Source organism: Salvelinus alpinus, chromosome 38 (genome assembly GCF_045679555.1).
Source record: "Salvelinus alpinus chromosome 38, SLU_Salpinus.1, whole genome shotgun sequence".
NCBI lineage: Eukaryota > Metazoa > Chordata > Actinopteri > Salmoniformes > Salmonidae > Salvelinus > Salvelinus alpinus.
Genome location: NC_092123.1, coordinates 14,417,831 through 14,562,009, shown reverse-complemented (window position 1 = coordinate 14,562,009; position 144,179 = coordinate 14,417,831). Strand labels below are relative to the sequence as shown.

Below are 144,179 nucleotides of genomic sequence, written 5' to 3'. Positions count from 1 at the left end.
AAATGTCAGAAGTTAGCAGATTCATTAAATTCAAAACAACTATCATTTTGACCACTAAACCAAAGAGTTTGACAAAAATATATTGGATTAAAACTTCCCTCTACTTCTCTGCTTGTCAAATGCGGAGAAGGTTTATTCAGTATGGAACTTACGTTACAGCAGTTTTATTAATTGCACTACCATGTGTTTTTTAAACTTTCACAAACAACTGCCGTTTTGACCCCTTTCCCAACATTTTACAGAAAACAATGTTTTCTATATAAAATCTACCCCTACTCTTCTGCTTTTCAAGCAACAAGTCGGATTTCAAATCGGGTCTACCAATCTGTAACTAGAGCTATTTTTGTAACCCTTCGCCTGTTTTTCTGGCTTCGGTAAAAAATGTCAGAAGTTAGCAGATTCATTAAATTCAAAACAACTTTCACAAACAACTGCCGTTTTGACCCCTTTCCCAACATTTTACATCTATATAAAATCTACCCCTACTCTTCTGCTTTTCAAGCAACAAGTCGGATTTCAAATCGGGTCTACCAATCTGTAACTAGAGCTATTTTTGTAACCCTTCGCCTGTTTTTCTGGCTTCGGTAAAAAATGTCAGAAGTTAGCAGATTCATTAAATTCAAAACAACTTTCACAAACAACTGCCGTTTTGACCCCTTTCCCAACATTTTACAGAAAACAATGTTTTCTATATAAAATCTACCCCTACTCTTCTGCTTTTCAAGCAACAAGTCGGATTTCAAATCAGGTCTACCAATCTGTAACTAGAGCTATTTTTGTAACCCTTCGCCTGTTTTTCTGGCTTCGGTAAAAAATGTCAGAAGTTAGCAGATTCATTAAATTCAAAACAACTATCATTTTGACCACTAAACCAAAGAGTTTGACAAAAATATATTGGATTAAAACTTCCCTCTACTTCTCTGCTTGTCAAATGCGGAGAAGGTTTATTCAGTATGGAACTTACGTTACAGCAGTTTTATTAATTGCACTACCATGTGTTTTTTAAACTTTCACAAACAACTGCCGTTTTGACCCCTTTCCCAACATTTTACATCTATATAAAATCTACCCCTACTCTTCTGCTTTTCAAGCAACAAGTCGGATTTCAAATCGGGTCTACCAATCTGTAACTAGAGCTATTTTTGTAACCCTTCGCCTGTTTTTCTGGCTTCGGTAAAAAATGTCAGAAGTTAGCAGATTCATTAAATTCAAAACAACTTTCACAAACAACTGCCGTTTTGACCCCTTTCCCAACATTTTACAGAAAACAATGTTTTCTATATAAAATCTACCCCTACTCTTCTGCTTTTCAAGCAACAAGTCGGATTTCAAATCAGGTCTACCAATCTGTAACTAGAGCTATTTTTGTAACCCTTCGCCTGTTTTTCTGGCTTCGGTAAAAAATGTCAGAAGTTAGCAGATTCATTAAATTCAAAACAACTATCATTTTGACCACTAAACCAAAGAGTTTGACAAAAATATATTGGATTAAAACTTCCCTCTACTTCTCTGCTTGTCAAATGCGGAGAAGGTTTATTCAGTATGGAACTTACGTTACAGCAGTTTTATTAATTGCACTACCATGTGTTTTTTAAACTTTCACAAACAACTGCCGTTTTGACCCCTTTCCCAACATTTTACAGAAAACAATGTTTTCTATATAAAATCTACCCCTACTCTTCTGCTTTTCAAGCAACAAGTCGGATTTCAAATCGGGTCTACCAATCTGTAACTAGAGCTATTTTTGTAACCCTTCGCCTGTTTTTCTGGCTTCGGTAAAAAATGTCAGAAGTTAGCAGATTCATTAAATTCAAAACAACTTTCACAAACAACTGCCGTTTTGACCCCTTTCCCAACATTTTACATCTATATAAAATCTACCCCTACTCTTCTGCTTTTCAAGCAACAAGTCGGATTTCAAATCGGGTCTACCAATCTGTAACTAGAGCTATTTTTGTAACCCTTCGCCTGTTTTTCTGGCTTCGGTAAAAAATGTCAGAAGTTAGCAGATTCATTAAATTCAAAACAACTTTCACAAACAACTGCCGTTTTGACCCCTTTCCCAACATTTTACAGAAAACAATGTTTTCTATATAAAATCTACCCCTACTCTTCTGCTTTTCAAGCAACAAGTCGGATTTCAAATCAGGTCTACCAATCTGTAACTAGAGCTATTTTTGTAACCCTTCGCCTGTTTTTCTGGCTTCGGTAAAAAATGTCAGAAGTTAGCAGATTCATTAAATTCAAAACAACTATCATTTTGACCACTAAACCAAAGAGTTTGACAAAAATATATTGGATTAAAACTTCCCTCTACTTCTCTGCTTGTCAAATGCGGAGAAGGTTTATTCAGTATGGAACTTACGTTACAGCAGTTTTATTAATTGCACTACCATGTGTTTTTTAAACTTTCACAAACAACTGCCGTTTTGACCCCTTTCCCAACATTTTACATCTATATAAAATCTACCCCTACTCTTCTGCTTTTCAAGCAACAAGTCGGATTTCAAATCGGGTCTACCAATCTGTAACTAGAGCTATTTTTGTAACCCTTCGCCTGTTTTTCTGGCTTCGGTAAAAAATGTCAGAAGTTAGCAGATTCATTAAATTCAAAACAACTTTCACAAACAACTGCCGTTTTGACCCCTTTCCCAACATTTTACAGAAAACAATGTTTTCTATATAAAATCTACCCCTACTCTTCTGCTTTTCAAGCAACAAGTCGGATTTCAAATCAGGTCTACCAATCTGTAACTAGAGCTATTTTTGTAACCCTTCGCCTGTTTTTCTGGCTTCGGTAAAAAATGTCAGAAGTTAGCAGATTCATTAAATTCAAAACAACTATCATTTTGACCACTAAACCAAAGAGTTTGACAAAAATATATTGGATTAAAACTTCCCTCTACTTCTCTGCTTGTCAAATGCGGAGAAGGTTTATTCAGTATGGAACTTACGTTACAGCAGTTTTATTAATTGCACTACCATGTGTTTTTTAAACTTTCACAAACAACTGCCGTTTTGACCCCTTTCCCAACATTTTACAGAAAACAATGTTTTCTATATAAAATCTACCCCTACTCTTCTGCTTTTCAAGCAACAAGTCGGATTTCAAATCGGGTCTACCAATCTGTAACTAGAGCTATTTTTGTAACCCTTCGCCTGTTTTTCTGGCTTCGGTAAAAAATGTCAGAAGTTAGCAGATTCATTAAATTCAAAACAACTTTCACAAACAACTGCCGTTTTGACCCCTTTCCCAACATTTTACATCTATATAAAATCTACCCCTACTCTTCTGCTTTTCAAGCAACAAGTCGGATTTCAAATCGGGTCTACCAATCTGTAACTAGAGCTATTTTTGTAACCCTTCGCCTGTTTTTCTGGCTTCGGTAAAAAATGTCAGAAGTTAGCAGATTCATTAAATTCAAAACAACTTTCACAAACAACTGCCGTTTTGACCCCTTTCCCAACATTTTACAGAAAACAATGTTTTCTATATAAAATCTACCCCTACTCTTCTGCTTTTCAAGCAACAAGTCGGATTTCAAATCAGGTCTACCAATCTGTAACTAGAGCTATTTTTGTAACCCTTCGCCTGTTTTTCTGGCTTCGGTAAAAAATGTCAGAAGTTAGCAGATTCATTAAATTCAAAACAACTATCATTTTGACCACTAAACCAAAGAGTTTGACAAAAATATATTGGATTAAAACTTCCCTCTACTTCTCTGCTTGTCAAATGCGGAGAAGGTTTATTCAGTATGGAACTTACGTTACAGCAGTTTTATTAATTGCACTACCATGTGTTTTTTAAACTTTCACAAACAACTGCCGTTTTGACCCCTTTCCCAACATTTTACAGAAAACAATGTTTTCTATATAAAATCTACCCCTACTCTTCTGCTTTTCAAGCAACAAGTCGGATTTCAAATCGGGTCTACCAATCTGTAACTAGAGCTATTTTTGTAACCCTTCGCCTGTTTTTCTGGCTTCGGTAAAAAATGTCAGAAGTTAGCAGATTCATTAAATTCAAAACAACTTTCACAAACAACTGCCGTTTTGACCCCTTTCCCAACATTTTACAGAAAACAATGTTTTCTATATAAAATCTACCCCTACTCTTCTGCTTTTCAAGCAACAAGTCGGATTTCAAATCGGGTCTACCAATCTGTAACTAGAGCTATTTTTGTAACCCTTCGCCTGTTTTTCTGGCTTCGGTAAAAAATGTCAGAAGTTAGCAGATTCATTAAATTCAAAACAACTATCATTTTGACCACTAAACCAAAGAGTTTGACAAAAATATATTGGATTAAAACTTCCCTCTACTTCTCTGCTTGTCAAATGCGGAGAAGGTTTATTCAGTATGGAACTTACGTTACAGCAGTTTTATTAATTGCACTACCATGTGTTTTTTAAACTTTCACAAACAACTGCCGTTTTGACCCCTTTCCCAACATTACATCTATATAAAATCTACCCCTACTCTTCTGCTTTTCAAGCAACAAGTCGGATTTCAAATCGGGTCTACCAATCTGTAACTAGAGCTATTTTTGTAACCCTTCGCCTGTTTTTCTGGCTTCGGTAAAAAATGTCAGAAGTTAGCAGATTCATTAAATTCAAAACAACTTTCACAAACAACTGCCGTTTTGACCCCTTTCCCAACATTTTACAGAAAACAATGTTTTCTATATAAAATCTACCCCTACTCTTCTGCTTTTCAAGCAACAAGTCGGATTTCAAATCAGGTCTACCAATCTGTAACTAGAGCTATTTTTGTAACCCTTCGCCTGTTTTTCTGGCTTCGGTAAAAAATGTCAGAAGTTAGCAGATTCATTAAATTCAAAACAACTATCATTTTGACCACTAAACCAAAGAGTTTGACAAAAATATATTGGATTAAAACTTCCCTCTACTTCTCTGCTTGTCAAATGCGGAGAAGGTTTATTCAGTATGGAACTTACGTTACAGCAGTTTTATTAATTGCACTACCATGTGTTTTTTAAACTTTCACAAACAACTGCCGTTTTGACCCCTTTCCCAACATTCTATATAAAATCTACCCCTACTCTTCTGCTTTTCAAGCAACAAGTCGGATTTCAAATCGGGTCTACCAATCTGTAACTAGAGCTATTTTTGTAACCCTTCGCCTGTTTTTCTGGCTTCGGTAAAAAATGTCAGAAGTTAGCAGATTCATTAAATTCAAAACAACTTTCACAAACAACTGCCGTTTTGACCCCTTTCCCAACATTTTACATCTATATAAAATCTACCCCTACTCTTCTGCTTTTCAAGCAACAAGTCGGATTTCAAATCGGGTCTACCAATCTGTAACTAGAGCTATTTTTGTAACCCTTCGCCTGTTTTTCTGGCTTCGGTAAAAAATGTCAGAAGTTAGCAGATTCATTAAATTCAAAACAACTTTCACAAACAACTGCCGTTTTGACCCCTTTCCCAACATTTTACAGAAAACAATGTTTTCTATATAAAATCTACCCCTACTCTTCTGCTTTTCAAGCAACAAGTCGGATTTCAAATCAGGTCTACCAATCTGTAACTAGAGCTATTTTTGTAACCCTTTGCCTGTTTTTCTGGCTTCGGTAAAAAATGTCAGAAGTTAGCAGATTCATTAAATTCAAAACAACTATCATTTTGACCACTAAACCAAAGAGTTTGACAAAAATATATTGGATTAAAACTTCCCTCTACTTCTCTGCTTGTCAAATGCGGAGAAGGTTTATTCAGTATGGAACTTACGTTACAGCAGTTTTATTAATTGCACTACCATGTGTTTTTTAAACTTTCACAAACAACTGCCGTTTTGACCCCTTTCCCAACATTTTACAGAAAACAATGTTTTCTATATAAAATCTACCCCTACTCTTCTGCTTTTCAAGCAACAAGTCGGATTTCAAATCGGGTCTACCAATCTGTAACTAGAGCTATTTTTGTAACCCTTCGCCTGTTTTTCTGGCTTCGGTAAAAAATGTCAGAAGTTAGCAGATTCATTAAATTCAAAACAACTTTCACAAACAACTGCCGTTTTGACCCCTTTCCCAACATTTTACATCTATATAAAATCTACCCCTACTCTTCTGCTTTTCAAGCAACAAGTCGGATTTCAAATCGGGTCTACCAATCTGTAACTAGAGCTATTTTTGTAACCCTTCGCCTGTTTTTCTGGCTTCGGTAAAAAATGTCAGAAGTTAGCAGATTCATTAAATTCAAAACAACTTTCACAAACAACTGCCGTTTTGACCCCTTTCCCAACATTTTACAGAAAACAATGTTTTCTATATAAAATCTACCCCTACTCTTCTGCTTTTCAAGCAACAAGTCGGATTTCAAATCAGGTCTACCAATCTGTAACTAGAGCTATTTTTGTAACCCTTCGCCTGTTTTTCTGGCTTCGGTAAAAAATGTCAGAAGTTAGCAGATTCATTAAATTCAAAACAACTATCATTTTGACCACTAAACCAAAGAGTTTGACAAAAATATATTGGATTAAAACTTCCCTCTACTTCTCTGCTTGTCAAATGCGGAGAAGGTTTATTCAGTATGGAACTTACGTTACAGCAGTTTTATTAATTGCACTACCATGTGTTTTTTAAACTTTCACAAACAACTGCCGTTTTGACCCCTTTCCCAACATTTTACATCTATATAAAATCTACCCCTACTCTTCTGCTTTTCAAGCAACAAGTCGGATTTCAAATCGGGTCTACCAATCTGTAACTAGAGCTATTTTTGTAACCCTTCGCCTGTTTTTCTGGCTTCGGTAAAAAATGTCAGAAGTTAGCAGATTCATTAAATTCAAAACAACTTTCACAAACAACTGCCGTTTTGACCCCTTTCCCAACATTTTACAGAAAACAATGTTTTCTATATAAAATCTACCCCTACTCTTCTGCTTTTCAAGCAACAAGTCGGATTTCAAATCAGGTCTACCAATCTGTAACTAGAGCTATTTTTGTAACCCTTCGCCTGTTTTTCTGGCTTCGGTAAAAAATGTCAGAAGTTAGCAGATTCATTAAATTCAAAACAACTATCATTTTGACCACTAAACCAAAGAGTTTGACAAAAATATATTGGATTAAAACTTCCCTCTACTTCTCTGCTTGTCAAATGCGGAGAAGGTTTATTCAGTATGGAACTTACGTTACAGCAGCTTTATTAATTGCACTACCATGTGTTTTTTAAACTTTCACAAACAACTGCCGTTTTGACCCCTTTCCCAACATTTTACAGAAAACAATGTTTTCTATATAAAATCTACCCCTACTCTTCTGCTTTTCAAGCAACAAGTCGGATTTCAAATCGGGTCTACCAATCTGTAACTAGAGCTATTTTTGTAACCCTTCGCCTGTTTTTCTGGCTTCGGTAAAAAATGTCAGAAGTTAGCAGATTCATTAAATTCAAAACAACTTTCACAAACAACTGCCGTTTTGACCCCTTTCCCAACATTTTACATCTATATAAAATCTACCCCTACTCTTCTGCTTTTCAAGCAACAAGTCGGATTTCAAATCGGGTCTACCAATCTGTAACTAGAGCTATTTTTGTAACCCTTCGCCTGTTTTTCTGGCTTCGGTAAAAAATGTCAGAAGTTAGCAGATTCATTAAATTCAAAACAACTTTCACAAACAACTGCCGTTTTGACCCCTTTCCCAACATTTTACAGAAAACAATGTTTTCTATATAAAATCTACCCCTACTCTTCTGCTTTTCAAGCAACAAGTCGGATTTCAAATCAGGTCTACCAATCTGTAACTAGAGCTATTTTTGTAACCCTTCGCCTGTTTTTCTGGCTTCGGTAAAAAATGTCAGAAGTTAGCAGATTCATTAAATTCAAAACAACTATCATTTTGACCACTAAACCAAAGAGTTTGACAAAAATATATTGGATTAAAACTTCCCTCTACTTCTCTGCTTGTCAAATGCGGAGAAGGTTTATTCAGTATGGAACTTACGTTACAGCAGTTTTATTAATTGCACTACCATGTGTTTTTTAAACTTTCACAAACAACTGCCGTTTTGACCCCTTTCCCAACATTTTACATCTATATAAAATCTACCCCTACTCTTCTGCTTTTCAAGCAACAAGTCGGATTTCAAATCGGGTCTACCAATCTGTAACTAGAGCTATTTTTGTAACCCTTCGCCTGTTTTTCTGGCTTCGGTAAAAAATGTCAGAAGTTAGCAGATTCATTAAATTCAAAACAACTTTCACAAACAACTGCCGTTTTGACCCCTTTCCCAACATTTTACAGAAAACAATGTTTTCTATATAAAATCTACCCCTACTCTTCTGCTTTTCAAGCAACAAGTCGGATTTCAAATCAGGTCTACCAATCTGTAACTAGAGCTATTTTTGTAACCCTTCGCCTGTTTTTCTGGCTTCGGTAAAAAATGTCAGAAGTTAGCAGATTCATTAAATTCAAAACAACTATCATTTTGACCACTAAACCAAAGAGTTTGACAAAAATATATTGGATTAAAACTTCCCTCTACTTCTCTGCTTGTCAAATGCGGAGAAGGTTTATTCAGTATGGAACTTACGTTACAGCAGTTTTATTAATTGCACTACCATGTGTTTTTTAAACTTTCACAAACAACTGCCGTTTTGACCCCTTTCCCAACATTTTACATCTATATAAAATCTACCCCTACTCTTCTGCTTTTCAAGCAACAAGTCGGATTTCAAATCGGGTCTACCAATCTGTAACTAGAGCTATTTTTGTAACCCTTCGCCTGTTTTTCTGGCTTCGGTAAAAAATGTCAGAAGTTAGCAGATTCATTAAATTCAAAACAACTTTCACAAACAACTGCCGTTTTGACCCCTTTCCCAACATTTTACAGAAAACAATGTTTTCTATATAAAATCTACCCCTACTCTTCTGCTTTTCAAGCAACAAGTCGGATTTCAAATCAGGTCTACCAATCTGTAACTAGAGCTATTTTTGTAACCCTTCGCCTGTTTTTCTGGCTTCGGTAAAAAATGTCAGAAGTTAGCAGATTCATTAAATTCAAAACAACTATCATTTTGACCACTAAACCAAAGAGTTTGACAAAAATATATTGGATTAAAACTTCCCTCTACTTCTCTGCTTGTCAAATGCGGAGAAGGTTTATTCAGTATGGAACTTACGTTACAGCAGTTTTATTAATTGCACTACCATGTGTTTTTTAAACTTTCACAAACAACTGCCGTTTTGACCCCTTTCCCAACATTTTACAGAAAACAATGTTTTCTATATAAAATCTACCCCTACTCTTCTGCTTTTCAAGCAACAAGTCGGATTTCAAATCGGGTCTACCAATCTGTAACTAGAGCTATTTTTGTAACCCTTCGCCTGTTTTTCTGGCTTCGGTAAAAAATGTCAGAAGTTAGCAGATTCATTAAATTCAAAACAACTTTCACAAACAACTGCCGTTTTGACCCCTTTCCCAACATTTTACATCTATATAAAATCTACCCCTACTCTTCTGCTTTTCAAGCAACAAGTCGGATTTCAAATCGGGTCTACCAATCTGTAACTAGAGCTATTTTTGTAACCCTTCGCCTGTTTTTCTGGCTTCGGTAAAAAATGTCAGAAGTTAGCAGATTCATTAAATTCAAAACAACTTTCACAAACAACTGCCGTTTTGACCCCTTTCCCAACATTTTACAGAAAACAATGTTTTCTATATAAAATCTACCCCTACTCTTCTGCTTTTCAAGCAACAAGTCGGATTTCAAATCAGGTCTACCAATCTGTAACTAGAGCTATTTTTGTAACCCTTCGCCTGTTTTTCTGGCTTCGGTAAAAAATGTCAGAAGTTAGCAGATTCATTAAATTCAAAACAACTATCATTTTGACCACTAAACCAAAGAGTTTGACAAAAATATATTGGATTAAAACTTCCCTCTACTTCTCTGCTTGTCAAATGCGGAGAAGGTTTATTCAGTATGGAACTTACGTTACAGCAGTTTTATTAATTGCACTACCATGTGTTTTTTAAACTTTCACAAACAACTGCCGTTTTGACCCCTTTCCCAACATTTTACATCTATATAAAATCTACCCCTACTCTTCTGCTTTTCAAGCAACAAGTCGGATTTCAAATCGGGTCTACCAATCTGTAACTAGAGCTATTTTTGTAACCCTTCGCCTGTTTTTCTGGCTTCGGTAAAAAATGTCAGAAGTTAGCAGATTCATTAAATTCAAAACAACTTTCACAAACAACTGCCGTTTTGACCCCTTTCCCAACATTTTACAGAAAACAATGTTTTCTATATAAAATCTACCCCTACTCTTCTGCTTTTCAAGCAACAAGTCGGATTTCAAATCAGGTCTACCAATCTGTAACTAGAGCTATTTTTGTAACCCTTCGCCTGTTTTTCTGGCTTCGGTAAAAAATGTCAGAAGTTAGCAGATTCATTAAATTCAAAACAACTATCATTTTGACCACTAAACCAAAGAGTTTGACAAAAATATATTGGATTAAAACTTCCCTCTACTTCTCTGCTTGTCAAATGCGGAGAAGGTTTATTCAGTATGGAACTTACGTTACAGCAGTTTTATTAATTGCACTACCATGTGTTTTTTAAACTTTCACAAACAACTGCCGTTTTGACCCCTTTCCCAACATTTTACAGAAAACAATGTTTTCTATATAAAATCTACCCCTACTCTTCTGCTTTTCAAGCAACAAGTCGGATTTCAAATCGGGTCTACCAATCTGTAACTAGAGCTATTTTTGTAACCCTTCGCCTGTTTTTCTGGCTTCGGTAAAAAATGTCAGAAGTTAGCAGATTCATTAAATTCAAAACAACTTTCACAAACAACTGCCGTTTTGACCCCTTTCCCAACATTTTACATCTATATAAAATCTACCCCTACTCTTCTGCTTTTCAAGCAACAAGTCGGATTTCAAATCGGGTCTACCAATCTGTAACTAGAGCTATTTTTGTAACCCTTCGCCTGTTTTTCTGGCTTCGGTAAAAAATGTCAGAAGTTAGCAGATTCATTAAATTCAAAACAACTTTCACAAACAACTGCCGTTTTGACCCCTTTCCCAACATTTTACAGAAAACAATGTTTTCTATATAAAATCTACCCCTACTCTTCTGCTTTTCAAGCAACAAGTCGGATTTCAAATCAGGTCTACCAATCTGTAACTAGAGCTATTTTTGTAACCCTTCGCCTGTTTTTCTGGCTTCGGTAAAAAATGTCAGAAGTTAGCAGATTCATTAAATTCAAAACAACTATCATTTTGACCACTAAACCAAAGAGTTTGACAAAAATATATTGGATTAAAACTTCCCTCTACTTCTCTGCTTGTCAAATGCGGAGAAGGTTTATTCAGTATGGAACTTACGTTACAGCAGTTTTATTAATTGCACTACCATGTGTTTTTTAAACTTTCACAAACAACTGCCGTTTTGACCCCTTTCCCAACATTTTACAGAAAACAATGTTTTCTATATAAAATCTACCCCTACTCTTCTGCTTTTCAAGCAACAAGTCGGATTTCAAATCGGGTCTACCAATCTGTAACTAGAGCTATTTTTGTAACCCTTCGCCTGTTTTTCTGGCTTCGGTAAAAAATGTCAGAAGTTAGCAGATTCATTAAATTCAAAACAACTTTCACAAACAACTGCCGTTTTGACCCCTTTCCCAACATTTTACAGAAAACAATGTTTTCTATATAAAATCTACCCCTACTCTTCTGCTTTTCAAGCAACAAGTCGGATTTCAAATCAGGTCTACCAATCTGTAACTAGAGCTATTTTTGTAACCCTTCGCCTGTTTTTCTGGCTTCGGTAAAAAATGTCAGAAGTTAGCAGATTCATTAAATTCAAAACAACTTTCACAAACAACTGCCGTTTTGACCCCTTTCCCAACATTTTACATCTATATAAAATCTACCCCTACTCTTCTGCTTTTCAAGCAACAAGTCGGATTTCAAATCGGGTCTACCAATCTGTAACTAGAGCTATTTTTGTAACCCTTCGCCTGTTTTTCTGGCTTCGGTAAAAAATGTCAGAAGTTAGCAGATTCATTAAATTCAAAACAACTTTCACAAACAACTGCCGTTTTGACCCCTTTCCCAACATTTTACAGAAAACAATGTTTTCTATATAAAATCTACCCCTACTCTTCTGCTTTTCAAGCAACAAGTCGGATTTCAAATCAGGTCTACCAATCTGTAACTAGAGCTATTTTTGTAACCCTTCGCCTGTTTTTCTGGCTTCGGTAAAAAATGTCAGAAGTTAGCAGATTCATTAAATTCAAAACAACTATCATTTTGACCACTAAACCAAAGAGTTTGACAAAAATATATTGGATTAAAACTTCCCTCTACTTCTCTGCTTGTCAAATGCGGAGAAGGTTTATTCAGTATGGAACTTACGTTACAGCAGTTTTATTAATTGCACTACCATGTGTTTTTTAAACTTTCACAAACAACTGCCGTTTTGACCCCTTTCCCAACATTCTATATAAAATCTACCCCTAATCTTCTGCTTTTCAAGCAACAAGTCGGATTTCAAATCGGGTCTACCAATCTGTAACTAGAGCTATTTTTGTAACCCTTCGCCTGTTTTTCTGGCTTCGGTAAAAAATGTCAGAAGTTAGCAGATTCATTAAATTCAAAACAACTTTCACAAACAACTGCCGTTTTGACCCCTTTCCCAACATTTTACATCTATATAAAATCTACCCCTACTCTTCTGCTTTTCAAGCAACAAGTCGGATTTCAAATCGGGTCTACCAATCTGTAACTAGAGCTATTTTTGTAACCCTTCGCCTGTTTTTCTGGCTTCGGTAAAAAATGTCAGAAGTTAGCAGATTCATTAAATTCAAAACAACTTTCACAAACAACTGCCGTTTTGACCCCTTTCCCAACATTTTACAGAAAACAATGTTTTCTATATAAAATCTACCCCTACTCTTCTGCTTTTCAAGCAACAAGTCGGATTTCAAATCAGGTCTACCAATCTGTAACTAGAGCTATTTTTGTAACCCTTCGCCTGTTTTTCTGGCTTCGGTAAAAAATGTCAGAAGTTAGCAGATTCATTAAATTCAAAACAACTATCATTTTGACCACTAAACCAAAGAGTTTGACAAAAATATATTGGATTAAAACTTCCCTCTACTTCTCTGCTTGTCAAATGCGGAGAAGGTTTATTCAGTATGGAACTTACGTTACAGCAGTTTTATTAATTGCACTACCATGTGTTTTTTAAACTTTCACAAACAACTGCCGTTTTGACCCCTTTCCCAACATTTTACATCTATATAAAATCTACCCCTACTCTTCTGCTTTTCAAGCAACAAGTCGGATTTCAAATCGGGTCTACCAATCTGTAACTAGAGCTATTTTTGTAACCCTTCGCCTGTTTTTCTGGCTTCGGTAAAAAATGTCAGAAGTTAGCAGATTCATTAAATTCAAAACAACTTTCACAAACAACTGCCGTTTTGACCCCTTTCCCAACATTTTACAGAAAACAATGTTTTCTATATAAAATCTACCCCTACTCTTCTGCTTTTCAAGGAACAAGTCGGATTTCAAATCAGGTCTACCAATCTGTAACTAGAGCTATTTTTGTAACCCTTCGCCTGTTTTTCTGGCTTCGGTAAAAAATGTCAGAAGTTAGCAGATTCATTAAATTCAAAACAACTATCATTTTGACCACTAAACCAAAGAGTTTGACAAAAATATATTGGATTAAAACTTCCCTCTACTTCTCTGCTTGTCAAATGCGGAGAAGGTTTATTCAGTATGGAACTTACGTTACAGCAGCTTTATTAATTGCACTACCATGTGTTTTTTAAACTTTCACAAACAACTGCCGTTTTGACCCCTTTCCCAACATTTTACAGAAAACAATGTTTTCTATATAAAATCTACCCCTACTCTTCTGCTTTTCAAGCAACAAGTCGGATTTCAAATCGGGTCTACCAATCTGTAACTAGAGCTATTTTTGTAACCCTTCGCCTGTTTTTCTGGCTTCGGTAAAAAATGTCAGAAGTTAGCAGATTCATTAAATTCAAAACAACTTTCACAAACAACTGCCGTTTTGACCCCTTTCCCAACATTTTACATCTATATAAAATCTACCCCTACTCTTCTGCTTTTCAAGCAACAAGTCGGATTTCAAATCGGGTCTACCAATCTGTAACTAGAGCTATTTTTGTAACCCTTCGCCTGTTTTTCTGGCTTCGGTAAAAAATGTCAGAAGTTAGCAGATTCATTAAATTCAAAACAACTTTCACAAACAACTGCCGTTTTGACCCCTTTCCCAACATTTTACATCTATATAAAATCTACCCCTACTCTTCTGCTTTTCAAGCAACAAGTCGGATTTCAAATCGGGTCTACCAATCTGTAACTAGAGCTATTTTTGTAACCCTTCGCCTGTTTTTCTGGCTTCGGTAAAAAATGTCAGAAGTTAGCAGATTCATTAAATTCAAAACAACTTTCACAAACAACTGCCGTTTTGACCCCTTTCCCAACATTTTACAGAAAACAATGTTTTCTATATAAAATCTACCCCTACTCTTCTGCTTTTCAAGCAACAAGTCGGATTTCAAATCAGGTCTACCAATCTGTAACTAGAGCTATTTTTGTAACCCTTCGCCTGTTTTTCTGGCTTCGGTAAAAAATGTCAGAAGTTAGCAGATTCATTAAATTCAAAACAACTATCATTTTGACCACTAAACCAAAGAGTTTGACAAAAATATATTGGATTAAAACTTCCCTCTACTTCTCTGCTTGTCAAATGCGGAGAAGGTTTATTCAGTATGGAACTTACGTTACAGCAGTTTTATTAATTGCACTACCATGTGTTTTTTAAACTTTCACAAACATCTGCCGTTTTGACCCCTTTCCCAACATTTTACAGAAAACAATGTTTTCTATATAAAATCTACCCCTACTCTTCTGCTTTTCAAGCAACAAGTCGGATTTCAAATCGGGTCTACCAATCTGTAACTAGAGCTATTTTTGTAACCCTTCGCCTGTTTTTCTGGCTTCGGTAAAAAATGTCAGAAGTTAGCAGATTCATTAAATTCAAAACAACTTTCACAAACAACTGCCGTTTTGACCCCTTTCCCAACATTTTACATCTATATAAAATCTACCCCTACTCTTCTGCTTTTCAAGCAACAAGTCGGATTTCAAATCGGGTCTACCAATCTGTAACTAGAGCTATTTTTGTAACCCTTCGCCTGTTTTTCTGGCTTCGGTAAAAAATGTCAGAAGTTAGCAGATTCATTAAATTCAAAACAACTTTCACAAACAACTGCCGTTTTGACCCCTTTCCCAACATTTTACAGAAAACAATGTTTTCTATATAAAATCTACCCCTACTCTTCTGCTTTTCAAGCAACAAGTCGGATTTCAAATCAGGTCTACCAATCTGTAACTAGAGCTATTTTTGTAACCCTTCGCCTGTTTTTCTGGCTTCGGTAAAAAATGTCAGAAGTTAGCAGATTCATTAAATTCAAAACAACTATCATTTTGACCACTAAACCAAAGAGTTTGACAAAAATATATTGGATTAAAACTTCCCTCTACTTCTCTGCTTGTCAAATGCGGAGAAGGTTTATTCAGTATGGAACTTACGTTACAGCAGTTTTATTAATTGCACTACCATGTGTTTTTTAAACTTTCACAAACAACTGCGGTTTTGACCCCTTTCCCAACATTTTACATCTATATAAAATCTACCCCTACTCTTCTGCTTTTCAAGCAACAAGTCGGATTTCAAATCGGGTCTACCAATCTGTAACTAGAGCTATTTTTGTAACCCTTCGCCTGTTTTTCTGGCTTCGGTAAAAAATGTCAGAAGTTAGCAGATTCATTAAATTCAAAACAGCTTTCACAAACAACTGCCGTTTTGACCCCTTTCCCAACATTTTACAGAAAACAATGTTTTCTATATAAAATCTACCCCTACTCTTCTGCTTTTCAAGCAACAAGTCGGATTTCAAATCAGGTCTACCAATCTGTAACTAGAGCTATTTTTGTAACCCTTCGCCTGTTTTTCTGGCTTCGGTAAAAAATGTCAGAAGTTAGCAGATTCATTAAATTCAAAACAACTATCATTTTGACCACTAAACCAAAGAGTTTGACAAAAATATATTGGATTAAAACTTCCCTCTACTTCTCTGCTTGTCAAATGCGGAGAAGGTTTATTCAGTATGGAACTTACGTTACAGCAGCTTTATTAATTGCACTACCATGTGTTTTTTAAACTTTCACAAACAACTGCCGTTTTGACCCCTTTCCCAACATTTTACAGAAAACAATGTTTTCTATATAAAATCTACCCCTACTCTTCTGCTTTTCAAGCAACAAGTCGGATTTCAAATCGGGTCTACCAATCTGTAACTAGAGCTATTTTTGTAACCCTTCGCCTGTTTTTCTGGCTTCGGTAAAAAATGTCAGAAGTTAGCAGATTCATTAAATTCAAAACAACTTTCACAAACAACTGCCGTTTTGAACCCTTTCCCAACATTTTACAGAAAACAATGTTTTCTATATATAATCTACCCCTACTCTTCTGCTTTTCAAGCAACAAGTCGGATTTCAAATCGGGTCTACCAATCTGTAACTAGAGCTATTTTTGTAACCCTTCGCCTGTTTTTCTGGCTTCGGTAAAAAATGTCAGAAGTTAGCAGATTCATTAAATTCAAAACAACTTTCACAAACAACTGCCGTTTTGACCCCTTTCCCAACATTTTACAGAAAACAATGTTTTCTATATAAAATCTACCCCTACTCTTTTGCTTTTCAAGCAACAAGTCGGATTTCCTCCCTCTCTGCTGATGACTTCGTCAACCATTTTGAAAAGAAGGTCGACGACATCCGATCCTCGTTTGCTAAGTCAAACGACACCGCTGGTTCTGCTCACACTGCCCTACCCTGTGCTTTGACCTCTTTCTCCCCTCTCTCTCCAGATGAAATCTCGCGTCTTGTGACGGCCGGCCGCCCAACAACCTGCCCGCTTGACCCTATCCCCTCCTCTCTTCTCCAGACCATTTCCGGAGACCTTCTCCCTTACCTCACCTCGCTCATCAACTCATCCTTGACCGCTGGCTACGTCCCTTCCGTCTTCAAGAGAGCGAGAGTTGCACCCCTGCTGAAAAAACCTACACTCGATCCCTCCGATGTCAACAACTACAGACCAGTATCCCTTCTTTCTTTTCTCTCCAAAACTCTTGAACGTGCCGTCCTTGGCCAGCTCTCCTGCTATCTCTCTCAGAATGACCTTCTTGATCCAAATCAGTCAGGTTTCAAGACTAGTCATTCAACTGAGACTGCTCTTCTCTGTGTCACGGAGGCGCTCCGCACTGCTAAAGCTAACTCTCTCTCCTCTGCTCTCATCCTTCTAGACCTATCGGCTGCCTTTGATACTGTGAACCATCAGATCCTCCTCTCCACCCTCTCCGAGCTGGGCATCTCCGGCGCGGCCCACGCTTGGATTGTGTCCTACCTGACAGGTCGCTCCTACCAGGTGGCGTGGCGAGAATCTGTCTCCGCACCACGTGCTCTCACCACTGGTGTCCCCCAGGGCTCTGTTCTAGGCCCTCTCCTATTCTCGCTATACACCAAGTCACTTGGCTCTGTCATATCCTCACATGGTCTCTCCTATCATTGCTATGCAGACGACACACAATTAATCTTCTCCTTTCCCCCCTCTGATAACCAGGTGGTGAATCGCATCTCTGCATGTCTGGCAGACATATCAGTGTGGATGACGGATCACCACCTCAAGCTGAACCTCGGCAAGACGGAGCTGCTCTTCCTCCCGGGGAAGGACTGCCCGTTCCATGATCTCGCCATCACGGTTGACAACTCCATTGTGTCCTCCTCCCAGAGTGCTAAGAACCTTGGCGTGATCCTGGACAACACCCTGTCGTTCTCAACTAACATCAAGGCGGTGACCCGTTCCTGTAGGTTCATGCTCTACAACATTCGCAGAGTACGACCCTGCCTCACGCAGGAAGCGGCGCAGGTCCTAATCCAGGCACTTGTCATCTCCCGTCTGGATTACTGCAACTCGCTGTTGGCTGGGCTCCCTGCCTGTGCCATTAAACCCCTACAACTCATCCAGAACGCCGCAGCCCGTCTGGTGTTCAACTTTCCCAAGTTCTCTCACGTCACCCCGCTCCTCCGCTCTCTCCACTGGCTTCCAGTTGAAGCTCGCATCCGCTACAAGACCATGGTGCTTGCCTACGGAGCTGTGAGGGGAACGGCACCTCCGTACCTTCAGGCTCTGATCAGGCCCTACACCCAAACAAGGGCACTGCGTTCATCCACCTCTGGCCTGCTCGCCTCCCTACCTTTGAGGAAGTACAGTTCCCGCTCAGCCCAGTCAAAACTGTTCGCTGCTCTGGCACCCCAATGGTGGAACAAACTCCCTCACGACGCCAGGTCAGCGGAGTCAATCACCACCTTCCGGAGACACCTGAAACCCCACCTCTTTAAGGAATACCTAGGATAGGATAAAGTAATCCTTCTAACCCCCCCCTTAAAAGAGTTAGATGCACTATTGTAAAGTGGTTGTTCCACTGGATATCATAAGGTGAATGCACCAATTTGTAAGTCGCTCTGGATAAGAGCGTCTGCTAAATGACTTAAATGTAAATGTAAATGTATTTCAAATCGGGTCTACCAATCTGTAACTAGAGCTATTTTTGTAACCCTTCGCCTGTTTTTCTGGCTTCGGTAAAAAATGTCAGAAGTTAGCAGATTCATTAAATTCAAAACAACTTTCACAAACAACTGCCGTTTTGACCCCTTTCCCAACATTTTACAGAAAACAATGTTTTCTATATAAAATCTACCCCTACTCTTCTGCTTTTCAAGCAACAAGTCGGATTTCAAATCAGGTCTACCAATCTGTAACTAGAGCTATTTTTGTAACCCTTCGCCTGTTTTTCTGGCTTCGGTAAAAAATGTCAGAAGTTAGCAGATTCATTAAATTCAAAACAACTATCATTTTGACCACTAAACCAAAGAGTTTGACAAAAATATATTGGATTAAAACTTCCCTCTACTTCTCTGCTTGTCAAATGCGGAGAAGGTTTATTCAGTATGGAACTTACGTTATAGCAGTTTTATTAATTGCACTACCATGTGTTTTTTAAACTTTCACAAACAACTGCCGTTTTGACCCCTTTCCCAACATTTTACATCTATATAAAATCTACCCCTACTCTTCTGCTTTTCAAGCAACAAGTCGGATTTCAAATCGGGTCTACCAATCTGTAACTAGAGCTATTTTTGTAACCCTTCGCCTGTTTTTCTGGCTTCGGTAAAAAATGTCAGAAGTTAGCAGATTCATTAAATTCAAAACAACTTTCACAAACAACTGCCGTTTTGACCCCTTTCCCAACATTTTACAGAAAACAATGTTTTCTATATAAAATCTACCCCTACTCTTCTGCTTTTCAAGCAACAAGTCGGATTTCAAATCAGGTCTACCAATCTGTAACTAGAGCTATTTTTGTAACCCTTCGCCTGTTTTTCTGGCTTCGGTAAAAAATGTCAGAAGTTAGCAGATTCATTAAATTCAAAACAACTATCATTTTGACCACTAAACCAAAGAGTTTGACAAAAATATATTGGATTAAAACTTCCCTCTACTTCTCTGCTTGTCAAATGCGGAGAAGGTTTATTCAGTATGGAACTTACGTTACAGCAGTTTTATTAATTGCACTACCATGTGTTTTTTAAACTTTCACAAACAACTGCCGTTTTGACCCCTTTCCCAACATTTTACAGAAAACAATGTTTTCTATATAAAATCTACCCCTACTCTTCTGCTTTTCAAGCAACAAGTCGGATTTCAAATCGGGTCTACCAATCTGTAACTAGAGCTATTTTTGTAACCCTTCGCCTGTTTTTCTGGCTTCGGTAAAAAATGTCAGAAGTTAGCAGATTCATTAAATTCAAAACAGCTTTCACAAACAACTGCCGTTTTGACCCCTTTCCCAACATTTTACAGAAAACAATGTTTTCTATATAAAATCTACCCCTACTCTTCTGCTTTTCAAGCAACAAGTCGGATTTCAAATCGGGTCTACCAATCTGTAACTAGAGCTATTTTTGTAACCCTTCGCCTGTTTTTCTGGCTTCGGTAAAAAATGTCAGAAGTTAGCAGATTCATTAAATTCAAAACAGCTTTCACAAACAACTGCCGTTTTGACCCCTTTCCCAACATTTTACAGAAAACAATGTTTTCTATATAAAATCTACCCCTACTCTTCTGCTTTTCAAGCAACAAGTCGGATTTCAAATCGGGTCTACCAATCTGTAACTAGAGCTATTTTTGTAACCCTTCGCCTGTTTTTCTGGCTTCGGTAAAAAATGTCAGAAGTTAGCAGATTCATTAAATTCAAAACAACTTTCACAAACAACTGCCGTTTTGACCCCTTTCCCAACATTTTACAGAAAACAATGTTTTCTATATAAAATCTACCCCTACTCTTCTGCTTTTCAAGCAACAAGTCGGATTTCAAATCGGGTCTACCAATCTGTAACTAGAGCTATTTTTGTAACCCTTCGCCTGTTTTTCTGGCTTCGGTAAAAAATGTCAGAAGTTAGCAGATTCATTAAATTCAAAACAACTTTCACAAACAACTGCCGTTTTGACCCCTTTCCCAACATTTTACAGAAAACAATGTTTTCTATATAAAAGCTACCCCTACTCTTCTGCTTTTCAAGCAACAAGTCGGATTTCAAATCGGGTCTACCAATCTGTAACTAGAGCTATTTTTGTAACCCTTCGCCTGTTTTTCTGGCTTCGGTAAAAAATGTCAGAAGTTAGCAGATTCATTAAATTCAAAACAACTTTCACAAACAACTGCCGTTTTGACCCCTTTCCCAACATTTTACTGTTTTGTATATAAAATCTACCCCTACTTTTCTGCTTTTCAAGCAACAAGTCGGATTTCAAATCGGGTCTACCAATCTGTAACTAGAGCTATTTTTGTAACCCTTCGCCTGTTTTTCTGGCTTCGGTAAAAAATGTCAGAAGTTAGCAGATTCATTAAATTCAAAACAACTTTCACAAGCAACTGCTGTTTTGACCCCTTTCCCAACATTTTACAGAAAACAATGTTTTCTATATAAAATCTACCCCTACTCTTCTGCTTTTCAAGCAACAAGTCGAATTTCAAATCGGTCTACCAATTTGTAACTAGAGCTATTTTTGTAACCCTTCGCCTGTTTTTCTGGCGGCCCTTTAGTAGGGTTGCCAGTCCAAGGTTGGCGGCGAGGGTCGCCGCTCGAAGGACGCTAAGAAAGCGGACAAAGACAATGGTGGAGTGGGGTCCGCACCTTGGGCATTCTATGTTGTGTGTCTAGTTTTCCCGTTTCTGTGTTTGGCCTGATATGGTTCTCAATCAGAGGCAGCTGTCAATCGTTGTCCCTGATTGAGAACCATATTTAGGTAGCCTGTTTTGTCTTTTGGTTTGTGGGTGTTTGTCTTCCGTGTCAGTGTTTGTCGCCACACGGTACTGTTTCGTTTGTTCACTTCGTTTATTGTTTTGTTTAGTGTTCTGAGTTAATTAAAATACTTCATCATGAACACTTACCACGCTGAGCTTTGGTCCGATCCTTCTACCACCACAGACAATCGTTACACCAGGGGATAATGGGAAAGATGGGTGACACCTGGAGGGGGGTGGAGACAAGCACAAGGACAGGTGAAACAGATCAGGGCGTGTCATATTTAAATCTATTTAGTCCTACCTCAGGCCAACAACGTGACAATATGGGACACCACCACTTAAAACACCCTGTAACTCTTCTGATGTCAAGTCTCGCACACCCAAATACCACTCTGCAGCTGTCACCACCACCTCAATTTTCTGTGATTTACGTTCCATCCCTGTAGTACAGTTGATAACCATTGCTATAAATGCAAAAATATCCAGTCTTACTGAAACATATGTCACTTGTTGGCCTATCCCTCAGTACTGGTACAGATCAACTAGTCACCCTACTCCTCTCAGGATCCCTCCCCCTTACCCATCTTCCTCTACTTTCTTTACTGCCTCAGCATATGACAACTTCACAGTGGAGAATATTAGATCCTAATGACTCCCATTGAGTACACTCTTCTCTCTTTGGAGTGATTTATACAATATGCTTTGATTTTAAGAAGCCTTCTGAAGTAGGATTTAGTCTTCATGTTTTTGTATTTTTTTTATTAATGTAAATCATTAGTGCACAGATATAGAAAACAGTTTAATGAGTATATTATTATTTTATTTTTTTGTTGACAAAATCTACTAGGCAGCAAAAAATTTTTTTTACAGTGTTGATAAATCAACTACATGAAAGAAGAATTGCTCATAAATCGAAACCGCTTCACAAAATGAAAAGACATTAAAGGCCCTAAATACAGCCTGCAGGTTAAATGCCAACATCAAAGAACTATTGGGGCATAAACCACCTGGCAAATGCAAACTACGCAGGACAAAACAGCGGTCAAAAAGACATAACCCGTTGAAATAAAAGGCATCAATCCAAAGGGATTATCTACAATAGTCAAAGACGCATGGCAGACCAAAAAAGTGGAACCAAACAATTGGCAAAATCAGGAAGTAGAAAGGAAGACTCTGCGCATGCATTGCTGTATTCAGCACCATTAAATGGAGAGCGCGCTTCTGCTGCATCTCCACTCATGAGACAGGTAATAGCGGAGCTCCGTGGTGCTGAAATGGACAGCGCCTCAGCCCAGTTGGCAAGGGCTATTTCCCGTTTGAGGGAATTTTGACATGCTATAGGCACAGTTCAGTACACCCCTCATCCAATAGACCCCCAGAATCTATATAACCCCCCTCCTGTAATTCTCACAGAAACCACTATGTCGGGAATGGTTTTTTCCATTTACATTACATTTACATTACATTTAAGTCATTTAGCAGACGCTCTTATCCAGAGCGACTTACAAATTGGTGCATTCACCTTATGATATCCAGTGGAACAACCACTTTACAATAGTGCATCTAACTCTTTTAAGGGGGGGGTTAGAAGGATTACTTTATCCTATCCTAGGTATTCCTTAAAGAGGTGGGGTTTCAGGTGTCTCCGGAAGGTGGTGATTGACTCCGCTGACCTGGCGTCGTGAGGGAGTTTGTTCCACCATTGGGGTGCCAGAGCAGCGAACAGTTTTGACTGGGCTGAGCGGGAACTGTACTTCCTCAGAGGTAGGGAGGCGAGCAGGCCAGAGGTGGATGAACGCAGTGCCCTTGTTTGGGTGTAGGGCCTGATCAGAGCCTGAAGGTACGGAGGTGCCGTTCCCCTCACAGCTCCGTAGGCAAGCACCATGGTCTTGTAGCGGATGCGAGCTTCAACTGGAAGCCAGTGGAGAGAGCGGAGGAGCGGGGTGACGTGAGAGAACTTGGGAAAGTTGAACACCAGACGGGCTGCGGCGTTCTGGATGAGTTGTAGGGGTTTAATGGCACAGGCAGGGAGCCCAGCCAACAGCGAGTTGCAGTAATCCAGACGGGAGATGACAAGTGCCTGGATTAGGACCTGCGCCGCTTCCTGCGTGAGGCAGGGTCGTACTCTGCGAATGTTGTAGAGCATGAACCTACAGGAACGGGTCACCGCCTTGATGTTAGTTGAGAACGACAGGGTGTTGTCCAGGATCACGCCAAGGTTCTTAGCACTCTGGGAGGAGGACACAATGGAGTTGTCAACCGTGATGGCGAGATCATGGAACGGGCAGTCCTTCCCCGGGAGGAAGAGCAGCTCCGTCTTGCCGAGGTTCAGCTTGAGGTGGTGATCCGTCATCCACACTGATATGTCTGCCAGACATGCAGAGATGCGATTCACCACCTGGTTATCAGAGGGGGGAAAGGAGAAGATTAATTGTGTGTCGTCTGCATAGCAATGATAGGAGAGACCATGTGAGGATATGACAGAGCCAAGTGACTTGGTGTATAGCGAGAATAGGAGAGGGCCTAGAACAGAGCCCTGGGGGACACCAGTGGTGAGAGCACGTGGTGCGGAGACAGATTCTCGCCACGCCACCTGGTAGGAGCGACCTGTCAGGTAGGACGCAATCCAAGCGTGGGCCGCGCCGGAGATGCCCAGCTCGGAGAGGGTGGAGAGGAGGATCTGATGGTTCACAGTATCAAAGGCAGCCGATAGGTCTAGAAGGATGAGAGCAGAGGAGAGAGAGTTAGCTTTAGCAGTGCGGAGCGCCTCCGTGACACAGAGAAGAGCAGTCTCAGTTGAATGACTAGTCTTGAAACCTGACTGATTTGGATCAAGAAGGTCATTCTGAGAGAGATAGCAGGAGAGCTGGCCAAGGACGGCACGTTCAAGAGTTTTGGAGAGAAAAGAAAGAAGGGATACTGGTCTGTAGTTGTTGACATCGGAGGGATCGAGTGTAGGTTTTTTCAGAAGGGGTGCAACTCTCGCTCTCTTGAAGACGGAAGGGACGTAGCCAGCGGTCAAGGATGAGTTGATGAGCGAGGTGAGGTAAGGGAGAAGGTCTCCGGAAATGGTCTGGAGAAGAGAGGAGGGGATAGGGTCAAGCGGGCAGGTTGTTGGGCGGCCGGCCGTCACAAGACGCGAGATTTCATCTGGAGAGAGAGGGGAGAAAGAGGTCAAAGCACAGGGTAGGGCAGTGTGAGCAGAACCAGCGGTGTCGTTTGACTTAGCAAACGAGGATCGGATGTCGTCGACCTTCTTTTCAAAATGGTTGACGAAGTCATCAGCAGAGAGGGAGGAGGGGGGAGGAGGGGGAGGAGGATTCAGGAGGGAGGAGAAGGTGGCAAAGAGCTTCCTAGGGTTAGAGGCAGATGCTTGGAATTTAGAGTGGTAGAAATTGGCTTTAGCAGCAGAGACAGAAGAGGAGAATGTAGAGAGGAGGGAGTGAAAGGATGCCAGGTCCGCAGGGAGGCGAGTTTTCCTCCATTTCCGCTCGGCTGCCCTGTTCTGTGAGCTCGCAATGAGTCGTCGAGCCACGGAGCAGGAGGGGAGGACCGAGCCGGCCTGGAGGATAGGGGACATAGAGAGTCAAAGGATGCAGAAAGGGAGGAGAGGAGGGTTGAGGAGGCAGAATCAGGAGATAGGTTGGAGAAGGTTTGAGCAGAGGGAAGAGATGATAGGATGGAAGAGGAGAGAGTAGCGGGGGAGAGAGAGCGAAGGTTGGGACGGCGCGATACCATCCGAGTAGGGGCAGTGTGGGAAGTGTTGGATGAGAGCGAGAGGGAAAAGGATACAAGGTAGTGGTCGGAGACTTGGAGGGGAGTTGCAATGAGATTAGTGGAAGAACAGCATCTAGTAAAGATGAGGTCAAGCGTATTGCCTGCCTTGTGAGTAGGGGGGGAAGGTGAGAGGGTGAGGTCAAAAGAGGAGAGGAGTGGAAAGAAGGAGGCAGAGAGGAATGAGTCAAAGGTAGACGTGGGGAGGTTAAAGTCACCCAGAACTGTGAGAGGTGAGCCATCCTCAGGAAAGGAACTTATCAGGGCGTCAAGCTCATTGATGAACTCTCCAAGGGAACCTGGAGGGCGATAAATGATAAGGATGTTAAGCTTGAAAGGGCTGGTAACTGTGACAGCATGGAATTCAAAGGAGGCGATAGACAGATGGGTCAGGGGAGAAAGAGAGAATGTCCACTTGGGAGAGATGAGGATCCCAGTGCCACCACCCCGCTGACCAGAAGCTCTCGGGGTGTGCGAGAACACGTGGGCAGACGAGGAGAGAGCAGTAGGAGTAGCAGTGTTATCAGTGGTAATCCATGTTTCCGTCAGTGCCAAGAAGTCGAGGGACTGGAGGGAAGCATAGGCTGAGATGAACTCTGCCTTGTTGGCCGCAGATCGGCAGTTCCAGAGGCTGCCGGAGACCTGGAACTCCACGTGGGTCGTGCGCGCTGGGACCACCAGGTTAGAGTAGCAGCGGCCACGCGGTGTGAAGCGTTTGTATGGTCTGTGCAGAGAGGAGAGAACAGGGATAGACAGACACATAGTTGACAGGCTACAGAAGAGGCTACGCTAATGCAAAGGAGATTGGAATGACAAGTGGACTACACGTCTCGAATGTTCAGAAAGTTAAGCTTACGTTGCAAAAAATCTTATTGACTAAAATGATATAGTACTGCTGGCTGGTGAAATAGGCTAGCTAGCAGTGGCTGCGTTGTTGACTTTGTTTGAAAGTGTAGCTGGCTAGGTAACCTCTAACTGGCTAGGTAACCTCGACAATTACTCTAGACTACACAATTATCTTGGATACAAAGACGGCTATGTAGCCAGCTAAGATCAAACAAATCAAACTGTTGTACTGTAATGAAATGAAATGTAATACTACCTGTAATACTACCTGTGGAGCAAAGCGGAATGCAACTACTCGCTCCAAACCAAACCGGAAGTGCGTATCGTAGAGGGAGAGGCAATAGAAGTGTTGTTTCTTGTATTATTGTCTTTTGTGTCTTTAGAGGACTGCTTCACCTTAATGTCCCCTTTCCCTTTTCTTCTGTCCTTATTTTGTCCCACTTTGTCCCTTCTTTGTCCCTTCTTCTCTTCTGCCAACTAGACACTCCTTGTTAGCTAGCTAGCTTCTTTCAGGAATGTCCCTAGCAACTGCCTAGCAACAGGTAAACAACTTAGCTAGCTAAGAAAACGGTATAATTTTATGAAAAATTGTTACTTTTTCAAAAGCCTTTCTTCTTTGTTTGCTGCTTGTTTGGTCTCCTATTCAGTTTGCAGTTTTCTTTTGATTTTTTTTCGATGTACTTTACTCTAAAAAAACATTTAAATTTCAATATTTGTAGGAGCTCATCTTTTCAGCTGCTGCTGCTTAATTTGGAACTCCGGAACAAGTTTTTTTTTTCCAACACTTTCCCTGGATGCCCCCAGTCTTGCTCAGAAAATAAGGTCATCTGTCTCATCTCAAGTTTTTAAGTCACTGCAACAAAACTATTTGAGGTGCTTTCATGGAATATGCAGTCACTGAAAAAAAGTTATATACAGGCTATATAATGTAATGGCATCTAGAAAGTGTTTTAAAATACACTGCTCAAAAAAATAAAGGGAACTCTTAAACAACACAATGTAACTCCAAGTCAATCACACTTCTGTGAAATCAAACTGTCCACTTAGGAAGCAACACTGATTGACAATATATTTCACATGCTGTTGTGCAAATGGAATAGACAACAGGTGGAAATTATAGGCAATTAGCAAGACACCCCCAATAAAGGAGTGGTTCTGCAGGTGGTGACCACAGACCACTTCTCAGTTCCTATGCTTCCTGGCTGATGTTTTGGTCACTTTTGAATGCTGGCGGTGCTTTCACTCTAGTGGTAGCATGAGACGGAGTCTACAACCCACACAAGTGGCTCAGGTAGTGCAGGTCATCCAGGATGGCACATCAATGCGAGCTGTGGCAAGAAGGTTTGCTGTGTCTGTCAGCGTAGTGTCCAGAGCATGGAGGCGCTACCAGGAGACAGGCCAGTACATCAGGAGACGTGGAGGAGGCCGTAGGAGGGCAACAACCCAGCAGCAGGACCGCTACCTCCGCCTTTGAGCAAGAGGAGCACTGCCAGAGCCCTGCAAAATGACCTCCAGCAGGCCACAAATGTGCATGTGTCTGCTCAAACGGTCAGAAACAGACTCCATGATGAGGGTGGTATGAGGGCCCGACGTCCACAGGTGGGGGTTGTGCTTACAGCCCAACACCGTGCAGGACATTTGGCATTTGCCAGAGAACACCAAGATTGGCAAATTCGCCACTGGCGCCCTGTGCTCTTCACAGATGCAAGCAGGTTCACACTGAGCACATGTGACAGACGTGACAGAGTCTGGAGACGCCGTGGAGAACGTTCTGCTGCCTGCAACATCCTCCAGCATGACCGGTTTGGCGGTGGGTCAGTCATGGTGTGGGGTGGCATTTCTTTGGGGGGCCGCACAGCCCTCCATGTGCTCGCCAGAGGTAGCCTGACTGCCATTAGGTACCGAGATGAGATCCTCAGACCCCTTGTGGACCATATGCTGGTGCGGTTGGCCCTGGGTTCCTCCTAATGCAAGACAATGCTAGACCTCATGTGGCTGGAGTGTGTCAGCAGTTCCTGCAAGAGGAAGGCATTGATGCTATGGACTGGCCCGCCCGTTCCCCAGACCTGAATCCAATTGAGCACATCTGGGACATCATGTCTCGCTCCATCCACCAACGCCACGTTGCACCACAGACTGTCCAGGAGTTGGCGGATGCTTTAGTCCAGGTCTGGGAGGAGATCCCTCAGGAGAACATCCGCCACCACATCAGGAGCATGCCCAGGCGTTGTAGGGAGGTCATACAGGTACGTGGAGGCCACACACACTACTGAGCCTCATTTTGACTTGTTTTAAGGACATTACATCAAAGTTGGATCAGCCTGTAGTGTGGTTTTCCACTTTAATTTTGAGTGTGACTCCAAATCCAGACCTCCATGGGTTGATTAATTTTGATTTCCATTGATAATTTTTGTGTGATTTTGTTGTCAGCACATTCAACTATGTAAAGAAAAAACTATTTAATAAGAATATTTCATTCATTCAGATCTAAGATGTGTTATTTTAGTGTTCCCTTTATTTTTTTGAGCAGTGTACATATACCAGTAGGGGAGCCTACAGATAAATAATGCACTAGGTTAGAGAGAAAAGTTGCAATCCGTTTTTTATAAAGTAGTACAATTTAAGTTACCCTCATTTAATACTTCACGAACAGACAATTTCATGATGTAGTGTTCCAATCCCGCGTTAGACAAATCTGTAGGTTAACACCAAACGGTTAAGTGATTATGAATTTAGAGCAGTCGGATTAAGTAATAGTGAAATACATTTTAACAAATGAAAAATAATATCATAACAAATGTAATGTGAGCATTGCATTGTGGAAATCAATGACTTTATAAGAACATGTATTGCAATGTGAAGCATGTATTTGTAGATGAAAAAGTAACTATGATTTGGTGTACTCTACTTGATAATGTGTTTAGAGTTTTGAAACCACTGCCTATTTGATGATCTGTTGTTGTAGTTTTTTTTAACATATACTTGTGAAAATTGCACCTGTGGCCACACTTCTCATCCAGCAGGTGGTGTTAAATCCCTCCCTACGTGGCTTGAATGATGAGTAGAGTTATTCCTTATAACTCCTAAAAAATGTAAGGCCAGTGTTGGCAACATTTCTTCTGATCCAGCAGGTGGAAATGAAATCCCTCCATATATGAGTTGACTGACCAGTTAGTTGACTGACTCCTTATAGCGCCTAAGGATTTTAAGCAGTGTTGGCAACATTACTTCTGGTCCAGCAGGTGGCGGTGAAATCCCTCCCTATATGAGTTGACATTCCTTTGAGCTCCTAAATTAAGCATAGGGTGTCAACAGTGCATCTCTGCTGAACCCTGTTCTGGGCCGTTTGCTTCACTTAATTCGAGATGATTCCGGTCTTCTTCATCTCCTCTTCATTAGTCCTTCTCCATGTCTTCCTTCCTGTCTTGCCCTGTGGGTTCCACTGAAGTGTGTTTTTTTTTATCACTGGCCACTTAAATTAATGGAACACCAGTTACTTTAATAATGTTTACATATTTTGCTTTACTCATGTCATATGTATATACTGTATTCTATTCTACTGAATCTTAGTCTATGCCGCTCTGACATTGCCCGACCATATATTTATATATTCTAATTCAATTCCTTTACTTAGATGTGTGTTTATTTTATTTATCTTTTTTTTAAGGAGAGCAGCCACTCTAGGAGCTCAGATGCAATAATTTAATTACCAACGTTTCGACAGACAAGCTGTCTACATCAGGGTATAATTTTTCAAGTGTACTTCAAGCGCTAGCCAGCACCTCGCCTAAATAGGTGTGCGTTTCTTTCGCCTCTATTTTATTTATTTAACTAGGCAAGTCAGTTAAGAAAAAAGTATTATTTACAAAGACGTCCTACACCGGCCAAACCCAGATGACACTGGCCAAATTGGGCGCCGCCCTATGGGACTCTCAATCACGGCCAGTTGTGATACAGCCTGGATTCGAACCAGGGTGTCTGTAGTGATGCCTTTAGCACTGAGATGCAGTGCCTTAGACCCCTGCGCCACTCGGGAGTCCAAACATAGTAAATGGGTAGTGGGTAAATGTGGCCTCAGGATATGTGGTTTCCAGTTTGTATAAAGTCCAGTGGAAGTTCTTTGAGGGCTGTCGTGGTATCGGCTTGAAGGGGAATATGGCTGTGACTATAACCGAAGATATTTCTCTTGGGAGGTAATACGGTCAGCATTTGATTGTAAGGTACTCTAGGTCGGGTGAACAAAAGGACTTGAGTTTCTGTATGTTATCACAATCACACCATGAGTGGTTAATCGTGAAACAAGCACCCTCGCCTTTCTTCTTCCCGGAGAGTTCTTTATTCCTGTCTGCGCAATATACTGAGAACCCAGCTGGCTGTATGGACAAAGACAGTATGTTCCAAGAGAGACCTGATGTCTCTCTGGAAGGAGATTCTTGCCCTGAGCTTGTCTACTTTATTATCCAGAGACTGAACGTTAGCGAGTAATATACTCGGAAGCAGTGGATGGTATGCGCGCCTCCTGAGTCGGACTAGTAGTCCACTCCGAATACCTCTTCTCAGCCGGCAATGTTTTGGATCAGGCTCTGGAATCAGTTAAATTGCCCTGCGGGGTACGAACAAAGGAACCAATTCGGGAAAGCCGTATTCCCGGTCGTAATGCTGGTTAGTTACCACCGCTCTGATATAAAAAAGTTATTTCTGGCTATATGTAATAACACAAAACATTTCCTGGGCTGATAATGTAAGAAATAGCACACAAAAAAATGAAATACTGTTCATTAACACGGTACTTCATTTTGTTTATCTGTCGGCCCCAGCCTCGAACTCAGGCCGGCCCTGTGTGTAGCTAACTGACCCTCTCTGCCCATTCATCGCCATTTACCCGGTGTTGTTGTTGTCCTAGCTGTTTACCCATTGTTGTCTCACCCGTTGTTGTCTTAGCTCTCCCAATCAAAACCTTATGCCTTTCTCTAATGTCAATATGTATACTGTTGTTTAGGGCAGCGCTCATTGTTTTATTTTACTGGAGAGCTCCTAGTCCTGCTCAACATGCCTCAGATAGCCCCCTTGTCCCACCCCCCACACATGCGGAGACCGTACCTAACTTAACTGGCGCCTCCAGAGATGTAACCTCTCTCATCATCGCTCAATGCCTAGGTTTACCCCCACTGTACACGCACCCTACCATACCATTGTCTATACACTATGCCCAGAATCTACCCTACCACGCCCAGAAATGTGCTCCTTTTATTCTCTGTTCCCAAAGCACTAGACGACCAGTTCTTATAGCCTTTAGCATACCCTCATCCTACTCCTCTGTCACATCCTGACCACAGGAAGCCTTTATTTTCTATGGTAGAGTAGGTCAGGCCGTGACTAGGGATTTAGTCTAGTTTATATTTTCTATGTGGGGTTCTAGTTTGTTTTTTCTATGTTGGTGTGTTGGTATGATTCCCAATTAGAGACAGCTGGCTATCGTTGTCTCTAATTGGGGATCATACTTAAGTAGCATTTTTCCACCTGTGTGCTATGGGATATTGTTTGGAGTAAGTGTATGTAGCACCTCTGTTGTCACTGTTTGTTTTTGCAAAGTTTCACTATTAAATATTATGTGGAACTCAACATACACTGCGCCTTGGTCCGTCTATACAAACGATCGTGGCATCCTCCTCGTTTCCTCTGGTGATGTAGAGGTTAACCCAGGCCCTGTGTGTCCCCAGGCGCTCTCATTTGTTGACTTCTGCAACCGTAAAAGCCTTGGGTTCATGCATGTTAACATCAGAAGCCTACTCCCTAAGTTTGCTTTATTCACTGCTTTAGCACACTCCGCCAACCCTGATGTCCTAGCCGTGTCTGAATCCTGGCTTAGGAAGGCCACCAAAAATTCTGAAATTTCCATCCCCAATTACATTTCTGTCAAGACAGAACTGCTAAAAGCAGCAGAATTGCAATCTACTGTAGAGATAGCCTGCAGAGTTCTTTCATACTATCCAGGTCTATGCCCAAACAGTTCAAGCTTCTACTTTTAAATATCCATCTCCCCAGAAATAAGTCACTCACTGTTGCCGCTTGTTATAGACCCCCTCAGCTCCCAGCTGTGCCCTGAACACCATATGTGAATTGATTTCCCCCCCATCTATTGTCAGAGTTCGTACTGCTAGGTGACATAAATTGGGATATGCTTAACACCCCGGCCGTCCTACAATCTAACCTAGATACCTCAATCCAAGATGGCGTAGCAGTGCAGACGTGTTTTTGTTCGTCCTCTAGTGTACTTTTGTACATTTCATGAATATGTACGATGTAGCCACGATTTTGACTTTGTGGCTGTGGTATAGAGTGACAACCGTTGAGGAACGAGGACGTTAAACGATGGTCAAAACTCTCCAGCACAGTAGGTGTCGGTAATGCACCATTATGTTGGATGCCAACCGCCCCCCAAAAACACCTAGGAAGAAAAAGAATTACCACTGACATCATTCAGCGTCAACTTGGTAACAAGTTGTCACGGAGTGGCCTGTTAGTACTGCATGTAGCGGTGGCTATCGCAATAGAATAATTCAAAAATATAGTTACATCATTCACTATGCCTCCGAAGAAACCAGTTCAAGCTGCCGCGGGTAGTAAAAAAACGCAAGAAAAGAAGAAGGAAAAGATCATTGAGGTGAAATCCCTTTTGCGCACGAGATCCAAATTACATGGGATAATGCTAAGCTAGTTTGCTAGCTACCGGTAGCTAGCTAAGTTACAGTAACGTTCAAATGTTATTTTGTGAAGCTAGTAAGTTAGACAGATAACGTTAGATGCTAGCTAGTTATACCACGTATTGTAGAAAGCAGAACACTTTCCAACCGTTATATTTGCTAGGTACCAACCTAACGAACGTTAGCGTTCTTATGCTAACCCCTTTTTAAGAACGTGGTAGCTACTGGTAGCTAACTTGTGCTTGCATGATGTAGCTTGTTAGCTGTAGACAGTAGCTAGCAAAGGTTACAATCGTATTTATTCGAATTAATGTCAAGTGTAGCGAAGTTGTGTGATCGTCTGTCCACGGCTTGAATGAACTGCTTAGTTAGTAGTTGTAACACAGATGAAAGGTTGGCTAGCTAGTTATCATCTCTAATCTTTGTCGGTAAAGTAACCCAGGCTAGTTAGTCAGCTACTATAACTACTTAGATAGCTAGCGCCAGAAACATTATTTTGTTGTTGAGGTTTCTAATAGGTAGCCTGCCAACTAACATTAACGTTATGTCCTTTATTAAATTGCTGGTATTCAATTTGTTTATCTATATAGGACAAGACATTTGGTTTGAAGAACAAAAAGGGTGGAAAACAACAGAAATTTATCAAGAATGTCTCTCAGCAAGTCAAGCAAGTTCCTGGTAGTAAGGTAAGATTGCGCAGCTAGGCCTACAGTCTTATTGTTTCTCAATTAATTGTCCTAATGACCACTGGCTTGACTTGTAAAGAGCTGGTTGCCATTAGAACATCATCAACCTATAGCCATAATAACCCGGCTTTTGTTCATGTCTTCTCTCTAGTTAGAATGTACCCAATTCATAGACATTAATTGCTTTAGCGCCTATTGACAATAGTATCTTGTCACAGGGGGAGTTTTGTTAAGAGCCCGACGCTTGCAGTAAACATTAACACGCATCGCTTGTGGTACTGTTTTGGAAACATAAGGAACATATCCTGTATATCAGCAAAGAAAAATAAACTAAATGTTGAAAAAATACACACTTTTTATATGGTTAGTGTTCCCACACAGCCATTTCTCCATGTTACAGCGCTTGTTTATTGAAGACGGGCTTCTGTCCAAACACTTAAAAGACACACCCTCGTCCACTTACCCTCACCTTATGCCCTTGGGGAAATCCCCGTTGCCATCTTGGAGGGGTGTCCAAATGATTAGCCAAGCAAGGGAAGTTTGCAACGTAAGCCCCTCAGCCCTTGTTTTTAGTCGGCTTTGCTAGTGTACAATTATGTTCACTCCGGGGCCCGAAACTCCCCATAATTCAATTTGTGACAATTATACATCCGATAAGAAGTCTGCGAAAACTTAAACATCAATGGAGAAGTCAACATACAAGTGTAAGTCAACGAATGCAAATAAGTTAGAAATTGTGCTACTAATGCACATGACGGCACAAACACATCTCGTAAAAAGTAAATATGTTTTTGTTTGTTGATCTTTTGGAAATTGTAGAAGTAAAACATTTTCCAGCAGAAGTTCTAGCTAGGCAGTCTAACCTTAGTTAGCTAATTAATTTGCTAACTATCATACAGTAAGTGTATATTAATAATTATATATTTAATTTAAGTAGACATGCACTCATTGACTGTAGGGCATATAAATAACCCACAAGCTACTGGTGGCTGAAAACACAATCATCGCGGGATGGAGTGACGAATTTCTGACCAAGGCTGGTCCATTTTAAAATTAATTCCTTCCTCCCTTGCCCTGCAAGTGTATACTCATCAGACGTCATGATACGTCATCAGAAGTGTCCACTTAATTTGAGGGCTGAGGGGATAGGGTGGGTCTTTTAAGTGTTTGAACTGCAACCACAGAAGTTACCGCCTGTGCTAATTAGCTATCTAGCGTGCTCCAAACATTTGTGTTTAAGCGTAACTCAGGAGGTGTAGTTAGGTCGGATGGAGCCACCCATAGCTGTATAGATCTGTGCAACACTGCTTCAGTAATTGTATATTTTTTATTTGAATGATTCTTTCTCACTAAGTACAAAACGTTTCGAAAGCTGTATCGCAAGCAACGATTATTTACGTTTCTAAACTTCAAAACAGTCGGGATTGTAGGTCACACGAGCCAGTTGTGGGTGACGCTGAAAACTGTAAGGAGAAGGCAAAATGCTCCCTAGAGTTTTTGAGAGCTAGTCAGAACAGTGTGTTATGCCAGAATGTGGACAGCTAATGTTAAAGCAACCCGTTGGGATTTTACAACACTTAAGGTAGCTACTACTCACCTCAATGCTAAGCGTTGCATTTTCTTGGGATTCAATGGACTGCTATAGCATTTGCTAGAATATCAGGCTGACGAAAAAGGCAGTTTAATAAAAAATGGGCAATATTTCAATCTTATTGATTAAACATTTATCATTTTGTGGAAATTAAGAGTACAGCGACATATTCTATCCCTGGATTGAGGTACATTTTACTAGCCATATTCCGCGCTGTCCACGTTCTGGCATAGCTCTGTTCCAACTAGAGAAGAAATTTACGTAAGTCAGGTTCTTATGGCTACATCAATCTATAGATGTTTTCTTGCTAATTTACTTTGAATTGACACATCTAGCCTAATTTTTGCCTGGATCTAGCATCTTAATGCAACCGCTTTGTCAGATTTCAATAAAGCTTTACGGAAAAAGCAAACCATGCAATAATCTGAGTACGGAGCTCAGAAACCAAAACAAGCCAAACAGAAATAGCATTACAAATATTCACTTACCTTTGATGATCTTCATCAGAATGCACTCCCAGGAATCCCAGTTCCACAATAAATGTTTGATTTGTTCGATAAAGTCCATAATTTATGTCCAAATACCTCCTTTTTGTTCGCGTTTAGCCCAGTAATCCAAATGCTCAATACGCGATCGCTTAGTTCAGACAAAGTCAAAAAAGTCATATTACAGTTCGTAGAAACATGTCAAACGAAGTATAGAATCAATCTTTAGGGTGTTTTTATCATAAATCATCAATAATGTTCCAACCGAAGAATTCCTTTGTCTTCAGAAATGCAATGGAACTCAAGCTAACTCTGAAGTGAACGCGCGTGGTCAGCTCATGGCACTCTGCCAGACCACTGACTCAATCCCCTCTCATTCCCCCCTCCTTTACAGTAGACGCATCAAACAAGGTTCTGAAGACTGTTGACATCTAGTGGAAGCCTTAGGAAGTGCAATTTGGCCTCATAGACACTGTATATTCGATAGGCAAAGAGTTGAAAAACTACAAACCTCAGATTTCCCACTGCCTGGTTGGATTTTTCTCAATTTTTTACCTGCCATATGAGTTCTGTTATACTCAGACATCATTCAAACAGTTTTAGAAACTTTAGAGTATTTTCTATCCAAATATACTAATAATATGCATATATTAGCAACTGGGACTGAGTAGCAGGCAGTTTACTCTGGGCATGCTTTTCATCCAAACGTGAAAATGCTACCCCCTATCCCAAACAGGTTAATGTAATTTATTTAGGCCGTTTAAAAAATTATTTTGTCAATCAATTAAAAATCTACATATCAGCCAGGATCGGAATGTCACTTTAGCGTGTTTGTGGGCATCACTTGTATCTGTGCAAGACGAGTGGGCCGTTGCTCAAGGAGAATTGAGACAGTCGGACATTGCAGAAGCAGGCCTAACATATAAAATAGGATTAAGAACAGACTAATAACTAAGTAGCCAATTCAAACATATATTGTACCCTCTAGGTAACTGTCTAGCTATTATTAGCATGTATTAATGTTTTGGTAATTTCCTTAAAAACTTTCCACTGCCTACACTCACGAATATGGCTATACAAGTTGATTTAACAAAACAAATGATTGTATTAGTTGGTATTTGGTTAAATCGTGGTGAATCGAATTATGTGAATCAAAATAATTGGAACTGCGAACTGTAATTTTAGGAAAAAATATTAATGTAGGCTTTTGGTTTATGTGGCTTCAAATTGTTTAGTAGATACCTCCATTTTAATTGTATCATCCAATGTTGGGACATTGCATCTCTAGATGCTAGTCAGCCTGCAAAGTAAATACTTCTAAGGCAGCTAAGATAAATGACTAAACTAGAAAATCTTAATTTACTGAATTTGTGGGCTTGCTTCAGTTTAATAAAAATATTTGTAACTAGGGTTGCTAATTTTGGGGAATATTTAGAGGTGGCACTTTCCATGGGAATTAACCTGTTTGGGGTGCAGCCCGACACCGGTACACTTATGACAACATCCAGCTCAAGTGCAGGGCGCGCAATTCAAAAGCTATTTTTTAAAAATATTTAACTTTCACACATTAACAAGTCCAATACAGCATATGAAAGGTAGACATCTTGTGAATCAAGCCAACATGTCCGATTTTTAAAATGTTTTACAGGGAAGACAAAATATGTAAATCTATTAGCTAACCACGTTAGCAAAAGACACCACTTTCTAACACCATCAGTTTTTACCTCCATCACCAGCTATCACTAATTCGACCAAATAAAGATATATATAGCCACTAACCAAGAAACAACTTCATAAGATGACAGTCTGATAACATATTTATTGTATAGCATATGTTTTTTTTGAAAAAAGTGCATATTTATGGTATAAATCATAAATTACATTTCAGCTACAATCAGAAATTGCACCGAAAGCAGCCATAACATTTACAGACACCAACATCAAATACCTAATTACTCCTCATAAAACATATCTGAGAAATACATACTGTGCAGCAATTGAAAAACAGGATTCTTGTGATTCCAGACAATATTTCCGATTTATTAAATGTTTTACAGCGAAAACAAAATGTAGCGCTATATTAGCATAGCCACATTAGCCAGACACACTTGGGCGCGCACGACCAGTTGACATGCACGACAGATATATGAAATAACATTATAAATTGGGTCTTACTTTTGCTGATCTTTCATCAGAATGTTGATCAATGTGTCCTTTGTCCAGATGAGTCGTTGTTTGGATTCATAATGGCAACTTTCCACCTTAATTTAGCATGGGTACCGGTCCACTGGCACGGATCTGTCCAACATAAATAAATTCAGAGAACGGAACACGGCAAAACTCCCGAAAAAATTCAAATAATCTGATTAAACTATATTGAAAAAACATACATTACGATGATATGGTCTCATTTATCAACTAAAAACCGAGCCGGAGATTGTTCCCGTCCAAAACGGCAGCAAAACAGAACCCAATGTCACTCCCAAGTCGCGCGTTTCAGACTTCCGGAATTGGTCGGTCACACCAAAGAAATAGCTATTATTCAACCTCTAAACAAGATGAACACAAAATTCCTTCTCTCACACCCTCTTGACACCCAGAGGAAGGCGTCTGAAGTGTCCGTAGGGTCCTACGTCAAATGACCATGTATAGGCATAACGTTGAAGAGAGCAGAGATTTCTGACATTCTACTTCCTGGTCAGGGAAAGTGCTGCCAAATGACTTCTGTTCCACTCAGAGCAAAAATTAAAACGGTTTTAGAAACTAGAGACTGTTTTCTATCCAATAGTATTAATAATATGCATATTGTAAGAGCAAAAATTTATTAAGAGGCCGTTTGAAAATTGGCACATATTTTCCAGTTTTTCCAATACGCCCCCTGCAGCCATAACAGGTTTTAAAGGGAATATATGGGAATTAACGGAATATATGCAAATTAATATTAATACCATTTAAATGTAGATGTTTTTTGCATTGTAAATATTTACCATATAATATGGAGACATAAACCTTTTACCTTATCATAAGTAGACATAATTGCAAATGATTAAATCCTTCCAATAGAAATAAATAAATGTAGTTACGAATTTAACTTGAATTAAATTAGTTGACTCTTCACATGGGATGATTTCACTGAACAACAAAAAAGAATATTGAATGATCCCCAATGATCTATCGCATCTCCCCAAAAAAATTTCAACATGCATCTGTAAAATTATAGTCTAGAAACTAAAGCTTTGGTTCTCTTCCACTCAGGCTTCCATGTCTTCTCCCTGGACCTCCTCAATGTCCACCTCTTGAACATCAGACTCTGAGGCCTCATCTTCACTGTCACTTTCTAACCTTTTTGAGGATGGCTCGTTGTCAGGCTCAAAAAGCGCAAATTTGCCTGGGTGGCCACCAATTTTTCAACCCTTGTATTGGTCAGTCTGTTGCGTGCTTTGGTGTGTGTGTTCCCAAACAAGGACCAGTTGCTCTCTGAGGCGGCTGATGTTGGTGCGATTTGGAGGATGGAGGCAACAGGGGAAAGAGCCTCAGATACACAGTGCCTTCCACCAGGTGGCTGATGAGATATGTTGGCACGACTGCAAAAAATGAGTAAAAAAACAAACAAATACAATTCCATGTACAGATAAATAGTTTAGCAGTTAGATTAAACAACTCCTTTGTAAGATAAATGTTTTAAAATGAAACATGTATGGAAACAGGTGAATTAACACTCCTCAGTTAGCAGGCTCAAGCAAGCTAAAACCCACATAGTTTTTGCTACCAACTATCAGAAATTGTTAACAAGTTAGAAATGAATTAAACACACTTTTCTCTAGGCTACTATTTACTAGTTAACAAAAATCATGTTTGTCATATAAAATATATTCACCCCACCCAGTATTGCAATCAAAACTTTACCAGAAGGCATGAAGTCCTTGGCTCAGACAGTGTAGTACTGTGAGAATCAGCTGCACATGTGCATGCAGAGGATTGCAATTCCATTGAATTGGGGATAGTTTAACCCAAATATGCCATAAGACCTAGTATTGCCTTATGTATATCCCACAAAAAAAGTTCACTGTTATAAGCTAACATTTCCAGGAAAATTCTGGAAATTTACTGGAAAGTTTCCAAACCTTTGCAACCATATTTGTAACCTACCATAGCCATTTGATATATTGAATGAGATCATTATTTCAAGAGGTGAAACCTATTTGGTTTTAATGTTGCAATGTTATACATCAGAGGTGGTCAAATCAAATGTTATTGGTCACATACACGTGTTTAGCAGATGTCATTGCGGGTGTAGCGAAATGCTTGTTTCTCTAACTCCAACAGTGCAGTAATATCTAACTTTCACAATAATACACACATCAAAGTAAAGGAATGGAATTAAGAATATACACTGCCCAAAAAAATAAAGGGAACACTTAAACAACACAATGTAACTCCAAGTCAATCACACTTCTGTAAAATCAAACTGTCCACTTAGGAAGCAACACTGATTGACAATATATTTCACATGCTGTTGTGCAAATGGAATAGACAACAGGTGGAAATTATAGGCAATTAGCAAGACACCCCCAATAAAGGAGTGGTTCTGCAGGTGGTGACCACAGACCACTTCTCAGTTCCTATGCTTCCTGGCTGATGTTTTGGTCACTTTTGAATGGTGCTTTCACTCTAGTGGTAGCATGAGACGGAGTCTACAACCCACACAAGTGGCTCAGGTAGTGCAGCTCATCCAGGATGGAACATCAATGCGAGCTGTGGCAAGAAGGTTTGCTGTGTCTGTCAGCGTAGTGTCCAGAGCATGGAGGCGCTACCAGGAGACAGGCCAGTACATCAGGAGACGTGGAGGAGGCCGATGGAGGGCAACAACCCAGCAGCAGGACCACTACCTCCGCCTTTGTGCAAGGAGGATCAGGAGCACTGCCAGAGCCCTGCAAAATGACCTCCAGCAGGCCACAAATGTGCATGTGTCTGCTCAAACGGTCAGAAACAGACTCCATGAGGGTGGTATGAGGGCCCGACGTCCACAGGTGGGGGTTGTGCTTACAGCCCAACACCGTGCAGGACGTTTGGCATTTGCCAGAGAACACCAAGATTGGCAAATTCGCCACTGGCGCCCTGTGCTCTTCACAGATGAAAGTAGGTTCACACTGAGCACGTGACAGATGTGACAGAGTCTGGAGACGCCGTGGAGAACGTTCTGCCTGCAACATCCTCCAGCATGACCGGTTTGGCGGTGGGTCAGTCATGGTGTGGGGTGGCATTTCTTTGGGGGGCCGCACAGCCCTCCATGTGCTCGCCAGAGGTAGCCTGACTGCCATTAGGTACCGAGATGAGATCCTTAGACCCCTTGTGAGACCATATGCTGGTGCGGTTGGCCCTGGGTTCCTCCTAATGCTAGACCTCATGTGGCTGGAGTGTGTCAGCAGTTCCTGCAAGAGGAAGGCATTATGCTATGGACTGGCCCGCCCGTTCCCCAGACCTGAATCCAATTGAGCACATCTGGGACATCGTGTCTCGCTCCATCCACCAACGCCACGTTGCACCACAGACTGTCCAGGAGTTGGCGGATGCTTTAGTCCAGGTCTGGGAGGAGATCCCTCAGGAGACCATCCGCCACCTCATCAGGAGCATGCCCAGGCGTTGTAGGGAGGTCATACAGGCACGTGGAGGCCACACACACTACTGAGCCTCATTTTGACTTGTTTTAAGGACATTACATCAAAGTTGGATCAGCCTGTAGTGTGGTTTTCCACTTTAATCTTGAGTGTGACTCCAAATCCAGACCTCCATGGGTTGATAAATTTGATTTCCATTGATAATTTTTGTCTGATTTTGTTGTCAGCACATTCAACTATGTAAAGAAAAAACTATTTAATAAGAATATTTAATTCATTCAGATCTAGGATGTGTTATTTTAGTGTTCCCTTTATTTTTTTGAGCAGTGTATAAATATTCGGACGAGCAATGTCAGCGCTACATAGACTAGGATACAGTACAATAGAGTACAGTATATACATATGAGATGGGTAATGCAAAATATGTAAACCATTAAAGTGGCCAGTGATTTCAAGTCTGTATATAGGGCAGCAGCCTCTAATGTGCTAGTGATTGCTATTTAACAGTCTGATGGCCTTGAGATAGAAGCTGTTTTTCAGTCTCTTGGTAGTGCTCCTCCTTCCAATAGGGCGCTTCCCCTTTAATTACCAATTAAATAGCCAGCCTCAGCTTCACAAAAGTGAGGTTGTGATGGAGACGTGAACAAGGATGTGTTCAACCCTCAGTTCCGAAGCTTCTCGCTTCCGTTTTGTTGTATTTAAGTGTGCTTTGTAGCCTAATTGCAAGTGTTCTTCGTGGCCTTTCTCCGCTGGAGATCTGTTGGCGGATCGGATTGTATGTCTGACCGACTGACTACAATCTTTTTGTATATGGTATTTCATTTGTTTTGGTGTGACGTATACCGTGATGAATTATGTGGTTAGTTGTAGTTGAGGACTTATTAAGATTTGATACGCTTTATGGTTGTGTGGTAAAATAATTGTTATTTTGATTGTATGATTGATACTGGGTTTACGCTACACTTGTATGAACGAACAAACATTGCGTGACTAAGGTCACTTGAGTTCCCTGAACTCCTTTACCGGGCAGGACTCTATTAGGCCCGAGGTACAGGACTTTTCTGGAGGCACCAGAGCTCATTATTTGTTATATTATTATGTGTGTGTGATCATTTGTTGGTAATACAACCCACGCAAAATAATAGTTGTTTTGAAGTTATTTCCAATGTTTTAAGGGTTTATGAAAATTGTATGTCCATCCTGACTTTTACATGAGTCCTTTGTATTGTATTGGTGTAGACTTACCATGGAATCGGTACATCAAAAATCTTTTCCCAACTATTTCGCAATCTGTATGGCACAGTTGTCAACATCCTGGTCCTCAAATGAAACTGGTATACTTTCCTATTGATGCTATTTTTATTCCTCCGCCAGCATTTTAAAAAGTGGGTTTGGTAATACTTTCCTGTGGATATTTTGTCAAAAATGTCCAATGGCTTAGGACCAACAAAGTGGACAATTGGCAGAGTAAGTCCAAATGACAGTTCATTCAACATTCTGGCCACACAAGGCAAAACAAGGCACTGTTACGAGAATTTTGTTCTCAGTTGTTCATAATACCCAATTGAATTAATTACTCAGCCTGAAACCCAGAATTTGTAAGAAACTGGTTGAAATGAATCAGACGGAGGCCCCGCCACAATAGTCAAATGTATTTACGAGAGCGCTCTGCCAATCATTACATGTACATTGGTTTATATACCTCTCATTTTGTCATAAATGTCCCTCTAATACAATGACAATATAGTTCACAAGTCCTTCTCATACATTGCCTGCCACCTGTTATACAATCTACTACAAGCCCAGGGTTTCTCCCCTCCCTAGGTGGGGAGACTTCCTTCTCTGTTATCCGTTTCACAGTGGTCAGTTCCATAGTGGTCACAAGTTGTCTGCCACAGTTCCTTGCCTACTAACAGTCCCTCTTTCTTATGGACAAACATTCTTCATCAGACAGGATATAATTCTGTTATATTTCTAGTTAAATGTATACATTATTTAGTCAGTATTCATAAAAATCCCATAACAGGCACCTTCTGGAAAATGTAAATGTATGTAAAGCTGACCTAATCAATTCAGTTTGTCATGTGCGCCGAATACAACAGGTGTAGACATTACAGTGAAATGCTTATTTACAGGCCCTATCCAACAGTGCAATTTTTAAGTAAAAATAGGTATTAGGTGAACAATCGATAAGTAAATAAATAAAAAAACAACAGTGAAAAATAACAGTAGTGAGGCTATATACAGTAGCTAGGCTATATACAGGCACCGGTTAGTCGGGCTAATTGAGGTAAGTTTAAGCTATAAGCTATAGCTTGCTATTAGGTCAGGAGACCGGCAAACCTGGTTCCTGTTGTGGACTTGTGACTAACTAGATCCTGTTTTCCTAGGTTGCTGCTGAAGGGGACAAGAACAGAAAGGGTGACAAGAAGAAAGAGTTAGATGAGCTGAACGAGCTTTTCAAGCCAGTGGTGGCTGCTCAGAAGGTCGCTAAAGGTGAGGATGGAAATGTTGTCTATATTCAGCTACAAAGTTTCCCCTGGTACATATATTCTGAAAAATGCTCTGGTTAATATTTACATTTACATTTAAGTCATTTAGCAGACGCTCTTATCCAGAGCGACTTACAAATTGGTGCATTCACCTTATGATATCCAGTGGAACAACCACTTTACAATAGTGCATCTAACTCTTTTAAGGGGGGGGGGTTAGAAGGATTACTTTATCCTATCCTAGGTATTCCTTAAAGAGGTGGGGTTTCAGGTGTCTCCGGAAGGTGGTGATTGACTCCGCTGACCTGGCGTCGTGAGGGAGTTTGTTCCACCATTGGGGTGCCAGAGCAGCGAACAGTTTTGACTGGGCTGAGCGGGAACTGTACTTCCTCAGAGGTAGGGAGGCGAGCAGGCCAGAGGTGGATGAACGCAGTGCCCTTGTTTGGGTATAGGGCCTGATCAGAGCCTGAAGGTACGGAGGTGCCGTTCCCCTCACAGCTCCGTAGGCAAGCACCATGGTCTTGTAGCGGATGCGAGCTTCAACTGGAAGCCAGTGGAGAGAGCGGAGGAGCGGGGTGACGTGAGAGAACTTGGGAAAGTTGAACACCAGACGGGCTGCGGCGTTCTGGATGAGTTGTAGGGGTTTAATGGCACAGGCAGGGAGCCCAGCCAACAGCGAGTTGCAGTAATCCAGACGGGAGATGACAAGTGCCTGGATTAGGACCTGCGCCGCTTCCTGCGTGAGGCAGGGTCGTACTCTGCGAATGTTGTAGAGCATGAACCTACAGGAACGGGTCACCGCCTTGATGTTAGTTGAGAACGACAGGGTGTTGTCCAGGATCACGCCAAGGTTCTTAGCACTCTGGGAGGAGGACACAATGGAGTTGTCAACCGTGATGGCGAGATCATGGAACGGGCAGTCCTTCCCCGGGAGGAAGAGCAGCTCCGTCTTGCCGAGGTTCAGCTTGAGGTGGTGATCCGTCATCCACACTGATATGTCTGCCAGACATGCAGAGATGCGATTCACCACCTGGTTATCAGAGGGGGGAAAGGAGAAGATTAATTGTGTGTCGTCTGCATAGCAATGATAGGAGAGACCATGTGAGGATATGACAGAGCCAAGTGACTTGGTGTATAGCGAGAATAGGAGAGGGCCTAGAACAGAGCCCTGGGGGACACCAGTGGTGAGAGCACGTGGTGCGGAGACAGATTCTCGCCACGCCACCTGGTAGGAGCGACCTGTCAGGTAGGACGCAATCCAAGCGTGGGCCGCGCCGGAGATGCCCAGCTCGGAGAGGGTGGAGAGGAGGATCTGATGGTTCACAGTATCAAAGGCAGCCGATAGGTCTAGAAGGATGAGAGCAGAGGAGAGAGAGTTAGCTTTAGCAGTGCGGAGCGCCTCCGTGACACAGAGAAGAGCAGTCTCAGTTGAATGACTAGTCTTGAAACCTGACTGATTTGGATCAAGAAGGTCATTCTGAGAGAGATAGCAGGAGAGCTGGCCAAGGACGGCACGTTCAAGAGTTTTGGAGAGAAAAGAAAGAAGGGATACTGGTCTGTAGTTGTTGACATCGGAGGGATCGAGTGTAGGTTTTTTCAGAAGGGGTGCAACTCTCGCTCTCTTGAAGACGGAAGGGACGTAGCCAGCGGTCAAGGATGAGTTGATGAGCGAGGTGAGGTAAGGGTGAAGGTCTCCGGAAATGGTCTGGAGAAGAGAGGAGGGGATAGGGTCAAGCGGGCAGGTTGTTGGGCGGCCGGCCGTCACAAGACGCGAGATTTCATCTGGAGAGAGAGGGGAGAAAGAGGTCAAAGCACAGGGTAGGGCAGTGTGAGCAGAACCAGCGGTGTCGTTTGACTTAGCAAACGAGGATCGGATGTCGTCGACCTTCTTTTCAAAATGGTTGACGAAGTCATCAGCAGAGAGGGAGGAGGGGGGAGGAGGGGGAGGAGGATTCAGGAGGGAGGAGAAGGTGGCAAAGAGCTTCCTAGGGTTAGAGGCAGATGCTTGGAATTTAGAGTGGTAGAAATTGGCTTTAGCAGCAGAGACAGAAGAGGAGAATGTAGAGAGGAGGGAGTGAAAGGATGCCAGGTCCGCAGGGAGGCGAGTTTTCCTCCATTTCCGCTCGGCTGCCCGGAGCCCTGTTCTGTGATCTCGCAATGAGTCGTCGAGCCACGGAGCAGGAGGGGAGGACCGAGCCGGCCTGGAGGATAGGGGACATAGAGAGTCAAAGGATGCAGAAAGGGAGGAGAGGAGGGTTGAGGAGGCAGAATCAGGAGATAGGTTGGAGAAGGTTTGAGCAGAGGGAAGAGATGATAGGATGGAAGAGGAGAGAGTAGCGGGGGAGAGAGAGCGAAGGTTGGGACGGCGCGATACCATCCGAGTAGGGGCAGTGTGGGAAGTGTTGGATGAGAGCGAGAGGGAAAAGGATACAAGGTAGTGGTCGGAGACTTGGAGGGGAGTTGCAATGAGATTAGTGGATATATAAAAGGACATTTTGCAACCTTACCCTATTGAATGCTTAGCAAACTCCTATTGTCAGGCTTAATCACTGATTAGGCCTATGTGGACTACCCACTACCGTTTGTCAAGAATTAGAACAGGGCAAAGGTGCAAAAAGTTATTATGATATAAACTGAGCAATTTCAGACAATCTTTGTGCACCACGCAAACTACTGTGTTTATCCTCAATCTAGAAAAGCCATCAAGTGTGCATAGAGTTGCATCATTGAGGTTTTGTGTCGGAGATACTAACATATTTTATTTTAAGTTCTTATTTACAATTACGGATGTTACAATTCTAAATGATTAATTCCATTAGTGGATAGTTTTCTCTGGAGGGTTATATCAGGTTTCAATTAACACAATTTGCAATGTTTGCTCTAAGTTGTCTCAAAAGAAAAGTTTATTGCAATGCATCAAATTACAAGATTAACACTAACATGTAAAAGCATTTGTAACACCTTTAACAAATTAGATGTTTACTGTTATGTTAATGAAGTTCTTACAGATTGTATGGCATGTTTGTAATGAATGTTAATGTTTATGTTGTACAGTACCAGTCAAAAGTTTGGACACACCTACTCATTCAAGGGGTTTTCTTTATTTTGACTAGTTTCTAAGTTGTAGAATAATAGTGAAGACATCAAAACTATGAAATAACACATGGAATCATGTAGTAACTAAAAAAGTGTTAAACAAATCAGAATATATTTTAGATTCTTTGAAGTAGCCACCCTTTGCCCTGATGACAGCTATGTACCCTCTTTGCATTCTCTCAATCACCTTCATGATTTCAATTAACTTCTTCGGGGCAGGGGCCAGCATTTTCACTTTCGGAAAAATAGCATGCAAACATTCAACTGCCTGCTACTCATCCCCAGAATATAAGATATGCATATAATAAACACTCTGAAGTTTCTAAAACTGTTTGAATCATATCTGTGAGAATAACAGAACTTATGTAGCAGGCAAAACCCTGAGGACATTCAGAATTTTTATTTTGTTGATGTCACTGTGTTTTCAATGAGGTATCTAAAAGAGACCCGAATTCTCATGGACTTGCTTGCAGTTCCTACGGCTTCCACTGGATGTCACCAGTCCTTGGAAATTGGTTGAGGTTATTCCTCTGTGAACTGAAGAAATAGGGCTGTCGTAAATGAGGGTCACATGAAGTAAATTTTTGGAGCGAGTCAAAAAGTTGCCTCAGTTTGGTTTCGTTTTGTATTGAACACAGATCATCCCGTCTTCAAATTGATCGATTATTAACGTTTAAAAATACCTAACGTTGTATTACAAAAGTTTGAAGTGTTTTGGTAAAGTTTACATGAAACTTTTGATATATTTTGTAGAGAAGTGGCGATAGTTGGAAGCTGTGTTTTTCTGGATGAAACGGTCCAAATAAATTGACATTTTGGATATATATCGACGGAATTAATCGAACAAAAGGACCATTTGTGATGTTTATGGGACATATTGGAGTGCCAACATAATAATTTCGTCAAAGGTAAGGCATGATTTATATTTTATTTCTGTGTTTTGTGTCATGCTTGCAGTGATGAAATATGCTTCTCTCTTTGTATACTTTTGTGCTATCATCGGATAATAGCATCTTATGCTTTCGCCGAAAAGCTTTTTTGAAATCTGACATGTTGGCTGTATTCACAACGAGTGTAGCTTTAATTTGGTATCTTACATGTGTGATTTAATGAAAGTTTGATTTTTATATCATGTTATTTGAATATGGCGCTCTGTATTTTCCCTGGCTAATGGCCGGTGGGACGATTGCGTCCCACCTGCCCCAGAGAGGTTAACAGGTTGGTAATAGTTAATTTGTGGAATTTCTTTTCTCCCTAATGCATTTGAGGAAATCAGTTGTGTTGTGACATGGTAGGGGTGGTATACAGAAGATAGCCCTATTTGGTAAAAGACCAAGTCCATATTATGGTGTGAACAGCTTAAATAAGAACTTTGAAAGGTTCTTCTTGTGCAGTCGCAGAAACCATCAAACGCTATGATGAAACTGGCTCTCATGAGGACCGCCACAGGAAAGGAAGCACCAGAGTTACCTCTGCTACAGAGGATAAGTTCATTAAATTTACCAGCCTCAGAAATTGCAGCCCAAATAAATGCTTGAGTTCAAGTAACAGACACATCTCAACATCAACTGTTCAGGGGAGGCTGTGTGAATCAGGAATTCATGGTCGAATTTCTGCAAACCACTACTAAAGGACACCAATAAGAAGAAAAGACTTGCTTTAGCCAAGAAACACAAGCAATGGACATTAGACCAGTGGAAATCTGTCCTTTGGTCTAATGAGTCAAAATTTGAGATTCTTGGTCTTTATCAGATGCAGAGTAGTTGAACGGATGATTTCCGCATGTGTGGTTCCCACTGAAGTGTGGAGGTGGTGGTGTGGGGATGCTTTGCTGGTGACACTGTCAGTGATTTATTTATAATTCAAGGCACACTTAACCAGCATGGCTACCACAGCATTCTGCAGCGATACGGCATCCCGTCTGGTTTGGGCTTTGTCCCACTATCATTTGTGGTTCAACAGGACAATGACCCAACACATCTCCAGGTTGTTTAAGGGTTATTTGACCAAGAAGAAGAGTGATGGAGTGCTGCATCAGATCTGGCCTCCCAATAACCCGACCTCAACCCAATTGAGATGGTTTGGGATGAGTTGGACCGCAGAGTGAAGGAAAAGCAGCCAACAAGTGCTCAGCATATGTGGGAACTCCTTCAAGACGTTTGGAAAAGCATTTCAGGTAAAGCTGGTTGAGGGAATGCTGAGTGCAAAGCTGTCATGAAGGCAAAGGGTGGCTACTTTGAAGAATCTAAAATATATTTAGATGATGATTCCATGTGTTATTTCATAATTTCGATTTATTTTCTATTATTCTAAAATGTAAAAAATACTAAAAATAAAGAAACCCTTGAATGAGTAGGTGTCCAAACTTTTGACTGTTACTGTACATAATTTAAATCATTACCCAATATTGTTACCCTGTGTTGGGTTACAATAACAAAAGAGAATAATTTTTTCTTAATGTGTAGTTATTCTATTAAATCCACCTAACTGGCAACAGTGGCAGGAAAGACCCTGAGGTAATGAGCGCAAGAAGAAACATTCAGTACTTATTATATTTTCCTCTTAATTCTGCAGGGGTGGACCCAAAGTCAGTTCTCTGTGCCTTCTTCAAGCAAGGCCAATGCACCAAAGGAGACAAGTGCAAGTTCTCCCACGATTTGACACTCGAGAGGAAGTGTGAAAAACGGAGCCTCTACGTCGACAAGAGAGATGACGAGCTTGAGAAAGGTTAGTGTCTTCTAACCATTAGTGTTGTCAGCAGTGAAGAGACAGCTGATATCTCTGCTGGGTTTTGTAGAGCTGACTATTTATCCTGTTTTGTATAGACACCATGGATAATTGGGATGAGAAGAAGTTGGAGGAGGTTGTGAACCAGAAGCACGGAGAAGCTGAAAAGAAAAAAGCTCAAAGCTCAAAAACTCAAATTGTATGTTTTGGTACATCCCTCTAAGAGCTAAGATTCATCACTACTATACAGTGTATTCGGAAAATGTTCAGACCCCTTCCCTTTTTCCACATTTTGTTACAGCCTTATTCTAAAATGGATTAAATTTAAAAAAATCTTCATCAATCTACACTCAAAACCCCATAATAACAAAGCAAAAACAGGTTTTTCAATTTTACATAAGTATTCAGACCCCTTGCTGTGAGACTCAATTGAGCTCGGGTGCATCCTGTTTCCATTGATCATCCTTAAAATGATTCTACAACTTGGAGTCCACCTGTGAAAAATGATATTGATTGGACATGAAAGGCACACACCTGTCTATATAAGGTCCCACAGTTGACAGTGCATGTCGGATCAAAAACCAAGCCATGAGGGCGAAGGAATTGTCCATAGACTTCAGAGACAGGATTATGTCGAGGCACAGATCTGGGGAAGGGTACCAAAACATTTCTGCAGCATTGAATGTCCCCAAGAACACAGCGGCCTCCATCATTCTTACATGGAAGAAGTTTGGAACCACCAAGACTCTTCCTAGAGCTGGCTGCCCGGGCCAAACTAAGCAATTGGGCGAGAAGGGCCTTGGTCAAGGTGACCAAGAACCTGATGGTCTCTCTGACAGAGTACCAGAGTTCCTCTGTGGAGATGGGACAACCATCTCTGCATCACTCCACCAATCAGGCCTTTTATTGTAGAGTGGCCAGACGGAAGCCACTCCTCAGTAAAAGGCACATGGCAGTCCGCTTGTAGTTTGCCAAAAGACACTAAAGGAAAGACACTAAAGAAACACGATTTCCCTGGTCTGATGAAGTTTGAACTCTTTGGCCTGAATGCCAAGTGTCACATCTGGAGTAAATCTGGCAGCATCCCTACGATGAAACATGGTGGTGGCAGCATCATGCTGTCGGGATCTTTTTCAGCGGCAGGGACTGGGAGACTAGTCAGGATCGAGGGAAAGATGAACGGAGCAAAGTACAGAGATCCTTGATGAAAACCTGCTCCAGAGCACGCAAGACCTCAGACTGGGGTGAAGGTTCACCTTCCAACAGGACACTGACCCTAAGCACACAGCCAAGACGAGTGGCTTCGGGACACGTCTCAATGTCCTTGAGTGGCCCAGGCAGAGTCCTGATTTGAACTCGATCGAACATCTCTGGAGAGACCTAAAAATATGTGTGGCGACGCTCCCCATCCAACCTGACACAGCTTTGATGATCTGCAGAGAAGAATAGGAGAAATTCAGACGTGCCAAGCTTGTAGCGTCATACCCAATAAGACTATAGGCTGTAATCGCTGCCGAAGGTGCTTCAACAAAGTACTGAGTAAAGGGTCTTAATACTTATGTAAATGTAATATTTCAGTTTATTTTCCATCAGTTTGCAAAAATGTCTAAATCTCTTTTTGCTTTGTCATTATTGGGTATTGTGTGGAAAACGATTGAATCTATTTTAGAATTAGGCTGTAAAGTAACAATGTGGGAAAAGTCAAGGGGTCTAAATACTTTCCAAATGCACTGTATATTAGGATACATTGACTTTAGACTGACTTCTGCTTTTATCGTCATGTAGGTTTGCAAGCATTTCCTTGATGCCATTGAAAACAACAAATATGGTTGGTTTTGGGTATGTCCTAGTGGAGCTGACACTTGTATGTACCGCCATGCATTGCCTGCTGGGTTTGTGCTAAAGAAAGACAAGAAGAAGGATGAAAAGGAAGATGAAATCTCAATGGAAGAGTTGATAGAGAATGAGGTAGATATGAACACTTTTTCACGAAAATACAAGTTCCTACTTGAGATATTTCAGTTGTTGTTGTTAGTATTACAGTTAAAGCCACAAGGTTTGTTTCAATCGGCAGCCTCGCTACTTTATCCACTCTGAAATGCATAAAGAGCTATGGATGCCAGGACTGGCTGTTAACTCTGTTAAAGTTTGCGATCACTCTGTGACCAACATACTTTTTTTTTTAAATCTAACTTGGGACTTATTCAATAACGTAGTGCTGAGATTGAGATCCTGTGAAGTTTCCGTGGACTTTTACTGTTTAAGAAATGTTACCAAACAATTACTTTGTCTATCAGCGATCTGCCCTCGGACCAAATGTCACCCGAATAACTCTGGAGACCTTCTTGGCCTGGAAAAAAAGGAAAAGGCAAGAGAAAGTGGCCAAGGCAGAGCAAGACATAGAGAAAAAGAAAGCTGATTTCAAAGCTGGCAGGTCCTTTGGGGTGAGCTTTGATTTTGTTTTCTACCAGAAGATGTCGCCAAAGCTCGAAATAATCATTTATTTTGATTGCAGTATCACATCTTACAGATAAGTTGAAAACATTTTAATACTAACACGAATTGTTGTTGTGTAGGTTAGCGGCCGTCAAGTATTTGAGTTTTGCCCTGATCTGGCTGATGATGACGATGAGGAGGCTGATGACATAAAATATGTTGAGGACGATGATGACTTTGAGGTAAGCCTGATAAAGCATATTTTTCAATAGGCATGCATCTCTGGGGATACTCAGGAAATCTTTACTGAAGTAGCTTGAGGACGTGTTGGCGCTACACCAGATTTCATTATCATGAAGTGATACATATGTATAACATTGATACTAGAGGTTGAACGATTATGATTTTTCAACACCGATACCGATTTATTGGAGGACCAAAAAAAGCCAATACCGATTTAATCTGACAATAAAAAAAAAAAAATGCATTTATTTATTTGTAATAATGACAATTACAACAATACTGAATGAACACTTATTTTAACTTAATATAATACATCAATAAAATAAATTTAGCCTCAAATAAATAATGAAATATGTTAAATTTGGTTTAAATAATGCAAAAACAAAGTGTTGGAGAAGAAAGTAAAAGTGCAATATGTGCCATGTAAAAAAGCTAACGTTTAAGTTCCTTGCTCAGAACATGAGAACATATGAAAGCTGGTGGTTCCTTTTAACATGAGTCTTCAATATTCCCTGGTAAGAAGTTTTAGGTTGTAGTTATTATAGGAATTATAGGACTATTTCTCTCTACCATTTGTATTTCATAGTGTAACAGTATAGCTTCCGTCCCTCTCCTCGCCCCTACCTGGGCTCGAACCAGGAACACATCAACAACAGCCACCCTCGAAGCACCGTTACGCATCGCTCCACAGAGCAAGGGGAACAACTAATTCAAGGTCTCAGAGCGAGTGACGTCACCGATTTAAACGCTATTAGTGCGCACCCCGCTAACTAGCTAGCCATTTCACATCGGTCACACCAGCCTAATCTCGGGAGTTGATAGGCTTGAAGTTATAAACAGCTCAATGCTTGAAGCACATTGAAGAACTGCTGGCAAACGCACGAAAGTGCTGTTTGAATGAATGCTTACAAGCCTGCTGCTGCCTACCACCGCTCAGTTAGACTGCTCTATCAAATCCTAAACTTAATTATAACATAATAACACACAGAAATACGAGCCGTAGGTCATTTATATGGTCAAATACGGAAACTATAATTTCGAAAACGAAACGTTTATTCTTTCAGTGAAATACGGAACCGTTCTGTATTTTATCTAACGGATGGCATCCCTAAGTCCTAAATATTGCTGTTACATTGTACAACCTTCAATGTTATGTCATAATTATGTACAATTCTGGCAAATTAATTACGGTCTTCGTTAGATATAAATGGTCTTCACACAGTTCGCAACGAGCCAGGCGTTCCAAACTGCTGCATATATCCTGACTGCTTGCACGGAACGCAAGAGAAGTGACACAATTTCTCTAGTTAAAATAAATTAATGTTAGCAGGCAATATTAACTAAATATGCAGGTTTAAAAATATATACTTGTATTGATTTTAAAGGAAGGCATTGATGTTTATGGTTAGGTACACACTGGTGCAACGACAGTGCTTTTTTAGCGAATGCGCTTGTTAAATCATCACCCGTTTGGCGAAGTAGGCTGTGATTCGATGAGAAATGAACAGGCACCGCATCGATTATATGCAACGCAGGACATGCTAGATAAACTAGTAATATCATCAACCATGTGTAGTTAACTAGTGATTATGTTAAGATTGATTGTTTTTGATCAGATAAGTTTAATGCTAGTTAGCAACTTACCTTGGCTTCTTGCTGCACTTGCATAACAGGTAGTCAGCCTGCCACGCAGGCTACCCGTGGAGTGCAATGTAAGGTAGGTGGTTAGAGCGTTGGACTAGTAACCGGAAGGTTGCAAGATCAAATCCCCGAGCTGACAAGGTAAAAATCTGTCGTTCTGCCCCTGAACAAGGCAGCTAACCCACCGTTCCTAGGCCGTCATTGAAAATAAGAATGTGTTCTTAATTGACTTGCCTTGTTAAATAAAGGTTAAAAAAATATATAATAATTATCGGCCACAATCAGTGTCCAAAAATGCCGATTTACTGATTTGTTATAAACTTGAAATCGGCCCTAATTTAATCGGCCATTCAGACCTCTGATACTGGTTATTCCTCCCCACAGGTTGAAGATGTTCAGGAGTTCCAGGACATTGATCTAGCCAGGTTTGTTCCAAAGGAAGTTGATAACACCGGGATAACTGTTGCTGCAGTTGACAGATTCACAGCCAAATCGAAGCCAACAAAGGAAATGAATGGTGAGTGTTTGAAATTATTCTGCCAATAAAATGAATGGAAGCCACATTATCCTTGATCTCTATTTTTTTTAAACATTTATCTTTCTATCCCAAATGTGTTTTCCATAACATGTACAGTACTGCGCAAAAGTTTTAGGCAGGTGTGAAAAAATGCTTTAAAGTAAGAATGCTTTCAAAAATAGACATGTTAATAGATTATATTTATCAATTACATTAAGTTAATATTTGGTGTGACCACCCTTTGCCTTAAAAACAGTATCAATTCTTCTAGGTTCACTCTCACACAGTTTTTGAAGGAACTCGGCAGGTAGGTTGGCCCAAACATCTTGGAACTAACCACAGTTCTTCTGTGGATTTAGGCAGCCTCCGGTGCTTCTCGCTCTCCATGTAATCCCAGACAGACTCGATGATGTCGAGATCTGGGCTCTGTGGGGGCCATAATATCACTTCCAGGACTCTTTGTTCTTCTTTCGTTGTATGTTTGGGATCATTGTCATGCTGCAGAATAAATTTGGGGCCAATCGGATGCCTCCCTGATGGTATTGCATGATGGATAAGTATCTGCCTGTACTTCTCAGCATTGAGGAGACCATTCATTCTGACCAAATCCCCTACTCCATTTGCAGAAATGAAGCCCCAAACTTGCAAGACACTCATTCGTGTACCACTCCTCAGCCCTTCGGCGAACAAACTGCCTTCTGCTACAGCCAAATATTTCAAATTTTGACTCATCAGTCCAGAGCACCTGCTGCCATTTTTCTGCACCCCAGTTCTTGTGTTTTCAGGAATATTTGAGTCGCTTGGCCTTGTTTCCACGTCGGGGGAATGGCTTTTTGTCCGCAGGTCTTCCATGAAGGCTGCATGTCTTTCATGAAGGCCGCTTCTGACCAGACTTCTCGGGACAATAGATGGGTGTACCTGGGTCCCACTGTTTTCTGCAAGTTCTGAGCTGATGGCACTGCTGGACATCTTCCGATTGCGAAGTGAAGTAAGCATGATGTGTCTTTCATCTGCTGCAGTACGGTTCCTTGGCCGACCACTGCGTCTACAGTCGTGGCCAAAAGTTTTGAGAATGACACAAATATTAATTTCCACAAAGTTTGCTGCTTCAGTGTCTTTAGATATTTTTGTCAGATGTTACTATGGAATACTGAAGTATAATTACAAGCATTTCGTAAGTGTCAAAGGCTTTTATTGACAATTACATGAAGTTGATGCAAAGAGTCAATATTTGCTGTGTTGACCCTTTTTCAAGACCTTTGCAATCCGCCCTGGCATGCTGTCAATTAACTTCTGGGCCACATCCTGACTGATGGCAGCCCATTCTTACATAACCAATGCTTGGAGTTTGTCAGAATTTGCGGGTTTTTGTTTGTCCACCAGCCTCTTGACCACAAGTTCTGGGGAGTTTCCTAGCCATGGACCCAAAATATGTTTTGTTCCCCGAGCCACTTAGTTGTCACTTTTGCCTTATGGCAAGGTGCTCCATCATGCTGGAAAATGCATTGTTCGTCACCAAACTGTTCCTGGATGGTTGGGAGAAGTTGCTCTCTGAGGATGTGTTGGTACCATTTATTATTCATGGCTGTGTTCTTAGGCAAAATTGTGAGAGAGCCTATTCCCTTGGCTGAGAAGCAACCACACACATGAATGGTCTCCGGATGCTTTACTGTTGGCATGACACAGGACTGATGGTAGCGCTCACCTTGTCTTCTCCGGACAAGCTTTTTTTCCGGATGCCCCAAACAATCGGAAAGGGGATTCATCAGAGAAAATGACTTTACCCCAGTCCTCAGCAGTCCGATCCCTGTACCTTTTGCAGAATATTAGTCTGTCCCTGATGTTTTTCCTGGAGAGAAGTGGCTTCTTTGCTGCCCTTCTTGACACCAGGCCATCCTCCAAAAGTCTTCGCCTCACTGTGCGTGCAGATCCACTCACACCTGCCTGCTGCCATTTCTGAGCAAGCTCTGTACTGGTCGTTCCCCTGAATCAACTTTAGGAGACGGTCCTGGTGCTTGCTGGGCGCCCTGAAGCCTTCTTCACAACAATTGAACCGCTCTCCTTGAAGTTCTTGATGATCCGATAAATGGTTGATTTAGGTGCAATCTTACTGGCAGCAATATCCTTGCCTGTGAAGCCCTTTTTTTGCAAAGCAATGATGACGGCACATGTTTCCTTGCGGGTAACCATGGTTGACAGAGGAAGAACAATGATTCCAAGCACCACCCTCCTTTTGAAGCTTCCAGTCTGTTTGAGCTCAATCAACATGACAGAGTGATCTCCAGCCTTGTTCTCGTCAACACTCACACCTGTGTTAACGAGAGAATCACTGATATGATGTCAGCTGGTCCTTTTGTGGCAGGGCTGAAATGCAGTGGAAATGTTTTTTGGGGATTCAGTTCATTTGCATGGCAAAGTGGGACTTTGTAATTCATCTGATCACTCTTCATAACATTCTGGAGTATATGCAAATTGCCATCATACAAAATGAGGCAGCAGACTTTGTGAAAATTAATATTTGTGTCATTCTCAAGACTTTCTGCCAAGACTGTACAGTCCTCAACGTTGCCCTTTTCAGGGATTTCCAGCACGTCTGGAAATCCCTGTCTGCCTTGACAATTCTGCCTGGGAGTGACCTTGCTGACGCAGGATAACCACCCTGTGTCTTGTTGCTGTGCTCAGTCTTGCCATGGTGTATGACTTTTGACAGTGAACTGTCTTCACCAACCTCACCTTGTAGCTGAGTTTGGCTGTTCCTCACCCAGTTTTATTCCTCCTACACAGCTGTTTAAGTTAATGACTGTTTCAACCTACATATTGAATTGATGATCATTGGCACCTGTTTGGTATAATTGTTTAATCATACACCTGATTATATGCCTACAAAATCCCTGACTTTGTGCAAGCGTACCTACAAGAATTGATGCTGTTTTGAAGTAAAGGGGTGGTCACACCTAATATGGATTTGATTAAGATATTTCTTCTGTTCACTCACTTTGCATTTAGTTAATTGATAAATATAATCTAGTAACATGTCTATTTTTCAAAGCATTCTTACTTTAAAGCATTTTTTTCACACCTGCCTAAAACTTTTGCACAGTACTGTATGACTTTAAACCTCTTTCTATCATACAATTAGCCCTCAGCCTTAAAAGGGGCAATCTGAGATTCACTTGTTTCTGTAAAAAGCCGGTAAACTCTCAAATTCGTAGACAGACCTAATGATACAACTACTGACCATCCATGAGATCAAAATTATAGTTTAAGGGACAATCTGTAGTTGGTACATCTACTTTCAGACTTATAAATGAATGATATGTACCCATTGACTTCTGAAGAATAATACTTATAAATGCCACATGAGCTTAGTTCAGCTGTCGTACCCCATCAGAATCCAAAATATAAACTTGTCTTACTCCTATGTTTGTAAGCGAAGTAAAACATGGTTAAAATGGCACAAGATGTGACTGACATTTTACAGATGGGTAGAGCGTGAAGAGAGGGTGGAAGAGCAGGTTTGAAGCACTATGCATCTTGTTATGACATGCATTATCTCAATTAGATCCACAGAATTATACCTAGGAGGAGCAGCTTCTATGAAGGAACTTTGAATGTCCTTTGAGCTAGCTTACAAGCGTGTGTGTGTACAGCGGCACCAGAACTAAAAACACGTCTTGCCTTTTTTGTAATGAATAAATCCAATGTGAAATGTAATAGTAATCTTTAAGTAGCATTCAAAAAGTTAATCCATTATTTTCTAGCTAATAAAAAACCTCCCGATCTTCTCACGGTTTTAACATCAGTACAGTAGCCTATACTTTGGAGGGGGAAGGGCAGGGAGCCTGCACAATGACAAATATTTTCAGCTTGTGGGACTAGAAAAAAATGCCTGGAACGTAAAATAATGTTAACTGATTTCCATGCTTTTTAAAATAACAGTTCTGTTCCGGAGTATGGATCACTTTTGTTCCCGGTTCCAATTCTGTTACACAATTAAATATTTCTGTTCCCTGAAGCGGTTCCAACCCCTGTTTTAAAACTATCATTTTGATATCATGGACGGTCAGTCCTTGCATCCATAGCTCTGTTTATGAATTTGAGTGAATTCTAGCCCCATCCCATAGCTTTTTGCTGAAATGGGCAGGGAGAATGCTTTGTTTCAACTGAGGATTTCCCCTTTAACTTCTTGTGGCTGCAGGGGCAGTATTGAGTAGCTTGGATGAAAAGTGCACAGAGGTGCCCAGAGTAAACGGCCTGCTCCTCAGTCATAGTTGCTAATATATGCTTATTATTATTATTATATCACTCTGAAGTTTCTGAAACTGTTTGAATTATGTCTGTGAGTATAACAGAACTCATATGGCAGGCAAAAACCTGAGAAAAAATCCAAACAGGAAGTGGAAATTATTAGGCTGGTCGATTTTCAACCAAGATCCCATTGAAATCACAGCGAGATATGAATGAGTTTTCACTTCCTACGGCTTCCACTAGATGTCAACAGTCTAGAACTTTGTCTGATGCCTCTACTGTGAAGGGGGGCCGAATGAGAGAGGAATTAGTCAAGTCTGCCATGACCTGACCATGCACATTCACATAAGAGGGAGCTCTGTTCCATCGCTCATCTGAAGTCAATGTAATTCTCCGGTTGGAACGTTATTCAAGATTTATGTTAACAACATTCTAAAGATTGATTCAATACATCGTTTGACATGTTTCTACTGACTGTTACTGAACTTTTGGACATTTCGTCAGCTTTTAGGGAACGCGCTTCGTGACTTTGGAATTGTTTACCAAATGCGCTAACAAAAGTAGCTAATTGTACATAAATAACGGACATTATCGAACAAATCAAGTATTTATTGTGGACCTGGGATTCCTAGGAGTGCATTCTGATGAAGATCATCAAAGGTAAGGAAACATTTATCATGTAATTTCTGGTTTCTGTTGACTCCAACATGGCGGCTAATTTGACTATTGTTCTGAGCGCCGTCTCAGATTATTGCATGGTTATACAAGTTCTACACATGGAATTATAGATATACCTCTCCTTAATGCAACCGCTGTGTCAGATTTCAAAACAGCTTTACGGAAAAAGCAAACCATGCAATAATCTGAGGTCGGTGCTCAGAGCACAATCAAGACAAAGATATATCCGCCATATTGTGCAGTCAACAGAAATAACATTATAAACATTCACTTACCTTTGATGATCTTCATCAGAATGCACTCCCAGGAATCCCAGTTCCACAATAAATGTTTGTTTTGATCAATAATGTCCATTTATTTCAATTCCTCCTGTTCTAGCGTTCAGTACACTTTCCAAACTCACGACGCGCAGGCAAGTCCAGCGGAAAGTACGGACGAAAAGTTTAAAAAGGGATGTTACGGTCTGTAAAAACATGACAAACGAAGTATTGAATCAATCTTTAGGATGTTTTTAACATAATTCTTCAATAATGTTCCAACCGGAGAATTCCATTGTCTTCAGAAGTGTGATGTAACAGTGCTCGCTCTCACATGAACGCGCATGGTCAGCGCATGTTCAGCTCATGGCAGACCTTACTCAAACCCCTCTCCTTCGGCCCCACTTCCTTGTCTGATGCTTCTACTGTGTTCTAAAGACTGTTGACATCTAGTAGAAGCCTTAGGAAGTGCAACATTACCAATATCCCACTGTATCTTCAATAGGAGCTGAGTTGAAAATCGACCAACCTCAGATTTCCCACTTCCTGGTTGGATTTTCTCTCAGGTTTTTGCCTGCCATATGAGTTCTGTTATACTCAGGCATCATTTAAACAGTTTTAGAAACGTCAGTGTTTTCTATCCAAATCTACTAATAATATGCATATTCTAGCTTTTATGGCTGAGTAGCAGGCCGTTTACTCTGGGCAAGCTTTTCATCCGAACGTGAAAATACTGCCCCCTACCCCAAAGAAGTTAAGCGTATAGTGTTTGTTTGAAAGCAATGTAATTGTAAACAATGGAGTAAAACAAGCTTATATTTTGGGTTCTGATGGGGTATTTTGGGTTCTGATGGGGTATAAGTTATATTCTTCAGGAATAAATGGCTATATAAAAGTATTTTTAAGTCCAAAAATGTCCATTCTAATCCCGGATGCCCCTTGAACAAAGTTGAATGACTCCCTTGCCACGTCACCTACCATTGCAATTTCATTTATGGGTCACAGCACAGATGCTGCGTATATATCTGATGCCTTTGACTGAGCAGATGTGATGTTCTGAACCTGTGCCTTGCGCCCTCTCCCAGATGACCAGCTGAACGGGGCTTGTGGAGGTGTGGAGGAGAACGGTCACGATGGGGAAGACGAGACTCTCGACGACAAGGAAGCCGAGCCCGTGCCTGTTGACGAGAACCTTTTCACTGGCGAGGACCTGGACGAACTGGATGAGGAACTCAACACACTGGACCTGGATGACGACTTCTAGTAGAACAGTGCCTCATGGACTATGAATAAGATGACTAAAACAGATTCACAATAAAACATCCTGATGCTCACATCTTGTTGCTGCTGCGGTTTCTTTTCCCCCTCAGTGGTCCTGATTGCTAAGAGAGTGAAAAGGATTTGAGAGGGGGTACATCTCGAACTGTATGGTCTTGAAACTGGTTCATGTGAAATCACCAGTTCTTTCTGGCTGTCCTGAATCCTGTATATTGATGTTGGGTTCTATCGTATGAGCATCCTCCTGACTTGCACAATCTGACATGGTATGGTCTAATAATGCAACTCCTTTCGAGCATGTACAAGGAGGAGGTGGGTTCTAGTGTAAAAACCCCTGATTGAATTAAGTACAATAACATATTCATGCAATTATTTTACACTTTTGGAATCTGCATATATTGAGTTTTACAGAATAATGACCCATGACGTTGAGACTTCGGGGAATACATCCTGGGCCCGGTTTCCCAACAGCGATGGAATTTAGGCTTATGAGTGTTTTTAACAATGCGTCTTTCCTACAACGGCCGACAATGTAATATGGTTTCCCAAAGCACCACACAAAGAGAACGTGTGTCGTTGAGGCATGTGTCGATCTTGATAGGAGCGAAAGAAAGGCAAACGCTGCTCTCGGATCGGCTTTTTCCATTCAAAATGTACCTTAACATTAGAATTATTCCACAATATTGACAACGGATCAGCCACTAGAAAGATCTTACCAATGGCTGCAAATATTAAAGTAGCTTACTCTAATGCTTACCCTATAATGCACTAAATCAAGATTTAGAACTTTGCACACATGAAATATTTAGGGCTTTACAGACAGTAGCCTACAATAAGCAAAATAGAACTCTGTTGAATGAACATAAAGTATTCAGACCCCTGAACTTATTCCACATTTTGTTAGTCTTATTCTAAAATGGATTAAGTCATTTTTTTTACCTCAATCTACACACAATACTCCATAATGACAAAGCAAAAAAAAATATTTTAGCAAATGTATTAAATAAACTTTTACATAAGTATTCAGACCCTTTACTCAGTACTTTGTTGAAGCATCTTTGGCAACGATACAGCCTTGAGCCTTCTTGGGTATGACGCTACAAGCTTGGTACACCTGTATTTGGGGAGTTTTCCCATTATCTGCAGCTCCTCTCAAGCTCTGTCAGGTTGGATGGAGAGCGTCGCTGCATAGCTATTTTCAGGTCTCCAGAGATGTTCAAACGGGTTCAAGTCCGGCCTCTGGCTGAGCCACTCAAGGACATTCAGAGACTTATCCCGAAGCCACTCCTGCGTTGTCTTGCCTGTGAAGGTGTATTTTCACCTCAGTCTGAGGTCCTGACTTTTCATCAAGGATCTCTGTACTTTGACCCGTTCATTTTTAACCCGATCCTGACTAGTCTCACAACGGCGCCGCAGAATGGGCAGATGAAGCGGCCACCTGGTCAGGCTCCTTAGACGTGCACATTGCCTACCGCTCCCGAGTGTACTACTAGCCAATGTCCAGTCTCTTGACAACAAGGAAGACGAAATTCGAGCAAGGGGTTGCCTTCCAGAGAGACATCAGAGATTGTAACATTCTCTGTTTCACAGAAACATGGCTCTCCCGGGATATGTTGTCAGAATCGGTTCAGCCACCGGACTTCTCCATGCATCGCGCCGACAGAATCACCTCTCTGGGAAGAGGAAGGGCGGGGGGTGTATGCTTCATGATTAACGACTCATGGTGTAATCATAACCGCAAACAGGAACTCAAGTCCTGCTCATCCAACCTAGAATTCCTTAGTCAAATGCCGGCCATTTTACCTACCAAGATAATTCTCGTCAGTTATAGTCAGCTGTGTACATTCCCCTTCAAGCAGACACCAAAACGGCCATCAAGGAACTTCACTGGACTATATGCAAACTGGAAACCATATATCCCGAGGCTGCATTTATTGTAGCTCGGGATTTTAACAAAGCAAATATGAGGACAAGGCTACCTAAATCCTACCAGCATAACAATTGCGCTATGCGCCTCGGCAATATCCTCGACCACAGCTACTCTAACTTCCGCGATGCATACAAAGCCCTCCCCTGCCCTCCGTTTGGAAAATCCGACCACGGCGCCATCTTGTTCCTACCGTCGTATAGGCGGAAACTCAAACAGGATGTACCAGTGACGAGAACCATTCAATACTGGTCCACCAGTCGGAAACCACGCTTCAAGATTGTTTTGATCACGCGGACTGGAATATGTTCCGATCAGCCTCAGAGAACAACATCGACCTATACACTGACTCGGTGAGTGCGTTTTATAAATAAGTGCATTGGAGATGTCGTACCCACTCTGATTATTAAAACCTACCCTAGCACAGCTTGTGGGCTGTCGCATAATTCTATGGCACATTATTTAAGTGTCACCCATTGTTGCCATTAATGCTAGCTAGTGCTAGTTTGACCACCAGAGGGCATCTTTGAGAAGCATTTGACTGTTTTTAATATTGGCTGTACTAGAGAATTTAAAACCTTTTTTTTGTAAGAACATAGTATATGGGATTGATTTTAAGAAAATTTGCTGAATTAATTTGATTAATATTATGGTGTTTCAATTCCAAGAAGAACGAAAAATGAAACCCTCAGTGTTTCCGTTAGGAAAACATGGTGCTGTAAATGTGACCGATTGGGAGGAGGCTACTAAGTGACTGCGAGTGAAGAGCAAAATGATCCTAATATTTCCACACCCTAATTGTAGGCTTACCAGTTCCCAAACGGAGATTCAGTGAAAGTAAAAATGTCATTGATTTTTATCAAGACCAGTCCCCATTCTTGTCTCAGAGCAGCGCGAAGGGGTGCTGAAATAGTTGACCACACGCAGGTAGGCTATTTCTTCAAATCCTTTTATAACAATTGGATGACCTTTTTGTTGTGGCTCCCATTTTGGCTGTAGTGTTTGTTGCACGTTCCGGTGAGGGCGTGCACTTCGTTATTAATCTCTGGTAATGGTCTCCGGTATTCTCCGTCTTAAATTTTATTTACATATTAGGGTACCTGAGGATTGATTAGGAACGTTGTTTGATATGTTTGGAAGAAGTTTATTGGTAACTTACTGGATTCATTTGTATGCATTTTGAACGAGGGAAACCGGTGGATTACTGAAACTGACTTTTTTGGGATATAAAGAAGGACTTTATCGAACAAAAGGACAATTTGTTATGTAGCTGGGGACCCTTGTGATTACAACCAGATGAAGATCTTCAAAGTTATTTATTTTATCGCTATTTCTGACTTTCGTGACGCATCTGCTTGGTTGGAAATGTATGCAATGCTTTTGTGTGCGGGGCGCTGTCCTCAGATAATTGCATGGTGTGCTTTTGCCGTAAAGCCTTTTTGAAATCTGACAATCTGGCAGCTGCTGGATTATCAAGAAGTTAAGCTTTTAACTGATGTTTAACATTTGTATTTTCATGAATGTTTAATATTACGATTTTTGTCATTTGAATTTCGCGCTCTGCAATTTCACCGGATGTTGGCCAGGTGGGACGGTAGCGTCCAAATGATCCGCAAGAAGTTAAGTCCTTAGTGATTTGGATACCAAGGAACGATCCACTGAAGCCCTGCCGATGTGGATTTCTTTCCTGTCATCCACAATCACCTCCTTGGTCTTACTGACGTTGATGGAGAGGTTGTCCAGGCACCACACTACCAGGTCACTGACCTCCCTGTTAGGGCTGTGTTTCAGAGCTTAGACCAGTGGTCACCAACCCGTTGATTGCGATCGACAAACATTTATGTGTAAAAAACCCAACGATAAAGCCTTGCGTTCCTATTTAATTTGTCTTGCACTGTTGGTGGTAGGTGCACCCGATTCAGCTGACCTGCGCCCCTGGTAGGCGAAGTGTTCCCATTTTGAACCATTTCATGTGGTATAAACTCTGCCTTCCCGATGGGCCTGGAGAGAAAATTAACTGCACTATAGGCCTACCACTGGCCAATCGGATGGCTCAGATTACTGTGTCTACAGTAACATAGCAGGCATAAAGGAAAGCTAAAGCAAAGTTGATACTGTGAGATTTTAAAACTGTGGCTTGTGTCTTTTTTACACTGTAAATCAGTGAATTTAAATTAATTAATTCGATCCTAATCTATGGATTTTACATAACTGGGCAGGGGCGCAGCCTTGGGTGACATACAGTTGAAGTCGGAAGTTTAAATACACTTAGGTTGGAGTCATTAAAACTCGTTTTTCAACCACTCCACAAATTTCTTGTTAACAAACTATAGTTTTGGCAAGTCGGTTAGGACATCTACTTTGTGCATGACACAAGTCATTTTTCCAACAATTGTTTACAGACAGATTATTTCACTTATAATTCACTGTATCACAATTCCAGTGGGTCAGAAGTTTACATACACTAAGTTGACTGTGCCTTTAAACAGCTTGGGAAATTCCAGAAAATGATGTCATTGCTTTAGAAGCTTCTGATAGGCTAATTGACATCATTTGAGTCAATTGGAGGTGTACCTGTGGATGTATTTCAAGGTCTACCTTCAAACGCAGTGTCTCTTTGCTTGACATCATGGGAAAATCAAAAGAAATCAGCCAAGACCTCAGGAAAAAAATTGTAGACCTCCACAAGTCTGGTTCATCCTTGGAAGCAATTTCCGAACGCCTTGAAGGTACCACGTTCATCTGTACAAACAATAGTACGCAAGTATAAACACCATGGGACCACCCAGCCATCATACCGCTCAGGAAGGAGACGCGTTCTGTCTCCTAGAGATGAACGTACTTGGTGCGAAAAGTGCAAATCAATCCCAGAACAACAGCAATGGACCTTGTGAAGATGCTGGAGGAAACAGGTACAAAAGTATCTATATCCACAGTAAAACGAGTCCTATATCGACATAACCCGAAAGACCGCTCAGCAAGGAAGAAGCCACTGCTCCAAAACCGCCATAAAAAAGCAAGACTATGGTTTGCAACTACACATGGGGACAAAGATTGTACTTTTTGGAGAAATGACCTCTGGTCTGATGAAACAAAAATAGAACTGATTGGCCATAATGACCATCATGTTAAGGGGAGAAAGGGGGAGGCTTGCAAGACCCCACTGGCTACAGGTTATCTACAAGTCTCTGCTAGGTAAAGCCCCGCCTTATCTCAGCTCACTGGTCACCATAGCAGCACCTACTCGTAGCACGCGCTCCAGCAGGTATATCTCACTGGTCACCCCCAAAGCAAATTCCTCCTTTGGTCGTCTTTCCTTCCAGTTCTCTGCTGCCAATGACTGGAACGAACTGCAAAAATCTCTAAAGCTATGCTTTATCTTGGCCAGATCGCAGTTGCAAATGAGAACTTGTTCTCAACTAGCCTACCTGGTTAAATAAATAAAAAATGCGAGGGAAGGAGAAGGGACTCATAGGCCTGAGATAATATTCCCAAATGTGTTACATTTCATTGTATCATTCATCAGGAAGCACTTGTAGCTAAACTCTAAGACTATGACTTACAAAATGTGATGCAGCAAGTCGTGTGCGTGGTGAACATTAGTAGGAGGGCACTGGATCACCGGCAATTCCGCGAGTAGCTGGAGAAATACCAGAAAGAATACGGCGACTTGATATTTCACAGTGAGGTGAGAGCTGTCTCGTGGCAGAGATTTGGAAAGATTTCTCTCGCTCTCCCAGAAATCTGTGAATTTGTTGCAAGTAAGGTGAGAGGAGCCAGAGCTGAATGATCCACAGTGTATATTAAAGCTGGAATTTTTTACTGACATCACCTGCCACCTGAACACGGTGAATCTCCAGCTCATAGGGAGAGCTAAAACTCTGGAGAAAATGCTGTGTGGTCACAGCATTTCTAAATAAAATCACACGGTTCATACCTGACAGTTTGTTCATTTCCCAAAATTAAGAGCAGTCACCACATCTAAACCAGACACACTGCAACATTTTAGCTATGATGCATTTGTGCATGTGTTGGAAGAGTTGGAGTTTGAGTCAAGATTCAAGGATATTTTTACTTAATTGAGAACCCCTTTCCTGTACCATCTCTGAACCCCTGACTGTGCTGGAATAGAGAGTGAGATAGTGGAGCATTTCGCTACACTCGCATTAACATCTGCTAACCATGTGTATGTGACCAATAAAATTTTATTTTGATTTGGAGCTGCAGGCAAATGACACATTGCAAGGTCCATAGGCGCATAGACACAGCTTGGCTAAATTGTAACTGTAAAGCACATATTGGGCTCAACCAGGACTGTTACTTTTGTAAATTAATTATGACATTTTAAGAATGTGATTTGGGGGAAAAAATGGCAAATGCAAGAACGGTGGTAAATGCCTATAAGCAGCTTGGGGAGGATAATTATTTCAGATTTAATCACGTAATATTAGGCCTACTGATTATTTCTCACAATCTACTTGGGTGCTAGTCATTGACAGCCTGTGAGCTACAGGACATGCAGTTTGGTGCAACCTTAGGTAGGCTACAGCAAAGCCTTATCAGAAATGCCCGTGTGCACCATGGCAAGGCGAAATGATGAATTCGCTCATGGTGAACGCAGCTCAAATTATATGAAACACCATTGGTCAACAATACAAATGTAACAGCACAACACAATAGATATAGAGAAACTCTGAATGCTCGGCTATGAAAATCCAACTGACATCTACTCCTGAGGTGCTGACCTGTTGCACCCTCGACAACTACTGTGATTATTATTATTTGACCCTGCTGGTCATCTATGAACATTTGAACATCTTGGCCATGTTCTGTTATAATCTCCACCAGGGACAGCCAGAAGAGGACTGACCACCCCTCATAGCCTAGTTCCCCTCTAGGTTTCTTCCTAGGTTTTGGCCTTTCTAGGGAGTTTTTCCTAGCCACCGTGCTTCTATACCTGCATTGGTTGCTGTTTGGGGTTTTAGGCTGGGTTTCTGTACAGCACTTTGTGACAGCTGATGTAAGAAGGGCTTTATAATTAAATTTGATTTGATATTTTATTTTGCAGGTGCCTTTTCATTTTAAACACCAGTGATGCATATAGCGCTTTCTAACGTCACTGAACCAAAACAGTGGAATGTGAGAGCAAAGGAAAACTTAAGTGATCAAAAACATTCATCTTAAAATACAATTTGTTTATTATATAATCTATAAAATGTACTATTAGACTTAGCTCAAAACAAACATTAAAAGTGACAAATTACCCAGCTGTTCTGTTTCCTCCATTGCTCAGATAGTCTCAAAGCAGCAATATGTAACTTTTGGGCAACCCAACCAAATTCACATAGAAATGTGAGTTATAGATCTGTCATTCTCATTGACAGCAAGCCTAAGAAGCAGTATATCTGTTTTATGTGCGCTATTTCTATGCTTCTCATGCACTACTTCAGTGTATAATTTCTGGTTTTGTACACCAGCTGAAAATACAATATTTGGGGTTATTGGAAAGATATTTCCCAGCAGTTTGGATGGTATGATTCTCTACATTGTTTGTTTTGTCAAACTTAAATTAGGCAAAATATAATTTTAACAACCAGGAAATGGCAGAGCAATTTCTGCATATTGCACCCTTAAACAATACATATAGAGCTGTAAGCAAAGAACCGTGATTCAAATTCCTGCCGTTGGCCAGTCCAGTGTTGTGATTGGCTATAAAAGAGCCTTCCATTTGCGTGCCTTCAAAATGATGCACTACAAAGCTGTCTGTTTAGCTTGCTAGCAGACTTGAACAGTAAGCACTGAACGACTAGGTACACACAGGAAGGAATTTAAAATAAATACATAGATACCTTGAGTGGAATATACTTGTTAAAGTTAGCCAGCTAATTACTGGTTAGCCAACATTAATCTGTAAAACGAAAAGCAATCAGCTCTAGCAAACACCATAAAACAAGTCCACTAATTGAAGGCAGGATCCAATATTTAGGGTATTAATCCCAAGGGGAGACACTCAGCACATGGGGAATTTGAATATGAAGACACAAAGGGGAGAATCTGCAACCTGCTACAGTTCATACAATACATAACCAGTCCCAAATAATAGAATGTAAACTGACATGAATACTAAATCAGCTAAACTCAGGTTAACATGTCAGAATCAGCTTTATTTCGACAAATACATTTGCATGTACAGGAATGTGACTCTGAAATGGTGCTGGCAGACCAGCTATAGATGCAGATCCACAGTGTACATACAATGAACACTAAGCTAAAAACGTTAAGCTACAATACATAAATGATGCATGTAAGAGATGCGAAGAGCAATGTGCAGTTCTGGGATGATAGTGCAAGGTACATAGTCTGTGGATGAGAGGATGATCCGTGGACCAGGTGGCCAGTTGGTGAGGGCCGCGGCGCTGGGGAAGAAACTGTTCAGGTGGCGGGAGGTTTTGGTCGTGATTGACCTGAACCATTTGCCAGAGGGGAGCCTTTGGAAGAGGGGATGGAAGGGGTCGGCGATGATCTTTCCTGCACGCTTCCATGCCCTGCAGGACCTCGATGGAGGGCAGGCGGCAGCCAAGGAACCTCTCAGAAGACCAGACACTCCGTTGCAGTGATCGAGGAGGTGAGGATGGATTCGACGGTCGTTTACAACTGAATCAGTACATGCAACATTCAAAAGGAGGACTGAGGACAAAACACCATGCATTCACTGAGGAAAACAGATTTGTTTTATAGTAATTGTCTGACTGGGAACTACCATTGTTTATCAATTGCACCCCAGGTAATCTTAGGTTTTATTACATAGTCGGGAGGAACTACTGAATATAAGAGCAACGTCAACTCACCATCATTACGACCAGGAATATGACTTTCCCGAAGCGGATCCTGTGTTTTGCCTTCCACCCAGGACAATGGATCTGATCCCAGCCGGCGAACCTAAACAACGTCGCCGTAAAAGGGGCAAACGAAGCGGTCTTCTGGTCAGGCTCCGGAGACGGGCACATCGCGCACCACTCCCTAGCATACTACTCGCCAATGTCCAGTCTCTTGACAACAAGAGAGCAAGAGTTGCCTTCCAGAGAGACATCAGAGACTAACGTTCTTTGCTTCACGGAAACATGGCTCACTCGAGAGACGCTATCGGAGTCGGTGCAGCCAGCTGGTTTCTTCACGCATCGCGCCGACAGAAACAAGCATCCTTCTGGTAAGAAGAGGGGCGGGGGGGTATGCCTTATGATTAACGAGACGTGGTGTGATCATAACAACATACAGGAACTCAAGTCCTTCTGCTCACCTGACTTAGAATTCCTCACATTCAAATGTCGACCGCATTATCTACCAAGGGAAATCTCTTCGATTATAATCACAGCCGTATATATTCCCCAAGCAGACACATTGATGGCCCTGAACGAACTTTATTTGACTATGTAAACTGGAAACCACATATCCTGAGGCTGCATTCATTGTAGCTGGGGATTTTAACAAGGCTAATCTGAAAACAAAACTCCCTAAATTCTATCAGCATATCGATTGCGCAACCAGGGCTGGTAAAACCCTGGATCATTGTTATTCTAACTTCCGCGACGCATATAAGGCCCTCCCCCGCCCTCCTTTCAGAAAAGCTGACCACGAACCTACAGACAGAAACTAAAACAAGAAGCTCCCGCGCTCAGGCCTGTTCAACGCTGGTCCGACCAATCTGATTCCACGCTTCAAGACTGCTTCGATCACGTGGATTGGGATATGTTCCGCATTGCGTCCAACAACAACATTGACGAATACGCTGATTCGGTGAGCGAGTTCATTAGAAAGTGCATCGGCGATGTCGTACCCACAACAATCAAAACATTCCCAAACCAGAAACCGTGGATTGATGGCAGCATTCGCACGAAACTGAACGCGCGAACTACTGCTTTTAACCAGGGCAAGGTGACCGGAAACATGACCAAATAAAAAACAGTGTAGCTATTCCCTCCGCAAGGCAATCAAACAAGCTAAGCGTCAGTATAGAGACAAAGTAGAGTTGCAATTCAACGGCTCAGACACAAGAGGTATGTGGCAGGGTCTACAGTCAATCACGGATTACAAAAAGAAAACCAGCCCCGTCGCGGACCAGGATGTCTTGCTCCCAGACAGACTAAATAACTTCCTTGCTCGCTTTGAGGACAATACAGTGCCACTGACACGGCCCGCTACCAAAACCTGCGGACTCTCCTTCACTGCAGCCGACGTGAGTAAAACATTTAAACGTGTTAACCCTTGCAAGGCTGCATCCCCAGCCGCATCCTCAGAGCATGCGCAGACCAGCTGGCTGGTGTGTTTACGGACATATTTAATCAATCCTTATCCCAGTCTGCTGTTCCCACATGCTTCAAGAGGGCCACCATTGTTCCTGTTCCCAAGAAAGCTAAGGTAACTGAGCTAAACGACTACCGCCCCGTAGCACTCACTTCCGTCATCATGAAGTGCTTTGAGAGACTAGTCAAGGACCATATCACCTCCACCCTACCTGACACCCTAGACCCACTCCAATTTGCAATGTACTCTATGCCATCTTTATATAATACATGTATCACTAGCCAATTTAAACTATGCACTTTTATGTTTACATACCCTACATTACTCATCTCATGTGTATATACTGTACTCGATACCATCTACTGCATCTTGCCTATGCCATTCTGTACCATCACTCATTCATATATCTTTATGTACATATTCTTTATCCCTTTACACTTGTGTGTATAAGGTAGTAGTTGTGGAATTGTTAGGTTAGATTACTCGTTGGTTATTACTGCATTGTCGGAACTAGAAGCACAAGCATTTCGCATTAACAATACCTTAAGGGACATCAGTGGCGGGAGCCGTATCGTCGGTGAAGAAAGTCCCATTGCAAATGTACGGTCCCTTACTAGACGTCCGGCGACGTTTCCAAAAATCGCGGACGGCGTCGGGCCGCGGGCGGGGGGGAGCTCTTTCGGGAAGTCATCGAAGAAAACATTTCGGGCGTTCCGTTTCCGTTTTATAAAAATAACAAATTTTGGACTTTTTTCCGCATTCTCGAAAATTCCCACGAGGGAAAATAAATCATATTGCAAGCGCACGAGCACGTGGCAAACGAGCGCGGCCTTTTCTCCTAAACGGAAAATATTTCGAAGACGAAACTCGGCGAGCGTAGGTTTGGAGCAACGGGCAGTTGGCCCCGAACGAGATGGCGTCGAGGCCTCGGCGCTTTTTGAGTTATGGCCATTTTTCTGGGATTAAAGGTCAAAAACGCAAAGTAGGGTGCAATTTGACCGCTTCACGTCAAAGTACATAAACATACGGTGTCAGGAAAAAAAGAACCAGCCGTTTATCTATCGTAATTTAAGAGAAATCGTACATTGACCATTTGGTGATGTTCACAAAGAGGAATTCTTTTTTCAAAAATTTCACAGATCCAGTTGCAGTTTGTTCAGACGAACATTTTTAAAGTGGGTCTCGAAGCTCTGCGAGAATTCTGTGATTTTATGTGATTTTATGAAGTAACACACACTCATTTAACCCTCTGTTAATAAGTCAGTTCTTAACATAAAGACTTAAAACTCAATATTATATAAGAGCCTACCCCAAGGAGGGTATGTGTTCACTTTCAGCTTCCTATGTCAACTGGAAGTACCTTAAAATGGTGCCATAGGGTCAGGTTTGAAGGGTAATAAAGGTCAGATCTTTTCAAAACGTCACTTGTGTGATTAGACAACCCTCATGAACTGTAATCAGTCATTTCTCCCAACAGATGTCAAAGAAAAGCTCTCTCACACAAACACACACACAAAAAGCAAGGATAGAGTGAAAAAGTACAGTGCTTAAAGACACACAAAGCCTGCAATGGCATTACTATTATCTCCAGGACGTGCCGAGTTCAACGAGATGCCCCGCTTGACCGTAGCTCACTCGGTCTGAGCGCAGCGACAGTGACAAGAAGACAGAGCAAAATGACCCTTTGACCTCAATGTCAATTTTATTTGCTTTTGGGAGACAGCGAGAGAACCGTTAAGGTTAGAAGCACAATTTGACCTCAGGAATGTTCTTTAGGTCCTCCCGATCTGTGCAAGCCTAACCTTGACCTTGTGGCATTAACCCTTAACAGTTAAAAGAAGGTGTTTACATCAAACAGTTTACAATGACATGTCTCCCCATAGGAATACATTGACTGCTCCTCTAAATTCAACCTGAAGCCTATGTGGGTTATGAAGGTCTTATGAACCTGTCTTTGATAACAATCCATCAGGCCACTATGAGGTCTACCTGTGTTGATTTTAAGCTACCAGGACCAACCGGAAGTGGTTAAAATCACCCTAAAAGTGTTTGCAATACCCAACCTGCAGTTTGAGAGAAATAGTGCATTCAGCCCTATGTAAATCACTGAGTTCTTAACGTATAGACTTAAAACTCAGGATTCTGTAAAAGCCTCCTCCAATGAGTATATGTGTTTACGTTCAGCTTCCTGTGCAAACCGGAAGTGCCATAATTGGTGTCAAAAGAGCTGTTTCGAAGGGTTAAAAAAGTCAAATCTTTCCAAAACTTCATATTTGTGATTAGGCAACCCTCCTGAACTGTAAATCAGTCATTAGTCCCATCAGATTTCAAAGAAAAATTTACACACCCAAACAGAAATGATGGAGGGACACACTGAGGGGCTAAGAGGCAGACAGTGTCTGCGGTAGTTACTTTTGTTCCAACTTTTAAAGAACCGTCAGACCTAGAGTTCTGAAACTTTACAAACCTGTTCTAGACCTCAGGTCGATTGTGCACGGTGAGTTATGTGGCTCTAGAAGGTTCTCGGACTGATAAAAAGCCTTGTGTATTTGCAATGTGTTCAATTCATTTTGAGCTCAACGAAACTGGCGACATTTAGAAAAGTCCCAGAGTCTCAAGACTAGGTGCATTGAAACCGGCTCGGCCCATAGAGACAGACCCCAACAAGCCTGTTCGATTTTGTATTTCTAAAGTATTTAAAGAATGCACGTTACATTTGCAAAATGATTCAACACATCATATTGCAAACGTAACAGTGTGTGTTATGTTTGCAATATGATTCAACACATCATATTGCAAACGTAACAGTGTCTGTTACGTTTGCAATATGATGTGTTGAATCATATTGCAAACGTAACAGTGTGTGTTACGTTTGCAATATGATGTGTAGAATCATATTGCAAATGTAACGTGCATTCTTTAAATAAACCCTATGTGGGTTATGAATGTCTTATGAACCAGTCTTCAATGACAATCCATCAAGCCACTATGCGGTCTACCTGTGTCGATTCTAAGCTTCCTGGAGCAACCGGAAGTGATAAAATCACCCTAAAAGTGTTTTGCCATACCCAACCAGCAGTTTGTGATATATAGTGCATTCAACCCTGTGTAAATCAGTCAGTTCTTAACGTATAGACTTAAAACTCAGGATTCTCTAAAAGCATACCCCGATCAGGATATGTATTTACTTATAGCTTCCTGTGACAACCGGAAGTGCCTTAAGATGGTGTCATAGATGCTGTTTTGAAGGGTTAAAAGGTCAGAACTTTTCAAAACTTCATATATGTGATTAGACAACCCTCATGAACTGTAATCAGTCATTTCTCCCAACAGATGTCAAAGAAAAGCTCTCTCACACAAACACACACACACAAAAAGCAAGGATGGAGTGAAAAAGTACGGTGCTTAAAGACACACAAAGCCTGCAATGGCATTACTATTATCTCCAGGCCGTGCCGAGTTCAACGAGATGCCCCGCTTAACCGTAGCTCGCTCGGTCTAGGCGCAGCGACCGTTACAAGAAGACGGACCCAAATGACCTTTTGACCTCAATGTCAATTTTATTTGCTTTTGGGAGACAGAGAGAACCGTTAAGGTTAGAAGCACAATTTGACCTCAGGAACACTCCTAAGGTCCTCCCGATCTGTGCAAGCCTAACCTTGACTGTGTGGCATTAACCCTTAACAGTTAAAAGAAGGTGTTTACATCAAACAATTTACAATGACATCTCTCCCATAGGAATACATTGCCTGCACCTCTAAATTCTATGTGGGTTATGAATGTCTTATGAACCTGTCTTTGATGACAATCCATCAGGGCACTATGAGGTCTACCTGTGTTGATTCTAAGCTTCCTGGAGCAACCGGAAGTGATAAAATCACCCTAAAAGTGTTTTGCCATACCCAACCAGCAGTTTGTGATATAAAGTGCATTCAACCCTGTGTAAATCAGTCAGTTCTTAACGTATAGACTTAAAACTCAGGATTCTGTAAAAGCATACCCCGATCAGGATAGGTATTTACTTATAGCTTCCTGTGCCAACCGGAAGTGCCTTAAAATGGGGTCATAGGTGCTGTTTCAAAGGGTTAAAAAAGTCAGATCTTTCCAAAACTTTAAGTGTGTGATTAGGCAACCCTCATGAAGTGTAAATCAGTCATTTCTCTAAACAGATGTCAAAGAAAAGCTCACACACACACACAGACACACACAGCAAGGATGGAATGAAAAAGTATGGTGCTTAAAGACACACAGAGCCTTAAATGCTTTTAGGGGGGGATCCAGACTTCCATACCCGCTCTGGGAGCACTATTCTACGGCCAAAAATCAATGGGGGCTGGCCTGAGTGATTTATGGAGGTTTTCAAAAAAAGTAAAAAAATATTCTATGTTTCATGTTTTGGGTTACCAGGCGTCATTTTTCAAAACAGTTTTAAATGCTTTTAGGTGTCATCCAGACGTCCATGCCCGCTATGGGAGCACTATACTACGGCCCCAAATCAATGGGTGCTGGCCTGAGTGGTTTGGGGGGGTGATAAGCTTTTTCTAATTTATTCACATTTTTGACTTCATTTTAAATCAGATTGCAAATGCACAAAACATATTCCTTAAGTACAAGTAAACATTTCACAAAAAATTATGATAATAAAATGTGAATAAAGTATTTTCATACAGTTCTTATACATGTGTAATTGACGTAAAAATCGAAAGAATTTCAAAAAACGGTCCAGAAAGCACTTTTTTAAATGGAATATACGTTTTTTCCACATTTGTAACATTTTTGACTTTTGACTTCCTATGAAATCACATTCCAAATGCACAAAACATATTCCTTAAGTACAAGTAAACATTTATAAAAAATTATGATAATAAAATGTGAATAAAGTATTTTCATACAGTTCTTACACATGTGTAATTGACATAAAAATCGAAAGAATTTCAAAAAACGGTCCAGAAAGCACTTTTTTAAGGGGGTGATAAGTTTTTGCCAAAACTTTCAAAATTTTACTCTTGGGTCTTGACTTGCGTTACAATAAGCCTATGAAAAATTAGGATAGAACACACTCGCCCACTATAGGAATTTTGGGGTGTTACACAGCTCATTTACAATATGGCATTTGCCATCAACTTTGGATGAAACACCGCCAGAAATAGTGTATTTGTCCATCGTGTATATGCTCCACCCACTGCCAATAACTTGCCATGTTATTTTGTACAATTGGGGGGGAGTTCCCTTACATCTGCTAACCATGTGTATGTGACAAATAAAATTTGATTTGATTTGAATACCAATCTCAATTTGGCATTGGAAGTTTTATTGAAGTCATTAATACAGGAGTCACATCACATCGGGAGTCTCATCAGATCAGACGTTATCAGCAAGCCAGATCAATCTGTTGAAAGAGCACAAGCAGAACAAAGATATAAGTGCAAACGGATACAATTAATCTCTGCTCAACTCCTCACTTGCATCCTTCTCAAAACCCATTGGAGGTCTGAGGCGAGGAGACGGGTCGTCTCCTCCAATGGTGTTTTAGGAGGCGCAATGGTCCATCAATAGCTCTGTCTATGAAGTTGGTTACATTTCTCCAGCCCCATCCCTCAGCTTTTCACCAAAATGGCAGCGGGGAGTTTGCTTTGTTATTGTTTCAACTGCTAATTGCCACTTTAAGAAACACAAATGAGCATACATGTATGTTTAAGCATTCACAACTGTTGGGAGTGCGGTGCCATACCTTTAGCACCCAGGTGCAGCAGAGCTGACACACTAAAGATGAAGTTGTGGCAGATGTCTTGACCACTCTCTGGCTGTTCTCCAGATAACAGTAGCGCTGGAAGCTGTCCCAGGCATTGTTTGTAGCAACGTCACCTCCCTCAGAACCAGTGAAGATCTCCAGGTTCTTACAACGGCATTAGCATAATCTATAAAGAGAGCAGAACAATACAGGAGATATTATAGATTTAGTAGGAGTTCAAACTTAAAGTCCTTGTACAATCCATAGACATTGGTAAAAAGGTAACCAAAAACTGGAGTTTGAGGAATGTGGAGGGATACATACAGTGCATTTGGGAAATATTCAGACCCCTTGACTTTTTCCACAAATTGTTACGTTACAGCCTTATTCTAAAATGTATTAAATATTTTTTCCCTCATCAATCCACACACAATACCCCATACTGACAAAGTGAAAACAGGTTTAGAAATTTTAGCAAATGTATAATAAATAAACAGAAATACCTTATTTACATAAGTATTCAAACCCTTTGCTATGAGACTCAAAATTGAGCTCAGGTGCAACCGGTTTCCATTGATCATCATTGAGATGTTTCTACAACTTGGAGTCCACCTGTGGTAAATTAAATTGATTGGACATGATTTGGAAAGACACGCACCTGTCTATATAAAGTCCCACAGTTGACAGTGCATGTCAGAGCAAAGTGATGAGGTCAAAGGAATTGTCCATAGGGCTTCAAGACAGGATTGTGTCGAGGCACAGATCCGGGGAAGGGTACCAAAACATTTCTGGAGCATTGAAGGTCCCAAGAACACAGTGGCTTCAAAAATTCTTAAATGGAAGAAGTTTGGAACTTCCAAGACTCTTCCTAGGGCCAAACTGAGCAATCGGGGGGTGACCAAGAACCCGATGGTCACTGACAGAGCTCTAGAGTTCCTCTGTTGAGATGGGAGAACCTTCCAGAAGGACAACCATCTCTGCAGCACTACACATACACAGTCAACTTAGTGTATGTACATTTCTGACCCACTGGAATTGTGATACAGTGAATTATAAGTAAAATAATCTGTCTGTAAAAAATTGTTGGAAAAATTACTTGTGTCATGCAGAGTAGATGTCCTAACCGACTAGCCAAAACTATAGTTTGTTAACAAGAAATGTGTGGAGTGGTTGAAAAACTAGTTTTAATGACTCCAACCTAAGTGTATGTAAACTTCCGACTTCAACTGTATGTATGTATGTATGTACACTGCTCAAAAAAATAAAGGGAACACTAAAATAACACATCCTAGATCTGAATGAATGAAATATTCTTATTAAATAGTTTTTTCTTTACATAGTTGAATGTGCTGACAACAAAATCAGACAAAAATTATCAATGGAAATCAAATTTATCAACCCATGGAGGTCTGGATTTGGAGTCACACTCAAAATTAAAGTGGTAAACCACGCTACAGGCTGATCCAACTTTGATGTAATGTCCTTAAAACAAGTCAAAATGAGGCTCAGTAGTGTGTGTGGCCTCCACGTGCCAGTATGACCTCCCTACAACGCCTGGGCATGCTCCTGATGAGGTGGCGGATGGTCTCCTGAGGCATCTCCTCCCAGACCTGGACTAAAGCATCCGCCAACTCCTGGACAGTCTGTGGTGCAACGTGGCGTTGGTGGATGGAGCGAGACATGATGTCCCAGATGTGCTCAATTGGATTTAGGTCTGGGGAACGGGCGGGCCATTCCATAGCATCAATGCCTTCCTCTTGCAGGAACTGCTGACACACTCCAGCCACATGAGGTCTAGCATTAGGAGGAACCCAGGGCCAACCGCACCAGCATATGGTCTCACAAGGGGTCTGAGGATCTCATCTCGGTACCTAATGGCAGTCAGGCTACCTCTGGCGAGCACATGGAGGGCTGTGCGGCCCCCCAAAGAAATGCCACCCCACACCATGACTGACCCACCACCAAACCGGTCATGCTGGAGGATGTTGCAGGCAGCAGAACATTCTCCACGGCGTCTCCAGACTCTGTCACGTCTGTCACGTGCTCAGTGTGAACCTGCTTTCATCTGTGAAGAGCACAGGGCGCCAGTGGCGAATTTGCCAATCTTGGTGTTCTCTAGCAAATGCCAAACGTCCTGCATGGTGTTGGGCTGTAAGCACAACCCCCACCTGTGGACGTCGGGCCCTCATACCACCCTCATGGAGTCTGTTTCTGACCGTTTGAGCAGACACATGCACATTTGTGGCCTGCTGGAGGTCATTTTGCAGGGCTCTGGCAGTGCTCCTCTTGCTCAAAGGCGGAGGTAGCGGTCCTGCTGCTGGGTTGTTGCCCTCCTACGGCCTCCTCCACGTCTCCTGATGTACTGGCCTGTCTCCTGGTAGCGCCTCAATGCTCTGGACACTACGATGACAGACACAGCAAACCTTCTTGCCACAGCTCGCATTGATGTGCCATCCTGGATGAGCTGCACTACCTGAGCCACTTGTGTGGGTTGTAGACTCCGTCTCATGCTACCACTAGAGTGAAAGCACCGCCAGCATTCAAAAGTGACCAAAACATCAGCCAGGAAGCATAGGAACTGAGAAGTGGTCTGTGGTCACCACCTGCAGAATCACTCCTTTATTGGGGGTGTCTTGCTAATTGCCTATAATTTCCACCTGTTGTCTATTCCATTTGCACAACAGCATGTGAAATTTATTGTCAATCAGTGTTGCTTCCTAAGTGGACAGTTTGATTTCACAGAAGTGTGATTGACTTGGAGTTACATTGTGTTGTTTAAGTGTTCCCTTTATTTTTTTGAGCAGTATATATATATATATATATATATATATATATATATATTCAGAACCATATCCCTGTAATGCTTAGAGAAGATCTAATGTCAAGTGTTATTGAAGTGTTGTGGTTGCAGGTTCTTGGGGACCTGAATATTGACTGGTTTTCATCAAGCTGTCCGCTCAAGAGGAAGCTTCCTACTGTAACCAGTGCCTGTAATCTGGTTCAGGTTATTAATCAATCTACCAGAGTGTTTACAAACACTACAGGAACAAGATCATCCACATGTATCAATCACATTGTTATGACTGACGTGCAAAAAGTAAACTGCCTGTTACTCAGGCTCAAAAGCTAGGATATGCATATAATTGGTAGCATTGGATAGAAAACCCTCTGACGTTTCTAAAACTGTTAAAATAATGTCTGAGTATAACAGAACTGATATAGCAGGCGAAAACCCGAGGAGAATCCACCCTAAATATTTTTTGGTGAGATCACAGGCCATTTCAATGCCAGCCTATAGGAAATTCAAAATAATTCCTCCCAGATTGCAGTTCCTATGGCTTCCACTAGATGTCAATCTTTAGAAAGGGTTTCAGGCTTTTTTTGGAAAAATGAACAAGTATTTGTAGTTTTTCCAAGGTGTCCCCCATTGGAAAAATAGTCTTGTTGCGCACGTGAAAGAGAGCGGGCTCTTCGTTATTTATCTTCCCTATTGAACATACTATTCTCTGTCTTAAATATGTATATATATATAATATATTTAGATATTAGAATACCTGAGGATTAATTAGAAACATCTTTTGACTTGTTTGGACGAACTTTACCGGTAACTTTTTGGATTCGTTTGTATGCATGTTGAACGAGTGGATTACTGAATCAAGCGCGCCAACTAAACTGACATTTTTGGAATATAAAGAAGGACTTTATCGAACACAATGATCATTCATTGTGTAGCTGGGACACTTGGGATTGCAAACAGAGGAAGATCTTCAAAGGTAAGTGATTTATTTTAGCGCTATTTGGGATTTCTTTGACGCCTGTGCTGGTTTGGAAAAGTATTTTGGCGTGGGGCGCTGTCCTCAGAAGATCAAATGCTATGCTTTCGCCGTAAGGCCTTTTTTGAAATCTGGCAATGCTGTTGGATTAACAAGAAGTTAAGCTTTGAAATGATGTATGACACTTGTATTTTCATGAATGTTTAATATTACAATTTTTGTATTTCGCGCTCTGCAATTTCACCGGATGTTGTCGTGGTGGAATGCTAGCGGGACACTGATCTAAAAGAGGTTAAATGAAATTATGGGCAGAAGGACCAATTCAACTCCATCTTAAATCGAATCAGATGTCTTATTCATCACAAAATTTATTATTTTAATGATTATTTCATTGGCACAGTTGGCAAACTAGGCAGGAAATGCCCATGACAAACAGTGAGCAATTATATTCATGCATTAAAAAAACTAATAATGAAATAAAAGCAGTGCAAATTTGAATTTTGTAAAGTTAGCGTGGGAGAGGTGGAAAAATTATTGTTAACGATCAATAATGACAAACCTCCTGGCATTGACAACTTAGATGGAAAGCAATCTGAGTATAGAGGAAAGTCTTTGTCCTCAGGCATGGAGGGAAACCAAAGTAATCCCGCTACCCAAGTGGTAAAGCGGCCTTTACTGGTTCTAACAGCAGATTTATAAAGCTTGCTGCCAGCTCTTAGCAAACTGTTGAAAAAAATGGTGTTTGACCAAATACAATTGTTACGGATACAAGTATTCTGCGTGTATCCTGTGTGTATTTCATTTCTCTCCTTCTTCCCTACTCACAGGTGACCATCATCATTCCCCAATTAGTCATCAATCAGTCGCTAATCAGAAGACACCTGCTCCTTTTCTCCTACCCAATCACAGTCCCTTTCCCTTGGTTTAAAAACCCTGTCAGTTGTGTTCTCTAGAGCTCAATTCTCTTTGTCAATGCCAACTGTCTGTAGATCTCTTGTTTGGTTTGCAACTACATGTCACTTTGTCCCCATCTGTGAGTATTGGTTTTGTTATGGTGTTTGAGTGTTTCTTTGATAGTGGGAAAAGGGGGTAACCAGACAGGTCGCCCATGGGCATACACTACCCGTAGGTAAACTTTGTTAAATACACTAGTTAGAACTGGGCGGACCACCCACTGTATTTTTGGTTAGTTAGCTGTTGGTGAAGTAGGCTAGTCTAGCTTAGGGGTGTTTGTGGATACTTATTATTTCTTTCCTTGGGTCCAGCTCAGCCCCTTTTCCTGCTCCCCCCTTTACCGTGTGTTTAGAAATAAACCCTGAGTGTTTGACGGTAGATATTAGTTGTCGTGGTTATTTTGTTCTCACTCTTACTTTGTCACTACTATAATTTGCATGAGTTATGTTACGGGTCCCATTACCATCCCCCCTAGACTGTCGGGCAAAAGGGATTCGTAACAACAATGCTATTTCTCTGTAAACAAATTAACAACACATTTTCAGCATGCTTATAGAGAAGGGCACTCAACATGTACACTAACACAAATGACTGATGATTGTTTGAAAGAAATTGATAATAAGAAGATTGTGGGAGCTGTACTGTTAGATTTCAGTGCAGCCTTTGATATTATTGACCATAACCTGTTATTGAAAAAACTTAAGTGCTTCAACCTCAGCACTGAATCCACGATATGGCAAATAGAACTCAAAAGTATTTTCTTTAATGGATTGCCATTCGTAATCCCCAAATCCAGAACAAATTCAAAAAAACATACAGTATTATATAGAGCCCTTATTGCATGGAACTTCCTTCCATCTCATATTGCTCAAATAAACAGCAAACCTGGTTTCAATAACAGAAAGCAACACCCCACGGCACAACGCCTCTCCCCTATTTGACCTAGATAGTTGTGTATGCGTTGATGTGTGCCTTTTAAAAAATGTATGTAGTTCGGTCCTTGTCCAATGATGTTCTGTATTATGTTTTGTGTGGACCCAAGGAAGAGTAGCTGCTACTTTTGCAACATAAATGGGGATCCTAATAAAGTACCAATACTTGTAGTAGTCCCCAGAGTGCTGTGTATAGAGGAGAGCCAAGGTAACCTACTTGGAACAGAATGGATTCCTGTATCTCCTGTCTGTCAGCTGAGCAGAGACAAACTTCAACATCACATATTAGTGACAATGGACCTGCATGGAAAGAGGGATGGAGAGAGAAATGATTTGAGGTCATTCTCATTTATTGCACAAAAACTGACAAGGGTAAAAGTTATTAAATCTTTATTTCAATCTCAAAGTATGCGGTAAGCGGTTATAAATATTCCCTATTATTTGGTTCGGAGCCTGACCCTTTTGGCTCCCCCTCAATCACGGCCCTCTTCCCCAGTGAGGGTCGTCCCTGTATGTACTCATTCTGCCCCCCCAATGAGGTATAATAAGAACTCAAGACTGTGTACAAGATGTCTGACTGTTGTTTTCAAGGTAATCTAAGGTAATCTACTCACGCCGATTCCAGGTTGCATCCAGTTTATACGAACCATGCGCACTAGCACTCAGCGCAAGCAGCAATGAAAACATGACAGACATTGGATGAATATAAAATAACTTAGTCTGTGTGATTTAAAAAAATAATAATACTTTTGGCCTCTGCAACAATTAACTGAATAATTCAATGGGTGTTTTGTGCAAAAAGGTGATGACTAAAGTGTGTAAGAAATTTTCAAATCTGGCCGCCAATGGAAATTATTATTTCTGGGCCAGGCATCAGCTAAACTGAACTGCAGTACCAAAGCAAAACTGTATACCTTTATTTATTCAAGTTAGTCTCATTGAGATAAAATCTCATGAGACCTGGTCCGACCTTGACACCAGCAGGGGGAAACAATGTTTGAGACAAATCAGACATACTGTAACAACTTAGACACACCATGAATTTTTTTTTTTTTTTTTTAACATACATTTCAATTAAAGAAACATACGCGTCAAGTCGTAATGATAATCACATTTCTCAGTAACGTGAGTCAACCAAACCTATAAACTCCTCAAAGGAAACAAGATCCTGGGGCCCCTTGCTCCCCCCTCTCAGTCATGCTGGTCTTCCAAGTCCTCCTCCTCTATTAAACCCTTCCTCGACATATCTACAATGCTCTTAGTTAAACCAGAGACTATAGAAAACGAAACTACCTTTGGTTAAACCACAGGGTTAAATGTTAGCTGACTAACATTAGCTAGTTCGCTTTCTAGCTAACTGACATTAACCTAGCTTGGCTCATCAATAGCCTGCTTTAATAACAAAAGACAAAATAACTACCTTAAATTTTGAAATCATAGTTGATTAGCTAGCTGGTTGGTTTCTCCAGTGAAAAACGAATCGAACTTACATCATCAGCCATCATTCACCATCCCCTTTCATCTTCTGTGGTCAAAAAAGTGGTAAGAGATCACTCAAGCCATGACTGGCCCAAAAACCTGACCATTTGCGTTTCAGTAGACTGCTACAGGCTATGTTCATTGGCTAGAACTTTCCTGGTATAAAAAGATAGTAAGCAGTTGCGAGAGCAAAATTGATTTTGGAGAGCAAACACGAAAATTGGTGAGAGGAGATCTGTGGGGATGTCTTGAAGTATTTCTTCAAGGAAACAAAAGCCTCTGGCCTCTAAATAATTTACTGCATATGGAAATGTGGTTCTGCTCGCTTAAAGTCACACTTGCAAGCTCTCAAGTTAAATTTGTGCGCACCACGCTGGCCTGCGCTCATGTGAACCCGTCCTCTGCTCGACTACATTTCTTCTCTTTCGACTCGTTTTTACTCGCGCAATGACGTTTCATCTTGCTCGCGCCCGTTCGACTTTTGAATTGGCTATGACTCCATACATTTACTCAAGTTTTTCCTTTATTTTGGCAGCTACCTGTATATCTATTGTTTTTGTCAAAATTGGTCAGGCTCCGTAAATTTGGTTTGGAGTCAGGACTGAGACTGGACCACTCATGAACACAACACTGTCCCTGCCAGTGACAAGCATCCCCATAAAATGATGCTGCCACCACAATACATCAAAAATACAAAAGGGTTTCACTGTTGTATTGGATTTTCCCTTGCCTGACACTGTGATACCTTTGGTTCACAGTCTTGAGATTAATGCCATACATTTGTTTGTAAAATCTCCACAAAGAATGTTGAATACAATTATAGTTTTTACTTTACTGTTCGTCCATGCGGTTGGTCCTTTTGACGCTTGGAATGAGACAATATATCCACAGGAAAGTATCAGTAAATAACCTTATCTAAGCACTGGTAGTGAGTTCAGATTTCTATCACCTTAAACATGTAAACATTTGCAAGAGCTCAGCAAGTATGCATGTGTGGCGTGCATGTATTTCCATCTTGTGCACACTTTGAAAAGTTGATCTATAATCTTCTGTGGATCACAGGAGTTTGGTGGCACATTATATACCTTGCATTTGAGGGTTAGTTTAAGAGTTGGGGAAAACATGGCAGAGGCTGTTGAAGATTTTGCACAAGGGCCCACCCTAGACTATAAGCGCAGCAGCACAGTTGATACTGTACTGTGGATTGCCATTGTCTCATGTCAGACAGCGTCACTCCTCCACGCTCTCGTTTCTCAATCAGTTCCACGGCTCTCGTTTCTCAATCAGTGGAGGCGGAATCGACGCGCCGATGTAAGACCAAGGTGGATTGGATTTTTTTTTTTTACATTACTATTGTGACGCATAATTGCCATGGTAATATGGAATGTCCAGTCAATGAACATTTAGGGTAATAAGGCCTAGTCATTCTATAGACTTGGCCTTCCAACGCTTACATCAAATGCTTTATAACAGCATCATATCCCGTAGTAACAGTGCCATTCCAAACACAAAAACCAAGAAAATAAACTAATAATCATCTAATAATAAGAGAGTCATCTTAGATAGTTAATAGCCGAAGTTTGTATTTAGAAGCCTTTTGACCAGTGAGCTTTGCAGCCCAAATGACACTCATCTAACCACTAGCAAGGGCCCCAACGTCTCCTGTCAACTCTCCTCTTTCGCCTCACGGTCCAAATGGCTCTACATCTCCTACGGACTGGGCGAGAAGTGAATCATCTTCATCTGGGAGTGATGATTGTTATACCTGAGTAGCTAGACAAGCACTTTAATAGGCTTTGACTTGTCAACAAAAATAAAATACAGCGGGATATAAAGTACCCTAATGGATGTAAGAGGATGACGCACTTCTTTTGAGCATAAAATGAAGAACAATCGGCCCAAAATTGTACGAGTAGACCCTCCCGTAGCTTAGAATGCTTAGCGTATTATCATAAAGTGATAATGCCCAAAAAGGATATATAGTCTTGACACAAATCTAGGTTTGCTACCCAAGCCAGCTGGTCGTTCTATCGGTTTGGTTGTCAGACGCGACCCAGTCGTTCAGTCTTTTTGTTCTGTATCTATAGACACGTCACCCAGTCATTCGTTCTAAATGTTCCATTGCCATACTGGCTGGCAAAAGTCTTATCCCTTGCTTGCTAGTCAGCCAACTACAGTTAATTTACAGTCAGGTCAAACAGTGCAGCCAGAATAACAACAAAGTAGCTGAATTTGCATAAGCTGTTTTCTAGTAACATTTATGTATTTAACAATGAGCTAATGAGGCGCGATTTCACCTGGCATGAAAATGTGCTCACCTGAAAATGTGCTCTCACGTCAGGACACGGTTGTTCAGAGAGCCAACAACCCAGCTAACACAATCACTTCAAACTGAAGCTGGCAAGACAGCAAAGTAGCTGCACTTCATTTCGTTTGACCTTTTTTCAAATTGACGTCTTTGTATATATATATACACACACAAAAAAATGATGCTAGCCGATTTCGACTGGCTGAAAAACGCTGCCTGCCTGTCTCGTTCCGACACGTTCATTACTATGGGGCAGCTGTTACATGTTGGTTTATACATATCTCCGCTGCTGAAACGAAATGTTAGTCTAAAAGAATGTGAGAATGTCTAGATGCTTTTTATAGTGGAGATCAAGTTTATAAATTGCCTGGCTGGGCTGATGAGACAGTGGATTGCGCAGTCAGATTGAACAGAGTAAATAGGCATTTTAACGTCATAGATTTAGCCGGTGTTAACTTCTGGAATAGACACCAGCTAGAATGCGGTTTTAACCAACTAGCATTTAGGATTAGACCCACCCGTTGTATAATAGAGATATTATGGTGTTTGTGAAATGCAATCAATGATTAACAGACCAGACAAACTTATCCTTTTGTTTATTGAGCAATTCAGGGTACATACATGGTGAACAAGCTTGAGTATATATCGTAAGTAGTATTAACTGTGACTACACTACTGTAAGTCCTAACTGATATCATACCTCACATTATGAAAAGAAACGTCTTGCAAGTTTGATGCTAGTGGCAATGTCACAAAAAGGTACAGAAATCAATGTCTGTAGTAGTTGGTCGTGTCATCGTCTCAGTATGTCCAGTCATGTCCGTTGTCATGTCCAGTCATGTCCGTGGTCATGTCCGTGGTCACCTCTGCAGAAACAAAAACATTCAGGATTCAGTGAGACATGTGGCTTCTAAAGCCTTCCCTGGCATTGTCACTCAATTCAAACTGTGACTACCAGCCGCCATCAATCTGATCTGGACTGAGGGAGTAAACTTGTGGGTAGTCTCACCAGACTCAGGCCACGCCACACGCTCCGTGAGAAAATACTACCTTTTGGAAGTGTGTAATTACGCTGTAATTAATCATTGTCACAATCAAATTTTCAGAAATGTTATTGGTCACATACACATATTTAGCAGATGTTATTGTAGGTATAGCGAAATGCTTGCGTGTCATATGTGTCATATTAGTTGATGGTGCTATGAGACCAGTGTAAACATAACCAGTTGGTTAAGTTAATACTAGAACCGCCAGTGGCGTTTGATTTTGCAAGGAATAGAGCGATTTCTTCGACAAGCTATGCTAAGCAGGCTACACAGAGAAGCAGCACAGCTTGTAGGGGAAACCGCTCGAGTCGTACAAAATGGAATATAACGTTGCGGAAAATGTTCGTAATTACACAATTTCATGTGTACTCGAGGCCGATCGATTAATTAGGACCGATTTCAAATTTTCATAACAATCGCAATCAGCATTTTTGGACTCCGATTACATTGCATTCCACGAGGAAACTGCGTGGCAGGCTGACCACGTTACGCGAGTGCAGCAAGGAGCCAAGGTAAGTTGCTAGCTAGCATTAAACGTATCTTATAAAAAACAATCAATCTTCACATAATCACTAGTTAACTACACATGGTTGATGATATTACTAGGTTAACTTCTTTGGGATATGGGGCAACATTTTCACTTTTGGATGAATAGCGTGCCCAGAGTAAACTGCCTTCTACTCAGTCCCAGATGCTAATATATGCATATTATTAGTAGTATTGGATAGGAAACACTCTGAAGTTTCTGAAACTGTTTGAATGATGTCTGTGAGTATAACAGAACTCATATGGCAGGCAAAAACCTGAGGACAAACCATTCAGAATCCACCATTCAAAAATCCAAACAGGAAGTGGGAAATCTGAGGTTTGTAGTTTTTGAACTCAGCCCCTATCGAATACACAGTGGGATATGGGTTATTTTGCACTTTTGCACACTTTCCACTAGATGTCAACCGTCTTTAGAACGTTGTTTCAGGCTTCTACCGTGAAGGGGGGCCGGATGAGAGCTGTTTGACTAAGGGGTCTGGCAGCAGCCTCGTTCTCAGTCACGCGCATTTCACATGAGAGGTAGCTCTCGTTCCATTGCTTTTCTACAGACAATGGAATTCTCTGGTTGGAACATTAATGATAAAAACATCCTAAAGATTGATTCTATACTTAGTTTGACAAGTTTCTACGACCTGTAATACAACTTTTTAAACTTTTCGTCCGACTGGACCTGAACCCGCATTTGGATTTGTTTACCAAACGCCCTAACAAAAGAAGCTATTTGGACATAATTGATGGACTTTATGGAACAAATCAAACATTTGTCGAACTGGGATTCCTCGGAGTGCATTCTGATGAAGATCATCAAAAGTAAGTGAATATTTATAATGCTATTTCTGACTAATGTTGACGGCGCAACACGGCGGATATTTCTTTTGGCTGTTTTGGGCTCTGAGCGCCATACTCAGATTATGCTTTTTGCGTTAAGTTTTTTTTAAATCTGACACAGCGGTTGCATTAAGGAGAAGTTTATCTATATTTCCATGTATAACACATGTATTTTCATCAACATTTATAATGAGTATTTCTGTAAATTCATGTGGCTATCTGCAAAATCACTGCATGTTTTGGAACTACTGAACGTAACACGCCAATGTAAAATGAGATTTCTGGATATAAATATGAACTTTACCGAACAAAACATACATGTATTGTGTAACATGAAGTACTATGAGTGTCATCTGATGAAGATCATCAAAGGTTAGTGATTCATTTTATCTCTATTTGTGCTTTTTGTGACTCCTCTCTTTGGTGGGAAAAACGGCAGGGTTTTTCTGTGACTTGGTGGTGACCTAACATAATCGCTTGTGGAGCTTTCGTTGTAAAGCATTTTTGAAAATCAGACACTGTGGCTGGATTAACGAGAATTTTATCTTTAAAATGGTGCATAATACTTGTATGTTTGAGAAATTTGATTTATGAGATCTGTTGATTTGTATTTGGCGCCCTGCAATCTCATTGGCTGTTGGCGAGGAACCCCAGTCCGAGACAGGTTAACTAGCTTGTCCTGAGTTGCATATAATCAATGCGGTGCCTGTTAATTTATCATCGAATCACAGCCTACTTTGCCAAACGGGGGTTGATTTAACAAAAACGCATTCGCGAAAAAAGCACAATCGTTGCACAAATTTACATGAAAATGTTGAGTTGGTAGTAAAATAGTGAACTATTCCTTTTAAAAAAAGGTCCAATGCAGCCATTTTTTCTCTCAATATTAAATAATTTCTGGATAACAATTTAAGCATCTTAAATGTGATTATTTTTTACCATTTTGATTGAAAAACTAAAATAGCTTCTTAGCAAAAAGAGCATTTTCACTAGCAACAATCATTTTTATTCTAGGACTGTGTGAGTGGTCTGAATAGGGAGTGGGAAACAGAAAAATAGATGTTATTGGTAGAGAGGTTTGGATGATGTCACCAGGAAGGCCAAAACTCCATCCCACCTTTATAGGCTGAAATTTCAGGCGGTCGTTTCAAATAGCTTACACTAAAAGTACATTATCATAATTTTCACAGTATTAGTCAGAGTGGAATACATACACATGCATTCTTAAGAAAAATATAATTGAAAAGGTTTACAAAATTAAGAAATTAAGAGTTAGGGTTAACAATGTTAATTTAGCATTAACAAAATACATTAATCTTAACTTTGAAACTGACTTACCTCTTTTACCTAGGAATTGGCTAGTATGTCCGCGGGCGCTTGTGGGACTCCTCCCTTGGTTCCCTGGGCGGGTCAGCCAGCATCACCTTCATCCTCACTCCGTTCACCATTTTACCATGCAAGGCAGCCATAGCGTCGCCCGCACTCTCTTTCTCTGCGTACTTCATGTAGCCTACGTTCCTCCCAGGCACGAGGTGCACCTCCACAAGGGAACCAAATCGACTGCAGAAAGAACCATCAGTAAGCACTTTATTAGGCCTGATTGCTTAGAAAACATGAAATAGTTTGTTAACCGTTAGGTAACTAAATATTGTATGAATTTATGAACATTAGTCAGTGTGTGTGTGCGTGTATGTTTAAACCATGTACAGTCGTGACCTCGTCCCCAGATTAATTTCTACCGCCTCCAGAGCCTGGAAACAGTGTGTGATTCTCTGCGACTAAGGGAGCAAGGTTCCAAAGTCTAGGTGAGAGAGCCTCCTAAAGTAAGCCTTGACCGAGCCAGAACGGCCCATAGAGACAGGAGCCTAAGTCCTGTAGCGTGAAGCAGCTTGACGTACAATTACACGCCCTGGACAGGACAATAGTCTGTCGCAGGGCCTTACCCCAAATTACCCCCAATCCATCTCCTTAATGCTCAGTGCCTGATACTGATTTACTTTAGATTTTGACCCCCCCCCCCCCCACACTTTGTTCAGGGACACATTATTCCATTTCTGTTAGTCACATGTCTGTGGAACTTGTTCAGTTTGTCTCAGTTGTTGAATCACCACCCCAGACCATGACGGACCCTCCACCTCCAAAATTGATCCCGCTCCAGAGTACAGGCCTCAGTGTAATGCTCATTCCTTCGACGATAAACGCAAATCCGACCATCACCCTTGGTGAGACAAAACCCTGACTCGTCAGTGAAGAGCACTTTTTGCCAGTCCTGTCTGGTCCAGCAACGGTGGGTTTGTGCCCATAGGCGACGTTGTTGCCGATGATGTAAGGCAGGTCCTCACCAGACAACAGGCCTACAAGCCCTCAGTCCAGTCGCTCTCAGCCTATTGCGGACAGTCTGAGCACTGATGGAGGGATTGTGTGGTCCTGGTGTAACTCGGGCAGTTGTTGCCATCCTGTACCTGTCCCGTATGTGATGTTCGACTGTACCGATCCTGTGCAGGTGTTGTTACATGTGGTCTGCCACTACGAGGACGAGCCGCTGTCTGTCCTGTCTCCCTGTAGCGCTGTCTTAGGCGTCTCACAGTACGGACATTACAATTTATTACCCTGGCCACATCTGCAGTCCTCATGCCTCCTTGCAGCATGCCTAAGGCACGTTGACGCTGATGAGCAGGGACCCTGGGCATCATTCTTTTGGTGTTTTTCAGAGTCAGTAGAAAGGCCTCTTTAGTGTCCTAATTTTTCATAACTGTGACCTTAATTGCCTACAGTCTGTAATCTGTTAGTGTCTTATTGACCGTTCCACAGGTGCATGTTCATTAATTGTTTATGGTTCATTGACCAAGCATGGGAAACAGTGTTTAAACCAATTACAAATGAAGATCTGTGAAGTTATTTGGATTGTTACAAATTATCTTTGAAAGACAGGGTCCTGAAAAATACATATCAGCAAAAAAAGAAACCTCCCTTTTTCAGGAAAGTATTCAGACCACTTGACTTTTTCCCCATAATGGCAAAGCAAAAGCAGGTTGAGTGTTTTTCAAAAGTATTAAAAATAGAAAAATTTATATCACATTTACATAAGTATTCAGATCCTTTACTCAGTACGTTGTTGAAGCACGTTTGGCAGCGATTACATCCTTGAGTATTACACTACAAGTTTGGCACACCTGTATTTGGGGAGTTTCTCCCATTCTTCTCTGTAGATCCTCTCAAGCTCTGTCAGGTTGGATTGGGTGCATCGATGCTAAGCTATTTTCAGGTCTCTCTAGAGATGTTCATTTGGGTTCAATTCCGTGCACTGGCTGGGCCACTCAAGGACATTCAGACTTGTCCTGAAGCCACTCCTAAGCTGTGTGCTTAGGGTTGTTGTCCTGTTGGAAGGTGAACATTTGCCACAGTCTGAGGTCCTGAGCGCTCTAGAGCAGGTTTTCATCAAGGAGCTTTCTGTACGAGCTTTCTGATCCTGACTAGTCTCTCAGTCCCTGCTGCTGAAAAACATCCCCACAGCATGATGCTGCCACCACCATGCTTCACCGTAGGGATGGTGCCAGGTTTCCTCCAGACGTGACGCTTGGCATTCAGGCCAAAGAGTTCAATCGTGGTTTCATCAGACCAGAGAATCTTGTTTTCGCTTCTTATTATGGGGTATAGTGTGTAGATTGATGAGGATTTTTTAAATGTTATATCCATTTTAAAATAATGCTGTAGCGTAACAAAATGTGGAAAAAGTCAAGTGGTCTGAATATTTTCCGAATGTACTGTACATTTTATTTGGCCCCCCAAGTTCTGAGAATAAAATAATGTATTGTGCCAGTTGCGGAACCCCGTTCTAAGTTGTATGCTAGATGGTGATGGACAGAGATCAGTCAATTAAAATCCAGCGGGAGGAATTTTACCCGCTCCTGTCATAGGCTCTGTCTAAGTCGCTATCTAAGAGCGAGCCGCCTGGTGGACAAGACTAATGATGACCCTAATCCTATATAAACCATGAACACCAGGCTTTATACATGTATTTAATTAACTTGAAAGTTTACAAATATTAAAATAATGTTGATAAGCAGCAATTTATAAGACCTTCAATTAATGTGTTGTTATCAGAACAAGGACTCATTGGGATTGTGAACTGAAGGACTCAGTTTAGCTATTTTAAGTTCGTCCATACCAGAAGACATCTTCCAGGACGTCCATGGGAAGAGGTGCAGGGCTGAAGACCACAAAGAGACGCTCCTTAACCCGGCTATCTGGGGGTGCCAGGTTCTTCAGAGAGGGAAGTGATACATCTGTCTGGACGCGGGGCATCGGAGAGGCTGTGCGGTAACCCTGAGACACATCACATCAAGAGATTAACAGAGTACCCATGCGCACACCAACATCCTAAAAGCAAATAATTGAACATCTACGATCTAGAAAAAAATGTGTTAATCCATGAAAAGTTTATTTGGAAAGGTTGTGAGCTCCTCTGGCGATCTATGCCAATCTTGATACTAGAATAACTGCTAAGTGCAAGTACATTCAAACACTGTTTACATTATGAAACAAACACTGTTACTTACTGTATTCATCTTCATCAGTTGCTGGCTGGTGGTAGGACCATTCCACACCATTGACATCATCTGAGCAGCAACCAGCTGCATTGCCATCTTCCCGACAGGACTAACAAAAGGACATGACAATATTCTTACAATGGTGACCCACTAGAGTTGTTTTTAATATCTTTCAGCATTTCTCGAAAGGACGGGTAGAGACAGTGACAACCACATAAAGTAGACATCCAATTTGATGCATTCATTCTATCGATAAAAACACTTATTCTTGTGAGTACTGCTACTTCTAGGGAAACTGGTTCTGAGAGAAATTAAGCTGCGTGTATCCAATTGTAGTTAATACTATTAACAATAATTTAAAACATGCTTTTCATTGAAAAACAATGCAGTGAGTGCAATAAAATAAATAAAACGAGACAGACAAAATGAGACCAACTGTGTTCTTTGTCAGCCACTGACAGCCACTGTTCAAGACTGTCAAAATTCAACTTCAAATTCGATAAATCAAAAGCAATGCTTCATTTTGCCATTTAATTTTCCTCATATCGTTTTCAACCTGTATTGATTGTCAAACACAGTGGGCAGGTTTTTGGTAATGTGTTTCGGGCATGCTAGCTGTATCGATATGGTGTTTTAAGGCCGTACCGGCAACAACAGCCAGTGTAAGACCCCACAGAAGAACAGACAATGTTTGCGAGAACTTTGCGGGAGGGGACTATAAAGCTCAGTGGAGGGGACACGGGGAGATACTAGTAGCTAGCTAATATGGCCAATCGGCTATTATACACTGAGTGTACAAAACATTAGGAACACCTTCCTAATATTGAGTTGCACCCCCCCTTTTGCCCCCAGGATAGCCTCAATTAGTCTGGGAATTGACTCCACAAGGTGTCGAAAACATTCCACAGGGATGCTGGCCTATTTTGACTCCAATGCATCCAAGGGAAGGAACCAAGTATCCGGGTAGGCTGCAACCTGTTCAGAATGAGTCTGACGTCATCAGATACTTTCCAAGTCAATGCCTGGAGGTCTGTAAGACTTGATGTCGACCTCAAGACATGTGTTAAGGGGACCTGTAGTAGTTTTACTACACATCAATGTGTCTTACACCATTGTAGTGGTGATAGCTATAAAATAGACTCCCTCATACCTATTTTATCCACGGAGGAGCTAACCTCACGATGGAAGTACTCTATAAGCACCGGACCAGTCGTATGCGGTGTGATCATGGTTCATGACTTCTAATAGCTTTCCTCCTGAATGGAGGGTTCTATTTATTAGTGGCATGTGAGTTAACCATCAGAAGAGTGTTCTGGAGATTCCCTTACATGTGTTGCAATCTGAGTTACTACCAACTCCTCTGTCGCTGTTATCAATAGCAAATAGTTTTGGGAGGTGTGAATGGAATTTATATGTTTAAATGAATTATTAGAATATTCCACCCTGAAACCATATAATTGTATGAAATTGATTAGAATCAATTTAATTGATTAGAATCATACATTTTATTGATTAGAATCATAAATTATTATTAATGATGTGTGTAGTCTTAGTCAGTAAAATTATAATAAATGATGTGTGTAGTTTTAGTCAGAATTAGGGTAAAACAATATACCTGTCCAATATGTCTCTATATTATCTTAAACACAGACCTTGGTTAGGGGCCACAGAGATTTGGGAAAGGTCAGGGAGTACTTCTCACGGTCCCTAATCGTTGTCGGCTGGGTATTGATAAAGTATGTGCGTCGGATACCTACTGTTCTTATGTATGTATGTGCGTATGATATCTACTGTTTGTGTGGAAGTATGTGCGCCGCTATAAAATGGATGTCTTTGTATTGTGGACTTCAGAACGTTCTTCTGAATAAACATTTCACTATTGTAGGCTGGGCCTCTGTTTTCATTTCAACCAGTATCTTACAAATTCTGGGTTGCAGACTGAGTAGTTAATTGAAGTTCAGTTTATGAACATAATTCTCTTAACAGAGGTCTCTAACCCTCTTACTGATTGGGGCTGGACTGACTGTGCTGGCACTGGTACTTGTACTCAAGAGGACCAGTTATCCTACCAATTTATTCTGAAATGTTATCCTACCGGAACACATGAATAGAACATTTTACTAGTTGCATTGTAGTTGAACCTACACATGGCAAGGAATGGTTATTTTTGTTGGAGGTGGAAAGTCCTCTGGACTTCTTTTATGACCAGTGTGGTACACCTCAGTGATATCTTAGATGTGTTCTAAGGTTATCCCCGTCGAGAGGCTTGTCCGCTCCTCTCTGTTCAAATGGGGAAGTTTAAAACTAGGTTTGATTTCTGCTCTGGCGGCCTCGCACAGTGTTGCACGTAGTCTCGACCCCGCCAGCAGCCTCGATGAAACTCATCATGGGTCTGGGTTAGTATTACCCCCTTTGTGTCTCGGGAGCTCCCCACCAGCGGTTGGTGTTGGTATCTGAGGCACAAACGAAAAGATTGGACGAGTTGTCAGCGACCGCGTTATTAAATTGGCTGTAAGCTTCCAACCAAATCCCCTGGTGTTTGTGCTTCAAAAAGCTCAGTGGCTGTCGAGGCCCCTCAGTCACCACAGCGTCCGCATGTGGCAACCTCTTCAGTACCTGCGAACTGAGACGAGGAAATCTGTCTGTGATCGTGTTTCACCAGTGGGAGTCATCGGGTCAGTTGCGGGACTGAGACCATTAGTGTCATTGTAAGGGGTGACAGTCCCCCACAAAGCGGAAGATGTATCCTCGGAAGCAGAGTACACTCCGCTCATCAATGTTTTTCTTGCTGAGACGGCCGCAGTGCTTGCGGAAGTGTCTGAAGGGCGAGAGAAGTGGATCTCAACTACAGTTTTGCACGACTTCGAGGAGGGAAGTTGCTCATTCACGAAAATAATGGTCAATCAGGTTTGCTGATGGAATGTGTCGAGACATGGTAATATCTCCTTGGATCGGATTCTGCACCAAGAGGTTTCGAAACGTCTTTTTCCCAAGGGGTGCTTTTGACAGATACCCCTCTCGTGGATGACTGTGTTGCAGCTAGCGTTAGGGGAAGACAGTGTGGTCAGTGGAGAAGGCACTGACCTGTGACCATACGTGGTTGGTTTTCCAATCCATCAGTGGGAGTAAACAATCCATCAAGTGTGCACCGAGTAGTAGGGGTTCCGATTCAAGGCTGGTAACATACACAGGTTGAATGAGCGATACGTCCTGGAAGTGTAGTTTTAGCATGACTATCAATGTGAGAGGCGAGATAGTCTGAGTGAAACCTCAAAGTGTATTGTCGCATCGTTCCCTTTATAACCAATGTTTAGTTGGCTTCAAAGCCCTTTAGAGATCTCAAACATTGTTCTATGATGAGCTATATTGTCGAGCCCAAATCAATTAGCGCATGACTGGTTAAGCAGTCCTTCAGGACTGTTTCCAGGTATGGCCGTTTTCAGTTGCATTTAATGGACATATTCTCAATGACGTGATGTTCCGTTTCTGTTCATGGTGAAAGCAAATTGACTTCTCGGATTTTGAGTGGGCTTGGCTTTTGACCTCTTTCTTCGGATCCTTTGTATCAGAGTCTATAGACAAAGCCTGTGGGCTTGTTTCTTGATCGAGCGAGCCCTGGATAGGGTCTCGAGTGAGAGAGGGAGAAATACAATTTTTAACGTCCTTGCTAAGGGTGTTAATTCCTGTGGACCTGTTGTCTGGCAATTCCCCGTCTAGCCCTTGTGTCTGATCTTTTTCCCCTTTTCCAAAATGTGTCTCGCTTTAGGTTCTTCACATAGTAGAACTTCTAGGGAACATTCGTCACGTTTTGGTCATACTCAAACCTTTTGTTACCCGTGTGCTCTGACACTGTGTGGGGTTGGGTGCAGGAACGTAGCGATCAGGTCGATTGTAGCGGTAGTCGTTTTGATAGCGACATACTTTAGTTATTTCGACCGCGGTGGGTATTGGTATCGTGGCAGAAACCGTTGTTGTGCAGCATCTCTCGACGCTCCAATATCTGATAATGCACCCTCTAATTGGAGTGTGTGCTCATGGTCAAACTCTAAAACCAAGATGTCAGAGCTCTTAGCATTGCGTGCTGTTGATGCCTCAAAAGCTGTGCTTGCAAGCTCTCTGAGTTGTAAGATTGGCAAGCCAACGTGGGCTGTGTGGCCCAAGTAGGTAATGAAGGTGGGATACATGTTCGACAAACATTTGTTTGAATGGTAACAGCTCTTCCATTCCTGTTTCAGGGAGTAGACCAAAGTAAGCTGAATGAAGCCTATGATAGTAAGCTTGTGGGTGTTCATTCCGAGCTTATTTGACAGTGTTAGCCAGGGAGCTATCGGGTTTGTGAGTCACAGAACCACTGAATTCTAATTTCAAAGCTGTGGCAAGTTTAGTGTAATCATTTTGCACGTGTTGCAATTAACCTCGTCACGTGTCTATTTGATGTTCGCTTCAACAGGTAAAGCCTGTCAGAAACCGTAGCATTCAGGTAGCGTCCTCTATGTCAGCTAGGAACGTCTCAGTGTTTGGCTGACCTGGAACTTGGTCAAAGGTGGGAAAGTTTTAGACGAGTTTGTCAAGGCGTTCCATGCCAAGCGGGCGGAGAGGGTTAGCTTCATCCTGTGGGGAAATTGGGGCCAAAAGGCCAAAAGGAGAAGCCAAGCTTTGGCTTTTTTGGTTGAAGAAGCGCCATATTACTCTTTACCTGAATGGCCAAGAGGAGAAGACTAAGGGACACACGAGGGAGGCAAAGTCTGAAACCTATCATCTTCACTCCATTGAGTACCGAGCTCCGGTTGCTTGGTTGGGTAGTCACACTGTAGCGCATGACCGTTCTGAAATTCCACCAGATGGTACCTAAGGGTGGAATTCTGCTGCATAGCAGAGTACACTTGATTGCTTAGAGTACTGATTTCAGACACCTGAGTGTCGCACTTGCTCCGCTTGGCCTCATACTTATCCGTCATTGTTTGCAGATGGAGGCCTTGAGTACGGAGCGAGAGATTCAGTGATGAGATTTCCTCCGCTTGTTTAGAAATCAATTTTTCCATCTTCATCACCCGAGTTCTCTCATCATTCATTTGATCAGCGACTTCAATGAGTTCTGCTGATTTGGCATCCAACTTAGTCACTGTGTTCATTAACCTCTCTGGGATATGTGGGACGCTAGACCACCTGGCTAATATCCAGTGAAAATGCAGAGCGCCAAATTCAAATAAATTACTATAAAAATTAAACTTTCATGAAAATCACACATTCAATATACCAAATTAAAGCTACACTTGTTGTGAATCCAGCCAACGTGTCAGATTTCAAAAAAGCTTTATGGCGAAAGCAAACAATGCTATTATCTGAGGACAGCACCCCAGCAAACAAACACAGACAATCCTATTTCAACCCTCCAAGCGCAACACAAAACGCAGAAATAAAGATATAATTCATGCCTTACCTTTGACAAGCTTCTTCTGTTGGCACTCCAATATGTCCCATAAACATCACAAATGGTCCTTTTGTTCGATTAATTCCGTCGATATATATCCAAAATGTCCATTTATTTGGTTTGATCCAGAAAAACACCGGTTCCAACTCGCGCAACATGACTACAAAATATTACCTGTAATCTTTGTCCAGACATTTCAAACTACTTTCCTAATACAACTTTTGGCATTTTTTTAACGTAAATAATTGATACAATTTAAGACGGGATATACTGTGTTCAATACTGGAGGAAAACAAAGTGTAGCGAGCTTTCAGGTCACGCGCCTCTAACAAAGAGTACACTTCCCTCTACCCTCGTTCTAAACAGTGCTACTTCCTCATTTCTCAAAAGAAAAACCTCAACCAATTTCTAAAGACTGTTGACATCCAGTGGAAGCGATGGGAACTGCAAGAAAGTCCCTTCGAAATCTAGATTCCCAATGAAACTCATTGAAAAGAGAGTGACTTAAATAACAAAAATCTGAATGGTTTGTCCTCAGGGTTTCGCCTGCCAAATAAGTTCTGTTATACTCACAGACATGATTCAAACAGAAAACACTGACATTTCTAAAACTATCCAAATCTACTAATGATATGCATATCTTAGCTTCTGGACCTGAGTTTCAGGCAGTTTACTTTGGACACGCTTTTCATCCGGACGTCAAAATACCGCCCCCTATCCCAAAGAAGTTTTAACTGATAGTCTTTGGTTTGCAGCATTTGGACTAGAACATTATTGCTTTGAGTAACGTTCATCAAAACTGCCTGCATGTTATCAAATTGCGCGCTCCTGTTTGTAGATAACGACAGATTTATCTAGTTTAGCGTGGACTTCGTCGTATTTAAATCGAATTGTTCCTGTAGAAAACTTTTGATTTTGTTTTACAGTTTGTGCTCGTTCATCGTCAAGTATTAGTAATTACTTTTAAATTGTTCAGTTTTCAAAACACAGGTCCTCAGCTAGCAGAATGTTTTCATTTCCTGCTTTTGTCGATAGTTGCTCGGTTCTCTCCACCTGTCCCTTCATATCAGCCATATTTTGCACATGCTTCTGCTAAGCACTGGGGAACTAGACCGATGCCAATCTTTGATGGCGATACATAAAGGCTAAAGTGGAGAGAACCTTTACAATGCCTGCGTCCGATGATTGATTATGGAGAGTGTTTTTCGCAATTTCTGCTGTCTTTCCACTAATAGCATAGTTAGGGTTTGTATCGCTGCTGAAGTCAGTGATCAATCGGTGAGGGTTCACTATTTAGCGGGAGACTGGGAACCACCCCTCTGATAGCTTGCACATTAAAAAAACATGTTAAAATAATGTTTATAAAGTACGTTTTTTGAGACGGTGGAAACTGCAAAGACTATGTTAATCTATTTAAATGCGTTAATGAACCATCAATACTGGATCAGTAACGTGGGAGTTGAACGTGAATGAATTTCCAAAAGCAAATTTAATTGACTAATCATCATTAATTAATCATAGGCTATTTGGAAATTAACTGTAACCTGAAAGCAATGCTGTCACTAGGTTAATGTGGAACGTTTAAATAGTCTCTTTGGAAGTAATCCGTTTGGACCTTATCCAAATAATCCACCTGAAAATATAAGTCTGACAATTTTAGTTTCTTAGTTAAATTGAAGAAGACAACGATATCCAATCAGTAAATATTGGCTGGATATCATAAGTGTGACCCCTTGTTACAAACGTAAGACAACGTGTGGTGACACAAATTATTATATATTTTTTTAATGACTGGCGATTCTTCACCCCCAGGGGTCACTGATCGCAGAAAGCTGTATTCAAACGGAAGTCCCGATTCGGCGGAACTTCCGTTTTCTAAGGCATACGATGTTGCTGTGTGAATAAAGGGGAAAAACAAAATGTCTGCTCTCCCTTTGATAGCTTTAGCATCTCATGCAAGCTAATCCTACTTTGTTCACTTTCAAGCACAACCAACATAGGATCCTTTACACTACGGGAAGGGGGTTTACTAGTGACGTCTCACATTCAACCCAGTCGGCATTCTTCTTTGCTAGCACTATATTACCGGAACGCGCGGTAACATAAAGAGAGATGCCTGTGGACTATCCACGCTGTCTAAGCGCGATTGACAGATAAATAATACTCCGGCCCGATCAACAGATCGATCCTCAAATTTCTAACATTGCTGGATCTATGCACTCGCTCTAGAAATTAATACTGACCGAATCACTCACTCCTAAAACACGAGAAACAGAAATAGCACGTTTGGCTCTATTTCTATAATTGGATTCTAGCGCTAGAAATTTTATCACTACACTGACTATGTCAGAGAAACAACATGGAGGCAACCTCCAGATGTATCTTGTTCAAATGGCAACACACACACGTGGACAAATCCTGTCTACAACTCCTATGGTTTCAAATTTCATATAAACTGAATTCTCCTAGATTCCTCACACAGGGCATCAATTATGTTGTGTCTTGGCTATCATTAATGTGATGACGATTGTTTTATCAAATTGATTAACTGTTTAACTATTACGATGATTAAATTACTCATTTAACTTCTTGTCTATGGGGGCGCTGTTTTCACTTTGTAAAAATTCGTTCCCAAATTAAACTGCCTCACTCAATTCTTGCTCGTACAATATGCATATTATTATTACTATTGGATAGAAAACACTCTCTAGTTTCTAAAACCGTTTGAATTATATCTGTGAGTAAAACAGAACTCAAGTTGGAGAAAACTTCCTGTCAGGAAGTGAGAAATCTGAAATCGTGCACTCTGTTCCAGGGTCAGTTTATTAATTTGCATGTATTCTATTGGTCGACATGCACTGCATACGCCTTCCCCTAGATGTCAGCAAGCAGTGAGAATTGGGTTGCTAGGCAGATCTGAGGCCATATAAAGGGTCTTGGAACGTGGGGTGCACTCTTTTCAACGTTCGCCATGACGCGAGACAGACCTCAGGATGGCATTCTGGAAAGCTCTCGTTATAGGCCTTAGATATATCCGGCTCTGATTTTATTCGATATAGGTGTTAAAAACGTCATAATGTAGTTATTTTAAACCGAGTTATATCATTTTATATCAGTATATTGCAATTTTCGGAATTTTCTTTGTGCTGCGTAATGAAGAGTTGGACACGTCTGGGCCACATAGCTAATGTTTGCTGCTAATTCCTAAGCTGAAGACTACATTCTACAGCCGGAGCAACGATTATTCTGGACAAAGGACAACTTGCCCAAGATTCTGATGGAAGCTCATCAAAAAGTAAGAACTATTTATGATGTTAATTCGTTGTTCTGTTGAAAAATGTTACACTACTATTCCGCCATTAATTTCGGTGCGGTCTCGCTTTAACGCACGCTGTATGTCGTAGTAACGTTAATTTTAAAAATCTAACACAGCGGTTGCATTAAGAACTAATGTATCTTTCATTTGCTGTCCAACCTGTATTTTTTAGTCAAGTTTATGATTAGTTATTGATTAGATGCCTCTCCCAAGATTTCTCCCGACATTTTGTTGGCAGCTTGGCTACTATTCTCATTGTATAAACACGATTTGTGCCGCTAAATATGCACATTTTCGAACAAACAATATATGTATTGTGTAATATGATGTTATAGGACTGTCATCTGAAGAAGTTTGAGAAGGTTAGTGAAAAAATTAATATATTTTGCTGGTTTATTCGTTATCGCTACTGTTGGCTTGAATCAATGCTGTTGTGTGGTTGGCTATTGTAGTAAGCTAATATAATGCTAAATTGTGTTTTCGCTGTAAAACACTTAAAGAATCTGAAATATTGGCTGGATTCACAAGATCTTTGTCTTTCATTTGCTGTACGCTGTGTATTTTTCATAAATGTTTTATGATGAGTATTTAGGTAATTCACGTTTGCTCTCTGTAGTTATTCTAGTTGCTTTGGTGAGAGTTGTGATGGTGGCTGCAATGTAAAACTATGATTTATACCTGAAATATGCACATTTTTCGAACAAAACATATGCTATACAATAAATATGTTATCAGACTGTCATCTGATGAAGTTGTTTCTTGGTTAGTGACTATTTATATCTTTATTTGGTCGAATTTGTGATAGCTACCTATGCAGGAAAAAAATGGTGGAGAAAAAAAAGTTGTCTTTTGCTATGGTGGTTAGCTAATAGAAATACATATTGTGTCTTCCCTGTAAAACATTTTAAAAATCAGAAATGATGGCTGGATTCACAAGATGTGTATCTTTCATTTGGTGTCTTGGACTTGTGATTTCATGAACATTTTATTATATGATATCCCTGTGGCTTTAGGCTAGGCTATGCTAGTCAGCTTTTTTGATGGGGGTGATCCCGGATCCGGGTTTGTGACTCGTTAGAGGTTAACAATTAACTCGTCAGCAATCTTGGGGCACCACGGAAAAAGTTTATTTGACAAGTTCGTTTTCCAAATGAACTCTTAAAGATATATATTGCTCTTACATTTCAGTCAATCAATTGGTTATTAATTGATATTTACCTTCTATCAGTCTCATTCTGAATGTCGCAAATTCCTTGGATATCTGCATGAACCCTAGCATAAATTCTGAATCAGTGATATACAAATTGGCTTAATTACTTATTTACTAACCACACAATTACATCAACAAACAGAATTGGTTAGACATAGATTACAACATACTGCAACGAAAAGTCCCTGGTGGACTAAACCGATATGACAGCTTGGTAGACAATGGAAAGGGGGGCAGATAAAGAGCGGGAAAGACAGAATGGACCCACTACACACAGTTGATAACTAGGCGCATTGAAATGCGAATATTTTGCATATGAACAACTCAAAAACGAATGACCGAAAAAAAACTGCCCCCTAAAAAATATATATAAAACTAATGGCCAAAGGTGTCCTCTCTGTCAATTGCAATATTATACTTATACAGTGCCTTTGAAAGTATTCAGACCCCTTGACTTTTTCCACATTGTTAGGTTACAGCCTTATTCTAAAAAGTATTAAAGATTTTTTTATCCCTCAATCTACACACAACATCCCATAATGACAAAGCAAAAATAGGTTAAGAAATATGCAAATGTATAAAGATTTAAAAAATAATCATAATATCAAATTTACGTAAGTATTCAGACCCTTTACTCAGTACTTTGTTGAAGCACTTTTGGCAGCGATTACAGCCACGAGTCTTCTTGGGTATGACGCTACAAGTTTGGCACACCTGTATTTGGGGATTTTCTCCCATTCTTCTCAAGCTCTGTCAGGTTGGATGGGGAGCGTTGCTGCACAGCTATTTTTCAGGTCTCCAGAGCAGGTTTTCATCAAGGATCTCTGTACTTTATTCAGGATCGAGAGAACGGAGCAGTCACCCAGTCCCGGTCGCTGAAAAACATCCCCCCACAGCATGATACTGCCATGCTTCACTGTAGGGATGCTGCTAGGTTTCCTCCAGACATAACGCTTGGCATTCAGGACCAAGAATTCAATCTTGGTTTTATCAGACCAGAGAATCTTGTTTCTCATGGTCTGAGTCTTTAGGTGCCTTTTGGCAAACTCCAAGCGGGCTGTCATGTGCCTTTTAATGAGGAGTGGCTTCCGTCTGGCCACTCTACCATAAAGGCCTAATTGGTGGAGTGCTGCAGAGATGGTTGTCCTTCTGGAAGGTTCTCCCATCCCAACAGAGGAAGTCTGGAGCTCTGTAAGAGTGACCACCCGGTTCTTAGTCACCTCCCTGACCTTTCCAAATCCCGTCCAATCAATTGAACTTACCACAGGTGGACTCCGTTCAAGTTGTAGAAACATCAAGGATGAGCAATGGAAACAGGATGCACCTGAGCTCAATTTCAAGTTTCATAGCAAAGGGTCTGAATCCTTTGGTAAATAAGGTATCTGTTTTTAAAAAATTATACATTTGCAAAAATAATCTAAACACCTGTTTTTGCTTTGTCATTATGGGATATTGTGTGTAGATTGATCCATGTAAACCATTTTAAAATAAGGCTGTAACTTAACAAAAATGTGGAAAAAATAAAGGGGTCTGAATACTTGCCAAATGCACTGTATATGGATGATTCATAAAGCCAGGCGTATTTAACAGTTAGGTCTATAATCAATAGCCTAACTCATTTGGAGTTTCCTCTCTCAATTTTCTTAGACAATTAGACTAAGGCAAGGGCTGTTTCCTCGTCTCTGCCGCCTCCACCGCATTGTTCTCAAACCCAATATGCTGGTTAACTTTGTTATTATGCACATAGCAACATAGGGAAAGGCACCAATTCTACTGTGCACTGAAGATTATGTTTTAGAACCAACAGACAGCGAAAGTATCTAACGCGGGAGAAAGCGCATGTTATAAATTATAATTATATATATATATGTTTTACCTTTATTTAACTAGGCATATTAGTGATGCACCATTATTTTTTACATAATATAACCATATACAATTTTATGTCTTAGAGTGATGGACTGTGCCATCCCCGTGGCCTTCGCAATGGATAAGTCCACTGAGACAGGCGCGAATCAGATAGGTGTCTTGTGCACTATGAAAAATGTTTTTTAATTGCGATTGCTCAACTAAAGAGATCTCAGTCAACCAAACAATCAACCAGTCGACTAAATGAGATCAAACTTAAAATGTAGTGTAAATTGTGTCTTTGTTGTCTCTTGGTGTCTTTCATATATACATACATGTACAGATATAACTTTATGTAATATCTTGTCTATAACTGTACTGTACTTTGTCGTGTATTTGTTTGTGGACCCCAGGAAGAGTAGCTGCTGCATGTGCAGTAGCTAATGGGGATCCTAATAAACTAAACTAACTTACACCATCTTTCGACAACATCGGCGACAACTAAACACAACTAACTATGGCCCAGTAACTGACGTCGAAAGTTTCCAGTCTCAGGTAAATCATGTCATAAATTGGGTGAGTGGATGGCTGGAGTAGGTCTTTAGCAATGAATCAAATAATATCAAGATCAACTTAACCTAAAGATCATGCTTTAAAGCTTAATACTTTCAAATAAATCGATTATCATTATTGATAGACAAAAATCAAGACATGACACATTTTAAGTGTATCATCACATGATAAGTCTATACCTGGTCCTGTCTTCTCCATCCTCTATGTGGGCCACGATGAGGCGGTTTCCAGGGGGATACTCAAAGCCATTCAGCTTCTCTTTGGCATAGACGGCAGAGCCCAGGTTGTTGTAGCGAATCACAGTATGTCCTGGGGGGGCGTTAAATGTTTTACATGCATCATCATGAGCAACATCATAAACAACATTAATGTGAACAATTTAAATACAAAATTAGGAGCGTTAATCTTTGATGGTTACACTACATAAGAATGTAAAAAAAATATGTTTATTAACAAAAATAATGAGTAGGCTTATTCTAGAATGTCTTATAAGCATTATGAACATAGTTTATAGATGTCTTTATAGTAATGTCTAAAGTGTTACTCTTGATAAATCAATGTGTGACTCAAGTTTTATTTAACCACATCTTCCCTTATTAAATACATAATTATCAATGTATAATACCTTTGTTGAGCCCACAATGATCCCGCTGCATCTCACAGTAATCCATCCCTGGTATGAGGTCAAAGAGGCCATAAATCTGCTCCTGAGTAACATTAGCTCTCGAGGAAACCATTAGGCACCTGGTGATGAGGTCACTGGATCGGTAGTCAGTTACGGCATAACTGCCAGGGTCAGCTGTCAGGTAGGGATCACAGACAGATGTCAGACCACAGCTAGATTAAAGCAAATGCAAATGAAAGCAAAGGTGACATTCTGAATCAGAATTAAGTACTTCACATACACACTCCAAAGGAATAGGGGTTCATTCCCAGGTCACTTGACATGTGCTCTGCTCTGCCACTGCTGTGATAGTCATTATCTGCAGATGAGTTCTTGCTTCGGGGCTCAGCAAGAACAGCCCTGTAGGCTGGTTGCACAGACAAGGGTTACATTGATACAAATTAAATTCTACAGTGAAATCATTGAAAGGGAAAGTGTTTTAACTTGAGTTTATCCATTCTGAGGCTTCAATGAAAGGGCTGATGCCTGCTTACCTCTATCACAGTTCTCAATGGCAATGGCTGCTTGTGATGGCTTATGATACCTCACATATCCCAAGCCTTTGCTCTCCCCCGTGGTTTTATTCTTTATGATCACACAGTATTCTATGTCCCCATACTCCTACAAGCAAAAAAAATATTTAAAAAAGAGCATTATCTATATTGGTCTGCAGGTGTTTAGAGCATTGAGCCAGTAACGGAAAGTTTACTGGTTCAAATCCCCGAGCCGACAATGTGTGTCGATTTGCCCTTGAGCAAGCATCTGCTAAATTATTAAAATGTAAGGGTGGTCACTTTGGCCAGAAATATTTCACCAAGTGATAAAATGCATGCAATGGACCTCGTACCTTGAACGTGTCTTTCAGATCTTCTTCTGTGAATGTTTTGGGAATCTTTACAAATATTCTGGTGAGCTCTTCATCCTCCACATCTCTGTGTCTACCGGAGGACCTTGACTGGGCAATGAACACCTGAAACAGTGGTCATATTCAGTCAAAATGCATAACCTGTATATAGTGCATTTGGAAGTATTCAGACCCCTTGACTTTTTCCACAATTTCTTACATTACAGCCTTACTCTAAAATGGATTCAATTGTTTTTTCCCCCTCAATCTACACACAACACCCCATAATGACAAAGCAAAAACAGTTTGACATTTTTGCAATATTAGAAAAAATATTCAGACCCTTTACTCAGTATTTTGTTGAAGCACCTTTGGCAGAGATTACCGCCTTAAGGTCTTCTTGGGTATGACGCTACAAGCTTTGCACACCTGTATTAGTGGAGTTTCTCCCATTCTTCTCTGCAGATCTTCTCAAGCTCTGTCAGGTTGGATGGGGAGTGTCGCTGCAAAGCTATTTTCAGGACTCTCCAGAGATGCTCGATCGGGTTCAAGCCCGAGACTTGTCCCAAAGCCACTTCTGCGTTGTGTTGGCTGTGTGATTATGGTCGTTGTCCTGTTGGAAGGTGAACCTTCGCCCCAGTCTGAGGTCCTGAGCGCTAGAGAGCAGGTTTTCTTCAAGGCTCTCTGAACTTAGCGCCACTTGCCTCAATCCTGATTAATCTCCCAGTCTCTGCTGCTGAAAAACATCCCCACAGCATGATGCTGCCAACACCACGAATCACCGTAGGGATGGTGCCAGTTTTCCTCCAGATGTGATGCTTGGCATTCAGGCCAAAGAATTCAATCTTGGTTTCATCGGACCATAGAATCTTGTTTCTCATGGTCATTGTCCTTTAGGTGCCTTTTGGCAAACTCCAAGCGGGCTGTTGTGCCTTTTACTGAGGAGTGGCTTCCGTCTGGCCACTCTACCATAAAGGCCCAATTAGATTGGTGGAGTGCTGCAGAGATGGTTGTCCTTCTGGAAGGTTCTCCCATCAGCAGCTATGTCAGAGTGACCATCGGGTTCTTGGTCACCTCCCTTCTCCCTCGATTGATCATTTCTGCCAGCTCTAGGACGAGTCTTGGTAGTTCCAAACTGTGTTTTTGGGGACCTTCAATGCTGCAGAATTTGTATCCTTCCCCAGATCTGTTCCTTGACATAATCCTGTCTTGGTGCTCTACGGTCAATTCCTTCGACCTCATGGCTTGGTTTTTGCTCTGACATGCACTGTCAACTGTGGGACCTTGTATAGACAGGTGTGTGCCTTTCCAAATCATGTCTAAATCAACAGGTGGACCACGATCAAGTTGCAGAAACATCTCAAGGATGATAAATGGAAACAGGATGCACCTGAGCTCAATTTCAAGTCTCATAGCAAAGGGTCTGAATAATTATGTAAATAAGTTTTTTTTTTTTTTTTTTACTATTACACATTTAAATAAATCCTATTAACTTCCAGTGTGGTGAGAGCGGCTTTATTGCAATGCTACGTCACACTGGCCAAATTTCTGCCTGCTCGAATGGCAATAGCTAAGATATAGATAAAAACATGAAGTGACCCAGGGAATCGATAGAACGACATTCAGAGATGTACAAAAACGATATTACATTCAAAATGGGTAAATCTTTACTTTAAAAAGGCACTCGGGCTCCCGAGTGGCGCAGCAGTCTACGGCACTGCATCTCAGTGCTAGAGGAGACACCCTGGTTCAAATCCAGACTGTTTCACAACTGGCCGTGATTGGGAATCCCATAGGGCGGCGCACAATTAGCCCAGCGTCGTCCGGGTTTGGCTGGTGTACGTCGTTATTGTAAATAAGAATTTGTTCTTAACTAACTTAAAAAGGTTAAATAAATAAAAAGTACCAGTCAAAAGTTGACACCTACTCATTGAAGGTTTTTCTTTATTTGTATTATTTTCTACATTGCAGAATAATAGTTAAGACATAAAAACATGAAATAACACATATGGAATCATGTAGTAACCAAAAGTGTTGAATCAATATATTTTATATTCTCTAAAAAATAGCCACCCTTTGCCTTGACAGCTCTGCACACTCTTGGCATTCCCTCAACCTACTTCATGAGGAATGCTTTTCCAAAAGTCTTGAAGGAGTTCCCACATATGCGGAGCACTTGTTGGCTGCTTTTCATTCACTCCGCAGTCCAACTCATCCCAAACCATCTCAATTGGGTTGAGGTCAGGTTATTGGGAGGCCAGATCTGATGCAGCACTCCATCACTCTCCTTCTTGGTAAAAAATACCTTATACAGCCTGGAGGTGTTGGGTCATTGTCCTGTTGAAAAACAAATGATAGTGGGACTAAGCGCAAACCAGATGGGATGGTGTATCGCTGCAAAATGCTGTGGTAGTCATGGTGGTTTAGTGTGCCTTGAATTATAAATAAATCACAGACAGTGTCACCAGCAAAGCACCCCTACACCATCACACCTCCATGCTTCACGGTGGGAACCACACGAGATCATCCGTTCACCTACTCTGCGTCTCACAAAGACAATGCGGTTGGAACCAAAAATCTCAAAATTGGAGTCATTAGACCAAAGAACAGATTTCCACTAGTCTAATGTCCATTGCTCGTGTTTCTTGGCCCAAGCAAGTCTCTTAAGTAATGGTTCCTTTGCAGCAATTCGACCATGAAGGTCTGATTCATGCAGTCTCCTCTGAACAGTTGATGTTGAGATGTGTTTCACTTTAACTCTGTGAAGCATTTATTTGGGCAGCCATTTCTGAGGCTGGTAACTAATGAACTTATCCTTTGCATTAGAGGTAACTCTGGGTCTTCCTTTCCTGTGGCGGTCCTCATGAGAGCCAGTTTCATCATAGCGCTTGATGGTTTTTGCGATTGCACTTGAAGAAACATTCAAAGTTTTTTTTTTTTTCCCACATTGAATGACCTTCATGTCTTAAAGTAATGATGAACTGTTGTTTCTCTTTGCTTATTTGAGCTGTTCTTGCCATAATATGGGCATGGTCTTTTACCAAATAAAGCTATATTCTGTATTCCACCCCTAACTTGTCACAATACAACTGATTGGCTGAAATGTATTAAGTAGGAAAGAAATTCCACAAATGAACTTAAGGCACAGCTGTTAATTGAAATGCATTCCAGGTGACTACCTCATGAAGCTGGTTGAGAGAATGCCAAGACTGTGCAAAGCTGTGAAGGCAAAGAGTGTTAACTTTCAAGAATTTCAAATATATTTTGATTTGTGTAAATGTTTTTGGGTTACTACATATTCCATATGTGTTCTATCAGTTGTCTTCACTCCTATTTTACAATGTAGAAAATAGTAAAATAAATATTTAAAAAATTACCCTAGAATGCGTAGGTGTCCAAACTTTTGACTGGTACACACACACACACACACACACAAACCTTCCTTCCTACTATTGTACAATCTGTGTTGCGTCATTTTCCTGAGCTATTGTTTGTTTGAATTCAAGACCAGATTGATCTCAATTTCTCCGTGTCAGATTAGCCACTAATTTCGGTAATTTGTGGTATTAAAAAAAGATTCAGTTAATGTCTATCATGTAAGTATTGTGGAATTGCATCCGGCCCTGGTTATTGAAAATATGTCACAGCGGTTTAGATGGTACAATGGATTCTCTAGACATACATTGTTTGCGAACTATTAGATGCAACCAGGAAATGGCGGAGCGATTTCTGCATGATGCACCTTCGAGGAAAGATTTGAACGGAGAAAGCTGATCCGAGAACAGCGCTCCCTTTCTTTCCATACTATATGTATTGACCATCGACGAAGCACTGTGGCGACCATTTTCTCTGCTTGATGTTTCGGGCAGTTGCAGGAAACGTGCATCGTTAAAACTATATTCCATCGCTATCGGTGAACTGGGCCCAGCATGGAATATTTTTTTTTAAATACTTAAGGAAATAAATAGTGAATGTTATAAACTTGGAGGATGAGGTCATATATAAAGTTTAGATGTATGTGCATGCAAACCTTAATGGGCTTCGTTCCGTCTAACAGGCATTTTCCATGCATGTCCTCCATGGCGGTGCATGCTTCCGAAGACTTCGCGAATTTAACATAGGAGATCCCCTTCGATTCTTTCGTCTGTTTGTCCTTAACGACCCATACACCTTGGACCTCTCCAAATACAGAAAATTTCTCTCGAATAACATCATCTGAAACTGATCGACTTGTTACGAGAAACAACCGACTGTTAGGAGGATTGTCAAGATTTTCAACTGATTGCTTGGATGAGTAGTCCTCCATTTTGGTTATCAAGAAATGACGTTGTGTGCGTCACATAGTACATGTTTGATGCTTTGTTCAAGTCAACTCGGGAACATGGTCTCTGAGTTTCCCATTTGAAAGTACCAGTATCAACCAATAAGAATCTCTACGTAAATAACCTACGTTCGTTTTAACTCGCTACGTTCAGATAGCACAGCGTTTCTCCGAGTGTTCCACTTGGAAAGTACAGTATCAGAACAAATCAATAGGAATCTATGCAAAAATGTAGGCACATTTTTACTTGCAGTTTCAGCGTAGTCTTGAAAGCATTTACATTTTGTCACCTTTCACCTTTCATTATGAGAATACACAGACTTTCGTTGACTACATTAACTTTTGTGATCAAAGGTCATTAAGCTTTGACTGCAAATTTCTGCAGGTCCTCTCACCAACTTCATCCTGCATTGTGGGAGGCATTGTGGGAGGCTCTATTGTCAACCAATCATTTGTGAGTTTGTTTGTGTTACCCTTTCTATGAGCTTATAATATAAACTACAACACGAAAGGTATGGTTTACTTCATGTCAGCATGTAACAGCAGTTTACAGTCCTTTTTTTTGTTTCTTATTCTTCCTCTACCCAATTCACTTAAACTATATTTCTTTATTTCCCATGGGCTTCACCAGAGTACCCCCTAGTGGCTGGAATACAACTGTATTAAGCTTTACAACACCCCCTGCAAAAACGAAATGTTGTCCCAAACATTTCACTGGCCTCAAAACAAACAGAGGATGTAACTACTGGTCATGAGAACAAATGAGAAAATAGGCCTAACAGCCATATAACTATCTAGACATGTCCAGTCTACCTTTATGGGCAAAGACGCAACCCCTACCAAACATTATCACACTGTGATTAGTAAAGGTAAACAAGAAAATATATACACACACTCTAGTTGGTATCCTGATAAGAGCTGGGCAGCCCTAAAGTGTTATAGGTTAGAATGTCTCTGGGCCTCCTCTGCCGGGCTGAACGGCGGGGCAAGGTCATTGGTGACCCCAATGAATCAGTGTCCACTTCATCATGAGATGATTGAGTCTGAGCCCTCAGTTGTTTCCATATTTACCCCTGTCCTCTCCTTGCTCTCTCTGACGACTGGCTGGCACTCCTTCACAGTGAAGTTTATCAGTCTGACCCCGTTCCTCACTATTATCTGATACTAGCTGTGTGCTACTCTGTCTGCTCTCTTCATCCCTATGTGACCTATTGATGAAAACTGGATAAGAATCCTCATCTGAGCTCTCAGACTCAGCGCGCTCCCCATTCTTCTGCTTCCCCTTGTGGAGAAGGGGTGGTTCCCTTCTCCACAGACCTATACTGGGTGTTTCAACAGGTTCCTCAAATGGTAGGGAATTACATGACATGAGCATATTGCGTTTGACCTCATAGACAGGGCTGTACCACATGTACCACCACATGTACTTGGTCCTCCCAGTGTGATCTTAGCTTTCCCGGCCAACCACGTTCTGACATGTTCCTCACCAGTACACGATCCCCTGAGACCAGAACCAAACTCATTTTCTTCTGATCGTAGTAGGTGTTTCCCTTTGCTGTTGATTACTCCATGTTTCTACTGGCGATGTCATAGGCTTCAGCCATCTGTTGCTACCACTTCTTAGCATAATCCTGGTATGATTTCTCCTGTTCCTTTACCTGTAACCCAAAGACAAGGTCAACAGGTAGCAGTGAAGCCCTTCCAAATAGCAGGAAATATGATGAGAACCCAGTAGCATCACTGGTGGTACAGTTATATGCATGAATGACCTTGTTCAGATAATCACCCCAGTTGGCCTTTTTTTCTTCATCTAGTGTGCGCAACATTGATAACAGTGTACAGTTAAATCTCTCCACCGGATTCCCCTGTGGATGATATGGAGAGGTTCTGGAATTGGCTATTCCCGTACAGTTCTGCAAGACTCTGAATAACTGATTTTCAAACTCTCTTCTCTGATCATGATGAATTTTTGACAAAGCCAAACTTTGGGGGGAAAAAATCTTAAATCTTTTTTTACTGCAGTTTTCTGACTTATTTCTGGTGGGGTAGGCTTGTGCAAATTTTGTAGTTATCTAAACTAACTAAAATATACTCGTAGCCCCCTCTGCTTTTCTCCAAATGCACAGTCAATTGAAATAATCTCGAAAGGAGCTGTAGCTCGTACATGTTGCATTGGGGCCCTAGTTATTACACTGGGTTTCTTTTGTTTGATACACTTACACACTTTAGTGATAGTGTTCAATGTTATGTTGCATGCGTGGCCAATAAAAGCCTTCTCATGCTAAGTTCAACACTCTTTCTGTTCCTAGATGGGCCATTTCAGCGTGTGTGTAAGTACTTGTAAATTTACATTTACATTTAAGTCATTTAGCAGACGCTCTTATCCAGAGCGACTTACAAATTGGTGCATTCACCTTATGATATCCAGTGGAACAACCACTTTACAATAGTGCATCTAACTCTTTTAAGGGGGGGGGGTTAGAAGGATTACTTTATCCTATCCTAGGTATTCCTTAAAGAGGTGGGGTTTCAGGTGTCTCCGGAAGGTGGTGATTGACTCCGCTGACCTGGCGTCGTGAGGGAGTTTGTTCCACCATTGGGGTGCCAGAGCAGCGAACAGTTTTGACTGGGCTGAGCGGGAACTGTACTTCCTCAGAGGTAGGGAGGCGAGCAGGCCAGAGGTGGATGAACGCAGTGCCCTTGTTTGGGTGTAGGGCCTGATCAGAGCCTGAAGGTACGGAGGTGCCGTTCCCCTCACAGCTCCGTAGGCAAGCACCATGGTCTTGTAGCGGATGCGAGCTTCAACTGGAAGCCAGTGGAGAGAGTGGAGGAGCGGGGTGACGTGAGAGAACTTGGGAAAGTTGAACACCAGACGGGCTGCGGCGTTCTGGATGAGTTGTAGGGGTTTAATGGCACAGGCAGGGAGCCCAGCCAACAGCGAGTTGCAGTAATCCAGACGGGAGATGACAAGTGCCTGGATTAGGACCTGCGCCGCTTCCTGCGTGAGGCAGGGTCGTACTCTGCGAATGTTGTAGAGCATGAACCTACAGGAACGGGTCACCGCCTTGATGTTAGTTGAGAACGACAGGGTGTTGTCCAGGATCACGCCAAGGTTCTTAGCACTCTGGGAGGAGGACACAATCAGTAAATCAGTGTACTATACAGACTTGGTACCATAACTTGTGTCCTTTTTGCTGTTTTCCTTTGTAATAATCCATCTGGTGAGACATTGAGCCTTTCCCACTCTTGCAGTAACTGTTTGACTTTATATGATTCTTGTTGGTTTAGGCTTAGTCCTTTGACTTTTCAGTTCCAAGATTCTCGATACAGCTGCATCCTTTAACTGAGCCTGCATGAGATCGTGTGGAGACAGTCGGTCTGTAACTGTTCCCCCCACCATGACAGCTCATCTTGCACTGATGGCCTTAGTGTGACAGCGGATATCCAAGTTACACAGTCATTCTGTTTTATTATGCTGGCTGGGGTTGAACCAGCCTATGGCCCTAAACGTGACTAGTGAAGCCTCGAGTGAGGAGCACCCTGCTCAAATCAAACAGAAATCTGCAAAGCAGTTGAGGCTGCTGAGGGGAGGACGGCTCACAATAATGTATGGAACGGAACTAATGGAATGGCATCAAACTATGTGTTTGATGTATTTGATATTTTTCTACCCATTCCGCTCCAACCATTACCACAAGTCCATCCAACCCAATGAAGGTGCCACCAACCTCCTGTGCTGCAAAGCTTGTTATGTTGTCAACAAAGCAGCATTATCCCTGTTCAGAAACATACATATCTTTTGCATAAAATATATGGTTGAATTTTTCATTAACTTTTTATTGTGAAGGCAGATAAAGCGTTTTTATCAAAAGCTGTTGCATGCATTAGTCCACCTGCTTACCAGGGTTGTAGTGCTGATGGAGCGCAGGGGAGCAGCGCGCCTCACTTTTTCAATTTGAGAATACACAGAGTTGGTAAAACTATTTCTGGAAAAATAAATTATATTTAATTACTACAAAAAATTGCATGAAAAACGATAGACTGACAAACCAAATAGAAGAAACCACAATTTGCCTTTCTTCTCTCTGGTGGTGGTGAGAATGATGAAGAACTGTGTGTGCACCTTGTGTCTGCCTTGATGTTTATAAAACTCCAGACTCCCTCTTGCACAGTGGAACCCAGAACGATATGTAACCTCTTGGTTATGGCGACACCGTTCTGCTGAGGACAACCAAACCAGAACGGCCACCGCAAAGCCCAAGAGCCTGACCCACTCTGGAAGTTGCTGTAGCCCTGCTTGAGATATTTAGCCTATATTGGCAATTGGTTGAGACTCAGGGCCCCATTCTAGCTTGGTATGTCAGCGTGGGAAATTGGAGATGTGAATTGGAGGTAATAATACATTTAGGTTATAGTTTATTGAGATGCGTGAATACACCACAATAAAGATTTTATGGCTGTTTTAAAGCATATTTCCTGCAATTCAATGTATTAAGGATGTGTTAACTACTTGGTCAATTGATTTGATAGCATGTTTCAATCTATGCAAATAAATTATATTAATTGATAGTTCACCTCTGTTTTCTTTTATTCTCTAATAGGGTATATTGTAACCATGCGTTCAACAAATGAAATCAATGTTAATTTATGATACAGTGTAGTGTAAGCTACACAACGCAATTACATGCCTACTCGCAACTTAAGCTCTCCTACAAACAGTGCAATGAAATTAAGCGATATGTATTTGTATTTACATGAGGATATAGCCTACATCTAGCTATACGAAATAGTTGTACGCCTATTAGGCTGTACTGCACATTATTATTTATTTTTCCTGAACTGGCCAAATGGCAGAGCTATCATTCAGCACCATAAGTTGGTTCAACTTATTTAACATCATTGCACAATCCTGGTGCTATCCTTTCAGAACATTACATTTACATTTACATTTAAGTCATTTAGCAGACGCTCTTATCCAGAGCGACTTACAAATTGGTGCATTCACCTTATGATATCCAGTGGAACAACCACTTTACAATAGTGCATCTAACTCTTTTAAGGGGGGGGGGGGGGGGGGTTAGAAGGATTACTTTATCCTATCCTAGGTATTCCTTAAAGAGGTGGGGTTTCAGGTGTCTCCGGAAGGTGGTGATTGACTCCGCTGACCTGGCGTCGTGAGGGAGTTTGTTCCACCATTGGGGTGCCAGAGCAGCGAACAGTTTTGACTGGGCTGAGCGGGAACTGTACTTCCTCAGAGGTAGGGAGGCGAGCAGGCCAGAGGTGGATGAACGCAGTGCCCTTGTTTGGGTGTAGAACCATGAAGGGCACTCCAAACATTTAAAATAACACTCATCAAGATCTGTTGCCTACGCCTAATAGTCTTACTCATCACTTATTATTATTACAAATAGAAGATTACTAAATGAGCACCATTGTGAGAAGAGGTAAAGTTCAATCAAAGCTGAATCAATGTCTTGCAAGATCACATTATAGATGAATTTGTATTTTACATAACAGAACCAAATATACAGTAATAACGTAGCATAGTAGGCCTATGACATTACTGTTACACCAAAAACACTGCCTCATTTCTTATGAGATTTCAGGATGGTTAGCAGAAGCTGAATAGTCACCCAAAAATGCACCAAAACTCAGAGTGTGTGTCACGCTCGTCGTAACGTTGAAAAGAGGAAGACCAAGGCGCAGCGTGAAATGAATACATACTTGATTTATTAAACGAAGACGAAAATTAAGAACACTTGACAAACTAATACAAAACAATAAACGACGAACGTGAAGCTAATGAAAACTAGTGCTGACACAAACACTACACATAGACAATAACCCACAACCCACAATACAAAACAGGCTACCTAAATATGATTCCCAATCAGAGACAACGCAAAACACCTGTCTCTGATTGAGAACCATATCATGCCAAACACATAGAAATAGACAAACCAGACATGCAACATAGAATGCCCACACAGATCACACCCTGACCAACCAAAACATAAAACATACAAAGCAAACTATGGTCAGGGCGTGACAGCGTGCCACAAGGCAGGATATGCTTTGATTGAAACAAAATACAAGAAACTCGTTAACTCCATCTGCTCTAATTCACTCACAAAAAGTAATTAATGAAGATTGAAATGTATAGTATATTCCCATGCAACTGGTTGAGATCAATCAAATACCAGTTTCATCAGTAAAACGTGAAGAACTATAATTTACAATTGACAGTGAAGATTCGGTATGCCTAACTTTGTCACGCCCTGATCTGTTTCACGTGTTCCTGTGATTGTCTCCACCCCCTCCAGGTGTCGCTTATTTTCCCCAGTGTATTTATCCCTGCGTTTCCTGTCTCTCGATGCCAGTTCGTCTTGTACGTTTAGACAAGTCAACCAGTGTGTTTTTCCCATACTCCTTTCCTGTTCTATTCTTATATTCCTCCCGGTTCTGACCCCTGCCTGTCTTTGGACTACTTTCCTGCTTGCCTGATCATCCTGCCTGCCCTGACCTTGATTCTGCCTACCCTTCGGTACCTATTGGACTCTGAACTGGTTTTGACCTTTTTGCCTGTCCACGACCACTCTCTTGCCTACCCCTTTGGATTAATAAACATTGCAAGACTCCAACTGCATCTGCATCTGGGTCTCGCCTTTTGCCTTGATAAACTTCGTGTTTGAGGGTATTAAAAATAGAAAATGTTCTTGAGACAATGTGGCCATAGACAGACCTTGCATTTTATGCATATTCTATATAATGATAAGCTACATCAATCGGTAGAAATGTTGATTGAGGAAATTACTTCATAAAAATCTGAAAATGCACTACCTCACCTAAAACAAAAGAAATTGCACTACACAACCTACTTCGCCATTGGCCAGAAGGCAGCCTGGTTCCAAAATCAATGCAATCACTTTTCACCCAGTGCAAACTAGGCCTACCCTTGCGTCCGTGCCAGCTTAATAGATGCTGCTCCCTCTTTTTCCCATGCCCCGCTACAAAGTTTCTCCCTGCAGGCCGTCACTCAGTCCGAGGTGCTAAAAGAGCTCCTGAAACTTGACCCCAAAAAGCCATCTGGGTCAGATGGTTTAAACCCTTCCTTCTTTAAGGTTGCTGGCCTTATCATCGCCAAGCCTGTCTCTCCTTTCTGGGAAGGTTCCCATTGCTTGGAAGGCAGCCATGGTTCGTCCATTATTTAAAAGGAGAGATCAAGCTGGTCCTAACTGTTATAGGCCTATTTCTATTTTGCCCTGTTTATCAAAAGTGTTGGAAAAACATGTCACTAATCAACTGACTGGCTTTCTTGATGTCTAGTATTCGCTCTGGTATGCAATCTGCTTTCCGCTCAGGTTATGGATGTGTCACTGCAACCTTAAAGGTCCTCAATGATGTCACAATTGCCCTTGATTCTAAGCAATGTTGTGCTGCTATTTTTATTGACTTGGACAAAGCTTTTGATACGGTAGACCATTCCATTCTTGTGGGCCGGCTAAGGAGTATTAGTGTCTGAGGGGTCTTGTACTGGTTTGCTAACTACCTCTCTCAAAGAGTGTAGTGTATAAAGTCATAATCTGCTGTCTCAGCCACTGCCTGTCACCAAGGGAGTACCCCAAGGCTCAATCCTAGGCCCCACGCTCTTCTCAATTTACATCAACATAGCTCAGGCAGTAGGAAGCACTCTCATCCATTTATTTGCAGATGATACAGTCTTATACTCAGCTGGCCCCTCCCTGGATTTGTGTTAAATGCTCTACAACAAAGCTTTCTTAGTGTCCAACAAGCTTTCTCTACCCTTAAACTTGTTCTGAATACCTCCAAAACAAAAGTAATGTGGTTTGGTAAGAAGAATGCCATTCTCCACACAGGTGTGATTAGTACCTCAGGGTTTAGAGCAGGGGTGGGCAAATCCAGTTCTCAAGGGTCTGATTGGTGTCACAGTTTTGCCACAGCTAGCACACCTGCCTCCAATCACCTAATCATGAACTTCAGTTTAGAATGCAATTTGATTAAATCAGCTGTGTTTGCTAGGGATGGAGAAAAAGTGTGACACCAATCAGGCCCTCGAGGACTAGAGTTGCCCATCCCTGGTTTAGAGCTTGAGATAGTCACCTCATACAAGTACTTGGGAGTATGGCTAGACAGTACACTGTCCTTCTCTCAGCACATATTAAAGTTGCAGGCTAAAGTTAAATCTAGACTTGGTTTCCTCTATCGTAATCGCTCCCCTTTCACCCCAGCTGCCAAACTAACCCTGATTCAGATGACCATCTTACCCATGCTAGAATACGGAGACATAATTTATAGATCGGCAGGTAAGGGTGCTCTCGAGTGGCTAGATGTTCTTTACCATTCGGCCATCAGATTTGCCACCAATTGTCACGTTCCTGACCTTATTTCCTTTGTTTTGTCTTTATTTAGTTGGTCAGGACGTGAGCTGGGTGGGTATAGTCTATGTTCTATGTTTCTAGGTTAGGTTTGTCTTATTGGCCTGATATGGTTCTCAATCAGAGGCAGGTGTTGCTACCATGTTGTCATGTGTTGCTGCCTTGCTATGTTGTCTTAGGTCTCTCTTTATGTAATGTTGTCTCGTCGTGATATGTGTTTTGTCCTATATTTATAATCCCAGCCCCCGTCCCAGCAGGTGGCCTATTGCATTTTGGTAGGCCGTCATTGTAAATAAGAATTTGTTCTTAACTGACTTGCCTAGTTAAATAAAAAACATCTAATAGAATCCCCTCATGTAAACAGGAACCAACTTTGCAGCAATTCATGTATACAGTGGATATGTAAAAATGGATGTAACATACAAATATCAGGGCCTCCCGAGTGGCGCAGGCTGTATCACAACCGTCCGTGATCGGGAGTCCCATAGGGCAGAGCACAATTGGCCCAGCATCGTCGGGGTTAGGGGAGGGTTTGGCCGGAGGGGCTTTACTTGGCTAATCGTGCTCTAGTGACTCCTTGTGGTGGGATGGGCGCCTGCAGGCTGACTTCAAGCGTCAGTTGAACTGTGTTTCCTCCGACACATTGGTGCGGCTGGGTTAAGCGGGTGTCACGTTCGTCGTAATGAGACCAAGGCGCAGCGTGATATGCATACATTCTTCTTTTAATGAAGAACACAGAACAAACTAACAAAACGAACGTGAAGGCAACTACACAGACAAGAACCCACGAAACCAAAAGGGAAAATGGCAACCTAAATAGGATCCCCAATCAGAGACAACGATAAACAGCTGCCTCTGATTGGGAACCAATTCAGGTCACCATAGACCTACAATTACAACAAAACAAACTAGATCTACAAAAACCCTAGACAAGACAAAAACAAGCATACCCACCCTCGTCATACCTGACCAAAATAATAAAGAAAACATAGATAACTAAGGTCAGGGCGTGACAGCGGGGTTTGTTTCTATACGACTCGACCTTTGCCTCCCAAGCCTGTTGGGGAGTTGCCGCGATGACAAGATCGGAATTGGGGAGAAAAAAAAGGGTAAAGTCCAATAAATAGAAAATAAATCTAGATATAATATACGAATGTCAACAAAATGTTGGCTATCGTGGTTCCAAGTGTTTAATAGCTACAAAAATATTAGGCCAAGACAATAGCTAAAGGACATAGCAATGGCGAACTTGATCAAATCTCTTTGTAGGTGTTAGTACAACACTGTCTAAGAGTACAGTAAGATAGGCAGAAACTGCTGTTCCAATAGAAATCCCCGATGTGATTTTATGGCAACATTGGCTAGCTAAGCTCACGCATAGAAACACGTCGGATCTTACGGTCGTCTCACGCTAAACTGCGCATCAAATCAAAAGCACTATAATGTTTAAATTTTTTGAAACGTGTCAGTTTGTCACTTTCACTAGGTTATGCCTTGAATTTGAGAAAATTAACAGCAAAGGAAGAGTTGTTCCCTTCTCTCATTGACTTCTCAAACCATGGCCTGGTCTGCTTGGTATGTTTTGCAAGCGTTCCCGGAAATCTTGCGATGTTGCGCCTCTGGGTTTAGAAACTGACTGTGTACATACGAGTTAGGGGGCAAACATACTGCTCACCCAGACAACATTGCGGTCTGTATTGTCCAATCACAAAGCAGACAACTGTTCACTAATAGATTATGTGACTTCGGCGAGGCTCATGTTATGACGAGTTCACGTGCTATCAGAGTTATCCAGGGGAGAAAGACTGCTCCCTCGCATTGATGACTTCAAATTCAAGGCAGACCGCCTTTGCAGAAAACAGGATCCCCCATTATAGTCAATGGGACACAGGAGGTTGGTGGCACCTTAATTGGGGAGAATGGCTTGGAGCGGAACACATGTAATCAAATAAAATTGTATTTGTCACATGCATCGATTACAACTATCACGTTTCAGGCAAGACCCAAATGCAGACTGTTGAAGTAACAATGTTTATTACAGCAACAGGGGCAGGCAAACAGGTCAAGGCAGGCAGGGGTTGATAATCCAGAGTTGTGAGCAACGGTACAGGACGACACAGGTTCAGGTCAGGCAGAGGTCGGTAATCCAGAGTAGGGGCAAAGGTAACAGACGGCAGGCAGGCTCAGGCAGAGTGGTAAGGCAAGCGGGCTCAGAGTCAGGACAGGGAAGGGTCAAAACCAGGAGGGCGAGAAAAGAGACTGGGAAAAAGCAGGAGCTGAGAAAACGCCGGTTGACTTGAAGACGAACTGGCAAAAGACAGAAAACAGGTATAAGTACCCAGGGGATAATGGGCTCCTGGAGGGGAGTGGAGACAAACAAGTGAAACAGATCAGGTTGTGACAACAGGTACAAGCTCTTAACGAACAACGCAGTTCAAGAAATAGAGTAAAGAAAATATTCACTAAATAAAGTAAAACATTTCATAAAAGTAAAACAAAATAACAATAACGAGGCTCTATACAGGGGGTATCGGTACCAAGTCATTGTAAATAGTCCGTGGCCATTTGAGTAATTGTTCATCAGTCATATGGCTTGGGGGTAGAAGCTGTTAAGGAGCATTTTGGACCTAGACTTGGCGCTCTGGTACCTCCGTGCGGTAGCAGAGAGAACGGTCTAGGACTTGGTGACTGTAGTCTGACAATTCTTTGGACTAATATCATCTCCAACATGCACCTGCTTGTTGTGGCAGCATACATAGACTATGTGGCAGGCAAAACTAACGTTAGGCCGAATGAAATCAATCTCGTCTGTATGCTATTGGTAGGTTAATTTATTCACCTTCCCATTTTATGACCCAACTTTATTTTTAGTCAACATTTATCACATGTAATCTCCTGTGAACTAGCTGACACGTAAGACATTGAGACGTAAGACATTATTTCCCCCCCAGAAACTGCTACTTCATCTTGGCACTAAATTAGAATACTATCAGACACAAACAGGATTATGACATTTAATTTGCATTCATAGAGCGCTGGTTGCTATTACGTGAAGATAGCACAATCAGCCATGTTACAACTTGTGAATGCATGTGACTGAATGCAAATGACTAAGCATTGATGAAAAAAAGCTTACGCCTATTCAACATGATTAATTGTTTTGTACAGTGTGTGAAATATATAGGCTGTGTCATGCAGGATGTAATTTCATGTGAAGCTATGTGCAAACAAAACTGGTAATAAAAATCAGGGGTGAAAGGCGGTAGGAAAAATAAATAGCTTGGTTACACTGTACTGGTAACACAATAATGAGAAAAAAAATGACAAGAAAACTGTAGGGTATTTCACCACTGCATGTCAGAGGCATGAAAAATTAGCAAATGGACTTGAAAAAGGGTGGTATAGCCTAAGCTCCAAAATGCAATGTGGTTAGACTAGAAATGACATTTTGTTTGCCCTGGTCAGAGATGAGTAGCAGAGACACGCGCAGACAGCAGTGGACTCATGAATTCAGGCCTAATGACAGTCGCCAAATGTGATCCCTTACAACAAAAGACTGCAGTATAACTGTACAGTGTGCCATCAAAGAAAAACCTTCTGAAATTAGTGCCTCTGGTGCCGAGTAACTGAAACCTTACGTTTTGCACTGCAAGTTGGTGAGAGATTGGTAGTGCCTGTTTGATACCTTCACCAAAAAAAACTAAATTCGTCCACCTCGTCAACCTTTTTTCGCAAAGCATAGCCTCCAAGTACTGTACTCAGGAATTTACTAGATGCTATGGTCTTGACCCACCGATGGCCTTCCGTCCTGTACTTGCCTGACTTGGATTACGACTGTCTGCCCCTTGTACTATAATAAACTGAGACTCGTACTATCCGTCTCCTGTGTGTGTGTGTGTGTGTGTACTTGCATGTCTAACATGCCACCCATGTACCTCAAGCATGTATGCTTCAGACATAGGATGAGTCGTTACATTCTTCCAAATCCAAGTCCTGACTCTCACATCTCCATCAGCCTAAAGAGGAACACAATTGTTACACTGTCCTTTTACATGCAGACTAGCACTGTAATGCTTTATTAACTTAAGCCTACCTGTGTGTGTGTGTGTGTGTGTCCAACATGCCACCCATTTAGATGGGGAAGGCAAACGACAGATCAAGGGCAGGCAGAGGTCGGTAATCCAGGGCAGAGTCCATAAAATACAGAGTGGCAAGCAGAGGTCAGTAATCCAGGGCAGTGTCAAAAGGTACAGAACGCAGAAAGGGTCAGGGCAGGCAGAATGTGCAAAACCGGGATAACTAGAAAACAGGGGCTCAAGCAAACAGGAGTACGAAAACCATGCTGGTAGGCTTGACAAGATGAAACGGCAACAGACAAACAGAAAACAGAGGTATAAATGCACAGGGGATAATGGGGAAGATGGGTGACACCTGGAGCGGGGTGGAGACAAGCACAAAGACAGATTAGGGTGTGACACCATCATTACTTTAAGACATGAAGGTCAGTCAATATGGAACATTTCAAGAACTTTTAAAGTTCCTTCAAGTGCAGTCGCAAAAACCATCAAGCAATATGATCAAACTGAGGACCGCCGCGATCCGATGGAGAGAGAAGGAGACACCATTGAGGTAATCTCTTTGACTGATAAAAGGGTTGATTTAATTGTATTTAGCAGAAACAATTCATATGTTAACTGAGTGTACACTTTGTAAAGCAAATAAATCACATTTTAACTTGCCCTTGTTGTCACGCCCTGACCTTAGAGAGCCTTTTTATTTCTCTATTTGGTTAGGTCAGGGTGTGATTTGGGTGGGCATTCTAGCTTGTCTATTTCTTTGTTGGCCGGGTATGGTTCCCAATCAGAGGCAGCTGTCTATCGTTGTCTCTGATTGGGGATCATACTTAGGCAGCCCTTTTTCCCAACTTCAGTTGTGGGATCTTGTTTGTTTGTAGTTGCTTTCTGCACTGCATATAGCTTTACGTTCGTTTTGCATGTTGTTTTTTGGTGTCATTTAAAATAAAAGTATAATGTACGCCTACCACGCTGCACCTTGGTCTCCTTCTAACGGACGTAACACTTGTCATATTTTGAGGTGCACAACCCTTGTTTCTCCCTTTCATTCACTCACTCACACACGCAGTTGCAGAGAAGGGGAAACATTTAACTTGACAGTAGGGTTGATTTACAATCAACACTACTGTATATAAATATATACACTATTGTTCAAAAAGTTTGGGGTCACTTAGAAATGTTTTTGAAAGAAAAACACATTTTGTCCATTAAAATAACATCAAATTGATCAGAAATACAGTATAGACATTGTTAATGTTGTAAATGATTATTGTAGCTGGAAGCTGAAACTCGTCAGTCTATTCTTGTTCTGAGAAATGAGGGCAATTCTATGCCAGAAATTGCCAAAACTGAAGATCTCGTACAACGCTGTGTACTACTCCCTTCACAGAACAGCGCAAACTGGCTCTAACCAGAATAGAAAGGAGTGGGAGGCCCCGGTGCACAACTGAGCAAGAGGACAGGTACATTAGTGTCTAGTTTGAAAAACAGCTTTATTAAATAGTACCTGCAAAACACCAGTCTCAACATCAACAGTGAAGTGGCGACTCCGGGATGCTTGGCTTCTAGGCAGTTGCGAAGAAAGACATATCTCAGACTGGCCAATAAAAATAAAAGATTAAGATGAGTAAAAGAACACACTGGACAGGAACTCTGCCGAGAAGGCCAGCATCCCGGAGTTGCCTCTTCACTGTTGACGTTGAGACTGGTGTTTTGCGGGTACTATTTAATGAAGCTGCCAGTTGAGGACTTGTGAGGCTTCTGTTTCTCAAACTAGACACTAATGTACCTGTCCTCTTGCTCAGTTGTACACCGGGATGGCGAGCTTACCCAGAGAGAGATCAACATTTTCAATTCCATGCAGAAGAAAGACATCTGATCACCCCAGTCCCAACAAACACAGTAAAGCTGTGGAGAAGAGTGTACTTAAGTGTCCTTCAAGAAAAGGTCCTCTTAAAGGGATGTCTTCAGAAATCTTCAATGTCAATTTGTTTTCTGAATTCAACTTTACTGGTGATAATTGATAGGTAAAATCGGTTCTACCTTCTATACTGAGGTATTGAAATAGATCCATAGATTTTGTAACGCTCGTCGTTAGGTGGAAGAGAGGAGGACCAAATTGCAGCGTGGTACGTTTCCATATTTATTGGAACACTTAACAAAAACAGAAAATGAAACTAACGACGCTACAGACCTGAACATGTGAACATAGAGACAACGAAGAACGCAATGAACAGGAACAATCACCCACAAACAAACAGTGAAAACAGTCAACCTTAATATGGTTCCCAATCAGAGACAATGACAAACACCTGCCCCTGATTGAGAACCATATTAGGCCAAACAATAAACCCAACATAGAAACAGTTAACATAGAATGACCACCCAGCTCACGTCCTGACCAACTAAACAAGACTGAACAAAGGAAATAAGGTCAGGAACGTGACAGATTGTTTTGAACACTGAGTATATTTGTGAAATATTATTGTGAATTGCATATTTTTGTTGTTGAGAACTACAATTTATTTTATTATACAATAAACATACCGGCATTAGCATGTATGTATTGGTCTCTGGTCTAATCTTTCTATGCTAATTTCATTACTGCTCTTTCCGAATCTAGTCCATTGGTCAGTTGTTGTTAGTGTTCCATGCTAAGCATATGCTACACACGCACCCAATAGCCCACGCCTCCAGAATATCACCAATTGGATGACATTAATAAAGACCCAGGAGCTTGGTCAACCCAGCATGAAAGTGAATAAATACCCAACTGATGGGTAATATAAAAGACAAACAAAAAAAGTCCCAAGAACAGGTACTCATACTGTACTGAGGAATGTTTTTTCAACTGTGCACTGGTCTGAGAGAATTAAAGGGGCTATCTGGGATTCAAAAAACAACCAAGAGAACACCCCACCACTTGTTTTGGTAAACAGCTGATAAATGGGGTGGAGAAATGTAAGACTTTCAAATACATAGAAAGAGCTATAGGACGTGGTTTATCAGACAAAAGCCACCTGCAGTAGACCCATGTTCGGAAAGTGTTTGACGCTGCATAAGAATTTCAGACTCAAAAAAAGTCTGGCATGAAAGCTTGTGAGCCAGCTTGTTTGAAAAACTTGCGAGCTAAAGTCCAAAATTCCAAACAGAATAAAAACAGCACTTCGAACCTCAACTCGTTAGCTAGACTCGAACATTGCAAAATCACTTAGTTTTAGTCCCTAGGACTAGTCTCAAACAAGAATTTGCCGCTGTTGTCTTATTGAGAACACTGACATTCGGATTCGTCCGACTTTCATGATTCTTCATGCAGCATAATACTGAAGCATATTCAGGAGTAGCCCTGACCGGGACTCTTACCTGGGTCCAGCGACTGTCAACACCTTAGCCATTTTGCCAAGAGATCCTAAACTCTTGACAAGGTCGCTAACTCTTGATTAAGGTCACTACACTACACCCTTCCTTCGGGAGAGCATGTCCCCATAATTCTCTATGCCAAGCCAATTACGTGTATATACCTCTCTGACGGCCTCATGGCCGCCATCCCATTTCTGACACCATTGTAGAGACTTTGGGGTAGGCCTGGGACATGAACCCGGGTCCAGACTGTCAAACCAACACCTTAGCTATTACACCTCTTGACGAGGTCACAAGGGCTACACTAGTCTACAAGATTTCAGTGTAGCCAGTTCAGCCTTTGATATCATTGATCATAGCTAGGGCTGTGGCGGTCATGAAATTTTGTCAACCGGCGATTGTCAAGCAAATAACTGCCTGTCTCGCGGTAATTGAACGTTAATTAACAGTGGCTTCCACGCATAGCCTACAAGCCACTGATGCAGACCTTTGGAACATCTACATTTTATAAAGTCTAATAAATCCATTTAATATAGCCTACACTATCACAATAAATCCAGGATTTATTTAGACAGGTCTAAAGAAACATGATATGAAGAAAATGTAGTCTATTTCAGAAGAACAAAATAGCATACTCTGAGTTGTCATTATGTTAGGTCCTAATCTGGCAACGCCATATGGCTGTGTGCTACACTAATTAATTTAGTAAACAAGATTTGCTTAGAACTCCATGGCATTATTTTATAGTATGAAGAATACAATTAAACAAATATAAAATATATTTTCTCCAAACGATTTCCGAGGGAGTGCACATTATTTTATGTTATTTCTGTGTTGAGCAAAGAAACAAAGGTTAACAAAGAAACAGGTCCTCCTATATGCTTAATTTAGAGTTATTTACACAACTTTAGTGGTAATACAAACGTTGGGCTATACATTTAGATTTTTAATACATTCTAAGGCTACATGATGCGACTCTAATGATGATTTGAAAAAACTTGCATCAAAAGGCATGAGCTCTGCTTTGTTTCTTGTGCAGGCTGCACACACTTCATCAGTCTTTCATTCACAATTTGACAAGCACTTGATAATATTGTCACCAGGCCTCGAATTTCACCACGGCAACCCTCTTGTGTGGCCCTAATGCCCCCTAAAAAATCCAAGCCTTTTGCGGCCAAAGTGGCCATTGTGCCCATGGGCTGAATATAATAATTACAATTCCCTTCTCCCGGCCGTGCCCCGAAGCACCTCTCACTCACATAGCTCTCTCAGATCTCAATTCATATTAGCCAATGCAGTTAACTGATCGGGACCTTCTCACAAGCATCTCAGCTCCAAAGTAAGCTACAAGTGAAGACCGACACATCGGGACACAACTCCGTGAGTCCTTATCGAATGCTGAGGTGCATATTGAAGATGGTAAAAGAACTGTCCATATTTACTTTTCATCAGCCAAAAAGATGAGTAGGCCTAACGAACAGCAAATGCTCTAACCTATGTCAATCTACTATCCCCCATAGTACAAAAGTTGACCTATTCTATTGGTAAAACATTTTGGGTTTCTGTGCGACATTTTTTTTCTTCCAAACATAGTCTGGGACAGTTGTGGGACGCGATAGATCCCAAATTAATACAACCACTCAAAAAAACTTTTAAAAGCAAAGAGGCTGATTCAGCAGATCAGAACGTTTAGCTTGAAATGTTGATAAACAATTAGGCTATTTCTTCATATTATAAGCGCAGCAATATTCACACAGCAGTAGGCTATAACCACGAATGTTCCAAAATGCAATCAATTAGTGGAAAAACACTGTTCTCAAAAGTGACCACGAATGTGATTATGCATGTACTACTTTATTATAAAGGTGCATTTTTATGGTGAAAATTATCTTCACGAAACTTGAAACTCACGCGCCGCCCAATGTATGCCAGTTAGGCTCTACACCGGTTGTAAAGTGGATTAATGTGCTTAATTTTAACAAACCGAGTGGACTGCGTTTTTGTAGACTTTACCTTTGCCAAAGTTACAAAACAATTGCGTTGCTTAGGACTGCAAGGGCAAATTGAGGTATTGCACAAGCACACTTTAGATTAGGTGTTCCCTAATAGAAATATGCAAATAAATGCTAGAACGCATAGATAGGATCTCACTAGCTCTTGCTTGCCTCTGCCCACTTCCTTGCTTGTTCTGGCAACTATGATAAGTTTGATCCATTGTACAACGACGGGCTCTAGTCAACACGTGAGCATTGCAAAATACATTTACACATACTGTACAGTGCATTCGTAGAGACCCCTTCACTTTTTCCACATTTTGTTACGTTACAGCCTTATTCTAAAATGTATTAAATTCATTGTTTTCCTAATCAATCTACACACAATACCCCATAATGACAAAGCAAATTTTTTACAAATGTATTAAAAATAAAAAACAGAAATGCCTTATTTACATAAGTATTCAAACCCTTTGCTATGAGAAATTGAGCTCAGGTGCATCCTGTTTCCATTGATCATCCTTGAGACGTTTCTACAACTTGATTGGAGTCCACCTGTGGTAAATTCTATTGATTGGACATGATTTGGAAAGGCACACACACCTGTCCCAGTTGACAGTGCATGTAAGAGCAAAAACCCAGCCATGAGGTCGAAGGAATTGTCTGTGGAGCTCCGAGACAGGATTGTCTCAAAGCACAGATCTGGGGAATGGTACCAAAGAATGTCTGCAGCATTGAAGGTTCCCAAGAACACAGGAGCCTCCATCATTCTTAAATGGAATAAGTTTGGAACCAACAAGACTCTTCCTAGAGCTGGCCGCCTGGCCAACCTGAACAATCGGGGGAGAAGGGCCTTGGTCAGGGCCTTGGTCAGAACCTTCCAGAAGGACAACCATCTCTACAGCACTCAGGCCTTTATGGTAGAGTGACGGAAGCCACTCCTCAGTAAAAAGCACATGGTAGCCTGCTTGGAGTTTGTCAAAAGGCACCAAAAGGACTCTCAGACCATGAGGAACAAGATTATCTGGTCTGATGAAACCAAGATTGAACTCTTTGGCCTGAATGCTAAGTGTCACGTCTGGAGGAAACCAGGCACCGCCCATCACCTGGCCAATACCATCCCTACGGTGAAGCATGGTTTTGGTAGTATCATGTTGTAGGGATGTTTTTCAGGAACTGGAAGACTAGTCAGGATCGAGGGAAAGATGAACGGAGCAAAGTACAGAGATCCTTGATGGAAACCTGCTCCAGAACCCTCAAACTGGGGCAAAGGTTCACCTTCCAACAGGACAACGATCCTAAGCACACAGCTAAGACAACGCCGGAGTGGCTTCGGGACAAGTCTCTGTTTTTGCTTTGTCATTATGGGATATTGTGTGTAGATTGGTGGGGGGGAAACTATTTAATCCATTTTAGAATAAGGCGGTACTGTAACAAAGTGGAAAAAGTCAAGGGGTCTGAACACTTTCCAAATTCACTGTACATGTTATTCGATAATTTCATCCAAACTGTTTGCGTCCGTCAAGGAGCGTCTGCGTAGCCAGGCGCTAAAATAAAACTTATATTTTTGTATGCTTAACAAGCTGCAAGTCCGGCCTCTCATCTCCTCATTGGTTTTTAAGAGCATTTACTCACGTGGGTAACTGAATGCTGAACCAAATCATTTTTTAACTAAACCAAGAGACCACAGCCTGTCGTTTCAAATGGGAACAAATTAGTCATAGTGGGCAGCACAAGCATGGAGGTGGGCAGAGCCAAGCACGAGCTAGCGAGATCCTATTGGCGCGTTCTAGCATGCCTGCGCATATTGCCGTTAGGGAACGCCTACATTGTGAAGTGTGTATGTGCAATAACTCAATATGCCTTTGCACTCCTAAACAACTACATTTTAAAAAACGTAATTAGTGAAGTCTGCAAAAGTCAACTCTGTAACATATGAGTTTTGGGAACGGAAAATTGTATATAGATCAAATGTTTCATTGATGAGAAAATTAGCAGAATGTAGGCCAAAATCCATCTTGATCCATCTTCTCCCACTGCTGGCAACTGGGCTTCCTCTCACTACCATGCATTGTAGTGAGTGGAAACGCCAAGCGGATGCTTCACATGTATACATCCAGTGAAATATCTGTCTCATTCGTCTATCTGTGGCTGAACTGAGGTCCACACTCCAGTCCAGGTGGTGGTAATGCACCTTTAAGTTGGATTCCAACCAATAAAGAACATAGAGGAAGACCAAAAGTCAAGATTACTAGAAACCAACTAGGTTGTCCCTTTTATCTGTAGATTAATTGTCGGAGTAGAGAACACAGGATTTTGTGTGACTCAAAATGGATCAGAATTCTACAAAGATCAAGGATAAAGAGGACCTTGTCCATTTCCGGTAAAACATCAACCCGATGTTTACACCCCAGGACAAATTAGCTAGCAACTGCAAACTAACTAGCTAAATGTCCATGAATGTTTCGACCTGTCCCCAAATTAATATAGTTGGTTCAGAGTCCGTTTTGATATTTCAACCTGCTTATCCTGATCGCGTCTGGTGTGGAAGGACCAAAACAAAATGCACGTGCCCGGTGACAGTACCACTACATATTCGTCGAAAGCTAGCACGTGACTGAAGTGCTGCCTGATTGTGACGTTAAATGCCGGCGCCTCTAAAATGATGTGACCTCAACAGTAGGACCATTCCATAGGCAACCGATAGATGACAATTCCTTGGCAGGTTTAAAAAGATATTATTCAAAGGTAATAATCGTGACTCATTTTGTTTTACCTTGTGACCGTATCACTGCTGCTGGTATTCTACTAAAATTATGATATACCGGTAAGTTTAACGTGAGTAGGCCAGCGTGTCCTGGGTTTGAAGAATAGGAATTGCGTAAACCTAACCTGCAATTCGGAAACAATTGACTAAGGCTGTGCCCCTCCATCCATGCCCTTTTAGATTGTCTTTCATTTATAATGGATTTGATTAAAGTGTATGATTTTATAGGTAGTTAGATATGTATTGCAGATCATTGACCTCTTCTTAGCTTGCTATATATAGCTAGCTAGCTCAGCATCACTGACAGCTCCTTGTCAATAATAGCGGCAAATTACTAACTTGGCCAAACTAGCAGCACTACCCATCTGACTAGCAAACTCACCTGTCAGCTTTCTTCTATGGAAAAAATTGTTGTCGTAGTAAGAAACCCAATTACAATTAGGTAACTCGTTTTTGTTTTAACTAAATTACGTTTTGGTTCGCTAAATCGACAGATTGTTGTAGTTACGAGCCCGCGATGTCGGCTGCAATGCTCAATTGATGATTAGCTAGTTACCTAACTTTAGCTGGCTGAGCTAACTCAGGGCAGTGTGGCTAATTTGGCACGTGAAGTTATATTTTTCTGAGCAAAAAGTTGATGATTTGGTAGCTAGATCACGTCGTCTCAAATGACCTTTCGATGGTAGAATCACCTTCATCGGGGAGGTGGCCCAGTTGCTTGCTGTTAGTCAACTGAATATTGCCCAGACTAATCCAGACCAAGTCCCGTATAACGTTAGGTGATAAACCAGAGTGTAGCTAACCTAACGTGTTCTGTATCTTCCACTAGGTTACTATGGGTGACATTGCAAAGGGAAAGAAGGCCTTCGTTCAGAAATGCGCCCAGTGCCACACTGTCGAAGACGGTGGGAAGCACAAAGTGGGTCCAAACCTTTGGGGTCTGTTCGGACGTAAGACTGGTCAGGCTGAGGGCTACTCCTACACGGATGCCAACAAGAGCAAAGGTAGGCCTTTTCACCTGTCCTCCTAGTTAGTGGGAAATGGCTGGAAGGGATCCAGATTGTCAAATTAACAACATTTTCCTAACCTGCTACGAAAGTCAAATCGTCTCGATTTGGAGTAGAGACTCAGGGCTAGAAAATGGTATATCATACACTACAGTTGAGGAACAATGGGGAAAGTAATTCGGCTTGGAAAGTTGATGAACTTGTAACCCCACTTTTGAGAAAATGGCCCTTTGAATGTTTTGGTACACCTACTAGAGAGCTCTTCATTGTCTACACCCATTCAGCATTGTTTACACCCTCTTAAACCTTAGCCCCACCCATCTCTTTAGGGATTTACATGTGAGGCCATGTGCTAAATGGAGTGAGTATGGTAATGTGCTAAACATCCAAAGATTCCAAGACTAAAGACTTGTTTATACTATGTATATTGTCATGTCTGTAGACAGTTGTCGCAGTGACATCATGAACATTCTATTGTCATCTGACATCAAACTTGTCGTTATGAAAAAGTATAAACCTAAAAATGACAGGCTGCATGACATCAGCAGCCTGGTGGTCCAAAATAGCAGAACTGGTATATTTTAACACCAATGAACCCATCCGTTTAAAAAAATTAATTTAGTATATCTAAATCTAGCAAACGAGGCAACTAAAAGCAACTTTCTAAACAATGTTTTGGTTCATTTCTAGCTTGTTAGTTAGTTAGCTAGCTAACGTTAAGTTAGCTGAGTAGCCAGTTCAATTAATGACCATATCATAGCTGACTGATTTAACTTTAGCACATTTTTTAAAAATTATTACAGGTTAATAAACTCACAACACAGCTAATTGCAGAAAATTGCTTACGTTTGTGAGTGACGGAATATAAAAAGGGCATTCTACCTGGTAAACACACACTATATCAAAAATCTAAGTTTATTTGTCACATGCACAGGATACAGAAGGTATAAATGGCATAATGAAATGGTTACCTGCTTAGTGGAGTCTTTTGTTTAGACATGTAGCTAGCTAGCTAAACCATTCACCATAATACCAACTCATGTTACTACCATACATGATTCTGCAGGTAGCCAAAGCTAACCAACTGGTTTCAGTGTTAGCTAGATAGCTAACATTAGGCTATAACTAGCGATGCAAATGGATTTCCGAGATACAACAATTTTTACTGTACAGATCATACATGTAATGTTAGCTAGCTAACAGTATGCTTTAACTTGCAATTAACTTCTTTGGGCTGCAAGCCCGAAGCCGGGCACAATATGACAACAGCCACTTCAAGTGCAGGGCGCGAAATTCAAAATATATTTTTAACTTTCACACATTAACAAGTCCAATACAGCAAATGAAAGATAAACATCTTGTGAATCCAGCCAACATGTCCGATTTTTAAAATGTTTTACAGCGAAAACACCACGTATATTTATGTTAGCTCACCACCAAATACAAAAAAGGACAGACATTTTTCACAGCACAGGTAGCATGCACAAAACCAACCTAACTAACCAAGAACCAACCAAACTAACCAAGAAACAACTTCATCAGATGACAGTCTTATAACATGTTATACAATAAATCTATGTTTTGTTCGAAAAATTTGCATATTTGAGGTATAAATCTGTTTTACATTGCAGCTACCATCACAGCTACCGTCACAAATAGCACCGAAGCAGCCAGAGTAATTACAGACACCAACGTGAAATACCTAAATACTCATCATAAAACATTTCTGAAAAATACATGGTGTACAGCAAATGAAAGACAAGCATCTTGTGAATCCAGACAATATTTCCGATTTCTTAAGTGTTTTACAGCGAAAACACAATATAGCATTATATTAGCTTACCACAATAGCCAGAAACACAAGCCATTTACCAGCAGCAAAAGTTATCGATCGTAACAAACCAGCAAAAGATATATAATTTTTGACTAACCTTGAGAAGCTTCATCAGATGACAGTCCTATAACATCAGGTTAAACATACATACTGAAATCAGTGGTTATACATTGTGCTAACGTAGCATCTTTTTCCCAGAATGTGCGGATATTTTTATGACACTCAACTATTCTGACCAAATAACTATTCATAAACGTTAACTAAACGTTTATGAATAGTATAACTAAAAAATACATGTTGTATAGGAAATGATAGATACACTAGTTCTTAATGCAATCGCCGTGTTAGAATTCTAAAAATAACTTCATTACGACATCCAGCTTAGTTATAGCGAGAGAGTGCCCAAAATCTGGGCGCAAACTAATAGTACACATGTTCGACAGATATATGAAATAGCATCATAAAATGGGTCCTACTTTTGATGATCTTCCATCAGAATGTTGTACAAGGGGTCCTTTGTCGGGAACAATCGTTGTTTGGTTTTAGAATGTCCTCTTCTCCAGTCAATTAGCACGGAAAGCTAGCAAAGTGGCGCGAAGCTCTCCTTCGTGAACAAACGCAGACAAAGCAACACGCCTAACGTCCCGAAAAAATGTCAATAATCTAATAAAACTATATTGAAAAAACATACTTTACGATGATATTGTCACATTTATCAAAAAAAATCAAAGCCGGAGATATTAGTCGTCTATAACGACAGCTTTACAGAAGGCAATACCAGGTCCCTTCTCGCGCGTTCCAGAAAACAGGAAATTGGGGTCACGTCATGCCAAGAGCTTTTATTCGACCTCAGATCATGTTATACACTCCATTTCTTCTCTCACTGCCTGTTGACATCTAGTGGAAGGCGTATGAAGTGCATGTATACTAATAAATATCAAGCACATTTATAGGCAGGCCCTAGAACAGAGCATCGATTTCAGATTTTCCACTTCCTGTCAGGAAGTTTGCTGCAAAATGAGTTCTGTTTTACTCACAGATATAATTCAAACGGTTTTAGAAACTAGAGAGTGTTTTCTATCCAATAGTAATGATAATATGCATATTGTACGAGCAAGAATTGAGTACGAGGCCGTTTGAAATGGGCACCTTTTATCCAGGCTACTCAATACTGCCCCTGCAGCCCAAACAGGTTAAAGCAACTTTCGAACAAAATTATGAATGTATAATATCTGAAAATGTAGCTAGCTAGATAGACTCTTACACATGCATGGATTAACGCTTCTCCCTCTGTCATGGATGCCATGATTGCCCTTAGTTTGAAGATGTAATCTGGAGGCAGGTGATTTCATACAACAGCCTTCTGTGTTCTCTTTTCTACTCCCTCCGCATATTTGCAATCAAACGGCAGAATTTTCTTAGGTATCATACTCTGCTTCCACCAGGCATTTCACTGATTTCAAAACTCTTGTCAACTTCTTCTGTGACAACAACACTGTTGATTGCCGTTTCAGATGATTACAATGTCTGGTTCAATTAAAATGTTTTTACCTAAATCAGGGATTTCCTCATCGTCTGAAAATGAATCAGTCAGCATGGCACAATCGTTCTCCAGAAAGTGGAGAGCATTAGCAACACTTTTGCAGTTCGTGACATCTTTCAAAAAAAGCTGTGTTAGAATGGATTACCTACACATACTGAGCAGCTCATGTTATAGACCGATGCATGCTACATGGCAGACTAAGTCGAATTCATCTCTCGGGATTTCCAGCCCATCCATTATCTCAGCAAATTATGCCTAGGGGGAAGGTTCCTGACTTTTTCCGTGGCTAAACCAACTAGGCTCGTAATTTAATTTGTATTTACAGATGGCATACAAGTTTGTTATTAAGGCAAATGAAAGTTCACATGTTCCAGAAGGCATTTCTGCCACCAAAAAGGCTTTTTGGTAAAGAATAAATATTTAAGTTCAAATTACTCTCCTGTGAAGTGCTGATGTGTGACATGCGCCTAGTTTGCTGAAAAAAGTCGCAATTTGACAAAAGCTGGATCCCTTCTAGCCATGAACTAGTTAGTGCTGCATGAGTCAATTTACATTTCTAGTCAAGTGAGGAAGTGTATAGCTGTCCTCAAACTTGCAGGTCATGAATTAAATGTCAGATAATTAACTGAATATTGTCTTGATGTACAGAGTTCCTTGCCTTAGCTAAGGGATTGTATTATTCTCTTGTAGGCATTACTTGGGGTGAAGCCACCCTGATGGAGTACTTGGAAAACCCTAAGAAATACATTCCAGGAACAAAGATGATCTTTGCTGGCATCAAGAAGAAGGGCGAGCGCCAAGACCTTGTTGCATATTTGAAGTCTGCGACATCATAAAACATTGTATTTGAAGATAAATATTTAAGTTAAGTGTTTTTAATCTGAGTTTGCTGTCCCTTTTTGATCTGTACTTCAATGACACAAAATCACTATTTAATGGCCAGGACTCATCAATCTTTGTGTTGTCATGGAATACTTCCTATGCCAGACCCATCTTACTTGTGAACAGAATCCAATATTACTTGATTTAATGCTGAGATATCAGTCATGGTTGATCAGCTGGTGGTTACTGAAGGTCCCTGGTTTCTCTCCCTCCTGAAGGAATGACAATATATTCCCTGGTTTCACAGGAGCTGTTGAAAGTGTAAGTTATTTTACTGTAATGAAAGTTATAAGTATTCCAGAATGCTGTTGGTAATTGTGAAGTGGCTATATGCACTATGGTTATGTACCTGAAGGAATTGATCAATAAAGTGCTGAAATTTGAGCATGTAATGCTTATTTTTTATGTGGATTTTTGTCTTTGCATAAATAACATAGGATTGATATTCAACAAGGAAATAGGGTTAGGTACATTGAGAGGTCCTTTAATTTTAATAGGATAAGTCATTAAATTTCAAAGTTCCAGAATGGTTTGAAAATGGCAGCCATATTGGTCAGGGAGAAATCCAAACCAGTCTAATTGGAATGAATGGCAGAGGTATAATCCTGATTATACTTTCAGCAGGAAAATAAGACATATCAGCAATTATGTAATATAATTATTATCATATAAATAGTTTATATTGGTCTTATACCAATGTTCTGTATAAATAGCCTCTAAAATGTATGTAAACAGACAAATGTTTTTTCTTGGCGAAATTATTATATGATACATTATCAGTACTTGTTGCATTTACAGCTTGTCTAAGTCCTATCAACTGATTTCAGACAGTGTATGGTTGCATTGTTTAAATGGAATGTTGGCATGTAGACAGACAATTGTGTTCAGATTCAGTGGCATATTTAAGTGCTAGCCCTGAGTTTTCATGGATCAACCAATTACTTGGGGATTAAAGACACTGAAAAAATATATAAATGCAACATGCAAAAATGTCAAAGATTTTACTGTGGTACAGTTCATATAAGGAAATCAGTGAATTTAAATACATTCATTAGGACCTAATCTATTGATTTCACATGACTGGGCAGGGCCTGGGAGGGCATAGGCCCACCCAATTGTGGGTGTAATAAAGCCCTTTTTGTCTCCACAAAAGGGCTTTATTACAGACAGACAGAAATACTCCCCCCCCAGATGATCCCTGCAGGTGAAGAAGCTGGATGTGTTGGTCCTGGGCTGGCGTGGTTACACGTGGTCTGCGGTTGTGAGGCAGGTTGGACGTATTGCCAAATTCTCTAAAACGGCATTGGAGACAGCTTATGGTAGAGAAATGAACATTACAGTTTCTGTTAACTGCTCTGGTGGACATTCCTGCAGTCAGCATGGCAATTGGCAATTGCCCACTCCCACTCAACTTGAGACATCTGTGGCGTTGTGTGACAAACCTGCACATTTTAAAATTACCTTTTAGTGTCCCCAGCACAAGGTGTAATGATCATGCTGTTTAATCAGTTTCTTTATACGACACACCTGCCAGGTGGATGGATTATCTTGACAAAGGAGAAATGCTCACTAACAGGGATGCAAACAAATTTGTGCACACAATTTGAGAGAAATAAGCTTTTTGTGCATCTGGAAAGTTTCAGGGATTTTTTATTTTAGCTCATGAAACATTTGTGCTTATATTTTTGCTCAGTGTATTATATCTATTTATATATTATACTTCTAGTACCTGAGGTCTGTACCTGGAAATACAATATAAAGATGGCTAAGCAAGATAGTCCTTAATCAAAGGTACTCTATATCAGTGTTTCCCAGCCCTGGTCCGCGAGTACCCCCAATAGTATAAATTTTCGTTGTAGCCCTGGACAATCACACCTCATTTAACTAATTGAGCATTTGATGATTAGTTTACAGTCTGAATCAGGTGTGCTTGTCCAGGGCTGCAATGAAAATGTGTACTGTTGGGGGTACTCTAGTACCAGGGTTGGGAAACACTGCTCAATATAATGACGAGATGGTGTTGTCTCCGTCCTAACAATGGGAGTTATTGGAGTTCTCATTTGGTCAAAAGTTTGTCCTCCGTCCTCCGTGACCCAGAAACCAATGAGTGTGTCTGTTCGTTAGTAGGCAAGCGGAAGACTGTCCTCCCCTCCTCAATAGCATCCTTTTGGCAAGGAAACACAAGTGCATCCTACTGCGGAAGAGTTTTTATTTCTGCCTACCACACATCCTTTGAATCTGCTGTTGTATTGTTGGAGGAGAAAAGCATGCACACATTTAAAAATGATATGCTACTTATCTTTTTATCTCAAAATGTCTTGCACAACTACCTGCATTTGTTTTATCACTTTATACATTCAATTTTGGATTCCACCCTGTAAACATAATTTGCCTGATGATGCGCGATTGGAGAATTAATTTCAAATTTCATACAAGACCATTTTTTACAAAATCCCTCACACTCTCACAGACCCCAATACAAAAAAACTCCACACTTGGGGCTCTATTCAGTCTGTATCACTAAAGCGCTGCAAGAGAGAAATGTAAAGGTCATTTCCGATTGAGCCGACATATGCAGCATCTATCGTGAATGCAGCCTTAATTTCAATCATGCTCCAACGTGGACTTCAGTGATACGGATTGAATAGAGCCCTTGGTCTGCTTTCGCTGTATTCTTGAGTGGATAGTTTTTGACGGGAGTAGAGCCTCGCTTCGCCTCTTCTTCGCTGCCTTAATTGATGTTTTATGGTCTTTTGCCACAAATGCATTTCTTACAAGGGGTCGGGTGAATGATTAACAACCAATCTGGAAGTAAAAGTTTAGAGTCTCTAAATTACCACTGTTAAATTAGCCTGATTGTCAGTCTTAATGTAATTTGTGTTCAAAGATCAGACCCGGTTTTGTCCTCATATGACCTCAGCAAAAATACTTCAGTTCAGAATGGTGCACTGGACTGCAGCTTGATTTCACACAATCGTCATGAACTCAATGTAGATTATCGATAGACTAGTTTATAGAATTTAATATGAAGCTAATGTCAAAGTAAGGCAAACTAGCGACAATGGACATACTTATAAAAATAAACTGGGTGAGTAATAATAGTGTAACGACCCTGGTTCAACAGTAAAAATATGTGAAAAAATGTGCACGCTCAAGGACAAATATGGTTCTTGTGTGCGTCCGAGTGGGGGGAAAAAGTGGGTTGCGCAACAAGTTTTCTAATCAGACGGTGCGTGCTCATATGCATAAACTAAGAAAAATTATCTTTCAAATTCAATATAAGGTGTATTTTTTGCATGAAAGATACTATACAGAGCTCTTGTGAAGAATGTTGCCCCCTACCGTCAACCAATAGTTGTATTTATTATGGATCCCCGTTTATTTATTTATTATGGATCCCCGAAGCTACTCTTCTTGGGGTCCGGCAAAATTAAGACAGTTATACAATTTTTAAAACATTACAATACATTCATTACCGATTTCACAACACACTGTGTGCCCTCAGTGTGTGCCCTCAGGCCCCTACTCCACTACCACATACTACCAGCTGTCATGCCCTGACCGTAGAGATCCTTTTTGTCTATTTTCGTTGGTCAGGGCGTGAGTTTGGGTGGGCATTCTATGTCTGGTCTTCTATGTTGTCCTTGTTTTGTATTTCTATGTGTTTGGCCTGGTATGGTTCCCAATCAGAGGCAGCTATCTGTCGTTGTCTCTGATTGAGAACCATACTTAGGTAGCCTGTTCCCACCTGTGTTGGTGGGTGGTTATCTTCTGTTTAGTGTTTGTTGCACCTTTCAGAACTGTTCGTTGGTCGTTTTGTTGTTTTTGTTCGCGTGTTCATCTTTATTAAAAATATTATGGATACGTACCACGCTGCACTTTGGTCCTCCTCTCCTTCTCCCGACGACAATCGTTACACCAGCTGTACACAGCCCATCTGTAAATAGCCCATCCAACCAACTACCTACCTCATCCCCATATTTGTTTTTGTTTTTCTGCTCTTTTGCACACCAGTATATCTACTTGCACATCCTCATCTGCACATACAGTGGGGAGAACAAGTATTTGATACACTGACGATTTTGCAGGTTTTCCTACTTACAAAGCATGTAGAGGTCTGTAATTTTTATCATAGGTACACTTCAACTGTGAGAGACGGAATCTAAAACAAAAATCCAGAAAATCACATTGTATGATTTTTAAGTAATTAATTTGCATTTTATTGCATGACATAAGTATTTGATACATCAGAAAAGCAGAACTTAATATTTGGTACAGAAACCTTAGTTTGCAATTACAGAGATCATACGTTTCCTGTAGTTCTTGACCAGGTTTGCACACACTGCAGCAGGGATTTTGGCCCACTCCTCCATACAGACCTTCTCCAGATCCTTCAGGTTTCGGGGCTGTCGCTGGGCAATACGGACTTTCGGCTCCCTCCAAAGATTTTCTATTGGGTTCAGGTCTGGAGACTGGCTAGGCCACTCCAGGACCTTGAGATGCTTCTTACGGAGCCACTCCTTAGTTGCCCTGGCTGTGTGTTTCGGGTCGTTGTCATGCTGGAAGACCCAGCCACGACCCATCTTCAATGCTCTTACTGAGGGAAGGAGGTTGTTGGTCAAGATCTCGCGATACATGGCCCCATCCATCCTCCCCTCAATACGGTGCAGTCGTCCTGTCCCCTTTGCAGAAAAGCATCCCCAAAGAATGATGTTTCCACCTCCACGCTTCACGGTTGGGATGGTGTTCTTGGGGTTGTACTCATCCTTCTTCTTCCTCCAAACACGGCGAGTGGAGTTTAGACCAAAAAGCTCTATTTTTGTCTCATCAGACCACATGACCTTCTCCCATTCCTCCTCTGGATCATCCAGATGGTCATTGGCAAACTTCAGACGGGCCTGGACATGCGCTGGCTTGAGCAGGGGGACCTTGCGTGCGCTGCAGGATTTTAATCCATGACGGCGTAGTGTGTTACTAATGGTTTTCTTTGAGACTGTGGTCCCAGCTCTCTTCAGGTCATTGACCAGGTCCTGCCGTGTAGTTCTGGGCTGATCCCTCACATTCCTCATGATCATTGATGCCCCACGAGGTGAGATCTTGCATGGAGCCCCAGACCGAGGGTGATTGACCGTCATCTTGAACTTCTTCCATTTTCTAATAATTGTGCCAACAGTTGTTGCCTTCTCACCAAGCTGCTTGCCTATTGTCCTGTAGCCCATCCCAGCCTTGTACAGGTCTACAATTTATCCCTGATGTCCTTACACAGCTCTCTGGTCTTGGCCATTGTGGAGAGGTTGGAGTCTGTTTGATTGAGTGTGTGGACAGGTGTCTTTTATACAGGTAACGAGTTCAAACAGGTGCAGTTAATACAGGTAATGAGTGGAGAACAGGAGGGCTTCTTAAAGAAAAACTAACAGGTCTGTGAGAGCCGGAATTCTTACTGGTTGGTAGGTGATCAAATACTTATGTCATGCAATAAAATGCAAATTAATTACTTAAAAATCATACAATGTGATTTTCTGGATTTTTGTTTTAGATTCCGTCTCTCACAGTTGAAGTGTACCTATGATAAAAATGACAGACCTCTACATGCTTTGTAAGTAGGAAAACCTGCAAAATCGGCAGTGTATCAAATACTTGTTCTCCCCACTGTATATCACTCCAGTGTAAATTGCTAAATTGTAATTACTTCACCACTATTGGCCTATTTATTTATTATTTTTCTATTGTGTTATTGACTGTACGTTTGTTTATCCCATGTGTAACTCTGTTGTTTTTGTTGCACTGCTTTGCTTTATCTTGGCCAGGTCGCAGTTGTAAATGAGAACTTGTTCTCAACTGGCCTACCTGGTTAAATAAAGGTGAAAAAAAGATATATATATATCTACGACCAATCATGTTAATGTGGAGCTATACGGGAGCCTCCGCATTGTTACAGAATGTAGGAGGCGCACGGCATCGCCGTACAGTGCTCGATTTGGCCTCCGCAAGTCTCCAGAGGCTTCGCAATTGCGTTACACCCTCCGTACTGCGCCTCTGGCCGCATTTTCGGATCAAGCATAAATCGGTTTAAATCGGCTATTAGGTGGCAGAGGGTGAGACGAGGGCGGCATTTTCCGAGCTAAACTGACCAAGATGCACCTCCAAAAACACCTCACATAATTCTGCCCCAAAACAATGAAAACATATCTCACCTAGTGGCATAAGGGCCATTAAGGTGAGGTCTAACAAAGTTGATTTACTGTTAGAAGGATGCCCTACTTCCAGTGGTGACCTGTTATTCAGGGCAGGTTGGGCAGAGCCCCATATTTTTTACATTATTATATTTTCTTGGGGCTTGCCTTTTTTGCATGTTATTTTGGCATTAATACGTGTCACATATCAGTTTGCAAACAATGTTAAAAATAATATATCATTGAGTTAATGAAGCCACATACAAACATGGTCTCGTTTTTGTTTTATTGAGTAAGGCAGCTCCAAAATGCAGGTATTTCAGCCTAGCTCAGTGCTTTCTGTGGTGGTGGGGCAAGCCAGCAGAAAATACGGAGAGTTGCGCCATGATTGGCTCAATGTTCTGTCACTTTTGGGGACAATCTTCTGGCAAATATTTTTTAATCCTTGTCATAGGAAGAGAAATGATGAAGAGAAATTATAGATAAAATCGTCCATTGGACATAAACATTACACAAGTTGGAAATCGCAAATTCAACAAGTAGTTTGAAAGGAATCAGTGACAGTGGGTGTGGTCCCAAATCTGGGGCTCTTTTCCAAGTTTAAAATGATAAACGTTCAACATTGGCCATGCTGTCAATGAAGCATGATTTGTGCCGCACACAAAACAACTGTTAACCCGGAACTATGAAAACTTCATAGACAACTGGGAAATCGGAAATAAACGCGCTCCGACTGGGAAAATACGTTTTGAACGGTCATCCAACTTGGAATTGTAAATCCGAATTGTAAAGCACCATAAATCCAGAG

The 144,179-nt window shown here is 41.2% G+C and overlaps 3 protein-coding genes across 8 annotated transcripts; 2 read left to right on the top strand and 1 right to left on the bottom strand.

The window, feature by feature from the left end:
- Nucleotides 1–32,262: 32,262 nt before the first annotated feature.
- LOC139566245 (zinc finger CCCH domain-containing protein 15-like) lies at nt 32,263–60,813 on the top strand. Its single transcript, XM_071387286.1, has 10 exons — nt 32,263–32,724; nt 33,355–33,450; nt 43,535–43,640; nt 49,307–49,459; nt 49,558–49,658; nt 51,245–51,427; nt 51,757–51,903; nt 52,036–52,137; nt 54,164–54,296; nt 60,565–60,813. The coding sequence occupies exons 1-10, from the start codon at nt 32,647–32,649 to the stop codon at nt 60,741–60,743; spliced, it is 1,278 nt and encodes a 425-aa protein (XP_071243387.1). The 5' UTR covers nt 32,263–32,646; the 3' UTR covers nt 60,744–60,813.
- Nucleotides 60,814–76,275: 15,462 nt separating this feature from the next.
- LOC139566244 (RNA-binding protein 45-like) lies at nt 76,276–111,754 on the bottom strand. 5 transcript variants are annotated; one of them, XR_011673075.1, is made up of 12 exons: nt 111,052–111,408; nt 107,025–107,147; nt 106,672–106,798; nt 106,419–106,544; nt 106,139–106,312; nt 105,693–105,822; nt 93,145–93,244; nt 92,754–92,911; nt 89,924–90,145; nt 82,593–82,675; nt 76,717–76,903; nt 76,276–76,374 (listed from the first exon to the last, which is right to left on the bottom strand). XR_011673075.1 is itself a non-coding variant. In XM_071387284.1 (10 exons), exons 1-9 carry the CDS (start codon nt 111,325–111,327, stop codon nt 89,944–89,946), a joined length of 1,416 nt encoding a protein of 471 aa, XP_071243385.1. In that variant the 5' UTR covers nt 111,328–111,408; the 3' UTR covers nt 76,800–76,903; nt 89,924–89,943. The 5 variants fall into 5 exon arrangements, 3 of the variants coding, with proteins under 3 accessions (XP_071243385.1, XP_071243386.1, XP_071243384.1); XR_011673076.1 differs by having other exon boundaries at nt 89,933–90,145; XM_071387284.1 differs by lacking the exons at nt 76,276–76,374; nt 82,593–82,675 and having other exon boundaries at nt 76,800–76,903.
- A 20,005-nt stretch (nt 111,755–131,759) lies between these two features.
- On the top strand, nt 131,760–137,582 carry LOC139566429 (cytochrome c). 2 transcript variants are annotated; one of them, XM_071387594.1, is made up of 3 exons: nt 131,760–131,913; nt 132,762–132,936; nt 137,007–137,582. In XM_071387594.1, exons 2-3 carry the CDS (start codon nt 132,768–132,770, stop codon nt 137,150–137,152), a joined length of 315 nt encoding a protein of 104 aa, XP_071243695.1. In that variant the 5' UTR covers nt 131,760–131,913; nt 132,762–132,767; the 3' UTR covers nt 137,153–137,582. The 2 variants fall into 2 exon arrangements, with proteins under 2 accessions (XP_071243695.1, XP_071243696.1); XM_071387595.1 differs by having other exon boundaries at nt 131,798–131,992.
- Nucleotides 137,583–144,179: the final 6,597 nt, after the last annotated feature.

Excerpts from the sequence above, each read along its gene's own strand:
- LOC139566245 (XM_071387286.1), top strand. The coding sequence starts at position 32,647 with ATGCCTCCGAAGAAACCAGTTCAAGCTGCCGCGGGTAGTAAAAAAACG. Across the intron at positions 32,725-33,354 it reads AGAAGGAAAAGATCATTGAG|GACAAGACATTTGGTTTGAA; the intron begins GTGAAATCCCTT and ends TTATCTATATAG. Across the intron at positions 51,904-52,035 it reads AAGCTGGCAGGTCCTTTGGG|GTTAGCGGCCGTCAAGTATT; the intron begins GTGAGCTTTGAT and ends GTTGTTGTGTAG.
- LOC139566244 (XM_071387285.1), bottom strand. The coding sequence starts at position 111,327 with ATGGAGGACTACTCATCCAAGCAATCAGTTGAAAATCTTGACAATCCT. Across the intron at positions 106,313-106,418 it reads CCCCTATTCCTTTGGAGTGT|CTGACCCTGGCAGTTATGCC; the intron begins GTATGTGAAGTA and ends CCTACCTGACAG. Across the intron at positions 93,245-105,692 it reads GATGGAGAAGACAGGACCAG|TCCTGTCGGGAAGATGGCAA; the intron begins GTATAGACTTAT and ends TCCTTTTGTTAG.
- LOC139566429 (XM_071387594.1), top strand. The coding sequence starts at position 132,768 with ATGGGTGACATTGCAAAGGGAAAGAAGGCCTTCGTTCAGAAATGCGCC. Across the intron at positions 132,937-137,006 it reads GGATGCCAACAAGAGCAAAG|GCATTACTTGGGGTGAAGCC; the intron begins GTAGGCCTTTTC and ends ATTCTCTTGTAG.